The 144,179-nt window shown below is 40.6% G+C and overlaps 6 protein-coding genes across 12 annotated transcripts; 4 read left to right on the top strand and 2 right to left on the bottom strand.

Moving 5' to 3' along the window:
* The first annotated feature begins 61,685 nt into the window (after window positions 1–61,685).
* On the top strand, window positions 61,686–68,490 carry agtr1b (angiotensin II receptor, type 1b). 2 transcript variants are annotated; one of them, XM_080306027.1, is made up of 2 exons: window positions 61,686–61,810; window positions 66,432–68,490. In XM_080306027.1, exon 2 carries the CDS (start codon window positions 66,523–66,525, stop codon window positions 67,612–67,614), a length of 1,092 nt encoding a protein of 363 aa, XP_080162153.1. In that variant the 5' UTR covers window positions 61,686–61,810; window positions 66,432–66,522; the 3' UTR covers window positions 67,615–68,490. The 2 variants fall into 2 exon arrangements, with proteins under 2 accessions (XP_080162153.1, XP_026035670.1); XM_026179885.2 differs by lacking the exon at window positions 61,686–61,810 and adding an exon at window positions 62,111–62,414.
* A 238-nt stretch (window positions 68,491–68,728) lies between these two features.
* Window positions 68,729–73,162, top strand: cpb1 (carboxypeptidase B1 (tissue)). The gene is made up of 11 exons (XM_026180833.2): window positions 68,729–68,899; window positions 69,144–69,219; window positions 69,298–69,422; window positions 69,535–69,634; window positions 69,730–69,831; window positions 70,479–70,583; window positions 70,674–70,784; window positions 70,901–70,991; window positions 71,361–71,563; window positions 72,403–72,487; window positions 72,793–73,162. Exons 1-11 carry the CDS (start codon window positions 68,835–68,837, stop codon window positions 72,978–72,980), a joined length of 1,251 nt encoding a protein of 416 aa, XP_026036618.2. The 5' UTR covers window positions 68,729–68,834; the 3' UTR covers window positions 72,981–73,162.
* A 1,542-nt stretch (window positions 73,163–74,704) lies between these two features.
* gyg1b (glycogenin 1b) lies at window positions 74,705–88,288 on the top strand. Of its 4 annotated transcripts, XM_080306024.1 has the most exons (9): window positions 74,705–74,727; window positions 74,886–74,954; window positions 77,214–77,349; window positions 77,469–77,643; window positions 77,740–77,902; window positions 84,939–85,065; window positions 86,150–86,366; window positions 87,012–87,050; window positions 87,310–88,288. In XM_080306024.1, exons 2-9 carry the CDS (start codon window positions 74,942–74,944, stop codon window positions 87,466–87,468), a joined length of 1,029 nt encoding a protein of 342 aa, XP_080162150.1. In that variant the 5' UTR covers window positions 74,705–74,727; window positions 74,886–74,941; the 3' UTR covers window positions 87,469–88,288. The 4 variants fall into 4 exon arrangements, with proteins under 4 accessions (XP_080162150.1, XP_080162151.1, XP_026035444.1 ...); XM_026179659.2 differs by lacking the exons at window positions 74,705–74,727; window positions 74,886–74,954 and adding an exon at window positions 74,969–75,111; XM_080306025.1 differs by lacking the exons at window positions 74,705–74,727; window positions 87,012–87,050 and having other exon boundaries at window positions 74,927–74,954.
* Window positions 88,289–89,153: 865 nt separating this feature from the next.
* On the top strand, window positions 89,154–93,521 carry bdh1 (3-hydroxybutyrate dehydrogenase, type 1). Its single transcript, XM_026179658.2, has 5 exons — window positions 89,154–89,800; window positions 90,114–90,224; window positions 91,224–91,365; window positions 91,454–91,606; window positions 92,228–93,521. Exons 1-5 carry the CDS (start codon window positions 89,588–89,590, stop codon window positions 92,692–92,694), a joined length of 1,086 nt encoding a protein of 361 aa, XP_026035443.1. The 5' UTR covers window positions 89,154–89,587; the 3' UTR covers window positions 92,695–93,521.
* Window positions 93,522–97,045: 3,524 nt separating this feature from the next.
* On the bottom strand, window positions 97,046–119,713 carry nck1b (NCK adaptor protein 1b). Of its 3 annotated transcripts, XM_026179655.2 has the most exons (5): window positions 119,497–119,713; window positions 108,443–108,493; window positions 107,877–108,117; window positions 97,980–98,731; window positions 97,046–97,887 (listed from the first exon to the last, which is right to left on the bottom strand). In XM_026179655.2, exons 3-5 carry the CDS (start codon window positions 108,100–108,102, stop codon window positions 97,687–97,689), a joined length of 1,179 nt encoding a protein of 392 aa, XP_026035440.1. In that variant the 5' UTR covers window positions 108,103–108,117; window positions 108,443–108,493; window positions 119,497–119,713; the 3' UTR covers window positions 97,046–97,686. The 3 variants fall into 3 exon arrangements, with proteins under 3 accessions (XP_026035440.1, XP_026035441.1, XP_026035442.1); XM_026179656.2 differs by lacking the exon at window positions 108,443–108,493 and having other exon boundaries at window positions 119,497–119,679; XM_026179657.2 differs by lacking the exons at window positions 107,877–108,117; window positions 108,443–108,493; window positions 119,497–119,713 and adding an exon at window positions 105,512–105,662.
* A 2,188-nt stretch (window positions 119,714–121,901) lies between these two features.
* Window positions 121,902–124,828, bottom strand: slc35g2b (solute carrier family 35 member G2b). The gene is made up of 2 exons (XM_026179654.2): window positions 124,497–124,828; window positions 121,902–123,369 (listed from the first exon to the last, which is right to left on the bottom strand). Exon 2 carries the CDS (start codon window positions 123,341–123,343, stop codon window positions 122,093–122,095), a length of 1,251 nt encoding a protein of 416 aa, XP_026035439.1. The 5' UTR covers window positions 123,344–123,369; window positions 124,497–124,828; the 3' UTR covers window positions 121,902–122,092.
* Between the last annotated feature and the right edge of the window lie 19,351 nt (window positions 124,829–144,179).

The following is a 144,179-nucleotide window of genomic DNA, read 5'->3' as shown; positions in this document are numbered from 1 at the left end:
CATGAGGATGGATGGCGTTTCTATTAGAGGACGTGGTCACAGAAAGGTCTCATCTTCTAAGCTCCTTTTCTTTCTCCAGCTCTCACCTACTTTGAAGTTGTAGTTAGTAGTTACACCATAGTCCTCTGTCCATTATGATGTCATTAACAAGGCTTTACACAGGAACTTGACCCCTGTGGTGTCTTTGTTGCCATGGCCACTCGTGGCTTACCTGTCTTAGGTACTTGTTTGAGGATGATCCTATTTCAATAGGAAATATCAACAGAGTGGCATAATGGGACAACATGATGAAAATGGGTAAAAGGAGAATATTACACCGTCATGAGAGCTTTTTATTCTGACTTCACTCAATGCCTTTTTCTAATTTCCTGGTCCACCACCTACATCCACAATGGCTAGAGGCTGTTTGTATACACCACCTACTGTGTGGTTCAAATATAGTGCAGACTTCAATATAGTAAAGGATAGCCACACCAAGTTCTGATTAACGAATTAACACCCTCTAATAACCCTTCACCATCCTCCCTTAAACGGATTAAGTCTCCTCTCTAACACTTTCTTTTGCTCAAAATTTAATTAAGATTTAGATTTGGTTAGAACATGCCAGGACAGATTCACACTGCATTCATGATGTACTTAAATTAAGGAGCAAAGCATCTTAAGCTGCTTCACCAATAATTAGACTATCTCCTTTTGTAAATGGTATCTAATTATGCATTATCCCTTTGTAATTCAATTTCTTTGTAATTTACAGCATGGATACTGAGACCATCTATTTGTGTTTTAAAGGTCATCTTCCCTCAGTTTATTTGGACTCATATTGAGTGCGAACCTTTTAAATGCACACTTTATTTTATAGATCTCTAATAGAGCTGCAGTTCATCTACAGCACAGGTCCAATTAGGTGCCATTTTAACCCTCAGCCATCGTTGAGAAAACACTCTCAGTTAGAAAAGAGTCAACGGCTACTTCAGAACAGATAGAGCAAATAAAGCTTCATGGCAAGTGTTTACCTACATGACGGGTTACCAAACAGTATATTTCTTTCTTTTATGTCTATGTTGACATTTGGCCTCCTGAGGTTGTTGCCCATGTATTTGTATAGTGATGTAAAACAACAGAATGTCCTGCCCAGTGTTAATTTACTCAAAGCAGGAGGGGATTCTGGCCTGGCCACTGACCATTACACAGTAGGACAGGGGTGTCCAGCTGACTGTCCTTTTAATCGACAACAGCAGGCCTAAGGAATTTAACAGCATGGGATTCTCCTTTTTTTTTCCTCCAGCAAATAACGTTTATGGAAGATTTACGAGTTACCGGAATTGTCTGGGCATTCCTTCCTTTCAGAAGATTCAATTAGCAGCTGTGAACATCTCGCTTAAAGTGGGTGATAAGACAATTGAAACAGTCACCTAATTATTTTATCCCTGTGCAGTGGAAAGCCTCCCCCGTGCTGGAATCCCTGGCCTTGGCTTGATGACATGAAGTAAATGGGTTAAAGCAGCAGGGGTGGCAAAATAGGTGGCTCTCCCGTAGATGTGTTCCCAACATCTAGCACCTTTAAAGTGAATCAAGGATCTGCAGGATTGCCAATCTATTTGATAAGAAAATATAGGCAGCAAGGTGAATCAAATTACCTGCTTTATATGCACATTTATGAGTAGGTTGCACCTTGTAAGGTCAGACACTATACAGGATTTACTTGCGTATTCCCCATAGTAATGGCTGTTGAGAGCAGGCCAAAGGATGCAAACTGTGATAAAGAATTGATTGATTCCTATTTCAACTATCAGCCCATATGGAAGTTTCAAAAGCTTTACTTTACCCCAAGCTGGCTAAGAAATACTTGGACTGAGAAGTCATGTGAACAGTGCAGAATAGTAGCAGGAGGCCACAAGCATGAAGTCTGTCCTGCAGCCAGGTTTTCCCCCCTTGTTTGTAAATTAGCTGTGAGTAATGGATTCTGGGAAACTGCCCTGCTGCACGGTTGCTCCCTCACTGCCCGTCCCACCCTTGCTTCCCTGTCGGGATTGCCTTCCCAAATCTGTCCTGATGTTCCTAGTCTGTCAGGAGCCGCCCCAGGGGGCTGTGCGATAGCCCGCATGGCCTACCCCCTTCCCGTCTCTGGGTCCAAGCCAACTGAACCGTGTAAGTCCCTGCCATTGCAAACACGGTGACCCCAAATGGGATTGACATATCGCAGACCGTGGACGCTAGGCCACCAGTCCGGTGACATCAGTTTCTACTGGTGGTAAGAAAACGAGCAGCATGATGTGATCACGTATCCAGTTTGAGGGTGTTTACTTTGATAATTACATAGAGAATGTCACTTCTGCAAGTATACAAGAAAAATCTAGGCTAGGGTCTTTGGATGATGTGTAAACAACAGTTTAGCTAAAAGAAATGCCTTTAAATTCACTGTGAGTGAAATCTGCACTGTATGGAAATCAAAGAACATGCTCAATTTCCTCATTTCCTCTGTACTGCTACACTTATCCTTAAAGCCTTGGCTATGACTATCACATGGGTCCCCAAGCGCACATTAGAGAGCCTAGGGGGTCCCTAAGTGTCACCCATGAAATCAGGATGTTAGGGTATGAAAAACAGGGGAGGGACCGCTAGTAATTCTCATTATTGTTAAATGTTCATCGTCCCTGGTGTTGACTTTGCCTTAGTCTGGCTCCACTGCCAAGAAACAACATGAGTACTACACCCGCAGTCTGTTGTAACTGATACAGATATGGGGAAAATCTTCTTAAGTCTAAGTGTGACCCTAAATTAATTACAGCTATATCTGGCAATTAGTTGTGCAAATTTTCCTCACCACATCCTGCTGTAAAATTGTCAAAAAAAGAGAGAGAAATAAAATCAACTCTTGTGAAAGATTAATAATGTTATGGTGATAAATCCTATGTTTTCTAATTCTAATTCCAAAGGTCAGTATCAACTTGTCAGCAATTAATGTAAAGAAGGAACTGCAGCGCAGCCACATCATTAACACTGTGACCCTGTAAAATCCATTCTGCAGCTTTGATTGGCAGAGAGAAAAGAACTTCTCAATGGCAGATTTTTGACTTCCATAATGGCTTAATGTCTGCGTTTGACAGAGATATTGGGGAAAGAAGAGTGACTCTTTGCGCTTTGGCGTGGCCCAGAGGCTTTTTCTGTCACAGCTGATGACAGTAACTTTCTCCATGCAGATTAAATTGGTGTTTACAGATTTGCCCTGGGTGTACATTTTTCCCCCTGCTGGGCTCCACTGGCTGATGATGAGTCGCAGATGAGACCAACCGTTTTCGACACTGATGCTTATGCTTCCATCACACAGAGCTTGTAGTGGCTTACCAAGCGTACAGCACTGTACTGCCACACAGTGCTTTCCGCTCTGGCACAAATGGTACAGTATTACCAGCTATTTACATTTGCAGAAAATGTGAGTGCTGCTGCTGTTGCGTCTGTCATGCTGTACTTGCTGCATGCCAGAACTGCCTGGCCAAGGAAGATGAAACGCTGCTGAGAAAATTAAACATCATCAGTCATGATGTTGACTGTAGACTCGAACCAAAGGTCCCATAGAGTTACAATAGATATCAGTGACTTCCCAGTGCTGTTTTACTTCTGGAGTTTTCACAGCTGGTCAGTAAGAATGTGCTCAAAGTTTAAAGACACAGTGGGTTGTTTTCACAGATGCCTTTTTTTTTCTTGGGACCCCACTTCAAAAAGGAAAGCAACTCGCTTTATGGGGGGTAAAGTTCGGGCTTCATACTCATGGAAAACTAAACAGATATACATACAGATTTCCACTATAATGTTGATTACTGGTGCATGGATGTATACATATGTTGTTTGCAGGAGCAGCGTGAAATGCATAGAGCGGCATGGCACGTGATCATATGGAATAATAAGTATTTGATTACTGAGGCATATTCAAAAGCATGGAATAAACAGCTGTGTAGTCACATGGCCTTCCACTGTATGAAACACTAAAAGTGATAAGCTATTGTTCCAATAGCAACATGCAAAATATTAAGTAGTTTGCTACATGCAATTTGCATTGATTAAACTTTAAAGGTACAATTGTGGGGGAGGGTATGGTGATTGCTTCAAGTGTTTGATACAGAGTATTTACTCTGAGGGGCACTTTGTTAGTACTAAATAACTGCAGTAAAGGAAAAAAGAATCAATGAAGAGAATAGTTTTGACTACCCTGGTCATAACAGAAAGGCTTAATCACCATAAAGTACCCACTCCTGTTACAAATCGCCATATTTCATTTTATATTTTGGTTGTCATGCGCCACTCGTGTGTTTTCTTTGAAAAACAAAACAAAAGCATATGAGTGACACTGGTGAATATTGGCATTTGTGTGCACTTATTAAACCGGTTATTTTTTTATAGATATGATTAACACTTCTTAAAACTTTTAAACCATCACCAAAAAGTGTCAACGGCCGAGCAGAGAATATACAGAGCAGCACCTATGTGTGTATTCATTTCAGGTTGTAAACAGTAGCCTCTGAGCACTGGGTTGTTATCGAGTTGTGGCCCCCGGCGTAGGATTGATCCACTTCAGTCCAGCAGCAGGGGGGCGGGAGCTCTGGAGGGGCTCAGCAGGGCTCCAAATCAATAAGGTTAATAGATGTGGGGGCCACGCAGTCAGAGGTGTGCAGCCTGGCATTTTCGGTGCCAATGAGGAAAATTCCTGATGACGAGGTGTCTCTTTTGGAGCCTGCATTAATGTCAGTCTGATTACCTGGAGCAAGGATGTCAGATACGGTGGAGGCTTGTTCCTCGGCCATTAACCGGAATTAGCTTTACAAGGAGACCCTTCAGATTGGAGACTTTAACTTGCCACCTCTTCATCCGCTGTCCATTGAGAACAAATTGCCAACCCCTCCCTCTTTTCCTGCTGACTCTATTCTTTCACGCTGATTTCTATAATGCCAACAGTTTCATAATCACTTGATGAGTAATTTCCTCTCATTTGGGATTGGGAGAGAGAGAGAGAGGTTTCATTTAGAAGTTTCTTCCCCCCCTCCTGGTCTCATTTTTATGGTATTTCTCACATCACGTTTTTCTTAAGAGCATAATTGAACAAGAGGAGAGGGTTGAAGGGGGAAGAAGAAAAAAATGATTGCGCAGTGCAAAAATTAAACGTTAAAAAGAGTCACGACAAAAATTGAAGGTGGTTGAAATCTTGTTTAACTGACAAAATGGAAATTAAAGCTTTCTGTTAAAAGATTCACTCTTCCACATTTGCTGCCGGACCTGGCTATCGCTCTCAGAGTCTAAATTGAATTTCCTCATATTATTTATTTTCGAGGACAATAATCTAACAGTTCACAGTGAGTCTTTTGTACATTTTCCTCACACAGAAAGTTTGTGCTTAGCTTTCCCACACTGTGATATCCACTAGACTATTAAGATTTCTGAATAGGGCCCTTCAGTTTCTCTCAGACGTACAGCAGAGTTTGAATGGCGAAATGCAAATGAAGTACTTGCTGATCCATTCTCTCAGTACCTGGTTGATGTCTATATAGAAAGCCAAGCATCTGAGTGCATGTCTCTCTGTGTGTGGATGAGGATATACAGACAGAGGTGAGGCTGGCCAGCAGCACACCTGCAATTAGCCATGCACCTGCATCATCTGAATTAAAGTGCATGAGCAGAAGTCATGCTGGCTTCACTACCCTCAGCCCCCCTAAACAAAACACTGAAGTCATTTGCAATAAAAGAATCAGTTGTCTCTCTCTCGCCCCCTCCCTCTTTCAAAAGGACCCTTTGCATAGGAAATCAGTTGTCTGTCCCTTCATGGACATCATGCCGTGTGGGCTCCCATGGAAATGAGTTTTGGCATTGTTGTGCCGAGGCACCCCCCCTCTAATAAATTGAGGAGGATTAAGGGAGAAGAATGTAATAAAGGATAGTCATTTCATCATGACAGCCATTTTTAGAGGGGGTTGGGGCAGCCAGAGATTTAAAGGATAATCAGCCTCGGGTTTATTTCCATAACATGCATTACAATCTGCTTCTTTGAACTTTGCTGCCACTTAGGTTACTAGATTTGTAAGAGGAAAAAGAGAAAAAAAAAAGCACTATTATCAAATGTTTAGTGTTGGAGGGTTGAGTGACATATTAGAGACATCTGAGTGAGTTATTAAACCGTTATGGCTCTTGGAGATTATTATGCATTAATCTAAGTACTTTGAAGTGTGTGCGTGTGTGTGTGCGCGCGTGCTTCAAGAGTGGAATTATAAGCATACATCTCCTAAACTAAGGCTGTAAATGATATTTAAGAGTCTTGCATCTTCTCACTTTCAAATTTATTTCCCTGACTTCTTATTTATATGCAAAGAAATGTCTTGTTCAAATAAAATAAACCTCAAGTGGTTAAAATATTTACTTTAGTCTGATCACACTGCCAAGTTCTACTTCTACACGAGTATTAGTTTTCATTGATCATGAAGTCAGTGTCCACCCAGCCCCTGCTAACTGTTTGTTTAGTCTCTGTATTTGATTGGAAACACTTCAGAAATGGTGACCAGCAGCAGGTGAAGGGTGCCTGAGCTTTGATGTCTGTGCTCCTTATTGATCCCATGCATATTCTAAAAATCAAAGAAGGCATCAAAGGCATAGCTAAACTCTTTAAGACTCTGCACACACCAAAAGGGGCACCAATGACAGCGTGAACAAGCAAAGCAGGTGGTGGCTGCTGGTTGGAGCACTCACACCTCCAACTCCCGTCACAGCCCAGACAGACCGCTCAGGGCTTCTATTTTAATGCTGGACAGCAGTGTGGCTCCCACTTTGACTGGCACGTATGTCTCATTAGAGGACAGAGAGGCAGCTTGAATAAATCTAAAGCTCAAAAGAATAACCAAAACCACTGCAGAGGACAAATTACTCGAATATAACATTTGCTGCTATAAGTGAATAGAGATACTTGACAGTTAAGTATTACAAAAACGTAAAACAAATCTGAATTTATAAAATATGGTGTGTTTTTATCAGCAGCAAATTCTCTAGATTTTTCTCTAAACAGTAGCAGTGAAACTCTGGAAATCTTAGTAGTCCATCATTCTTAAGCAAAAACGATGCAACATGTGCTGCCAAATTTCATAAACGTAATAAGGCTAGTGGGCTGTAATTACCAGGAATGTCACTAAAACAAGCAATAGCTACGACAGGTAGCATGTGTACAGTGAAGAAAAAAGATACTTAGATAGTAATTTGTATTAAAGATTATTATCAGATTAGAGACTCATTTGCAACAGTATTGATGGCAACAGTGCCGTCTTCACCTTATCTAGTTTACCCAAAACTTCCTACAGCCATCCCCTCGATAGCAGCTAAACACATGAACAGCAGCACAACAAACTTGACAAAGCATCTTAAAAAGTGACACTCTGTTCTGTACAAAGATTTTCCTGTATACCTTCTGTTTCAGCAATATCTAAGTATTAAACAGTTGTTGTAAATATTAAGCTGGCCGGTACACATGTTAACGTTAGCCCCATGTATCTATTTTGCAATTACCCACATTAGCTGTCTTTTAAGTTATCATTAAGATAGTGGCTAGCAGCTATGGCTAATAAGTAAACAATAACATTAATGTTTGAGCTAGAAAAGATTAGTCTTGCCTGTCAGTAACGTTAATAGATAGTTCTATTTCAACAGGATATCAAAACTGTTTTTGTTGAAAAAGTATTAGGTTCATTATAAAGTGGTAGATTGAAGGTGAGAAAAGTCTACCAGCAACTAGACAGCATCAATGGCAACCTTACCAGGACCTTTTAATCAGGAAAGCATCACAGTGCTAAGTCAAGGGGAGGAGCTAATCTGCATGTTTCAGTATTATTGTAATCTTTATTAAGGATTTGTTGCTGTTTTTATGTTTTATACAATGAATTTCTATAAGGAATGCATTGGGGTTGGTATCTTCCTTCTGACAACCGGACTGGAGAATTTGAACCACCAACCTTCTGATAAGCAGAGGACAAAGCAGCTCCAACTTTGTTTCTTACCCCAATTATTTTTTATCTGTCATTAACTTTCCTTAAAAAAGTAACAAAATGATTAAAATAATTTAAGTATTACTTAAATATATAGACCTAATTATAACAACAAAATAACTTTTTTAGTACTTTTAGTGTTAGTGATATATACACTGAACAAAAATATAAACGCAACACTTTTGTTTTTGCTCCCATTCCCCATGGGATGGACGTAGAGACCTAAAATTCATTCCAGATACACAATATAACCATCCCTCCCAAACAGTGGTCACAAATCAGTCCAAATGTGTGGTAGTGGGCACATCTGCTATATTGAGATAATCCATCCCACCTCACAGGTGTGCCACATCAGGATGCTGATCTGACATCATGAGTAGTGCACAGGTGTACCTCAGACTGCCCACAACAAAAGGCCACCCTGGAATGTGCAGTTTTTTGCGCTATTGGGGGTCTGGGAACCCAGAACCGGTCAGTATCTGGTGTGACCACCATTTGCCTCATGCAGTGCAACACATCGTCGCATGGAGTCTATCAGATTGTCAATTGTGGCCTGTGGAATGTTGGTCCACTCCACTTCAATGGCTGTGCGAGGTTGTTGGATATTCGTGGGAACTGGTACACGCTGTCGTATACGCCGGTCAAGCACATCCCGAACATGCTCAATGGGTGACATGTCCGGTGAGTATGCTGGCCATGCAAGAACTGGGACATTCTCAGCTGCCATCTGCCCTGAACAATGTGAACCATGATTCATCCGTGAAGCGCACACCTCTCCAACGTGCCAGACGCCATCGAATGTGAGCATTTGCCCACACAAGTCTGTTACGGCGACGAGCTGGAGTCAGGTCAAGACCCCGATGAGGACGACGGGCATGCAGTTGAGCGTCCCTGAGACGGTTTCTGACAGTTTGTGCAGAAATTGTTTGGTTGTGCAAACCAATTGTTCCAGCAGCTGTCTGGGTGGCTGGTCTCAGACGATCTTGGAGGTGAACCTGCTGGATGTGGAGGTCCTTTTGTTGTGTGCAGTCTGAGGTACACCTGTGCACTACTCATGATGTCAGATCAGCATCCTGATGTGGCACACCTGTGAGGTGGGATGGATTATCTCAATATGGCAGATGTGCCCACTACCACACATTTGTACTGATTTGTGACCACTGTTTGGGAGGGATGGTTATATTGTGTATCTGGAATGAATTTTAGGTCTCTACGTCCATCCCATGGGGAATGGGAGCAAAAACAAAAGTGTTGCGTTTATATTTTTGTTCAGTGTATATAAGAAGAGTTGGCCAGATCTAATTTTGTGGCTACCAATCTCTCTGACAGCAGACGATACACAGAGCAATCACCTCAACAGTCAATGGCTCCACTATTGGCAGAATTGATGACAGTAACGCAACAAGGTGGAGGCTGCAATCGGAGCATCTCTGTGACACTCCAAGATAAATCCACAGTCCTTCAACCTCCAGCTCCCCCTCTGATGTATGCCTGTCCTCTGCTCTCCTTGGGTGCACATGGGAGTTATTTGAGCCTTTCTGGGACCAGCGGGAAACAACGCTGCCACACCAGCTCACTGTTGGATTACCCTCATTGCGTGAGTCTTTGGCCTCTTTCCTCTTGTGACGACACAGGGTCGAGTTTACGAGAGACTGATTTAACTCATTCACCGCAGTCCACTGCCACTAGCCACATGCCTGCCAGCCCAGTGATTCTAGTACAACACTAAGTGGTCCTGAAATGAGGAGACAAAATGCCTCTTTGACTCAGTTCACAAAGATTTTTTTTTATGGGTGATGATGGTTTGATTTTATGCCCACCACTCTCTGGGGAGTTAATCCTAAAGAAATATAGCTCAGAGCACTATATGTAGCTCCTGTAGTTCCATGTTTTAGAATTTGTGATAATTTGCTTACCTCCATAGTAGACCTGACTGTGCTCTGGTGCCTCGTGGTGCCTTTTAAAGCTAAATCTCAAGTGACAAATATTAAAGGTCAAAAAATGGGTTAATGGTTATTTTCAAAGCAACCCCCCCCCCCCCCCCCCCCCCAAATATTTCCATGTCTAGCCTTGTTGCAGGTAATGATTTATTTAATGATTTTCTACAATTTATAAAAATGTTGGTTATACTTGGTCAAATAAGTAAGACATGACCAGTGTTGAACAGCTTTTTTCCCCATTTACATGAGATTACTTAAACATGAAACCCAACAACAGGATCGGTACTGCAATGGGCAAGCAATCAAGCAACAAAGAGCACCTTGAGCACCCCAAGAAAACCACTAAAATATTGTTTTTTTTAATAGTTAAATCAAGACACAAACATGTTTTCTTTCTCCCACAGCTATCAAAAGGGGGTGTTTTATATCCGTCTCTCAGTTTGGGTTGTTTATTTGCTACCCGAGCCTTGATGGAGAGCACTCTACATGATTATCAGTTCAAACTTTACTTGTGAAAACGTTGTGTAGTGCCATTTTTTTTCCAACTGAGAAAAATATGCAAGTGCATGACACACCATCGACTTTGTCATCCTAATGAATGAATATTAAGGCTGCTTCATTTGACCTTAAGAGTTTCAAGTTTCTACTGGAAGTCAGTCGAGTTAGAAAATATATTCTGATTATAATTTGATTGTCTAGAAATAAGTTCCAAATACAGAAACGTGCATCTGAAAATCATAACACTAAACTTTTTTTTAAACAAAACCTCTTCTTGCTGATTGTACATAGGTTGAGATGACTGATCTTTCTCGTTTTAAGGGGTGGAAGCTCAAGAAAGGAAAAAAAAAGGAAAAAGCTTATCCTGCCTTTTCTCAAGAGACTTAACACTAATACATACAATGAACCTACTGACCCTTGAAAGCCCTCTTTTTAGTCATTGTAAGGATGTCATGTTTTTATTGGCTTTGTTTTTTAAGTGCTGTAAGTAGTCCGTACAGCAAAACGTCTAACAGAGGCATCCCACTGACGTCCCAAGGGACACAACATGAGTAATGCTCTCACATTTACAGGGCAAACAAGGGATACACTTTGCAATGGGGGTTCTAATTGTGCCATTTTGAACAGAAAGTTGCAGACGTCTTCATTCCAATACTTTTTCTTTCCCTTTTGTCAGTATGAATTTCTGGTGGAGATTTGGTGGAGATTTACAGCAAAAATTATCACTGACTCATTGGGAACAAGTGAACATCATCTGTAGCTGCAGTCGGATGTTTCCTCTGCTTTGGTGTTTCTGATCCGTGTCATGTAATTAAAACCCAAATAATGCCAAGTTAACTCCTTTACAAGGAGGATGAGCATTAACTTGAAGTTTTCGGGCAAAAAACCTAAATAAATCATAGAAAAAAACTTTCTAATGAGCTATGAATTGCAATTGTGTTTGACATAAAACGTGCAGTTTTCAACATATTTGTATTTCTTGACATATTTCCTCCACAGTGTTCCAGCTCAGGGCAATGAGAATGTTTAGAAATGGTGTGAAAAAGTCCACTGCTTGTGGCCAAAAGAATGAACTATGGCAGACTGGAGATTGTGAATAGCCCTTTTACAGGTCACAGAATCCTTTCAGCCCACTGACATTGTTATTATCTGACCGTCATAGATGGGCCTAATTAATATTCTAATCATATGCCTCCGGAACATTGTAAGCAAAATTATCCGCTGAGTACCATTTGCTTATTCAGTTAGTTGTTGACTCTGTTGGTGAGAAACCACCACTTTGGGAAAAGTGAACATTGTGTAAAGGCTGACTTAAACTCAAAATCTATATTATTTCACTGGTGTGTTTATGGAATGACACAAAGTCAATCAAAAGTAAGAATATCTAAATTTAGGAGGAAACTTTGGGCTTGTTAGTTTAGCAAGCATAAAGATTCTTTGAGTCTTGATTTGGGGATCTTGTTAACAACCACTGGCTTTTTATTGGGGCGGCATGCAGCAGCAATATGTCTTACTTCTTCAAATTTAATTGACAGAAATCCTTCGAACTCTTATTATCATAATTCACTCATGATAACTGTCTTGCAAGTCTTCAAACTCTTGCAAGTACCCAGATAATACAACAGCCCCTTTGGAGCATTCCACCTTTGTATTGATGCCCAATATTGGAACTGTATTTTAATAGTTTCTGAAGTGCCTACAAAACGCCATGCTGCAAATCTCCATCATTATTGCTCCCCGTCTTCTCTGTGGGGAGTTAGCAGAGTTATGGAGTGTTGTGACGAAAGAGACCTGAAGTCGACAGACATCTTTCCAGGACGCACAGTCTCGCTATGGAGTGCCATCAGATGGGAAAGTGAACAGACTGAAATGCTAATTTCCACACAATGATAAATCTGCGGTATGAAATTGTCGGTACAGAGCTCTCGCCCCGAGGCTGTGCGTTATTGCTTTATTCTATTAGTCAGTTATTACCAGCAATCACAGTCAACCCCCACTGCCCCCACACACAAAGGCCCTTTTACATTACATTTATCAGGCGTTGTACAAACGTTGAAAACATATGACGGCAGCCCTGAGAGCTGTGTTTCCTCTGGGGCTGGGGGCCTCTGTAGAGGGAATGGAGCTCCAGCTGGCCCATAGTGCATCTGTTCACTGGGCTGGCCGGCAGTGACACCATGAGGGCCACTTGCAATCTTCTCCATCAAGCTCTCGCACATCCTTCTAAAAACGGCACTTGTTAGTTTTTATTTGTGTACATTTAAGGATCTCTTGAAAGCGACGACGTTTAAGGCTCAGAGTCAAGTTTTCAAAGTGAAGTGTGAATGCTTCTGACAAATATAAGTTTCTGCTAATGCATCTGTGACAGCCACCTGACTCTGCACTTCTAATTCTGGTACTTCTTCACCCAGATGTTCAGCCACATGCCCTCTCTTGAAGTCCTCATATGGGAGCAGCAGCCTGAGGCTGTTTGCATCACTATCTGTAGAGTAATTACCATACTGTTTTATATAATGCCAAGGCAATAATAGGGTGATAACATGCAATTAAGTAGTGTTCTCTGATTTGGACATAGACAATCTTTCCTCTCTGCAGCCCTGAAGATAAAGTGCCCATCTCAAAATGTCAGATTGCAGCGGCTTAATCTGATTATTTTCAATTAATATTCATGTCTCTATCCTGGGATTGTTGCCGCTATCGACAGTGATAAATTGAGATAAATTCGAAGCCAAGAAACTCAATTTGGCTGAATTTAACCGGCTATACTTTTTTGCCACTCACTCCCTTCCTGGTTTTGCTCCATCTGTCATGCAAGATGAAGGAAATATTCCAGACCTGATTTTTTTTTAGCATTAGGAAAGTCTTGAAAGGAGCAAGATACCCATTAAAGGGTGATATGATTGTGTCATGTCATTTCCCCACTTTGCAAATTTCCTCTGAGTGCTGTTGGAAGGTAGCAGGCATCTGCGGATGGCAGCTACCAGGGGGATTGGTGTTTATAGCATTGCCCAGGAGAGTATTGCCTGGGACCTGAGAGATGGTGGCTTACAATTTTAGCCACTCTATACAGATGATTTTGTAAGTGCCACTGAGTAAAACCAATACAACAGCACTGTCAAAAATGTTAGGTTTCTATGTTTTCAGTAAAAATTTACATTTGTTACAAAGACAGCTAATTTTTATAGAAAGAGAGACCTGAGCTGCTGTGGTGAGCAGGCTGCTCAAATGGGCAGGCAGATCCGTCACATTTGAGCAGATTCTTCCATCTAGCCTGAGGGAGCGTGGTGCTCACCGTTTGAAGATTAAAACATCCACTGTCATTTCCTGCTCCAGTGGTTGCTTTACCAAGAAGACTAGAGATATGAATTGTATTTTCCACCCCCTTCAGAGCTGATTATCGAGAGCCAGGCCTTTCAGTGGCCTCCATGTTTCATGGTGGTCTCAGGAACAAGCCACCAAAGAGGCGGAATTGGAGGGGTGCAGATCAGCTGTGTGTTGTATTTGTGTAAGCCATTGTTCCAACCAAATACAAAAAGGTGAAGCATGGCTAAATCCTTTCTACTTGCTTGTGCGGTTCTTGTGTGTTTGTGCGCACAGCCGCGTCCATGTGCCTCCCTTCACATGCATATGTCTGTGTCTGTTTTTATGTGTGTTGGTCTATTGGTGAGTCTCTGAATGTGGTTGTTGGTGTGTTTAGACCCTCCATTTAGTCTTCCCCTTAGCCCATCAGTGCGTTGTCAGCAGCACATCCAGTAGAGAGAAAGGCCGGGGATAGGACTAGGTACCATAGTGGGGGGCTCTAATAGAGCCATCAGTCAAGTGCCTGTCCAGCCGACCATACTACGGGGCGTTAGCGTTAATGCTGAGGCGCACGGCGTAAGCGCTGAGGAGCAGGGCTGTTTGTCAAAGGGCATCCAATGTGAAGGAAGTTGTTAGTTAAGTGTGTTTGCCCTGTCACATAGCTGTACGACTATCCCACTGGAACACCTTTCTGTGGCAGCTTTGGTTTGCTGTCAGAAAGGCCAGAAGGTGGAGGGTATGCTAGCTACACTTTAATGTGTACATTTTCTGGTTTATTATTTATTTTTGGCCAGAGTTCACATCTAGTGTGTTTATGGAAGTATGTATGAGTGGATGGATGACTGTTCAACCATGTGTTTGTATATAACATACGCACACTTCTCTAATGTACATTTTATCCAGACTGTGAGTGCGTTTTAAAAAGTTATTATTGCTATTGTTGTTTAAAAAGAAGTTAATTACTCCCTTACTTAAGTAGCCATTTAACTAATAGGAAGCATTTTAATAATAATAGCTTTTTGTCAAAGAAAAAAAAAGATTTGAGGATGTGTCTTTAGCTCTGTGAACTATGATTTAAAAATTGTTTTATGGTAATTTATAGACCAACCATTTAATCTTATTCAATAAGGACTGACCAGCAGTCTATAAGTTAGCACAATTTCATGCTCTTCCATTTATTTTTTCCAGGTTTTTCAAAGACTCCAAACACTGCAGTCTCATTTATGCTGATGTTTGATACTTTGGGGAAATGTGCATTGAGAATATTAACATTTGAAGGAACTATGAAAACATTGCTCAGCACTTTTTTGATGAGCTTTAATATCATGTTACAAGACTTAATTAATAATCTCAAATGGTCATTACCAGAAGCTCTAATCATAATCAAGGCTGTAGCAGATATTCTTCTGCTGTTGTCTGTCTATAGTAGCATGAGAGCTATTTTAAGGTTGGCTGGAAATGCGTGTGTGTTTTTGTGTACGTGTGCAAGCCACTCCCTGTGTGACCTTCTGGAGTGTGAGAGGAGCCACAGTAAGTCACACCCTGACTCTGCATGGAGCAACAGCCAGCACTGCCCACTCTCCATCACAAGATCAGCATATCGCTCCACTTCTGCTGCATCACAGATCATCTTTCAACACATTTTTTTTTTTTATTCCTGTGTGCCATTTTAACCCTGAACTGTCCTACAAATACTTCTTTTCCTGTTTATATGATTAGCACACAGTCTTGTCAAATAAGGTGATGAGAGAACAGAAGTGAGATTGTTTTGGAGCTACTGCTTTTCTGCAATATAGGTTTTCGTTATGTGAAACCATACTGAAGCATTATGTTTCACATTGAAATGTGTTTAATGTATTTCTATAACATACAGATACATATATGCCAGCTAATTAGCATTGTTTCTGAAAAAAAAGTCTCACCTGAGCAAGCCATATGTTTTTTCCGACAGACTTTGCAGAAAATACTTGTAAAATATGGTTCATCTTGACGCTTCTTTGAGAGGAGAATGTTGCCTCGGGTCGAGATTGAAATAGCTCAGCTGTTTCCAATACAACAGCTCTGTTTTAGCAAAAACAGAAGTCGAGATTTAAAGATAGCACATGTTGGAGCATATAGATCTTATGTTCACATGGGACTTGCTGCTTGTTTAGAGACTCTCTGATCAAAGCCACCCCTCCTGAGAATGGCTTTATTAGATTTCACACCTTCCCCCTAGGAGTCGGGGGAAAACACAAAGCATACTTTTCTACATCAATAAATATTCATTTTCCTCTGAGATTGATCCCTTTTCGAGTTTTTTTTCCTCTTTTTTTATTAAATTGCAGCACATTAGGGTTTATCAAGGCAGCGTAATGGCTATTTTGACACAAATAATCAAATCCTACAATCTTTTCAAGCCTTGTAAAAATCATCCCGCATGTTCTGACCCATCAAAACGAAAAGAAAGAAAAACAAACCGCTACCTTCGTCTTGATGAACTGCATTCTCATCAGCATAATGACAGAGGAGGAAAAGCAATGCCATCTTTTAATTGGCTGGGATTAAGTTTGGATTGAGAAGACTTTTTGGTTGAATGAGATCTGGGCATGCTGCCAAATGAATAGAAAATGGTGTTCTCTTCCTCTCGACTGGTCATGGCACTCCCTCGTCATTAGGAGGAAGTGCATGTGAGCCTTTCCAGATTTGATTTTAATAATGCCAACGTCTTCATTTTGCCTCCCAGCCTCCTTAAATGGTAAGTTTGGGGGTAAATGCAATTCTGGCTCGCCTTTCTCCGTTTAGGATCTGCGATAAAAACACGTCGCGGTTCGTTTGATTGCCTGCTCGAGAAGTATCAAGCATATAGCAGGACTGTTTGAAAGCAATACTCTAGAATTGAGGAATTGTATTGGCTTTCGTGAAAGAGTTTAGCTTCACTGAAGGGTGTTAGAATGGGGTGAACCTATTGCTTTTGGGTTTTATGCTTAGTTTTTAACAAGTGATAATGTCCAGATCTGAAAAATTAAGCTCACGCTGAAGTGGCAAAAACTGCAGTTCCTCAAATTGCCACTTGAGGTTTGTTCCAAAACCAAATAAATGCCTGCACATGCCTACTGTGTAACGTGCAAATGTATAGTCATAAATAAAGATGTTTAAAGACTGGTTTGGCTAACTTAATTCTTGTGTAAAAACTGTACTAGTTGGTGACTTTGTTTTAGGTCATCTGTTTAATAAATTTAAAACATTTAAATTGCATTATTAAAGGCATGTTTGCTCTGAGTAAAAAAGCAGCTGCCTGCTACGTGTCAATGCAGCTAATAAGAGACACAAAACAAGACCTCCCATTGTGTTTGTGTTGTTGGTGCTGTTTGGAGAATTTTTTTAATGCAATTACCTCACAAAATGGCTTAGACTGAATTCACTCGGCCTTTAATGTGTTCATTTCTCAGTCATTTTGAATGTACTAATGTCACACATTGTAGAACTGAATTATGAATCTGCTGCTTTGCGTAGAAAAAAAAAGAAACTTCTTAAGTGCCACTGCAGGTTTCGGTCAAACAGATCACATCTATTCAGCACGGCTCTTAGCCAATGAAATCACATTATGCAAATATCCTGAGAAAGCAACATGGTCTGCTGTGCTTTCCAGCAACAAATTAAAAAGTTGATCATTGCTGTGAATAATCAGCTTTTGTATATGAACAGCTACTAACAATTGGCTTGCTTGGCTCATGCTAATGGCTAATCGAAGCTCAACAAACTTACCTCGTAACGATTGGTTACTGTTGCTATAACGATTCCACGAGCAAAAGCCAAGAACAAGCACTTAACCAATGCATTCATGTGAATACGAAGCTGCTCATCTAGAATTCTTTGATCCAGTTTTAGTGAGTAAAATTCCATTTTATTCTTTTATTAGCGCATGTGTTTCTGATGCACATATAAAGTCCTTCCATGAAACTTATTTACCCAGTTGGATAGAACCCCAGTGTCATACGTGGTTGTGGTACAATACTGATGTCCTTTCCACATAGAATATCGGTCGTTCAAACAATCTCTCACAAAATGAGAAGTATATCAAATTATTGCAAAGAAGAAAATAAATGCATTTGTCTGCAACTAACATGGTTGGTGCATGATTGTGAACAGACATCGAAACAATGTCTTCTCCGTGTACACCAATTAGTTTCAGAAAAAGAAGATCAACAATTTCAAGCTAATTATAGTTTTTGACATCTGCATATGGTTTTACTTGTGGGATGATACACCTAAATCTTTGGACACTTCAGACTGCAATAATCCATTCTGTCTGCGAGATTCATGTCATAAACTGCAGAATACTACCGTGCACAAAGGAAGACGATTAACTCAGTAGGCTATGTGATACTTTCTAAAGGTGTGAGGTTCCGACTTTTTCGTTTTATTTTAATCTACTGTATAAAGAGACAGTAGAAAACACTCACTGAACACAAGCTTTCTCTTGCTAGAAAGTCTGACGAGGACATCTAGTCTGTGTTTCAACCTTGACTAGACATTGGGAAAAGGCCGCCAGCTGATGGTTACTCAATGTCTAAACATTCACTTTAGAATGTAAAAAATGTTCAGGGGTCAGGTTGAAATCAAGGCTGTTTACATAGTCTACTGTTTACCTATACACATATTCTGTTACATTACATCAGCTGTAATTATGCAATGGTCCCTGTGGCCAATTACGCTACAGTATTATATATATCTTATTTATGGCCACATGATTACCAGAGTGTTTGACAGATAGTGCCACCATGTCCCCGTTTCACCATTTCAAGTGCTGGCATTGTCAGCATACAAACAAACAGGCAGAGTGCTGTTTCCTGCTCTTCCCAAATGAACCATCTGGCCTGGGAGCCAGCTAAAGCCAGAGGTTAGAGCTCCATTTCCCTCCCTTCTCGCCACATCACCATGACAACGGATATAGAAATCACACTGTCTCCTGGGAAGAAAGCCTGGGTGACACCACACAGTGGCACTTTTGTGGTACATGAAGAGAGCAGGGTTCATTTAGGTGAGCCGGTCAAGGATGAGTATTCAGTCCTCTGAAGAGGAAAGATCAGGGTGGACAGAGAGGGAGGGGGGAAAAAAGAGGCCTTGGTCAAAAAGCTGTGATGCAGCTCCAACCACTGAATACTCCAGCCAGAAAGAGAAAGGTGACCAATCCATTTATTCTGAAAATAGCCAGCAAGTTTATCAAGAGCCAGGGCCTGTCCGCAGGTCTTTAAAAAACACAAAATCTTCTCTTTTTTAAAAAATATTTACCGGCAATTTGAAAAGTAACTCACATTAGACCGTGCCAAAATATCTATTTGGCTTTTGGTCACAGAATTCTCTAACTTGTATAAAAGGGTTATACAAGACATGAGAGGCCTCTGCTGGCTGCTGAGGTCCTAACATCTGTCGCATTAGTGGGAAACAAACCACATCCTACACAAGGGACTGTGACATAAGAGGCATTTGGAGGAAGCAGCTACTGTAAAATAAGCAGAACAGCAGCATCTGAAATCCGAGCAGCTGTGTATAGTGTGACTTCAGAAGGCTTATTAAAATTCAATGCACACTCCGTTTGATGGATTAAATCTAAGAACTGAAAAGTCTTCTTCCTTTCTGTGTTTAAGAGCATGTGTCTAAATCCGTTCAATAAAACAGTCAAAGGCTTCACATTGTTCGCTGAACAATAAAAATCGATACCATTAAACACTTCTTTAAGAAACCCTTAAGTGTTTCCCGAGAGGCCTTGTCAGTTTCAATGTATCGTATCTTTTTACAGTCTTGTCAATAAAACATTTGGAGGATCTTAAATTCTTCATTACATCTCAGAGGCAGAGGTCTCCACACGTCTTTTTTCCCTATAGTTTTGAAGATTCGGGTAACTGATAGATCAATAGACAATACTCTTAAGAGGAGTGAGCATACCTTTCATGCAGCAGTAACTTGTTTCTTCCTGCGCCCCAGCTGTCTGGGGCATCTGTCCAATCAGAAGATCCCATAAGAAAAGCCTGACGGAATACAAGCCTCATCATTCGCTTCCTGAATGCATTCCAATTCCTTCACAGGCATATAAGCAATTTTTACAGTAGTTAAGCAGAGGTGGAACTGCTTCACATAATCTTGCTTAGACGGTCTCCACTGTCAGCCCAGTGACAAATCATGTTAAATCCCAGGCTGAGCTCAAGCACACAGTGGAATAAGCTTTTCTGTAGCAATAAACACCCGGGTACGGACAGCGCAAACACTTCTGTGATCAGTGTTATCCATCCTCTGAGTACAGCAAAGCATCCTCTACCCTGCAAGTCACAGCTTGTGGTAATGGATGTTTAATTTGTGTCTGTTTTCCATGGGCTCCTGTTTTTTTCTTCCTTTTAATGTGAATAAACTATAATTCAGAGGTAAAACAGCATGCTGTGACAGAGCTGTGTTGACCGTGAATTGGTGACGTATTCGTTTATGATTATCAAGGTTTTGTTTGGTGCCCGAGGGTGTCAAAAAGTCAGTTAACTGGGTCAGTTAACTATTAACCAAGTTGGGTTATTTAACCTTTTTTTCTCCCCCTCTTTCTTTTACCATCTGAACCATTGGTGTCCATGCCTAACTTAACACTAACTTGACTCTGTGGAGCAGCTTTAATTGCTTAACCTTAAGCTGACCATGACAAAGTAGCCTTTTCAAAGTAGCCAACAGGCTTACTTCCACTACAAATAGCAATGCTGTGGTGAAAATAGCATTTAAATCCAGAAAACACACACAAATACGCGAAACACAAAAACAGTATTAGGGCGACCAGACACACAAAAGAGCACATGAATTTTACAACCAATGGAGAGTCAAATTTTTTAAACTAAATGCCTGACTAGTCATCTTTTTTTTTTTAATTTGCATTGTTTAGCTCAAAGTTATGGCACTTTAAACTGTATTTAAATGCAGTCCCCTTTTCTTTAAGCAATTGCCCATCTACTGATAAAGAATATCTATAAAATGTCAGGAAACAAAATCTCCAAATTCCAAAGAAAATCAATTTATAATGATATAACAAAGTAAAAGGCATGAAATTTTGCCCTTTGAGACACTAGAAGGAGAAAATGAACTTTTTACCCTCACTGTTTGTGGTATTAATGCTGTGTGTACCCACAAACCTGTTTTCCCCCACTTCTGATACTGACTCTTGACTCTCTTGGACTTGAGGCCTTCTGAAGACTGTGGCATGTGGCATGCCTCCCAGCCCCTGCCTCATCACCCTTACTCCTCTCCCACCCGCCCCCTTTACCCCATCCTGTTTTGAGCTTCATCAAAGCAGAAGTAGCTCAAGGATTGCTAATGCTTTAGATGGTAGCACTAGTCCTAACAACCCTGAGGTTGAGGAATTCTTTGCAGCAGACTAAGGTCATTTTTTTCTCCATTCTCTCCCCCCTTCTCTCCCTCACTTTCTCTCTCCATCTAACCCCCTCTCTCCCCCAAAATGCTTTTCTCTATTAATCAGAGCTCACAGCTCAAACTGGTCTTCAACTTCCTCCCCAATCCTTGCTAAGCCTGTCATTTCTGGCTATTATTTACTTTAATGGGCTTTGGCTGATCCCTGGCGAAGCCTTGGATCTGAGAATAATGCGGCTGAGGGTAGCAGACCCAGACGCAAGTGCGGGGCTGCCTGTAGATTAGCTATGGCAGATGGGCTTTACAGGGGCTTCCTGTGAGCAGGAGTGTTGATTGAGAGGGCATAATGAGAGAGGTGGTGTCCTCACAATGGACCCAGCCACCTCGCTGCACCTCTTGGGTCCAAACAACCCCACCGCCCACCCTCCCATTCTCCAAGCCCCTCAGCACTCTCCCTCTCCTCACCCTCCCATCTCTCTCTCTCTCTCTCTCTCTCTTCTGTGCGGAAGTCGGAGTGCAGAAACAAGCACAAAAGCAACTGTAAATAACCATGAATGTTAATCCAGCATTAATTGGTTCCCTCTTAAACTGGGTGTGCACTTTCACAGGCTGGGGCTCCTCCGCAGGTCATTAAAGGCATAGACCCCTTCTCATTGTTTACTTAACAAGCTTTTTTAAAATATATTTCAACAGACAGACTAATAAAATTGACCATGGCGACAGTATCAAGATGAACTCACTTGATCGTGTTTTGTCTGAAAGAGAAACAGTAAAATCCAAACTATGAAGCGGGTAAAAATGATCCTGTACCCCTCACACCCACACACAAGCAAACAATTGTCTACTTTTAACACTTTCTCCTCACTCTAAAGTAAATTTCCTTTTTAAAAAAAAAACAAAACTGCAATGTTGTTACTGTTGTCCCTTACTTGGTCTGTCACATGTTTCTCTACACACTCTGCAGTGTTGACACTGGGCCCTGGGCCACACTAGGGCAAACACTCTGCAAATGAAGTGTGGAAAACCCCACAGTAGTCTCGGGGTCAAGTTTGTGTACAAGAGTTAAAATTTTGTTCCGCGCAACTCTCTCTGTCTACAAGCTCTGGAAGTTTCCACACAAGGGCCACTACACAATCCACAGACTCCAATTATCCCCTTCCTCTGAGCGCTTTAAGCAAGTTTTTCTAAACTCCTTTCACTTTGCTCTTGTCAAGCAATGAAAGAAAAACTAACCACCATGTCAAGAGAACTCAGCTGCCTAGCAACAGGGCCACAGTTTAATTCTGATTTGCTTCAGGTTTTGAGTAATGGGAATTGACAATGTTAAGCCAGTCACAAGTGTTGTTTGTCACCTCTGAAATGCAAACAAAAATGCATTGTTTTTCCAAAGTATTGAGCATGATTGATGTTTAGAGACCACAATGGTGTCGTTCATTTCTCCCTTGTGTTTTTGCCAGGATTGATGTCATATCTTTTCATGGCAAGTTAAAGGTTTTGAAGGGCCATGAAAACGCACAGCTTTTCATCTCGCAGCAGACGGCAGCGCGGCGCATGCATTCCTATAACTGGTGAACTTTAATGATTCTATTCAGCCTCTGTTCATCTCACCCAGAAATAATTTAATAAGAAACTTTGGCCTTTAGAAGTCTCTGTGTCCTGTCACAATAGTCAGTGGACAGACAAAAGACAGCCTGAATACAACAAAGAAAAAGTCCTGAATATGAAAGCCTTTGATACTCTTCATCTGTTTGTTCTTTGACTTTTTATGGGTTTTTAAAAAAATAATTGTTATTATGCTAGACCTTGATACTGAAATATTTTGATGCGTGGCTTTACACTTTTTAGAGATCACTTTCAGACTTCAAGACTGAGCATATGCTAATATAGAAATTCATGAATAGGGTAACTAAAATCTACATTCAAGTAAAAAAAAAAACTGCCATTTAAATGATAAAATATACTCACCTATAGCCACTCTAAAGTTTGATTTTTAACGCCTTTATTTTTATTGGTCAGTTTATAAAAATAAAGGCGTTTTAAACTCTGCATTTCTCGTGTAATTTACTCTATTTATGATAATCTTCTTTGTCCTACACACAAGCTTTTTTTTTTCCTCTCTTCAGATCACTGTGCGTGTTTGTATGATTTGGAAGATGGTAATTTCTTCTGCTCCAAGGAGCATTTTTCAAAGGCACAAATGACACAATAAGAAAGCCATCCATCACAAAGGAAAATTAGTGTAGAAATAAATGGCAGCCCTTGCCTCTCCCTCTTCTGTGTCCCGTGTGAAGCTCAGATGAATATTGAGGCAGACAGCAGAGAATAGTCAACAATAACCTCAGTGATATCAAAGGCCCAGACAGTGGTACTGAGGAAGCCCACAGAGGGCCAAAGACAAAATAAACAGTGGCTATGTCAAAGCCCACATTTCTCCAGCTAGAACTCCCCCTTCAGACGCGTTACTGTTGCAGGTCTTCAGAGTGAATCCAGCATCCATGCTGTTGTGTTTATAGTGCCATCTGCAATAGATTCTAAAGCTTTATCTTCGCTGCAAATAAATTTCTCCCACCCAGGGTTAACACTGGCCTCAGTGATAACAACGCATCTTATTCTCACCAGCCAAAAGAGACTTCATTTTCTTAATTGTGGAAAACCCCACTGTTCACTTTGTGCGTCTTGCATTCATTGCCATTTCAAAGCACCATTCAATATATGGAAAGCAATCTCTCACCAGCATTTAGAGTCTCCATTATATGGAGTTTAATTCATATCGTATGAAGTGACAGTGAAATCTATGTCAGCGCAGAAGTCATGCATATGGCGCATGTAATATCAGAAGCCCGCAACATGACTGCTTTTTTACATTCCTATTCCTCCTGGCATCATCACGAGGCAAGGTTGCATACTTAACATATAGCTGATTTGATCAACATTGGCAATTTGGTTAAAGATTTTGGAGGGTATAATTTAACAAGGCAATTAAAAATAATCTGTCAAAATGATGAAATATTACAAGGTTTTTATCACTTAAACAAAAAAGGGAATGTATATGCCAGCGCCAGTCATAACACATGGAGAGGAGTCTCGGGCTCATCTCGTTTTGAAAGTCGCTCATTTATAATCATCAACATGCTGAAATAATCAAGAACTACACCACCACAACAAATAGTGCTTGGTGTGAAAAACATATCTGATGTCTCTCAGGTTCTGACATTGTCTGAAATGTCTTCCTGCATCCATAACGAATGGCTTTTAGCACTCATGCCATCTGTCCTTAATGAGTCCATTTTCTCTCCGAGCCATTTCCATACTGTATTGTGCATTGCCTTACATGCATTTGCATAATTGTTCAAAGATTTTGCGCCAAAATAGATATCCATGCTGGGAGTGAATGTGAGAGGATGAAGCCGGAGAAGAAAAGACGGGGAGAGAAAGAAGGCAGAGTGAAGATGTTTGTGAAATAATGTGCAAGGAAAATCCATTTTTCCTTCTAAGCCCCACAGTAACCTAATCAGGAGTTGCTTTATCTGCTAATCCACATTTAAACTTTAACCTGTAGGGGGGCTCTTTGTGTTAGTTAATGTAAGCATAAAAGCAGAGGCCGGCCTGAATGACTAATCAGATCTATCATACATTGTAAGACTAAATAGCTTTTCCAAAAGGAAATCAGAATTAGTGTGACTTCCATCTAAAGAGAATCAGGGTAAACTTTAAATGAAACAATGGCCATATAACAAAATGGTGGAGTGGAATAAATTACTGTTCAAAAGGCAACTTCTTAATCAGCTCAGCTGTCTAAGCCAGACAGAAACGGCAAAGTTGGGTCATTTGGTAAATAAAGGCGTGGAAGGGCAAAACCTCAAGACGCAGATAGGCAGCTACTAATGAAGCCGAAGTTCGAATGGAGTGGAAGGACAGGCATATAAACAGGAACAAATGCTGGCAATTTAATAAAAAGTAATTTGAGGGAAATCTTTAAAGGCCCACAGGACACGCTGCAGCTAAGATGATAAATGACAGTCGTGACAGATGACATATTAGCCTTTTAATATTTCAGTATATAAAGAGAATTAAGAGTTTGAGCTCAAAGCAGGACGCAAATGAGATCATCCAACAACAATGGTTAATTCATTGCAGTATTTTACAAGCATCAGCTGCTGACGTGAGCTTGCCATTACCCAGACACGCCAGCTAAGCAGAAGAGGTGTTTTGGTGCTTTAAACACATTTTCTACATAAAATCATTGCTGAAAAAGAAATAAAAGTACATAAAGTTGTTGAAATTCTCCCAATCTACATAAACTATGAATATTGATAAAGGCGCTGAAACAATGCATTATTTACCATGACATAAAGACTCCTCACTGGATTCTGAAGTCAATTACCTGTCACAACTGCTACACGTTAAATGGTGCAACTCACATGAGAGATCGAGAGAAATGGTGATATTTTTCCCCTTCTTTTCACAGCATTAAACATCTGTTGACAGAGTTCATGTTTACTCCTGTGGGACTAGCACTTAAATTTGTTTTCACTCACTCTTACGTTACCCTGTGTCAAGGCACCGAATCCATGTATGTGGCATCGCAGTCACATACGGAGTCCCACGAATAATGTGCGTAACATTCAAATGAATATAATGATGCAGAGTATCTGACTCAGTACAGATTATAAAAGGCTATTTTTCTACTTTATTATTCTTTTGGAACAGGCTGTGCTGTGCTGTTTGTATATGTGTAAGAGTCGGACTAGCAATGCTCCCCAATTACAATAATTTTTCTGCTTTTATCGACCATTAACATTAAAATACTGTTCTTGGACTCAAAGCAGAGAGGGAGGATTGAAAGAAAAAATAGCGTGTCATTCCCACTTATCAATGTATCTAACTATATAATTTTCCCTCCATTAGAGACCAGGAAGCGCATCTGTATCAGCATTATCATATCCAACTGTAAAGCAGTTCCTGATGTATTTGAATCCTCTCTTGAAAAAATAAAAAAAAATCACAGTAATTATGAGCAGTGAGATTCATCTTACAGAAAACCCTTTAAACTTGTGTGGATTTTATTTATTTATTTTATAAATCATAAGCCTTTAAGTCTTTTAGTAAAGAATGAGGTTCTTTTTGAGGGATTTACACATAAAAGCACTGTTTTCGTTTTATAAAGCACATAAGCACAAAATGCTCTTATGCAAAGCTTGTTAACATATAGGTGCATGGACAATCCAAACAGTAGCATAGGTAATTAGCTCACTGTATGAGAGACGCTGAAAGCTGGGGGATGCACTCAAGGTGATTATCATTTTCATTTTAATAAAGGTAGCTGCTCCCATGGTAGGTGTGTGTACAGTCTATTTATGAACCCTAAATGCTCCTAGGATACTACATACGAGCGGGCCACTGGAAGATTGTGCTGTGGTCTCTGTGCAGGAAACTATGCATTTTAGCTTCCAAGGGTCTAAGCACACAGAGGGGCTACGTGTCCTCTTTTCCACTTGTGCTGTTATTGTCTTGTTTCAGCCAACATCCCAAAGCTCTTTTGTAGGATCTAACTCCATCTAGTGGTCCTGTGTGCCATCTTCAGCACATGCACAACTTTAAACCGGATTCAACTCACAGCTACAGCATAGGCACATTACTCCAACTCCTAATTTAGATCCTTAATCAGAAGGAATTTCAAATATAGTCATTCGACCTCGGGGGACATTCAGGGACTTTTCCAGTTTCCTGTTCTTAGTATCTTCATTTCGTTTGTGTTATAATACAAACCCAATCCCAAAAAAGTTAGGATACTGTAATAATACTGTTGGATGTGCATATGTTTCAAACCATATATTTAAGTGAAAAAAACTTGCCAAGGCAAGATATCAACCAAGTGTATGGCTGATTTAAATGTGATGGCAGCAACAAGTTTTAAAATAAAAAGCTCCATGTTTATCTCCGTCTTGAATCATGTCTTCATTCCAACACTTAGGCGACTAATTGTCATACTTTGGAGTAAATCTTTTTCCATCCTTATTTAGTGTAGCAGGCGCTTTTATGGCATTGTTATTTCATTATGTACTAAATGATTCCAGTGGGTGACGGGTCTGGACTGCAGGCAGGCCAGTTTAATACACCAGCTGTCCTCCTTCAGGAGTATGTTGCTTGGAATACGATTTGGTATCGTGTTAAAATAAGCAAAGCATTCTCTGGAAATAATATTATCTGGTTGCCAGGATGTTGCTCTAAAAACTGCATGTAGATAGTTTAGCATTAGTGGTGCCCTCACATTAATGGTAAAACATACCATGTGCACCATATGATCACAAATGCTGGCTTTTGAACTGTGCACTGATGACAAGGTAGATTGCACTTTCCCCTAGGTGTCTGTAGGCAGGATACCAATATCAAGAATAAACAATATAAGACTATCAAACTTAATTCAAAAGACCCAAAAAAATCTTTGAACTTTGCTTCAGTTCATCTTGAATAAGCCAGGGCCCCTAAAAACACTGGATCTTATTTATGCATGTTTTCTTTCTATGGTAAAGCTTTCATTTGAATTCATATGTGAATGCACTGACAAAGCATGTTTCCTGACCCGGTGCACCGATGTCCAACATTTTGCAGTCTGTTTTTCACATATTATGCCCATTCAGTATTGGTCTTGTCTCCTGAGCACAGAGACTGATAATATCCACAGTGGATGATGAACGCTCCAAATTCTTTGCACTTTTATACTAAAAAAAACATGTCATTCATAAATTGTCTGGCTGTGTGCTGTAGACTTTCAAGCTTTACTTTTGAAGGTCTCAGCTCAACTGAGATGCTCTTTTTGTTCCAAATTACATAACTAATTATATAACCTAATTAGATGTGTTGTGTCCTCCAGATGTGTTTGTTAGTGTTACATAACTTTTCTAGTGTTTTGATGCCCCTGCTGCAACTTTTGGAAACATGTTGCTTGCAAATTTAAACGATACAGTATAATTATATGTCCTTGTAAAATAAAGAATAAAACATCTTTGTACTTAAATATGGGGTTTAAATCACTTGTACGTCATCACATTCAATTTTTTTCCCCCTTCTTTAAATTTTGCACAGCATCCAAACTTTTCTTGGAAACCAGGTTGTAAGATGGGGTACTGTGGCAATGTCTCTAAAGGACCGGTCTGCCAGAGGCTGGGGGTAATAAAACACTCAGAGCCTAATAATAAAAGAAGCCATCTCAAGGGACATGTAATCTTTGCACATCCTCTAAAGCTCATTATAACCATAATACCACAATAAAGTTGTCTCTGTCATATTAATGTTACCACTTTTTTTTTTTTTTTTAGAATTCTAATGAAGTTGTCCGGTCCATTTTCATTTAGCAGATTACGATATATAAAGAAACAATAAGGGAGGCCGAGGCTTTGCGACTGTAATCACGCAATTTACAACCACTCTCAGGACTTATATGACAAGCCAATTTCCACACTTATTAAGCCTCTGACACACTCGAAATAATCGTATTAGCGGTTTTTTTTTTCTGAAATTAGCCCAATTTCTGGCAGACATTCTTGAATTGACGTAATAGACTCTTATACATAACTTGTGATGTCTCTATTGCTGCTCAGCACCAGGCAGGGGGTGGAAAGGATGGTCCTTACTCAGAGCTATCAGTCAAATCCTGCTCTCTGCCTGGCCCTCTATAAACCAAACTTTAGATTCCTTTATAAAATTTTCTAATCAAGGATGGGGGGCTAAATGATTTCATTTGCTTTGCAAAGAAAGATATGGCATGCTTTACCGTCCCTAGCAGTTTCCTGTAGTTAGGGTCAGAAGCGAGTTACGATCTCTACTGCAGCCAACTTCCCCATTTGTTTTTCGCCTACTATGTTTAACATGGCTGACATTTTGCCTCTGTGCCACTGGTAAACACTGCCAAAGTAGCAAGCACGAAACTTGCGGTGTCATAATTCACGACCACAAAATGAGGCCTCTCACCGCGAGTGGTGGAAAGAAGAAACACAAGGCACAGTGCTCATCGCCCCCCTCCAGTGAGGAATGCACACACTGCAAACCGGTTTCTTGTTGGGGTATGCCACATCCTGGTACTTTTATCTTTAACCCCTGACCCACAGCACATCTGGAAACATAGTTGGAGTCGAACATAAGGAAGTTTTCTTTTCTCTTTGCTTGGAGTACTCAGAGCTTTTTTTTAAAGTATTTCTGCAAAACAGTAGACACAGCTTTCTCCGAGCAGAGATGTTTAATGGCTGCACTAGCTATGAACTCTGGGATATCGACTATTTGGGCAGTCAAGTAAGTGAGTATGGGACACTGAAATGGTTTGAAAACGCTATTCTTCTTCTTGGCTGGGTGGTTTCAAGACTTGGAAGTAGATAAACATCTCAGCTGGAGGTAGACTGCTTTGATCTTCGAGGATGATGATCTGGACATCGAAGTCGAGCCAATGCAAACATTTTCGTGCGGGATATTTTGAAGTAACACACAGAGGCACATTTTTTTCTCTTTGGATCAACTGTTTCCAATCAGCTCGTTATTGGTTCTTCTAATCCTTTTTAGGCAATATAGGGTGGAGCATTTTCATCTTTCTTGCCGAGTGTTTAGTGGTTTGTTGGAGGTGGACTTTGTGCATGTGCTAAAATGAGTAACAGGGATATTGTCAGTCTTGTGATAAATCGTCACATCGTGGTACTGATTGGGCCACTTTTGACAGCATGAGTCAGTCAGAGGGCGTCTCGGCGACACAAGTGACCTTCTTTGAATGAAGATGGCAATCAATGGAAAACAATTAGTCGTGCAAGTGCAGGTATTTAGGTGCTGTTTGTTACCTGAACCGAGAAGTTATGTTAGTCAGTGCAAGGGGGTGAAATTATTTGTTCATCACTTTCACTATTGAGACCCGTCATGAGGTTATGGATATGAAAATCACAGTGATTTAGTGGTCATTAAAATGTGTTCAGAATTTGCAAATTAATCATGATTCATCTCATAAACAATGACACACTGCTCTCTTCTGGAAAAGCTGCTTTTATAAGGTAATAGTATCAATATTGGCTCAGTCAGATCAATACCAAAATTTGCAGTATCACACAGAATTGGTCCTGACCATTTAGTATCGCTGACATTTACTGGAGTACCTCCACCACCTTCCTCTCTTGTTCCAGCTGTTTTTCACCCACAGCTGTTTCATGATTCTTTATAGGGGCTATTTTAGAGATAACACTAGATGTCTCAGTAACACTAGGAAAGAAATTAAAAGTGTTGACCGAAGCGATAAATAGGGATTCTTAGCTAGTCTATGTCTAACTCAGAGGACGTGATCCAAAGCTGAAATCTCAAAAAGACTGACTTTACACTGATCTTTCTTTTAGTCGTTGTTAGAGGATTATCTCTGAGGTAATCTTCATCTTCATCCCTCACAAGCTTAAACAATTATTTCATTTCTTCTCTATTTTTCTACCAGTTAATGTTGCACAACTTTGAATGGCACTGGCCTGAAAAAAAGGAAAGAAAGAAAGAAAAAAGAAGAAAAAAACAAGCTTTTGTTGTAAAATAAATAAATGTATTTAATGAGATATGAAATGCTTATAAATGTCTTCTGACTCCACGCTTAATTGCAGCTTGTCACCCTAAAGCACTCACTGATATATTGCGCACGCACACAGAGAGCAAAGCATTTTGTTTTCAGTCTATGACTTTTATATTACATCTGTGTTTTGTGCCAGAGTTTTCAAATGCCACTAAAGCCTGCTCAGTAATTTTAATGTATAATGATGTCTATCACTGGAAGTTTATAGGTAGGCTTTGTGACACCAAATCACGCCCAAATCATGCCCAGGGATGTATTTTTGCACAAAAAAGAAAGAAGAAAAAAATCAAGTAAAGCACCAACATAACAGCTTCTCTTCTTTGACAAAAGTTATATGAGCAAGGCAATCGCTGCCAACATTTACATCAAAATTCACCAATAAAGTCAGTGTGCTGTAAAAACGGGCTATATTTTTACATCTGTGGCCCTTGCTGAGCGAGGCTGCACAGGGAAGACCATTTCACAGATCTTACTACCCTGTGGTTTTCCTGGCTTACAGTCTCAAGAGTCCATGTTCTCCACATTTTCCTGTATGCTCTGCCTCGTTAACTCTTACTCAGACCTGCTAGTGTGAAAAGACATTTTTGCTCCGTTGTTCTTGATTGTTATCGGCCCAACTTTGTTTCCCAATTTTCTTTTTTCAGAAAAAAGAAGTTAAAGAAGCCTGCACCGTCTTCGCCAGCTTATACACATGAACTTGTATGATTTATGAGAAGGAAGAAAAGACTGGTATCTCGGGGTTAAGCTGGAAAGCTTCTGGAAGGCGTTTGAATGCAACACTGCATGTTTTAGCTGTCGAGTATTTAGAATAAAAACAAAAAAGACAGCTGCTGTAGTCTGACCTCAATCTTTGTGCAGATAAGACAAAGTGCAAAAAACAAACAGAAGCGAGTAATTGAGAGAAAATGAGATTGAATGTGGCAGAAATAAAACGACGACAGAAGTTCTGACTTCATAGAAACACTTTCTTTCACACTTCTATCAGCGCCAACACATCAGCAGCAATCAGAGGCTGGTTCAGCAGGCCAGATGAGAAATCCAGTAAAGAGTCTGGGAGGCAACAGATTAGAGGAGGTCACATCATGCTAATGAGAGTCATTACTATCACATGATAGCCAAATAAACTAATTGCCAGCTTATTTACGAAAGAGAATGTCCTAAATCAAAAGGTTAATTACATCTGAGACAGAGTCCTTCACTGGAAATTGACCTTTAGATGTTGTTTTTTTGTTTTTTTACCCTTTTTCTCATTGCATTCCTATTTTCTCTTTTCTGTGCAAGAGACAAAAGGCCACATCCAGATTGAGTTGCCTGCTTGTTTTTTGATAAGCTTCAGGCACAGACCCTTGCCTGCTACTTTTTGTGTTTTCCCAGGAAGTGCCTGGCTGCATAATTAGCAAACATCATCAGACAAGACGTGGTGCCACCAAGGACTTTATTTTTCCTGAAGTTTCTGCGCCCCGAAGCTTTCCCCCAGCCACCAAAGAATGTTTGTTCTTCTTGAAATTAGATGGGTTTAATTGCTGTGGAACAACAGCAAAAACACCCAGCCCCCTCCAAACACAAACACACGCACACACGCACACACTCACATAAAAAGTCTAAGATCAGGCGGGCTAATTATGCTAATAGCCAATTGTTCAGCCATGGTGATATGTTTACTGAGGGAGTTGATGTGTTTCCTTTTGCTTCGTCATAAGCAGCCTGTCTACGAGTCCTCTGTGAGATCGCTGCACCTGAAGGCAAGAGGATTGTGCCCTCATCCATCCTGCCTAACCCATTACCCTTGGACAGGGAAGAAGATAAATATTGTTGCAGATGCGTAACTTTCTGCAAATGAGATTTTTCAAGCCAGATTTATCAAGCCTTGGCGGGGTGTTTAAGGCTCCAAAACTTGGCCCTCGGCATGATAAAATGGCAGCACATGTTTCTGAATCACCCACCACAGTGTTATTGCCAAAGGGTTATGATGATATAGTCAACTGTTTTTTTTCCCTGTTGTGCATCATAGCCTTTGAGGTTCTCATATTGTGTTTTCTCAAAGCCTAAGACCTTAAAAATTCTGGATGAAGAATATTATTTATCTTTATTTTTTTTGCAAAAGTGTTGCTTCTTCCTGCTTTTATGATGCCATATTTCTAGTTTATAGCGTGCAATGATTGAAGGTCTTAACGTAATGAATTTTCTACCTTCTTATCTCCTGTAAGATATTCATTCCTGGTTACATAGTTCATTAAAAGAAAACATGAGCAGGATTTGAAATTTCATTTAGCTTCTGCAGGTTGTCAAAAGAAAGCATGCTGCTCCTCCATTTTTTAAAGAAAGAAGGGGTACATATTCTTGCATGAGCAGGTATTTTCCTCTGCTCTAAATCATCTCCCTTCATTAACAGATATCCACATTTTAAAAAGGATTCATAGTATGTGGGCTCACATACATACATACATCCCAAAAAAATACAAAAAAATAAAATAGAAATCATAGATTCTGCAGTAAAAGTTGTGTATCTGAACCTGTTGCTGCTGAGTCTTGTTTTTAATGACCCTCGGCGGAGCATCCCACAGCGAGGTGCCATATTTATGTTGGCAATATAGGCGAAAGAATTAGGAACATAAAACTCAGCGGCCACACAAAAACTCTCAAGGACTGCCGTTTTGTGTGGCTGGCTTTATTTATGCAACTTTTTCTTACGTTCAAAACAATATTTCCTTTCTCGCAACGCTTTGTGGCTGTGACGTCTCAGTGAAATTTACGACCTGAAAGTATTTATTTACGATCGCCTTCGCTGAATAATGCTCGCGTTTTGTTTTACCCATTTTTCTCCCGACAGTCTCTCGTTTGTTTTTTCGGTCCACTGGTAGGAACTCAGTCCCACAAAACTACACGGACAGTGTGCTCAACATGGCATGGCTCCTGCAGGCCAGCATTGCCCAGAAGACACAATAAGTTGAAAAACATACAGTACTTACAGAGTTCTACTATGAGACTCATGCAAGACTCTCTTTTTATATATTTGAGTAGAAATGAGGGCAGGTTTTTTTTTTTTTTATAAAAGGCTTCTTGGTCTTTGTAGAAGTAAAGGTCAACAAGCTACAGACTTACAATGTTATGGGTGAGTGGTGGTTGTTACAGCAGGTGTTGAAACCTCCCAACAAAAACCATATGTCATATTTATTTTTTAATGGGTAGAGGTGCTTGTAAATTCCACCAACCTGCAGCACATGTCTATATTGCCTGTGCAGAATTAGAGAAAGAAGAAACACAATATAAGGAAGGTTAAAATGTATTGAACTTCATAGGTGGGCTCGGGGGGTGGGGGGGGGTCTAAAAGCTTACCTCATGTCCTCTCCCTCATCTACACCCCCTCCTCCAGGGGGAGCTCTAACCAGCAGCACCAGCAGCAGGAGGTTGCTTGTAAAATAAACACAAGCTGAAACCTCAGGCTGAAGACTTTACCTGCCCTTTGAGCCAGGAAACGAACCGACAGTGAGGCTGGTTTTGTTTCTTTTCCCATCTTCACTGTTGGTGGGTCTGGACCAATAACATAAAACATCATCAATATCTGAAATTAAATAACTTTTTTTATGCTTACTGCAGACAGCAAGGACAGATGCTCAATTAAAGGGCGATGCGGTGTCTCCATAAAGGTGACCTTTGACACTGCATTTCCACTCCAAATCAACACTCTCCTCACACATTCCTCTCAAGCCAACAGGGAGCCTGGAGTTTCTGCAAATGAACGATCTGTCAGGAGGCTGTTTATATCCCATCTCCCACTCCTTTATTTAACACTCTCGCATTAAAAGGGAAGAGCTTTTTAATTAGCTATGGACTCTCCTATTTTAATCAACTCACAAGCGGAGTCCAGCTGCGACAGCCTTGACAGGCGAAGACTGGTGACGTTCCAACTGCTGACTGCCCCCCACACCCACGACAAAAAAAAAAAAAAAGCGAGAGAGACGAGACCAGTAAATTTGTAATCTCGAGTGGAAAACTGTTTAGAGAGATAGATGAGTAGTAACAGCCTGTCCCTTCAAGGCTAGATGAGTTACTGCAGTAACTTCTGAGCTTTGTAAAGTATTTGAATATATACATGTTGTCCTTCTGCTGTCTGCATAGGAATGCGAAGGTCACCTGAACTAGAAACAAGGAAAGACTGTGATAACTTCTATATAATGAATTCAACTCTCGCTTACTCTCAGTCTCATCACATATTGCACATTACAGTGCATTAAAGCCATTACAAAGATTTGATTATACCGGACTTCATGCCAGAATGTGCATAATGAAGTGCACTTGGCACATTAATCGTCTTGCTTCATCAACATCATTTGCGTTATCATCCTTCAGTTCAGCCACTGACTTCTACCGAGCTGTCTTTTATCCCTGGAGTGGCTTTAAGCTCTTAACTGAAATCACAACAACACTGAAAGTGTAACTGAGGGTCTTGTTTCCACCATTTGATGTGGCTGCCAGGCAGCCAGTGGGATACTTTGAATTTAATTTCCTCCATTCAAGATGCAGCTTTTATTTACATGACAAGACTGAACAGATTGCACCGACCTTGGAAGAGATAAATGAAAGAAGGCAAAAAAATAAATAAAAAATAATAATTAGAGCTGATATCTGCCAAACAATGTAATGCAATTAAAACGGAGAGAGCTGTTGCGTACATAATGTTAGTCCACTCACTTTAACCATCAGTGACTTTCTGATCTTTTATTACACATAGGAGAGTAGCCCACTGTTAGACTATGATGTGCAATCTGCTCGCCTCTCATATTGTCATGGAAATGCATTAGCTTAGGAGATGGGTCCCTCCGCAGTGCTCTCAGTGGACGGCACTCATTAAACTAATTACACATTGAACCTAAACTGGGTGGAGTGTAATGAGGTATGTGATATTCACAAGGAACTTATGCCACTGGGAACATGTCAATAGAAATTTATGATGCCACCATTCCACACCTGCCTGATACTCACAATCAGTGAAAACATAATAGCTTCTGGAATCTATTGGAGTAATTGGAAATTTGGAGTATCTGGAGTGCTAGAGGGGAGAATGGACTGAGTCATTTAGAATCCATAAGCTTATAGATTCTCTCTGTAAAAGCTGCAAACACAATGAGGATCATACTTTCAAAATATTACAACCAGCTGCCTAATTTTGTCCATGTTCCCCTGGTGCTGCACAAACAGCTCTAATCTATCAAAGTGCACAAAGTGTATGAACATAGGACCTCAAGGGGTGTTCTGTGATGTCTGGATGTTGGTAGTGGATACTTTGGATCTTGTAGGTTGCTAGGTGGGACTTCTGTTTCTGCATGTTTGGTTGCACTGTGCTGTTGATCAGATTGTGATCTGGGGAGGTTGGAGGGCAGTTCAGTGGGTTCCCTATGTGTGGGGAAACTTTTTTACACTGTGCAAAAATGAGTTTGCACGCAAAGTCGTTGTCAAATTCATGTCACATTTGTGTGCACCTGCCAATATTTGTATATTAGTGAATCAGATTCATTCCAAATCCATGGCTTGTGTTTGCTGCCTGCATATCATCTGCCATGTATTATTGGCCAGCATCACTAACATGTGAATTATACTTCTGCATCAGATCTGTCTTTGAACTTACGCCATAACCAGAATCTCAATTTAACCCCACGCTAACCTGACATGCACCTTCCAATAAATGTAACTACACTACCACAACAGCTTTAATGGTGTGCAAGGTTGTGGTGTAAGGATAAAAGGAGTTTCTATGTAAGTTAAGACAGAGATTTCCCACAGAAGTTTAAATCGAGTTTTAGACAAAAAAGCAGGAGAAAGTTTGACGGAAGAAAATTCATTAATAATGTCTAAATACGAAGTCATTTCACTTATGGTGTTTGAGAAAACTGTAAATAATTATAAAAAGGCAATAACATAATAATATATATCATTATTATTAGTAGTATTAGTAGCAGTAGCGGTATTAGAAGTATTAGTAGTAATTACAGTACAGCACGTATTCTAACACAGCCAGATATTCATAATTTGCTCGTACGAATGGTCTGACGCACGTCTAAGTTTGTTCTGAAAGAATGAAATACAAAAATATTGGTGAAACAATCATTAGTTTCTGAAACATTTGTACGCATGGTTTATGTGCTGATTTGTAGATATGTGTTGTTTGTAAATAAATCCAATGGCTTGGCCTTGTTGCTGGCTTCTTCACATCATTGCTGAGCTCTGATCAGGGACTATGCTGATGACGTGTGCTTGGCGTGTAACATTGCTTGGATGGTTGGTACATGTCAAAGTAAGGTACACTTGGCAGATGTAATGCTAGGACCTAGGTTTTCCAGAAGAACTTTGCATTGTAAGCAGATAAATGTTCTTCACCTCAACAGTCAGTATATGAATATTGTCATATGACACTATTTGTATTGCAAGTTTTTACACTTAACTAAGATTTTTAATTAACAGACCAGAGGATTGATTAGTTGTGTTCAACAGAACAAACCGTACCATCTACACCCAAGTATCGTTAGTAACCTAATCAAAAGTCAAGTGAAAACATCAGTAGGATATAAAATTTGACCCTACTTTCTATCATGTGGATGTTTTTTCTTTACTCTTAAGAAAAATGTATTTCCTTCAGTGGGATGTGATGCTTCAAAAGGATTTCAAACAGTTCTGCAGCAGGACAACTTATATGTATTCTCTTTGGTTGATCTGAACTAAAAACACTGGGCCTGGAAACTAACCACCCGCACATTTCCCTGTAGGATGTTAGTATAAAGTCATTTCCCTGATGTTCTCACAGAGACTAAGGGCAGGAGCTCCTTGTTTCTGGTATCCAGAAAAATTGTGCAGTAGCTTCTATCACTATGCCAGTATCAAGTTACTTCAAAAACTATTAAATGTATGTATTATATTATGTATTATATAACCCTTGTAACCATTAAACACTATCATCACTGCTCTAGGCATTTTTCCATGTGTTGGACTTGCACATGTGTTTCCCACACTCACCGAAATGGCAGCTAAGCTTCCTTTATAATCTTATGACCCCTCAACCCCTCCTATGAGCTCTATTTTAATCTCACTTTGTTTAATATCGGTTTGCTCAATTTCTATTAATATAAAGTTCTATAAAGTTGGAAATAAATTCTAACTTGTTTATTTTTTCACACCGTAAGGCCGCAGCTGGGATTTAAACAAGCTAAATGCAGTCAAATTGATTGGGCGGCGTTTCATAACACAGATGCACAATGGCCAAGTCAGTCACCTGATATTAACCCAATTGAGCATGCATTTCACTTGACTAAACTTCGGACAGAAAGGCCCACAAAGAAACAGCAATTTTCAGTTTTTAAATCTGTCCAATTACTTTTGAGCACGTGAGATGAAGGGATCGTGTTAAAAAGGCTCTCGTTTCTCACATTTCTATACAATTTTTTTGTTCAACCCACTGAATTAATGCTGAAAGTCTGCACTTTAACTGCATTTGAGACGTTTTATCCAAAACTCATTGTGGTAATGTACACAACCAAAATTAGAAAAAAAAGTTTTCTCCTTCCAAATATTTATGGACCTAACTGTAAATCTTTAATCTAATGACATGTAATACTCTGTCATGTAATACTTTGTCCTGTCAACAAAATATAACGTTAACATTATAAATAAAAGATATGTCAGTGATATGACATTTTATAAGATTTTATAAGGTAGTTTAAGTACATGGGATAATCATTTTATTTTTATTTTTTACAGTGGTCTCAAATTGGGCATTAAGAATAATGTAATTTTACCATTAGTGGAACTGACCACTATATTTCCAGTACCATAGCATCCCTATTATCTGTCAACTCACAAAGTGAACGACTACTCTGTTATGTAGTTGGACACACTGATGCCAAAAGACCAAACTGTCCAGCTGCACTAAATTCTTTATCCAAGGACCACAGTGTGTCTCAATGTCTTTCGTGGTTCAGTAAATTTAAACTGCTTCATGAAAGGTTTAAAAACTAAACATTATTCTCTTTGCTAGAGTCTTTACCATTCCTCTCTGTGTGTTAGTTCATGTGTGTGAGGATGGCTGAAAAACTGAGGAAAGCATTTAATTCTCTGCTCACTCCATGCAACCTTCTAAGAAGCACAAAGAATTAATTCATTGATACGTTTATACGCTGCTAATATATCTGCACTGTTATTTTTATTACATCTCACACTGAGGAAACTGTATCGCATTTCGTTTGGCAGGACTGTTTGTTAAAATGTTTTATTTCATTACAAACTATCTAATTCTCTGGCTTAAGTTCTAAGCCACCCCGCTTGCTTTTGTTCCTCTTATTTTCCCCCCCTTCTTTTCTTTCCTCCTCACTTCACTAAACGTACCCAGACTGGCTGTGATGGTGTGTGCTGGAAGTTTTCCATGCATCATAATTGTTTCGCTAATTTGCTATGCTAATTGAGTAATTAATTCAGGAACAGGAGATTAGAAGGGGGCAAAAATACAGAAAATAAATAAACAAGTAAAGCGTTGAGTGTTACCGCCGGGGCTACCGTTTTGTTCTGACATTAGGGATGCAAACTGACTCAAATACTCCAGCATGTTTGCTTCCTTTGCCCAAGGCTAGCTGGTTGATGTGCTTGGTGTGCAGGCACAGAGTTAGCATCTCCAACTTCTCACCATGGAACTCACACATATTCATCCGCTAACTGCATGCTTCGACACGTCAATTGAACTCCAATGGTGTGGTCAAACTTAATAGTCGTCATTGTGTACACATCTAAGATTTAATTGCCGTTTCATTGCTGACACCTTAAACTGAACACATAAAGGAGGTCATTTGAGTGTCACAGTAATTTCAAGATTTCACATTTGCGTAGAAATTTCATGAAGCGGAAAGATGGAAGGTAGCTTACTGGGTGTGACGAACAGACGGGAGGAAACTCTTTTTCTCATTCTATGGGAAAAAAACACGCAGACCCTGCATGCTGGTATCTAACAACAGTGGAAGAGAGATAGGGCTAAAAACAACAACAGCAATAAAGTCAAAGAGTGTTAAAATATCAGTGAGAAGAGTCTCGTTGCAGCGTATCTCTTGTGGAAACACGTGAAGGTGTCCTTGGTTCAGACAAGCAGCATACCTGCTACTCTAGGTAAACATTCTGGCCCACAGGCTCTTGTGTGTTCTGTCTTTGCTAATTTATTGTGCTACTGATCCAATAAGAAAAAAAGTTCATATTATTTAAGGTAAACTGCAAAATAAACTGCATCTGGAACCCTTTTAAACCAGCGCAAAGGCTCAAAAATATCTTTAATGTTGAATTCTGGTTCTCCATCAATAAAATGACCTTTCACTTCAAGGCTTTTGTGCAATTGATACAGCAAACCACAAGATGGCACCCATACAGTTCCCAATTTAACCCATCGGGCTCATACTGAATAAAATATTTGTGATTTCCACACTTTGGATAAAGGTTATCATTCCCTCCAAAACATAAAATGCCCCTTACCTTTCATTTTATGCTTTCAGAGTAGTAAATAAAAATTGTAAAAAAAAAAAAAAAAAGATTTACTTGAGTTAAATGTTTATGTCTCAACGTTTCTTTCACTAAATTTAAATATTCTTTAATAACCATAACACACAGCCATACTGTATTGAGTAAAAATGACTGGGTATACCGAAGTAACCCCAGAAAGCCTGTTTCTAGACAGGAGACCTAATTACAGTATATTAATGAGAAGGAGGAAAGAAAAAACATCTCAGACCAGTATAGGCATTAAAATAAGAAGCTTTCATTCAGCAGTTCATTTATGTCTCCACTATGTGGCAGAGTGGAGACGTGAAAAAGACTTTTATATGGTAAATAAATAAAAAGGCATAGAAGTGCTTCATTTCCCGTTCATCAAATCCAAAAGGGCTGAGCAATTAAAACCAAAGATGTCCAGACAGAAATCACACAAGTTATATTTCTGTTACAGTAGCAAAAATGCTATAAGATTGTGGAAAATTACAAATCCTATCAGTGGAAAAGAGTACAACAAAGTGCCAGATGTGCCTGGAAGTGATCTGGTGCCCTACTAACCACACGTCAAACAGTAGAGCTGCTCGTACTATTTGCGTCGGTCAGCTGCAGTGTACAAGCTCTGTGCGGTTATCGTGCCTTGGTTACAGACAGCCTGCTTGGTGATGGCTCTGTCTGTTGTCTTAATGGATGCACAGCTTCAGAGGCAGAGTATTGTATGTGCCTGATTTTGAAAGCCTTCAGATGACGTTAGCAAAGTTTTATTCATTACTCAGTCAGAACAGCTGGCTTCCCTGGTGCTATATTTATGGTACAGAAGTCATTGCAAACATGCTGAACTGCAAAAGTGCCTGATAGGGTGTTTTTTTGTTTCATTAAATTTACCAGACATATGATAAAATAACTGCGAAAATAGCTGAATGATGTAAGCTGAGACATTAACTCTCATTGATTTAGTCAGCATATTAAAACAGAACTTATTCACTAGATAGGACGGCCTTGTGGAAAACATGTGTTTATAAAAAAAGAGGTTTGTAAACCGAGTCATGGCGTTGCAGAGGAATCCAAGAAATTTAAATTCCTTCCATTCCAATACCTTATTTCTTCAGTTTCACTCTCCCTCGCTTCCTTCTTGTTTGACCTCTTTATTGTTTTTGGACTCACTGCTTCAGTGCCTTATTTGTTTTATTCTCTCCTTCCTATAGGCTCCATTTCTTAATCCCTTCCTTCCTCAATTTCTATCTTAAGCCCTAAATTCCTTTTTTCATGAATACTTTTATTCCTAACTTCCTTTAGCCCTCAGTCCTTAATTTTCCAAGAGTTCGTTTAAGTCTGGAACATATGAAACTCTACCCTGTCTATATAAAGGCCTCATGATCATTTTATTAATCTCACCAATAGACTTCTTTTATTTACAGAGTCAGATTCTTGTTATTTAACTCCTGTTTGCCATTATCGTGACTGGTCCAAGGCACACTACAAGATAATGTGTGTGGCTGTCTGTGGTGACCCTCCTCATTTTTTCCACAGGCCAGTGCCTGTGATCCCTAAAATGAATCACTAACATGTCTGGCGTATTAGTGTTTCTATTTTGTAATATCTTGTATCTTTAGGCAATTATGGGAGAGTATTTTCACAAGATTACTGTGTGTGACTCAAAAGATATGGATAAAAATAATGAATTCGGCTGTAGCTTAATACTAAAAAAAATGATAACAACAACTCTAAAACAGCGCCATTAAAAACAAAACTTACAAAGTGCTTTGACAGACAAACTGGTACTTGCTGTTGACAGTACTCAGAAAGCAAATAACACACAAAATTTAAACAACTAGTAGAGTAGATGGAAAAATGGTAAATGCAAAATCCATCCATTTCCTTTGGCATATGCGGTTCAGGGTGGTGTTGGCCTGGGGGCTATCCTAGCCATCATAAGTTGTGAAGCTGGTGCATTCTGGACAAGTCGCCAGTCTATCGCAGTGCTAATACCAAGAAAAACAATCATTAAGACTCACATTCTTACTTACAGCCAATTACAGTCATCAGTTTATTTAATGTGAAGGCCTTTGAGCTGAGGGAGGAATCCCACATACAAAGAGAGAATTCATGCAGACACAGGCAACAGTGCTAACAGTGGTTAACATTGTTACCTTACAGCAAGAAGGTCCTGAGTTCTGCGCCACCATCTGGTTGCAGCATTTCTGTGTGGTGTTCACTTGTGTTTACGTGGGTTCTCTTTGGGTACTCCAGCTCCTCAACAGTCCAAAGACATGCAGTTAGTTATGCTAGGTTAACTGGTGTCTGTCTATTTTGTGCTAGCCCTGCGTCAGACTGGTTACCTGTCCTCTCACCTTGTGATAGCTTGGATAGGTTCCAGTAGCCCCGTAATCATGATAAGGGTAAGCGGAAGATGATAGATGGATGGATAAAAAAATACACCATAAAAATGTCTACAAAGTGTGAAATAGCAGGAAGGGTTATCTGATGATCTAATGGTGCACATCGGTTTGCGTGGAGTCAACAATACTGCTATGTAGCATGGACAAAGACCTCTAACTGATCAATAAAATATGTAAATGCAGTAAAAATTATACGATATTTCTATTAAAACCAGTACGATGCTAAACTGCAGCTTCTGAACTAGCCAGAGGTGAGAACGTGACCTAAAGTTAAAATAGTAAATCCTAGAGAAAGTGAGCGTGTGACTGACTTTTTGCAGGTCAGAGTTTAAGAGCTCTGGTTGAATTCTGGACATTTCCTTTGTTTGAGCTGTATTGCACAATCACCATGAGAAACAAGCCTGGGAAACTTCTTCCAACTAAGCCAACTTTACCATGGGGGAAACGGTTCCTCCTGAATGGATAACATATGTTCTTTACTTAATGCAGACATCATTACAAGAAAATGTATATGATGGTTGTTAGCGGGAATATGTGAAGATGTCCCTCAAAAGTCACTTGAAGTGAGCGTTTCCTTAAAGTAAATTGCCCTAGGGAGCGTAGCTGGTGCTATATGCAACATGAAACAGACACACACTAAAGGAAATGACAAATTAGAAGAAGAATAACACGTTATTTTAAGTGTCTACATCTGGAGATTGTTTTTCCTGCTCTGGAATAAGTGAATATGGTCATAAGGGCCGATACAATCCTGTTTGCAAATCCTTTTCACCCAAATTGACTTGACGACCCATGTTTCAATCCAACAGATATCCTCACAGCAAAAACAGGTCATGAATAAAAACTTGGCATTAGACGGGTGTGACACGTAAAAATAACAGAGGGATGAATCATTTCAACAAAACTCGACTCCTTGTGTGAACATGTTGCTCTAAATCTATCCCTCTGAGAAATTAAAAACTAAGAAATCACAATGCATGTCAAACAAAAAAGAAAATGGCTTTCTACCTTAAGGAAACCACCTGCATGAGTGAATCATCTCATAGTTCATTTAAATTCTGTTCCAGGCTTGTCACACACGTACAATAAGTAGAATCAGTCAGTGGTTAATTCACATACCTAATTCGGTCACACTCCAGACAGAAAACAATGCCAGAAAAAAAAATCATTTACAGAGTAATCACCAGCCTTACTTTCCATGTTCTGCCTTGTTATGGCTTTAAACGGGTCTGAGTCATTGCAAGCAATCATGGTTTGCGCTGTTGTCCTTTTTCTAATGTAATTAAACGGGCGATAAGACAAAAGGCTAATGAGCAGCGGCTGTTGTGAGGGAGGTCAGGTGCAAATTAAACCCTGATATTTGGAAAAAGTTCTTTTTTTTAAAGTATGCATGTCTGAAAGAGAGATGTCGGGTAGAGGTGTGTGCATGATCTGAGCAGCAGGGCAGACACACTTAGGATTGATGTACCAGGGTGTCTCATGTTCATGTCTATATGGCCCTTTTAATCTAATGAAAAATGAGAAGTGTGCTGTAACTTTGTTAAGAAGTGGGTAACACAGCCAGGGGAAATGGAAATAGGGCCAGGTTTGCAGGCCTCCTGCACATTCAGTGTAAGAGCTAACCTGATTTTCAGTGCCGTCGCTCAGAGACCAATATCTGCCTGTATCAACCAAAGCCCATCAGGAGGGATTGAATAAACATGATGGACAGTTTTCTGAGGACCTATTAACTGTCCTGTCTGTTTAACAATAGGATGCACGTCCATCCTATTGACTTTTCCATCAAATTGAGGGATTCAGTCTCCAAAGGTGTGACCCTCACTCACTCCTTTCCACTTACCCTTACGATATGAAATAGATGCTGTTCAATTTATTACAGAAAATATTAGGAAGATGGGAAGTTTGAAAATGAGATGAATGTTTTCCTCCACGTGTGACAAAGATCCACATGATATCCATCTGCGGTTGGGCCCAAACCAAGTAAAAGACAAGAGGCTCGTGTGGAAACTCAACTTTAATCAATCAGTATTACTGCCATTGGTAAGTAATGCTTTTCAAATAACCAGCACGACTGAAGGAGTTTAGCCTCTGGAATAAAGACAGATTCAACTGTTTTCTCAGCATGAGTGGTACATTTCACCTGTCAGTGAAGGATTAGATGTGCGAGGGTGTATATTTATTTGCTGTGCAGAAGATGAGTCCAAGTATATATCCTGAGCAAACTCAGCACATCATTTCAAAAAATGAATGCAATAATTAATCTTTTTTTTGCAGAAAAAAAATGAATTGAAGTATTGCATTTCACTTCCAATACTTCAGTCCTGCCATATCCCCTTATTAATCTTTATTAAAGAAAACAGACTCTCTTAGAACACAGAGTACAGTTTCCTGTGTGTGATGCAGTGATGCAGTTAAATGCTAAATGACTGAGAAAGGAAATGTTTACATTAAACATTATTATGCATACAATTAAATCATCTGATTGCATGTGAAACAAATCAGGTTTACCGTAAGCCTTCATACACCATGAAAGAAGCTCATATATATGGTAATAATTCCACTTAAGGATCAGGACTGCAGAAGTCTGGTAGCAGATATTGACATTCCAGGTATTAAATTCATTAACTAAACTGAAAACAATTGAACCATCTATTTTAATATATCAAAATCCACTTATGCAACTAAGATAGCTGATATATATGTGTGGGCATCTGTGTTAATATTAACAGTTTCTAAGTTGACTTTCCCAGACATTTATAGACATTTAACACGTGTTGCTGAGATCATAAAGTTTAGTATCTCAAAAACCAACAGGGTCTATCCTCATCCCAAGTAATACACAGGTGTAAAAGGAGTACATTTAAGATCAAGCGATATTGTCTTTATGTGTTTGCAATAAATCCTCTGAAAATATCATATATAAACTGATCCACACATTATGTTCAGTTTTTTCCTGATGCTCTGAAAAAACATTGAGTTACAACTGAAAAATATTTTCTCTAATCCAGTAATTTACCAGCTATTGATTAATAATCATCAACAACTGCATGAAATTATGGGAAAGGGATGTTGAAGCTAGGTTCAACAAAAGAGTTGATGATCAGTGAGTAGCGGGGTGACTTCTTGTCGAGAAAGAGCACTGATGTTTACTTTGAGAGTATAGAGAAGGTCAGAAGGAATATTGCACTGTGGCTTTCTCAAGGTAGAGAAAGCATGTGATAGGGTGCCAAGAGAGAAACTGGAGTACAGAATGGAAAAATCAAGAGTGGCAGAGAAGTATGTGAGGTTGGTGCAGGGCATGAATGAGGACAGCGAAACAGTGGTGAGGTGTGCGGTACGAATACTTCTTGTTTGCAATTCCAACTGACAGGCAGCAGTCTCCGTGGACTGTTTCGAAGGCAAAGTTAGAGGGTGAAATGGTTGGAAAAAGGAAAACCACAGGGAAAATTCATGAGTCTAGTGAAGGAAGACGTGCAGAGGGTTGGTGTGACCAAAGAGGCTGAGACAGGGTGAGATGGAGGAAGATGGTCCATTGTTGACTCATAAAAAAAACCTAATCGAGGATTTAAATACTCACTTGTCTCACCAAAAGATCAAAACGCTGCAATTTACTACGAGCTGATACAGAGAAAATGTTAAATCTTTGCTTCTAAGTATCTTAACTAATTTCATATGAGTCTATTTTCACTTGCCTGTGCACATTCACTCACATGTGTATCTGAGGAGAGGACAGGATAGGCTGCATACATGGTGTTGATGTGGACAGCTTCCAACAACAGCCGTGTGTCCACTTATCCAATTCCTCCCATTCACTCCTCAGTGATTAATTAGGAAAGTGAGGGGAATTAGTCTATCAGCAGGCTGAGGGAGAGGATGAAAATATTTACAGAGCTCCCAGGAAGGGGATTTCATTAGGACGTGCCTCGTGGTGAGTCGCCTCCTCTCTGTTCATGCCGACACAGAGAGGGAGTACATTGAAACTTGACCCTGTGTGTCCAAGTGCTCGGTAACTGTGTTAAATGCCACAATGACAAATACAATTACTCAGTTACTTACAAGTTTATGTCGACAGACATAACAATATCAAACAGAGTGCACACAGTAAAAATGCTAACTGAACTCCTTCAGAACATAAATGACTAAACCACTCTACAAAAAGCTTAAAATATTAAAAACACTAAAGCATGAAACCACTGAGACAGAACGACTAAAGCTTCAGGAGGCACATTAACCAGTCCCTCCTCTCAAGGGAAAAAAAACCCATCCACCCACACAGTCTGGGGAAATTGGTAAGCCTCATCCATTTGGCTGATGTTTCTTACTTTACTGTATGTTGATTGGAGTCAGATATCCCACTGATGTCTTATTTCCTCAAGCTCTTCTGCTTATATCCACTCCACTGACCTCAGAAACACACAGCACAATCACCACTGTGGCAGCTAAATGCCTCCGATTATCATGGAGGAGGAAAACGTGCATTTAGAAGTCTTAGACTTTGGTCCAAGAAAACAATGGCCTAAAATACTACTGCAAACATATTTTTTAAAATGCTTTAGCATCTATGGTTATTAGTTACCCTTGGTTTAAAATATTTATTTAGATAACATTCTAGTTTGATTGTCTGGTATTCAATAAAGCCAGTCAGTGAGGCATTGGGGCTTAATGAGATATTCAATGTGAAACACTAAAACTGCAGGAAAGTTACAATTTATCTATTAAACACTTGCACTGTACCGTAAAATAAAAAGTTATTACAACAGTTGTCTTCATTTTCCTGCATTTATATTCGTTTGGTAAAGTCGGTTGCCTTGAATTACTTCTTATTTTAGGTGGGGTGCTTTTTGCCTATTATTAAAAAATAATAATAATAAAATAAAATAAATAAAATACTGGATCATTTTTGGCTCCAGTTGGGGGATTCCCTGGCTTACCCTTTAAGGCCTACCATAGAACCAATCCTGCCAGAGCTTATGTTATATTTTTACATGCTGTGGAGCCATTTTTGGGAGCATGACCCTGTGTTCTACTCTGGCTGAGGATCTAAATCTCTTTTATGCCCGTTTTGACAGGGAGAACACCGACCCTGTCCTGTCCCCTCTCCCCTCAACCGACCCTGCTCCGGTCCTGAGCACTCATGAGCTGAGGCGTGTGTTCCGGAGCATTAACACCAGGAAGGCGGCCGGGCCGGATGGAGTGCTGGGCCGGGTGCTAAAAGACTGTGCTGCGGACCTGGCGGACGTCTTCACCTCTATATATAACACCTCGTTGTCCTGTTCACTGGTACCATCCTGTTTCAAAGCAGCAACCATCGTTCCCATCCCAAAACAGTCAAATGTCACATGTCTGAACGATTTCAGACCTGTGGCACTCACCCCCATTCCCGCCAAATGCCTGGAGAGACTGGTCATTAAACACATCAGAGCTGCTTTTCCACCATCCCTGGACTCGCACCAGTTTGCATACAGGGAGAACCGGTCAACCGAGGATGCGATCGCCACAGTGCTGCACACATTACTGAAGCACTTGGAACACAGGAACACCTATGCACGGCTCCTCTTTGTAGACTACAGCTCGGCTTTTAATACCATCCGGCCATACAAACTCCGTCCCAAACTCCACCAACTGGGACTTAACTCCTCTCTGAGCAACTGGATTGTGGACTTCCTCACTAACCGTAGACAGAGTGTCAGAGTGGGTAAGAACACCTCTTCCACCCTTGTGGTCAACACCGGTGCCCCTCAGGGGTGTGTTCTGAGCCCTCTGCTATACACTCTCTTCACCCATGACTGTATTTCCTCCTGCGCGTCCAATCTCATTGTTAAGTTTGCAGATGACACTACAGTGCTCGGACTTATATCCAACAATGATGAGACAAACTATAGGACAGAGGTGCAACAACTAGAGTCATGGTGCCACGACAATAACTTGGTCTTAAACACCAAAAAGACCAAGGAGATCATTGTAGATTTCCGGAAGAGGGGTCATAACAACCATCTGCCTCTCTTCATTGGCAGTGAGGCGGTGGAGAGGGTGAGCAGTTTTAAATTCTTGGGGGTAACTGTGACCGAGGACCTGTCCTGGGGCAACCATATCACCTCAGTTGTACGGAAGGCCCAACAGCGCCTCTACTACCTGAGGAGACTGCGGAGCGCACACATTCCCAGATCTCTGATGTTGAACTTCTACAACTGTGCCATCAGCAGCGTTCTGACGTATGGATTTCTAGTGTGGTTCCCCAGCTGCACCAAGGCCGATCAGCAAGCACTCCAGCGGGTGGTGAAAGAAGCTGGCAGAATTATTGGAACAAGTCTGCCAGAGATCAGTAATATCTTCCCCACTCGCTGTCTGAGGAGGGTGCACAGTATCCTGCGGGACCAACATCACCCTGCGCGCCACCTTTTCCATCTGCTGCCCTCAGGGAGAAGGTACAGGTCTATACAGGCCAGAACATCCAGACTGGCCAACAGCCTGTATCCACAGGCTGTGAGGCTCCTGAACTCTCTGCCCCCCTCTCACGGACAATAACCATATCCAACTTCTTAATAGCAATGAACTGCTCTGCATTGGTGCATCATATCTTTATTCTCTTCCCCCTCCTGCCCCCCCCCCCCCCCCCCTCTTTCTTAAATAGATAACTATCATATCTGATATCATATCTCACAGTACAATAATATTGAATGGGTTGCATTGTTGTATTTTGTCATGTTTCTCAGGTCTTTGTCTGAATTTCTACGAACATTATTGCTAAGGATTGTCTTATTGCATTGGAGTCACACTGGGTTAAATATGTACACTTGGGTTTTAAGGGGTATTTATTATTTTCTTCTTTTTTTTGGGTTGTATGGAAGCCCCAAACGCAATTTCATTGTTCTTGACAATGACAATAAATAAATAAATACTAAATAAATACTAAATACATTTCAAGTTGATATACATCAATACAACCATTATAGCCCAAACTTTAATAATATGTCTGCATTAAGTGCATAGTAATTACATAAATTGCAAAAAGTGCAATAAACTACAAAAAAATTGAAAATAGTTTTTGTTTTTTTAACATATATTTCTAGTTAGAGAAATTTAAGAGGCTTATCCCTCAAAACTGTAAATACAAAAAAGTTGCACAAACTAGTTTCCCACCACAGGAAATTTATTTTAAGTGTCTTCATAGTTTTATTTTTGAAATACACCAATTTCTATATACTGCAGGAAAAACGAAAATAAATATTGTAATGCAAATTTGCAAAAACAAATCAGCATATGCATCAAAATAAACTATTTCCAGCAGTGCAATCTTAGTTCTAAGCATCCCAGAAATGACACAGAAAGTCATAAAGTCAAACATAATTTTTAAAAACACCAGTATAGGCTCATAAGGCCCTGATGGTAAAAAACTGCATTTCCGCAAAATGACGTCACTTCCGGTTTCGGGCAGGTCATGGCGGACATGCGATGGCTCACGCTGACGTCTATTCCAACGTAGGAAGTGTTACAAACAGCTGATCGGATCGGCAAAGCGTGTTTCTGGAATATTATGTTTTTGTTGCTGCAAGCGCTTTTTATGCAGTTTTTGTAAAGCTATATGTGGAAGGAAACTGTGACCTAGGACAAGCTGATGGCATAAGATGTAAGTACAACTCCTCCGGTTTCATATGCAAAAAAAATTATTGCGCTAGCTTACGTGGTTGCAGTGCTACCAGGATTTAAAAATAGTTACGCAAAACGGAGCGTGCCCGCGCCCACCGGCTTTAAAGGGTTAAATCCCAAAATTCTGAGCTAGTTATTCACAGAGGGAAGGTAATTTACTCTGTTATGCTCAGCAGTATGTTCTTTAAACTTAAACAACAGATGATTTCACACATGCACTGCAGCCCTGAATCTTTGGAGACTTTACTCCAGCTCCCCCAGGGCTCATGCATGAATTGTGCAGGTAAGTCACAAGCAAGTGAATGGGCATGGCGTAGTCTGCCTCAGTATGCTCCACAAAGGGAGCGACTCCCACGACTAAACCAAACAGAATAATTCCAGTGCGACATGTGAGAAAAATGCAAATTCACAAAACATCCTTGTCTCACTAGTAAGTAATCTGGAACAGTGTTTGGGGGTGAGACATATAAAAACACAGCAAGATTGTTATCTGGCATGCCACTAGATTAATTATTCAATAGCAATTAGAAAATGCCTCTTTTTTTCATGAAGATATTTCATTAAACACTAAAGTTTATGCAGTTAAGTGCTTCTAATCAATGTATATCTTGTGGATTGCAGTAGCAATTTGGTTTGTTAGTCATGCATCATAGTAGAGTTTTTGTTGGCCAAAAAGTAGAGCTGTCAACAGAAATGCCAAAAATATGATGGAGGTCACTTAGAAACAGAGTCTCCAGGGAATAGTGCATGCACACAAAGAGAGCAAGCACTCACAAGTTTATGTCGGGCACAAATGTTGATCACATTTAATTAACCAAATGTTAGTATTGCTCTTTAGAAAATAGCTGTGCACCATCATCAGCTTTATAAAGCATTAGCAACACTGGCCTTTAAAAACTTGTGTCCTCTGTGTCCAACTTCTGGTAAACTCAACATAATTCTCCAGGACATTATACTCACATTCCACGTTCTTCTATACTAGGAAATGAGTCACAATATGGCAGCTAACAATGTTCCCATTTCCAGATATTTATGTCTCTACATCCGGACGCCATAGAACCAACAGGAAAGAAGACTAAATTAAAAAACCTGTATGAGCTCCTCCTTTCCTTGGACTATGTGTTGATTGCAAGACCTCGGTGCCATCCGATGACTGGCACTCCTTTACAACACAACTCCCTAAGTGATTCCACCTCAGCAGAAAAAAGCAGCCAGACAAGCCGTTTAAAACTTGCAAAACAAAAAGGTCAGCAGACACACCAGGGACTAGCTAGACTTTAGACATTTTCTCACAAAATATATATATATGATATTTTCTAGTGTGCCTGTTATCTGCGCACTGGAGGGATGGAGAGATGAATGGAACAAAATTCTTGACCTGTTGTTTACTTTAGGTCAAATGAACCCAGCGTCCCAGAGTGCGCAGCAGACTTGCAGGAATAGGATGACGAACAGAGATGACGAAAAATGCGAGTGAAGGCTATTTAGAGTCGGGTTTTCAGATTTTAAGCTGTTGTCGGTATAAAGTGTTACTGGTACAGCTGAGCTAAGAGCAATATTACAGCTAAACAGTATGTTCTCATAAAAGGTTATTGCTTCCATTTACTGAGTCATGGCTCTTAAGGCACACGAGGGATAACGATGTGAAGAGAAAATATACCAGTAACAATTGTATAGAGTTTGTCAAAGTACGAAAAGCAAAGAATAAAGTGGGCTCGTAATGTCATGTTATTGCTTTCTGGATGTATGTTTGTGATTTTTTAATACTTCCCATCACCTCTCTTCCCACCTTCTAGCTACTGTTTGCCCAAAGGACAGTCCATCATTGGATGATCTTAACAGACTTCCACGCTCATGAGCACTTTATCTAGAACACCATATAGATACTGGGGAGACTGTTGCCTTGATTTCAAAACAACTTTAGACCTCAGCATCGACTCACACAATGCTGGAAACCTTCTCTTTATTTCTGACATGTCTGCATCTTCTTTGTCGACTGTACATTCATGCCACAAATTCATTGTACCCAAAGGTCTTTTAATGAATTCAGATCTTCTGGTTTACTCGTGGTTCACACAGGCATCATTCAAACCATGAGACCCAAAGCATGTCAAGACAATATTACGCAAACCGTACCTTGGACTGGTGGTCCTTCATCTCATGCTATGAATGCCAAATTCTGACCCTACCATCTGATACCTCAGCCCAAACTGAGATTCAGACGACGATTTTCCAGTTTTCAACTGTCCAACTCTGATTGGCCTGTGCACCCTCAGGTTTTGGTTCTTGGCTGACCTCGAGAGGAATACAGTCAATTTAATTAAATCAACATTTTGACCTTATCTCATAGCAATATGTTTGTTTGTTTTTTTAAGCAGCTGAGGTCTGTGCAATCTCCTTAGTAATCTTATCATCTTATAGTCCTGCAGTGGCATCAACAATAATAGATATCAGCACTGCTGGGTTGACGAGTGGCGTTAACATCTACTCCTTAAAATAGTGATTTTCGCCCTTTGTAATGCATACTGTGTTGCTCAAACACACAAAGAAAAAAAGCAATAAATATATATTATATATGTAAAGATTATGTGATGACTCTGTATTTCATGTTTGTAAATCCAGCTATCACAACCACCTAAATGATTTCAGACTGGTTGCCTGTGTTGAAACTGCTTGAAAACTGGTGAAGTCAGAAATGTTGAGAAAAACCAAGCATGGTTTCGACCTCCTGCAGTTTACTAACAGGCCACATAGGAGCAGAAAATGCCAAAGAAACCTTGTTTAACCTAATTGTTAAACAGTTGGAAGGAAACGCTTCTTATGCTTGATTCCTGTATTCCAGCACTTACACAATGCTGGAATTCAACACAATTCAGCCTTGTATTTTTGTCAGCAGACGTTTAGAACAATTGGACCTGAATACAAATCTTGTGTCCTGTAAGAGGACTCAAAGAGTCGAGATAAACTGAGTTCTGTCGGCTCAAGTCGCTTCTCAACTGGCTCCCCCACAAGGATGTATGCTCTCGCCCTTGTTATTTATCCTGTACACCAATACATGTCAGAGCAGGTATGAAAACAGAGCCATTTTAAAGTAAGCAGATGACTCTATTATTGTTAGGTGGCTTCAGGACAATGAGACCATCCTCGCACTGTGAAGCTGTGTGGCATTAAAGGGCACCAGCATCATTCATGCTAGAGGCAACCTTCTGAGTTCATTGATTTTTTTTATTTTAATCACACTTTAATGAAGTCCCTTTTTTCACTGTTTTCACTTTCGTTTATGTCATTACTTGGTTATGGTTTGGTCACAAACTCACATCTACCTGCAGGTGCACATAAAGCAACCTGAACCTGAACCACAGTGAGTTACCGCTTATGGTCACTCACTCACTAAAAATACTGGTTTCTTGCTGTGCGATGATGGAACGAACATACACACGAACACACACACCTGTGGCACAAATGTCAGTTATATGCAGAAATAATGAGATTAAACGGTCCTAAGTGTCACATTTGCACTGTCCTACTGATGGGGCTTTTTTATATCATGTGGTAAGCATTGTGAAAGCGTAAATGTTTTACCCAAACCATTTCATTTTCATAAATATGTCCAAGTAGTTTTAATGCACAACTCTGACAGTGAGTGAAAATGAAACTGAAGTTTACAAAATAAAATATAAAACAATCTAAAATATGGTTCCACGTAGAAATCAAACATCACGTCTCACGTTTGGGTGCATTTCTGTTTGTTTGTTTTTCCTTTTTTTGTTGTTGTTGTTAGTGGTCACTTGACATTTCAAAGCAGTAGCGTCTCGAACGTATTTAATAAATTACCAATGGGGGAGAAAAAAAGCAGCTCTCAGCAGCGGGATACTCTTTAGCCTCGCAACTGAGGACTCTTGCAAGTGTGACACGGTGATTGCAACACAAAATACTTTGTTTGAAATATAACCATTTGGAAGGAGAATATTCAAATGTCATTATATAATCGAATACTTTAGAAAATTGGATGTTTGATTATGGAAAAACAGAATCAGCACTATCAGCGGTTGCTTGTCTCCCATGTGGTTGGGAATGGAAAGCTGAGCTCCACCAGAACAGTTGTTTGACAGCACTGCTGGGGAGATATAAGAGTATCCACCTAAAATCCCACACTGTGTGCTGAAAACTAAGAACAGCTGTTTGGCGTAGCGCTCTGTTGCAGTTTGAACTCCTTCATATTTCAGATACACTTTACAGAATCTGCTTTATGTACACGTGTAGTTTGTTCCCTTGCCATGTGATGTTTGGGTCGACTCATCCACAAAAATCCAAAATTCACAGTTCTTTGCTTTTAAATACCTTAAACACTGCTCAAAATGTCTGCTCACATATTTATTCGACACAGTCGTTGAAGCCTGAGCTCTTTCGTCAAAACATCACATACGAGTCTGTTTGTTACTACAGCGATGAGGACTTGACAAAAACATTACAAGCATGGTTTGAGTCACCCTCTTCCTGGAGGACGGGGGTGTTTATACGGTCGGAAGAGCCCCAAGGCTGTTGACTCAGTTGAGCCCAAAACTCCCAACAGCTACAGAGAGTACAGTATGGCCCAGCGGGTGGGGGGGTCAGGGGAAAAGTGGACACAAGATAAGATACTTCACCTTCCTATTCACACACGATAGGCTCTTACAAAAGCTGGATGACTAATATATATTTTTTAATTATCATATTTTTATACATTTTATACATATTCTGTTTTTATATTATTATATTGTTTTGCGTGTAATTTGGATTTTACTCTCTTTTGGTTAATGACTCTTTTACAAGAATGAGAAAGACAATTCAAAGCTGTTAACATGCTGTTTACATAAGGAAAGCCTGCTAGGGATAAGAACAGGTTCCAGACCCCTAGTGCGCCAATGCGCTTGTGAAACTTCTCTGACCCGTGCACACACAATCACATGCATAAACACAAAAGACGCACAGAAACCCTGTGTTTTCAACACACACACACACGCTCAATGAACTTAACACGAGCAGCCTAAAAGTAAGCAACATAGCCTCAGAGGGACACACGCCGCAGAGCTTTATTCAGTTTAGATTTAGGTGACATAAGAATAAAGGAACATGGAGACAAATGTATATGTTTACGCTCTTACAATTTGTGTCTGAGATGCCTAAATGGAATAAAAAATCACTTTAATAAACACAAACAAACCTTTAGAGTAAGATACTCACTTCCTCGCTCGAAGGCAACGGTGCATTATCCTCGATTGAGCTATAAAGCTCCTTTGGCTGAACAGATACTACTTTAAGAAAGTAGAACATGTCTGCATTACAGCTCACTGTTTTATTGAATTCAAATGTCATCCAACTGATAAATCTCAACAGACCAGAGGGAAGTATTAATGCATTTTTAACCTCCATAGATCTAATAAAGAGCCCAAAATATTCATGGGAGAGGTTACACTCAAGGAGTACCAGCAAGCCTCCCTCGGTGCGCACCCCTTCAGTATTTTCCCATCCATCCCTGCATAGATGCAAAACGGCAACCTTGGGGAGACCCGACCTAAACAATGTGACTCTCAGAGGCCTTTTTAAAAGCCTTCCCACCACTTTCCCTCCAATCTCTCAGATGCTTCCTGTTTGTGTAAAAGATTTGTTGCTTTTTACATATCTGTTCTTTTGCTCCAATTTAGAGGAGTGTGCGGGCCATACAATTTTACAGATCCAAGGTCAACCACTGAGTCACTGATTTCCATGATGTTTTAAAGGAATTAAAACTTAGGGTTAGTGGTAAAACCGTGGCAGATACAGGTTGTATATGTATTCCTGACTCTTCATACCACCTTAAAAGTATATTGTAATGTGACAAAACACACTTTGTGCACTGTTACTCGTAATCCCTGTACACGCCCCTCCCTTCATCCTCCTACACAGCTTCTAAGTCAGACTCATGCGGGCAACAGCACTAACAAGGCAGGTCCATCGAGTGTGAGAGATGCAGTAAATATTTTCTGAGCCTTGACTGCCCCAGAGGGATGGTGCTGGCGCTGTCCTTGACACTTACGCAGCACACTGACAAAATAAAAAGCTTGTTAAAGTCACACTGGACAGGCCCCTCTTGGCCCATCAGGGGTGATGTATGTAGTGCTGGATGTTTAGGACTGTCAGGAGCTCAGACGTTAGTTATGAACAGATGGATGTTTCTTATATCTATACAAAGCATAAGAGTGCCAAGCCTCCATTAGATAAAATATATGCCATGCATGTGTTTTGATGGAGTCCACCACCATTCCTGTGATATCGTACTAAGTTAAGCTCACTAAGCTCCCACTCATGAACATTATTCTTTTTAATACTATAACCAAGGCAATATTCTAAATGTAACCACCTACATTAACTAGATGCGTAATTAAACTGCCCTCTATATCTTCTTTAATAAATACCACCAAAAGTTAAATGGAAAGGTACTCCAAAAAAATATTGCTGTCCAAGAATGTATCCACTCAGAGAGATAAATATCCCAACGATTACATAATGTTCTGCATACCACAGTTTGGGGACATTAAGATGGTACAACTGGGAGGGTTCTGTAGCCAACTGATACAAAAGAGATTTATGATGTGAATTCAGAGTTCATATTTGGCATCTAAGCTCTGACCTCGGCTCTGCCAGCATCCACCAAGTTCAGCAAAACATGGATCGGAAAGAACAAAAAATAAACTTTCTTCACCTCTGAAGGGAAAATTGGTCTGCATGTTAATGAGAGTGTGGGGAGTGAGTTGGAGGGTGGGGCGGGGTGGGCTGCTTTTAACCATGTAAAGCACTTTGTGCTACATTTCTGTATGAAAAGTGCTTTATAAATAAAGATTGATTGAGTGATTGATGTCGAACAGTAAAAGCAGTTTAAAAGTAGATTTTGCAAAGTAAAAGCAGATACAACTATCAGAGCAGACAGTACATAGATACAAGATGAAGTCAGCGGCTGAATAATAAAACCAGAAATTAATGCAGACATCCTGACCGAAGTGTAGCTGAAATGTGTGTAACTGGTGGGCTTGTTTTGTGGCCAATTCATCCAACCAAACATTAGACTTTTAACTGTTCAGTGCACACTTACTTAGGCTTACAGAGAAGCATGCACTGCAGCATGAAATCATCCAGGAATAACATCAAAAAAAGGAAAATATGGTGCAATACCACTTCAGCCGCACTCACATTCCAATATAAGCATCCACAATGCAACATGTATCCTCATGCCAAACAATATTAACCAGGCAAAAAAGAAGAATTGAAGCCAAGGACACTCGATATATAGTGAATGAAAGACAGCAGTAACAAAAGCCAAGATATAAGCCACAAGCATACCTGTCAAAGACCAACTCAACACCAAGCAGATATCAAGCAGCAAGCTCTTACTTTGACAGAGGAAGCAGTGATCTTAGCAGGCTTTTTGAAGAGTCACAGCAGCTTCCACGCCAAGATTTGAAGATCATGTGGAATATGGCTTAGCTTAGAAATGCCTTAATAGCTAAAAAGAAAAGTAGCAGCATGCATTTTGGTGGATTTGGGGGCAGAATGAGCATCACTGCTTGACACTATTGGTGGTTGAAATGGTCTTATTATTTGAAGACAATGCTTTCAATGTAAGTCATAGAAGTGGTTTTTAGTGCAGCGGTTCTCTACATTATTTTGTAACCTGATATCAACTTATAATTATTGCCCAGCTAGAATTTGTTGCTGTTTTACATGTCTTTACATTTGAGTCAGAGAACAGCTGTTTTTCTATTACATGATAATAATAATTCCCAGTGGACAAACCAAAGTTGCCTTAAAAAGTAAAGTACAACTTCTCACGTGTCAGAGGGGTGTCTAACATTATTTGCTGTTAAGCATTGAAGCGTTTGCTGGGGGAGGGGGGAAAGCTGCCATTAGTGATATTAGTTCCACCTGTGATTCTCATACTGTGAGGGGTCTAAATGTCCAGAGAAACGCTGAGAAACATGTCTCTGGGCATTTTTTGATTACGAGTCTTAAGGGAATGGTGGGGAAGTGAGTTTCACAACAATATCTAAAGCAATGGTACAGTATGGAACTGTTTAAAACAAAGGGGAAAAATGTGGTTGGGCTTATTAAGACAACATGTCCATCAAATCCCAAACATAAAGAGAACTGCTTCACTCTGCACATATTGTTTTAATAGAGAATATTTTTTTTGTGTTATTTAAAAAAAGATATTTTGGGGTAAAGTTTGGATACAAACTTATGAGGAACATGTGTGAAAAGAAACATGTAGTTCTTGTTCTGCATATATTTCTTTTGATCACATTAACCTGGCTCCGTGTCGGCAGAGAGTCTGCAGATGGAAACTAGCCCAAGGCTATAATCTGGCATATTTACATTTGTTAAAATGTTCATTAATATGTATTGCCCCTCTTTCTAAAAATAAATAAATAAATAAATAAGTTAAACATGCAATAGGTTCTCTCAGAGATTGGCTTTGATAGAAACACGTAGCACGAACCTGTCAAAAGCTGATACTTTGTTTTGGAAATTTTAAATATTTATACACATCTAGAAGCTACAAATAGGCAAATTAAAAGGAAATCTTGAACTCTTGAGTCAGGTTATAGCGGTGGCGGTTTAGTTCCATTAGTGAGGGACCAGTGCAAATTAATCCAAACTTAAGATGCTTCCTGGACTTCCATAATGGCAACCCATCTACACTACAAGCCTTTGGAATTGACCACATTCATATTTTAACACAAACAGGTGACAGAGGAACCTTTTACAAAGGAAAGTTTTCTGGATAATCTACAGGCCACTAAATACTCTGTTCTAACTGGCAACTTTTCTTTTTTATAGACCTTCATGTTGTCTGTAATTGATGCTGCTGTGTGTGTCTTGCCTGATTTGGACTAAATTTGGTGAATCCTTTTGGGCTTGGTGTTTATATCCTTTTTTTTTAGGTTTTATTGGTGGAATATTCGAACCCTCACCCTTGTGGGAAGCTTTCTATTGGTGAAACACAGCAAGAACAGATCTGGTTTGCTCATGGCACCTCAAGTAGAAGTGATTTTGAATCCAGGAACTGCTGCAACTCAGCAGTTGAAGTCAATAAAAACTTTGTTCTGAGTAATATTTTTTATCCTGTGCTCACACATTTTCTACCCTTGTGGGAGAAGCCTTTTCCAGGTTCCCCAGAGTAACTTGGAATTACTGAATGGTTTAATAATCATGTGGCTTTCAGGTTTTCAGCCCATGTTAACACTTACTTGGCCCAGTGTGTTGGACGTGGATCTCCATTAACATCTTTAAAACACCAAATGAGGGAACAGATTTTAAAATAATGTTTTTCCATCCCTCCAGTACATTTCCAGAGAACATTTAGAATCAATCCCAAGATGCATTTAAGCTGTTCTGCCGGTATGTGGTGGTTCATTTTCTTGCTAAGACACTTTATGCTGTTAATTTTTTTTCTCTCCAGTTTGTCACCCGTGTTCATTTTACAGCTCGAGCTCAACTTCAGAACTCACACAGTATTGTCTTTCTTCAGCAGGTGGCTGTGTGCTGGTTTGGCATTTTACCGCCTGTGTTGCTGTGGTGTAAAAAGTCTATTTCCCCGCAGTGGTCTGCTACCAGTAATTACCTCAGACATCAATTTATTCTACTACAGCTTAAGTGCTAACACGGCTAATCTTGTTAGAGTGATGTGATTAGCAGGAACATCGCCCAAGATCACACCTCCAGGGTATGAGCAGTTGAGATGAAGCCTTGGCCTCTTTCTGGCCTCATCCAGCCACAACTGATGAGTTATTCTGTAAAAAAAAAAAAGAAAAAATGGATTTACTTGGATTTTATGATAGTTGCATGGGTTCATAAAAGTTGCACAACTATAACTTGGATTAAACATTGATGCATTTATTGAGTGCATTAAAGAGGACACTGTCAGAATATGTAATTTTACCTTTTTAATGCACCAACTTCAATTAAATAAACTCTATTCTTTCTATAAAAAGAAAACAAAAAAAGCTTTAGGAACATTAACTATGTCATTTCCCTTCTAATCTTTTGCATATCTCTGTTTTAAGATCACCAACATCTGGTTCTGCTTGTACCCAAGGAGTGTAAATCATTGTTGTAGTATGGGGTGTTGCAACAACATCCTGTCCCCACTGAGAATTATTTGCTTTGTGGAAAATACATGTAGTGATTCTGCACTCTCTGCTCACTTCCTGAGAGGGCTCAAGGGTCAGATATAGACAAGATAATTCTTGTGGCAGCGAGGACCGTAAGGACGAAGGGATACCATACAGATGCTCAGTGCTGTGACAGGATACGCAATAAGATAACATTCGCCTAATGGATGGTTCTTATCATTTGCAGTAATTGAAGACATAATGGAGCTTGATCATAATCCCCTGGAGGTGTAAATGGCTCTGTTGCTGAGCAAAGTGAGTTACTCTCCTCCACAACCTGCCCTTCCTGAAAAATGACAGGTATAAAAAGCGAAGAGCTATTTGCTGCACGTCACGTATTTTCAAAACGTTTTCCAGACCTTTGTACCTGCTGCCTTTTGACCCCCGGTGACCTTTGAAGAACCGCCTGCCATAAAAACCTCAGCAAATGTGATCATTCTCAAATGACCAGGTCACACCTGAGTGAGCAAAAGTCACCAAACAGGACTTCCACTTAGCCCAAAGTGTTTGCTTTTCCTTTCTTTCCTTGTTTGTCTTTAGCCCAGGCGACGGCTTTCTTCAACAGCCGCCACTGAAACTGAGGGGATTTGCAGGATGGCTGCCACGCCACCTCATCTATGACTTATCCATGTCAGCGACATTTGCAATAGGTTGCAGCAGAGAGGCGAGGATGTGACCTGCTTCTCAACACCTGTCAGACCTTGAGAAAGAATAGGGGGAGACGAATAACAACCAAGCTGTGTCTGACGGTTCTGTGCAATCCCTAAAAATAGAAATTCCTTCTTAATGCAGCTGGATTACACAAGCGCGCAGACGAGTTCTTTCCTTTTCGTGCCTGAGTTGGGTTTTTCCTTCTTTTCTTTTTGATCACACATGAACTGTTTTAGTGGTTTAATAAGTCACTTTCATCAAACTTACAGCTTCAATAGAGACAGTTTGGCCAAGGGGGAGTTGTAAGCTCTGAGGTATGCATGCACATAGATTTACACAATGCCGAGAAAAGGTCCATATGTTTTAAAAAAAAGCGTGGCAAATGAGTGACAGATGAATCGCATACTGAAATGCAGGAAACGCTTTGAGGAACCCTAGCAAGAAGTGGGGAAAAAATAACAGTGTCCCAACTCTCAGGCTCCACCCAACTGATCTCCCCCGACATACACACACTTTTTTGAGCCCGTGTTGCATAGTGATTCAAGGGGATTCTTGTGGCAGCTATTAATAAAGTGTGTTGACAGGCTCAGTCATAATCAGACCCTGGCCGTTCCTTTCATGCTGCAGAGGACGAGGGACGGTGGGACTGTCATTGGATGAGAGCTGACATAAGTGGAAGGAGAGAGGTGGCCAAAATATTGAAGTAAGACTTAAACAAAGTGCTGTCTGTGATTATGAGCATGATTTTGCATAGTCAATTAAAATGCAGAGCCAAATTGAACACCCTTAAAGGATTATGCAACAGGGCTAGATTTGGAATGTTAATCATCTCAAGCTGTCAGAAGTAGTCAATTTCATAAGACAGAAAAAAGTTGATGATTAAAAGCAGACGTTAAGGGAGAGGAGGGGAGATAGTGCTTGAGGTGCAAGGGGGAAAGTAGAGAGGAGGAGGAGAGAGAGGAGGAGAGGAGAGGTGCTATTGTGTAAGAGCTCATGTGTGGTTGTTTGTGTATCTGCAGAGTCTGTTGGCCAGAGTGAAAGATGGGTCAAGACAATATGTAGCTGACTGGCTCCAGTGTAACTCATTCATCACTGTAGAGTGTGTGTTTGTGTGTGTGTCAGAGAGAGAGAGAGAGAGAGTAGTGGTGGGGTGAGGAGGGGGTTGTGTGTCAGACGGTGTTCCTCCTCGTCCTGCTCCAGCGGTTAAGTTAAATCAGAAGCAGTCAGTGACACGCTGCGGTGGTCTCTCTATCTCTCAGCCCGTCCTGCTCTGAAAGCATCAACAGCCTCCTGGTTCAGCACTGCAGGTAAGCACTGACACTGCCTCGCTTTCAGGAAGGATTCTCACCAACTTTCATCTTTGCTTTCATTGATGAACGTTAGCATTTTAGGGATAAGTTAGAGAAACTGTTTTCTGCTGATTCTTGGTGCAGTTTGAAAAACTTTTTTTCATTTACTAAAATGACTAATATTACTTTCAGAACCTGCAAATGAAAATAAAACAACACAACAACATACTTGCTTTATTCACGAAGTAAATCAGCGCAGTTTTATTCCTTCTGTTTGTTTACTCTGTCTATGAAATTCTTCTGTGTTTAAAACCCTTAAACCAACTACAGTAAATCTGCGGTAGGAATGAGAAGAATTCAGAACCTAGTCATGCCATCTATACAAACCCAGGTCTTATATCTCCATAGAAAATTGGATCCACTTCCTGATAAACAGTATCTCCGTGCTCTTTGAAAATCCTCGCTTATGAAGAATTTAATCACAAAAAAAACACGTGAAAAGGTGAAGGAAAAGCAAACCAGGGGTAAAAAGAACTGATGGAATTTAATTTATAGTTGTGTGAGTGAAGGCGACAAAATTCATACTATTGAAGTAATAATGAGGAAAGAAGAAGTTAAGGGACAAAATAAAGTGCTGCAGACTTCTCAGAGTAAAAGTTGCTGTCAAAGTTTTTAGGAGTTTCATTCCCCCCTCTCGTGTTTCCATATTCAAGAGACTTGTTGTTCTCAGGTTATACGAGGTTTTCTTTTTTTAACAGAATTACCAAAACAATTGGAAAAAAATAAAAGATAGCAGGATTTACAGTCTCCTAGGTTATTGTCGTAGTACAAGAAATGATTGGAAGCCTCTCAGGCACAGGTTTGTGTTGTTTGATTGTGTACGTCACATGAAAGCGCAGTTCTATAAACAGAAAGATGCAGACATAACTTCTGGAGCCAATATTTCCATTAGCTGCCCAGCTGCAAGCCATAAGTCAAGTCTTTGATTAGTTCATGGACACTGTCACAATGTCATACACACATGTATTATTAATTTAAACCCTTTGATGTTTTTCTATTTCTGGATTCATGTTAAAATGAGAGCTTTACTGTATCACTTTTTTAATGCAGTGGCAGATTCTTCAGCAGTTTAGGGAGGTTGCCTCACTTCAAGAAGCTCATGATTTAAAGCAACACCATGCAAGCTGAGACGGAGGAGGAAGTGAGTTGTAGGAGGCTACGGCTGAGATGCACTATGCAATTAGACACCATTGTTGTTCACCTTCAGGGAAAGGAGGAAATTTAAGGTTCAGGTCTTGTTGTTGGTTAATTAACTCATGCTGAATTTGTATTTCTTTAACACCTTTAGAGATGCAGGATGCACAAAAGTCAGAGGCACCCATTGTTGCAGAGCATCCTGTTGACCAAACAGGGCTGAAACAGGAAGGTGGGGTGAAGTGGCCTGTTTCCAGTAAGATGAACCTCACTTTGTAATAGGCTGATATAAATCATTAACTCGATCAGCCACTGATTTTAGTGGTTTTCTCTTTGAACAGCCAGATGGTGGTGCTCATGTCCGAGCAGCTGGGTTCTCAAGCTAAGGGTAGCCTCAGATAGCTCAGTTGATGGGAACTTTCTCGCTGTCCCAACTTAGACAATCCTATTATTCTAAACTAAAAGTGATTTAATTTGTCCTTGTTTTAGTTTTTGTAAATAAATCCCCTGTTCCCAGAACGATTCCACTTTTAAATGCCCCAAAATAGGACTCAAATGTTGCTACTATAATGTCACTCAGGATTCAGCCACAGAGATCTGGAGGGCAGAAATGTCCCCAAACTTCCTCCTAACCCTGATTTTATCATTCAGTGTAAGCAGCTTTGTTTGCAAACAACTCTGGGCCTTTGCAGCCTTTTTGTCTTGTCTCAGAGGATGCAGCTTGCGCACGGACTTTGTGAAGGGGCTGTTTGCCTTCCTGTCTGTGGTCACCCAGGGTTTATAGCTGCCATTCAGTAATGTGCCATCTCACTCAAGCTATAGCTCACTGGACAAAGCCACCCTAAATAGCCTTCTTCTAAGTCACTTTCTTTCTGTGCCACCTTATCTTTATTATAGATATTCAGCACATGGAGCCTTGTTTGTATTAACTCAACACACGTTCCCTTACTATCTTCATCTCCCTCATGGAAAAACACTGGCGTTGCACTGCACTAATAATAGTAAAAGAGTGTCCATTTTCTCTCCTATTTCCATTTCTGGCAATCAAAAATCTTCTGAGCATCAAGAGATTTCCTTTAATCGTTTAAAAATCCCCAAACTGTGAAACCGATATTCATTTTAATGCTCTTGTTTGCATGGTTTGATATTACAGTCACCCACCGTTATAAACATTAAGAAGCAAAACACCCGCACTTTGAATCCGAGCTTCGACATCTGTGTCGGTGCTTTATCCTACCTGTTACACTGGGGCCTGTGCAGGAAACTCGCAGAGATATTCCATTATTCTGCTGCCCTTGGCATCCACACATCTTCCACACTCGATAAATCCCACATCTGCAGCAGATAGGGTCGTTGCTTTAGTGCACGCAGGGTTTTTTTTTCTTATTTCGTTTTTTTCAAAGAATTCACCTACTGAAATCTGCTGAAAAATTAGGATCTTTTTATTATTCTCAGATAAAACAGTTGTGCTGCTGAAGGTAAAGTGTCTGCAATAGGTTGATTCGAGTAGCTTAAACTCCAATGAGATTGTGACAGGAGCACATGGCTACTTTTTAAAAAAAAAAAATCTAAATGTATAGAAACACCCTGGCTGAAATATCAGTAGTGTTTCTGTCAAAATGCGCTGTGTCCCTGCTGAGTCAGCAGTGAGACGTAAAGAGTAAAATCCTAATGCTAGCATGCCATCTTGTGGCAAAATCCTGCTCCGTTTACTCAGACTGGTAATCCAGGGAATTCCATTTCTGTCGTGACAGCTGTATAATAATAAAAGGTTAACTTCTCATTCCCAAAAGAAATCATAAATCAGTTAAACAGTTGTTCATTATCTTCAAATTGTATTTGCCTACTTATGATCTCTAAAGACAGAGTTATGTTTTCTTTGGCATCAGATTGGATTTACTGTAACCACAAATATTTCTTGTTTTTTGTGCAAGTTTGGGTAATCTCTTCAGCTATATTGTCATATAAATGAGGCTTATGCTAATATTATTACATCAGCTCCACTAATGACACCCACAAAGCTATTCTATTAAACATAAAGATGCTCAGCAAAGGAGAGAATTTGTTTTTTATATTCCCATTTCACTCTAAGCTTGTGCAAATCAAGCATGAAAAAAAAGAGAAAAAGAAAAAAGAAAAAAATAGCCCCGAGGCCAATTTTCCGCAGCACGCAGGTTTGATTTTCTCACAGAGCAAAGTTTCCACAGAGCTGAATCCCTGCTGTCCTGTTTGTTTAGGTGTGTGCTGATTAGAAGTTCTCATGCTGTGTACAATGTATCTCGGCGCGCCGAGGGTTTAAAACGTGACATGTCTTTTACGGTGACTGGAGCCTCGAACCTCTCCTCTCCTCCCCTGCTCCCTCAGCGCTTTAGTGTTTAATGGCGTTGTTATCCAAGCTCGCGCTTTGCCATGCGGCCTTCATTAACTCAGGTCATAACACGAGGCATAAATGTTCTCCTTCCGGGTGCTGACAGTCCAACCCAGATGGACCGAGCATTTGATAAACACTGTACAGTTTTACTGTTGCCCTTCATTAGCCGAGGGACGATTATAAGGCGAAGGCAGAATGCAGGCTGTCTGAATAATGACGTTTTTAAAGGGCATTTTTGGAATATTGAATAACATGCAACATCTGTTTTTCATGGCTTCTTACTTTACAGAAATAACATAAAGCGTCAGGATGGCTTTAATGTGCAGGTCTTTAATGAGCTGGTGTAGAGTGAGCATTTTCATGGGTGCTCGTGTGGATTAGCGTTTATGGGCCGTGCCAGCAGTAATGATGGCTCCTCTCCTGGGCTGCCTGTGACATTTTCTTTTTTTGTGTGTGTGTTTCTTTTATAGGACTCGCTGAGGCCCTCTCCCAAGGCCTGTATCAGTCACCACAGACCAACCCTGCCTACAGGGACCCTCCATTTGGGATTTGGTGCTCAAAATGCAAAATCTAACGACAGAAACAACAGACGGTTTAGAACTGGCATGTGGTATGTCTGGACACCATGAAATAATTTTCACCCTGGTACCCATCGTCTATGGCTGTATTTTTGTCATCGGCATTGTCGGAAACAGCATGGTGGTGGCTGTCATCTACTGCTATATGAAGCTTAAGACGGTGGCTAACATTTTCGTCCTGAATCTTGCCGTGTCTGACCTCACGTTTCTCATCACTCTACCAATGTGGGCCACCTACACCGCCACAGGCTATAGTTGGCCCTTTGGAGGATTCCTGTGCAAGGCCAGTGCAGGGCTGGTGATTTTTAACATCTACACCAGCATCTTCTTCCTCACAGCGCTCAGCCTAGACCGTTACCTGGCTATTGTGCATCCAATGCGATCGAGGCGCTTCCGCACCGTGGTGTATGCGCGTCTCACCTGTGTGGTGATCTGGCTTTTTGCCTTCGTGCTCAGTGTGCCCACAGCGGTGATCAGGGATCTCCACGACATCTCACACTCTAACACTACAGTGTGCGGCATTCTGCACCCGACTGAAGAAAATGAAATGTGGTTGAAAGAGCTCCGCCTCGCCATCAGCCTCATGAAGATCCTGCTGGGCTTCCTGGTGCCCTTTGTCATCATCCTCACTTGTTATTGCCTTATTGGGCAGGCGCTGCTGGGGGCCACGCACATACAGAAGAGCTCTCGTTCGCGGGACGACGAGGTACTGCGCATGCTCGCAGCAGCTGTCTTGGCCTTTTTCTTGTGCTGGGCGCCACACCAGGTATTCCACTTCATGGAGGTGCTCACCCAACTGAAACTTGTGAACAACTGCTCCATCGTGGAACTCATTGACACCGCCATACCCTTCACCATATGCATTGCCTACTTCAATAGCTGCGTGAACCCTATCGTGTACAGCTTCGTGGGGCACAACTTTCGCAAAAACTTACTCCATCTGCTGCGTTGCTCCCGAGGTGCAGTTCCCGGGCCTCACCCGAGCATTAGCTCCAAGATGAGTGCACTCTCTTTTCGCGCCACAGAGGCACTGAGCCTTGCAGTCAAAAGTAATGCCTCCTCTGACGTGAAGTAAAGGGGGGGGGGAAAGGGGGGGTGGGAGAGAGAAACAGGGTACAGTTGACCTCTCCTCACTCTTTCAGTTTGAGGTCAAAGACCTGGGGATGGAGACATTCCATTCTTTTTTTTTCTCCATGCCCAACTGTATTACCCAGCACTGAAACATCCACAATGATTGTAATGTTGTGCACATGTTCCTCTGTAGTTGCAGAATATTTATTCATATACCATTCCATGTCACGTAGCATGCTGGCAAATTTTCCCATCTAACCCTGTGAAATGAATGAGAGTGTCACAAAAAAGCCATATTAATATAGTATGGCTCTGCAAGAAAATATTATACAGAATTACTGAACACTTATCCCATTATTTATAAAAAGATATGCATGTTCTGCAAAATTATGTCAGCATTGTGCCTCGATGATACAGTGCAGTACTATAGTGTCTAGTGAAAACTATCCTTTGCTCTCAGCAGGTCGTTCACTAGTTGGAACAATGCTAAAAAAAAGTGCTAAGCCACTCATGAATGCTCTGCCAGTGGCAACATACATGAAATAATTGGAAATGTATTGCAAAATGTCATGTAAATGTATATTTGCAGCATATCTGACTTCAGTAACTATTTTCCGTATGTTATATAGTATAGTCAGACTATGTCCTCTTTGTGAAAATGTATATTTGTTTGCATATCAACACTGAAATGCTACCAAGTCTGGGAGTGACATGCTATCAAAAATGGAGTGCCATGTAAATAATCCAGGCTGGAAGATCATTGTCAGTGTCTTTGGTGGTTGTCTTTGTGGTATTTAAACTTGACAGGTGTGTTTTTTTTATACCGTGTAGGTGTACATTTTGTGAATACGAAAATATAATTAAAAAGAAATAAAATACAGTCCAAGGTGGATCTTATTTTTTAATAGCTGAGTGTAAAAAGAGACAAATCATCCTGATTAGTCGTGAAAGCAAGTCACACATTACAAAAAACACTTCTGATAACTGCGACTTATCCAAATCAAATGACCTTGGTTTAAAAATGCCTCAAACACGTCTTGAATCTATTAATCATTGACAGTACATCATGTAGGCTCTCGTTTTTCCACGTAACACCTAAAAAAAACCAGCGACACAGCAAAGGACGTATGACACATCTTTGCGTAAAAGACTCAGATTGGTGGATGTACGGCAAGCTGCGAGGTATAAGTGTCGTACACAAGGAAAGCCAGCTTCATTGCCAACATGAAGGTCCTCCTGTTTTTTGGATTGGTGGCTTTTGCCCTCGCTGACGTCACTCGCTTTGAGGGGTAAATTTACACTTTTGTTTTAAAAAAAGGACTGCATTCCTGTAAACTACAGCATGTGATGACACTAAAAATATAATGACGCAGTTCTAATAATAGAAGTACTATATAAGCCTGCGTTCCCTAAGTTTGTGGCTTATGCAAAGGGTATTACTGTGTTCCAAAGAAACTGCTGAGGAGTGAAGGCAAAGTGTTTGTGGATGCTATTTTATAATGTTGATTTCTCTCACCCCCCTTTTTTAAACAGTGATAAAGTTCTGCGTCTGAAGCCTGTCCTTAATGAACATGTGAAAGTCATTAGGGAACTGGCTAACAGTGTTCAGGTACCCATCTGCTTTCACACATACAGGCACACACATATGTTTCATTGCTCAAGTGTTTGACTTTGCTGCCATCTGCAGCTCGACTTTTGGACCCCAGAAAATGCTGAGCAGGTGACTGTGGGCATGAGCGTGGACATCCGTGTGCCTGCCCAGTACCTGGACATGGTGTTCACCGTCCTGCAGCAGAGCGGCATGCAGCTAGAGTAGGTCGCTAGACAAACAATTAAACTAAAGGATATTTATCTGGATATTTTGTGCCCCAGATTTACATTCTTCACGCAATGCTGTGACACTTTTTAATTAAATCCTATTCAGGGTCTTTATTGATGATGTTCAGGAGGCTGTTGATCGCCAGATTGAAAACAAGGGTTCTCCCAGAGCCCACAGCTACACCAAGTACAACACCTGGAGCGATGTAAGAGTCGAAACCCTTAAGAGCGCCGATCTCAATTCTGATTTTCTTTTCTGGTTTTCATTAATTTCTTACCATATTTGTCCTGTTTATTTTAGATTGAGTCATGGATGAACTCAATGGCTACTGCCAATTCTGATATGATCAGCAAGGAGGTGATTGGAAACACCTATGAGGGACGTCCCATGGTAGTTCTCAAGGTAGGCTTACCCAAATAAATATTAAAGAATTTAGTCAAAGGAGCTTGCAAAGAAAAGCATCTGGACTTCTTTAAGTTGCTTGAAGACGTTTCACCTCTCATCCGAGAAGCTTCTTCAGTTCTAAGGTCAAATGGTGGAGAGTCCCAGATTTAAACCTAGTGGGAGTATCCCCCCAAAGAGGGACAAAAGGACCCCCTGATGATCCTCTACCTAATCGCATGAGCCAAGGTGTGAAAACAGGTGTGGGTCACAATCAGCCAGGGTTTCGGGTGAGCTCATTGTGAAACCTGGACCCATCCTATCATGTGATTTCCTGAGGTCAGATGGCCCAGGATGTGAGTGGGCGTTAAGGCGTCTGGGAAGGGATCTCAAAACTGGATTAGAAATGGCAGACAGTTGGTGTCGTAAACCACCGCCTCTTTTCAAAGATGGTCGCTCACAGTGGACGTAAATGGCTTCTTTCACTTCTCTTTCAAACCATCTGTCCTCACTGCCAAAATGTGAACACTGGCATCCTCTTTCCAAGCTCCTTAGACTATTATGACCTGGATGACTGAGAACCTTCACAGACATTAAAGAATTTATTTTTTAATTTATATTATAACTACATGCAACAATTGTTTTGTGATTACATTTAACAACCACAGATTGGTAAGAAGTCTGGTTCCACCAAGCCTGCCATCTTCATGGACTGTGGATTCCACGCCAGAGAGTGGATCTCTCATGCTTTCTGTCAGTGGTTTGTCAATGAGGTAAGGAAGATGCCAGGATGACCGAGGCAAGCACCTACAAATAAGGAATATAACTGATTACAGCACAAATTTTTTTGCAATCTTCCTCAGGCTGTGACCGCCTATGGTAGTGATTCTCAGATGACTAGCCTGCTCGACCAGATGGATGTCTTTGTTCTGCCCGTCTTCAATGTCGATGGTTACGTGTTCACCCACACAAACGTACGTTACAATCCATTTAAACTTAAGTTGTTTGCCTTAGTTAAAAGAAGACATCCTTGTGCTATATCTCGAAGAATGCATTTAATGCACATCTGTATGCATTTTGGGAACTTTAGAACAGGATGTGGAGAAAAACTCGCTCCAGGAACGCTGGATCCAGCTGCCTTGGGACTGATCCAAACAGAAACTTCAATGCTGGCTGGTGCAGTAAGTATGACATATGAACAGTTAAATCTTAGACTGATAAAAGAAAAATTGGGGTAATTTGCAATTGCATTGGTTATTTTTAAATGTCAGTTAATAGGCATTCCATAAAAAGCTAAATTTATTTTAAAAAAAAATACAAAAAACTTCAGCAAAAATATCAGGTTTAAGGACAGGACATAGAACTGTACCGGTATTTTTTTTTTTATATATAGATTTTCCATGTATTTTAATCTGGCAAGTCAATAATATGTTTAGTTACAGTTTGGCTGCTTGGTAACATTTTTAGTTTGTAATTTATTATGTCATTTTATTTAACAATTTTAAAAAGAAAAAGAAAACTTTTATACATGGTTTTCTATGTGATTGCAGCCACTGGAGCTTCCACCAACCCCTGCAGCGAAACTTACTGTGGCACCGCTCCTGAATCTGAAATTGAATCCAAGAATCTTGCTGACTTCATCCGCAAAAATAAATCCATCATCAAGGCCTACATCACTATCCACTCCTATTCTCAGATGCTGCTCTTCCCCTACTCCTACACCTATGAGTTAGCTGCAGACCATGACGAGCTGGTAAGTCACTGTTATCTGCCTTAGCATTGCAGTGAGTGTACAAAACCTACCTCTGAGTCAGGCTATGTATAATTATGAATTCGGTTCATTCAAATAATGATCTGTATGTGTGATATACATGAATACGAGCAAATAAAAAGTTTTACAATAGATCATATAATATAAACATATATAACTCTACCCACCCCATTACCGTGTTACTCTTATCTAAGGGCCACACTTAGCTGCAGCAAATCATTTACTCCCTGCTTACATGGCTCATTCTCATGGCTCTTTTACCTCTCACTGGGGTGTCCGTGGTGCTGCACAGTTAACACTCACACCCCTGCTCCAGCTCTCACACTAACTGAGGCAGATCACACGTCTCTGCCTCTCTATTACTCACTTGTAATTTAGACTGTCTTCTGACACTTTACAGAACAAAAGAACTCCAGGGATCTGTCATAACTCATCAGTCTGGCCAGAAATATCATTTCCTGCTTGTGCGTTTCTCTGGGGGTTTCATTTCCTCTTGCAACTCGCTGATGCTTTTACTGCTTTCTATAATATCACTAAAAATGTTACTGGAAACCCGCAGGGTGAAAAGCATGTATTTATAACGTGTAACAGCTGTATTTTAAAGGTGGTGTCATTTGTGTGCGTGCTTTGTTTGGTTTAAAGTGACAAATTTTACATTAAAAAGTCCTCCAAATTCAAGCATTTCCAGGCAATGACACACCTTTGCTCAGTCTGATATACTCAGATACTGTGTTGATATATATATATATGTATATAGTTTAAACCTTATAATTAATTCACTCTATAACACATTTGACTTTTGTTTGTATTTTGTATTGTAGATGGCAGTTGCTAAGGGAGCTTCTTCTGCTCTGCGTAGCCTGTATGGCACAGTCTACACCAGCGGCCCCGGTGCTCCAACTATCTGTAAGTACAGCAAATAGTCACACTTTATTGTGGGAAGATTGCATATTCAGTGATAGCTTGATAACCTATTTCCACCTCTGTCATTATGCATTATGGTGTGTTCTCAGCGCACCCATCTCCATTGAGAAATGTGGCCTCTTGAAACCACAAAAGGCAATCATGAGCCACAGCTATTTCAAGCAAGGGATTCTTTTTTTTGCCCCCCCTCAAGTAAAATGTGTATGAAAACACATGTAGACTGTCCCAGGTTGTCAGAATGTCACCATCTCAGTGATTTCCCTCACTCTCTCCTCATCTGCCCTTAGACCCCGCTGCTGGAGGCTCTGATGACTGGGCCTACGACCTGGGAGTGAAATATTCCTACACCTTCGAGTTGCGTGACGAGGGTCAATATGGCTTCCTGCTGCCCGAGTCTCAGATCAAGCCCACATGCGAGGAGACCATGCTGGCCGTCAAGTACATTGCGGCCCACGTGCAGAAGAACCTCTATTAAAATGCGGAACTGCCAGGACCCCTGCCAACTCGGCTCCTCTGTACCAGCCCCCAGCCCCTCCAACCTCTCAGCCATCTCCTGCCCGTATCCATGGATACAGGGCACCACCCGCCATGTTTCCTCACTGTGCTTGACAGAATGTCAAGATGAGTGCAAACAATAAAATCAATGATCCATCCCCACACGCTGAATCAATTTTTTTATGTGTATACGATAATATTGTGTCTGGTACACAGAGGCTTTACTGCGTACGAACAACAGCAATAATAACACTTTCACTTTAGGGCTCATCATCTGCTGCAATGAATGCAAATTAAGAGGGAAACATTTTAGAAACATATACCACAACCTTTAAGGAAAAATATTGTGTAATGTAACCATAATGAAACCATAATGTAACTGTGCCAAACACCAAATGTTCTTATAGTTTCTATAAAGTGTCTATAAAGGAGACATTTAAGAAAACAAAAGAAAGAGCCACAAATTTATTGCACCCCTTTGGATCACAGTGATCCCTCTTGTTCAGATGGCACTGCTCCAGTAGCAGCGCTTAGGTGGGCGTGGGTATCTGTTGTTAGGGATTTTCTAAACAAGGGCACAGTATGTGACAAGCAAAGAGCACTTCTTGGCAGCATCTCCATTCTGCCAAGCATCTGCCTCGGTGGAGAAAATAAGGGAGCCAAAGACCAGCGGGAAATTTTATTTCACATTCACATTTCTGGGGTAAAATTGGAAAAGTAAATTTCACTGACTGGTTTTCACGCATCACAATGCAGGGGAAAAAATATGACTAGTTTTATATTCCAATAAAAGCAGTGTATTGACCCTCATCCCACTGATATATATAATAAGTGGGATGTACTATATTTTTTTTCATTGTTCCAATTTTTTATGACTTTGTCAGTCAGCTTGTTCGTAATATTGTCATTTCAGTGATTTCTATTTCTCCTTTGATTAGTGCTTTTTAAAAATGCAAATGTCCATGCAGTTTGGTATGGGCCTAAATTAAAAAGGCACTCTTTCAGTGATTTAAAAGAAGAAATTTCAACATCGTATGAAGGCTCAAGGCCAGACCAAGGACACACTGGGGAGATTATGCCTCTGTGCTGGATAGTTACACGTTTATTTCAATGATAACACAAATGATTTTTACTTTAAATTACTGAAAATTAACAGACAAAAGATGATAAACAGGCTTTTACATAATAATGTTTAGATTTCTGTTTTACAAATATGCAAATTAACTGTAACATTTTCAAAAATAATAATAGTCATCTTTTTTCTTTAGATTAATTAATAAAATAACACTTTAAGAAGATTATATTTGCTTTTTGCACTAAACAGTCCATTGCATGCATGTTAAACAGGTTGGTAAGATTGTGGTCAATATTGCCATTTGTATGCTTTTAATTCTGCCACTTGATGTCATTATTTTGATTTAAATGTAAGACAGTAAAATGACATATCATCCTCTTGCTTAATTATGACACTCCTCTTAAAGTACACTACTTGAGCTAAAAATAATTCACTGTTGTGTAATACAATAAGAGCACTGAATGACCTCCTAAACTACGGTTTGATAAATGCCTTGCTATACGCTCTTCAATCCACAAGGTGGCGACAAAGTGCCAAATGTTTACTACAGGACATCTTGTTCCTGGACGCATTACATCTTCGCCGTCTTTCATTTGTCACTATAACTAAAGATGACAGGACTCAGGGGAGATACCCGGCAGCTGTTTGAAAGGTCAGAGCTGTAGAATTATGTCCTGAGAGTGCAACGTTATCTCTGACTCAAAGAATTTTTCCCCCTTTACTTTTTCAGAGTTGTGAAATTTCCGTAACGTTAGGAGGAGGAAGCAATGCACAATATTTTCAATAATTGCAATTTTTCTTCATCTGTAGGCTGTAAACCTGTTCAAAGCGGTGTTGCTTGAGGTGCTGCTGTGTAGCGGTGGAGCATGTTAACAGCAGGTGGGTGTGTTGGGGGCTGTCACGTGACGCCGGTCTGGCTGCTGTCATCTTGGTATTTAAACCACCTCTGTATATTTAGTCGGTCCTTTTCGCCACGCAAGGCTTCTGCAAAGTCCAGGCTACAGAGTAGCTGCGACTTATTCGTCAGTCATGGCTGGTAGGTAACATTTTAACACTCTCAGCGTCGATAGTAAAAAATTCTTGTTAATTTTTTGTTTTTTTTTCTCTAAAGTTTTAAAAGTAGCAAATGGCGCGAACTTTGGTGACATTAAATGACATTATGTAGCTAATATAGTCTTTTGTCACTGTTCTCTTTGTTTTTGGGTAGTTGTGTTCCCTTGTTGAATAAGAAGTTTAGTATTCTTAAAGTGGTTACAGTCTTACTTTACATAATTAACTTGTATTTGTCACAGTGACCAGCTACCGGTGTGACATAATTACAGTGTTACTACTTTTTATAACTGTGTTCCATTTTGTCATGTATATATTAGGAAACTGCCAAAAGTAGGTGCAGTGGACACAGTGCGATAAAATCATTTCACAGGGTACCTTTTTAGACTACTTTACTATCATTGGACCTTAGTTTGAGACCTACTACACTACTCTGTGTCCTAAGTCGCCATAATTAATTTTAATTTGTGGTATAAGCTTACTGGGAACCGTCCCCCTGACTCAAAATGAAATGACCCTGCTGCCTGGACGGTGACTTCACTGTACCTTGGGTTGTTGCAGAGCTAATTCTCATCTTTTATGTGTTTTTTAGTGTTACATTCATATTGCAGAAGGGTTTTTACCAATTGAAAAGGGGGCGTAAGAGAAAGGAGGTGTGGCACTGTGAAAAGGCAGTGAGACAGAACAAATTTTCCTGGCAAGCTGTGGTATTTGGAACCATTGTTCTCCAACTGGCCCAAACTCTGGGCTGCTAGCATGTCAGACATACTCTATCTATTGTGATCTCCTTGCCCATTATTGGTATCTTACTGCCAGAGGGTTAGCGCATAGGCCAAATGGGATTGGTGTTGGCCTAACTGCTAGTCACAGAACTATCCCAGCTGCCATGCTGATTTCGTCATCTCAGTTTATATGTCCTCTCACAGGCAAGCCGTTGTTCCCAAGACTTGACTTGGCAGATTTTCCTCCCAGGAGCCTGAGGTGGTGGTACAGAGTAGATGCCACAATGCAAATAAAAATCACCTTAATGAGACATTTAAACCTTTATGGGGTACTTTGTGAGAAAACTTTTAGTGAGGTTAGATTGTGTTGCTCATTCAAAAACACTTGAAATAATCAACATATGAATTATTTGGATCATTCATGCTTTAGAGAATCCACACAGAAACGCATCACCTAAAAGGCAAGAGGCTACAACTGCAGTGTAATGTTGTTGGTGTGTGTTTCATATTCCTGCAGTAAACTTTAAAAATACATGCAATGCAGTTACACTGGAGGAAAATATCTACCTATCCATCTTTCCACTTCTTCAATTCATAGTCACAGGAAGCTGGAGCCCATCCCACCTGTCTTAGGTGGCGAGGTCACCAATCTGTCGAAGGGCTTGGGGGGAAAATAGACTAGCATCTTTCCATCATTTGGTCATTCACAGAAGAGTTATGGAAATTTTTTAAATGGGATGAATTCATTGACTAACACATCCATCCATCAATTTTCTTCCCTTATCTATGGAAGATGTCCAAGCAGAGAAGCCCAGACCTCCCTCTACCTATCGAAGGGAACACCACGGTGTTCCCATGACACACCCCAATCTCTTGGGCGTGCCATGGGTCTACCTCCTAGTAGGACATTCCTGGAACACCTTACCCAGGAGGCATCCTTGTCAAATGTGCGAATTACCTCAGCTGGCACCTTTGGATGTGCAGGAGTAGTGGCTCTACTCTGAGCCGCTCACAAATGAGTGCACTCTTCAGCGTGTGGACTGTGTGGGGCAGCCCCACACTGCGAAAACGGAGGCTTTCGAAAAATATGACACATTTAAGTCATATGATGCAGTTATGTGACCAATTCAACTAAGACAACTAACCAATTCAACCACTTCATAACATTTAGAACAGAATCTGACTAACACATGAGTTTGAGAGCATTCTTAAATTGTATGTACTATATTAAGAAGCAACTTTAAGTTAAGCAACTCAGGGTGCGCCCACTCTCTTCTCATATTGGAAGCGAAGCAGGGTTGGGCGTGGTTAGTACTTGGGTGGGAGCAACCTTTAACCAATTTAATTCAGTTTTCTTTCTTTACAGATCAGGCATTTGTGACATTGGCTACCAATGACAACTATGCTCGGGGAGCAATGGTTTTGGGCAAATCCCTCCGTAAGCACAATACAACCAAGAAGCTGGTGGCACTCATTGGTCCACAAGTATCAGAGCCTAGCCAGTAAGAAACTTTACCTACATTCACTTTTTCTCACTCATACACATTACTGTTCCTGTGAACTCTTGTTTTCCACATGGGTGGTTGACAGTGATTCATTTCATAGTATTGTAAATCATTAGGTCTGTGCTGAAGAGGATCTACGATGAGGTGAGGGTGGTGGATGTGCTAGACAGTGGCGACACTGCACACCTGGCCATGATGAAGAGACCCGAACTGGGCGTCACCTTCACCAAACTCCACTGTTGGACCCTCACACATTACTCCAAATGTGTTTTCATGGATGCAGACACTATGGTGAGGCTAACAGGTCATTTTGCTTCAGCACAAAGAAAATGAAGATGCTGCACATCACTGGTGTGTATAAACATGTGCTTTGTTTGTGCATCTCAGGTTCTTTCAAATATAGATGAGTTGTTTGATAGAGAGGAACTGTCAGCTGCTCCTGACCCTGGCTGGCCCGATTGCTTCAACTCTGGCGTTTTTGTTTTTCGTCCTTCTGTGGAGACTCATGGCAAACTGCTTCAGTATTGTACAGAACATGGCAGCTTTGACGGTAAGCTGCTGTAAAATGCCGGGATGCATTTTATAAAATGTCTATTAAAGGGCTATTATAGCATTTTCAGGAATGCACTTGGTTCTATGCAATGACTAATGACATGTAACATGTTTATTATTGAGATTCAGGGTTGCAATGAGTGAAAATTTATGTTTTACTCTACTTTTCATGTTATTGGCAATGATATAGCAAGGGAGGAACTTCTGCCCTTTTAAATTCCTTTTTTTTTTGAGTCAAACATGGTTTTGGAAACGCTCTTGGTAACATGATGTTTAACTGGACTTGTTTATCTTTTGCTCTAAGTAAGGTCTTTATCAAGCTCGGTGCCTGGAAACAAGGCTCGCCTGTAAGAGACTTTCGAGCTCTGCTGAGTTATTCTCAGGGGCTCACCGGGGTGGGGTGAAGGTTAAATTTGAGAGGCCCTGTTTTGCACAGAGCACCAGTTGACATTAAGCAACACTTTTCCATGGAGCGTACTGTTGCTGAATTGTGGTCAAAGCTATGCCGGCCATATCAGGTTCAGTGAAGGGCTAGAATCATCATCGATCCGTAGTTTCATGGTGCTCCTCAAGAATTTTTTTTTAATATTACATAATCTAAATGGGAAAAAATGAACACTTGCATTTTAGAAAGTAGCTGAGTAACTGAGTCTGACATATTGTAGCTATCCAAAGAGAGTCTGGTGGACATCAGACCAAGTTGCCTATTTGCTTTTGAATTTATTTTTAATTAAATTTGTGCCATGTAACTTAAAAATAATTTCAAGTTGTTGTCCACTTATTAGATTTTCTTCCAGAAGACCACGTGATAGTCTAAAGTGGCAAAAAGAGTTTCTCAGTTCATCTAAGACCATGCAGCTAAGGCGACAGCTACGTCACATGACCAAAATAATGTCATGTGCATGCTGGAAACCCATCGTATATTTCTGATTGCCAAGTCTTTGTTTTGGGGAGACTAGTGTAGCTCATAGAAATCTAGGCCAAGACTTTCTTATACGTGGCGTTTACATTGTTCAAAAATAACGATGGATTTTTAAAAGCAAATAAATAACTTAATCATTGTCAGATGACGGGAGATACTTTTGAGTTGTACAGGAAATTTAATCCTTCATTTCCTCTTCACTGGGGCTGTTTACCTAAATGTAGCCAAAGCCTGCCAACTGGGCAGTACTGGTTAGACCAGGGGTGTCAAACATACGACTGGGCAAAGACTCCAATCCGGCCCACTGCATGTCTTTGGAAAATGTGAAAGTGGGCATAAACTTCAGATGTTAACTATATTGTCTCAAGTTTTATAGCTTTTCTTATCTTCACACTATATTATAAAAAAATGAAATTGCAAAAATGTTTCTATTTTTTTCACGATCTACCTTATTATCTGTTTTATTTAAGTAAGAATGAGTTAACAAAAACCTTTTTGTTGAATAATTACAACAGAGTCCAGGCAATGATCTACCAGAACTTGTATTTATTTCTCATAATTTAAACCCAAAGTGTTGTGCTGAGAAATTTCTTTAATGTCTTTATTATATAGAAAAACTGACATGTATCGTTAAAACTGCACTTCTTATGTTAAGGTATTTCAGGGATTAAATATGAAGTTACACTTCTTTACACTGACAGAGAGAGACGCTTCACTGGTCATGCGTTGAGGTGACAGTTGTTGTGATTTGGCACTTTATAGATAAAATTGAATGTAACTGAATTGGTTTGGCCAATTAAAGTGGGTCACAATTTAAAAGGAGTTTGAACTCCCTGGTTTGGACTATAAATATCTTCTGACACCAAAAAATCGAATGTATTGTGATGAAATCTCAATTAAGCGCTTAAGTGAAGAACAGTATTTATTATGTATCTGATATGCCGAGAAAAAGCTTTTGATTTCATTCAGCTGTCAGTCCTGCTGATAGAAGGGCCGGACTCTAGACAAAATCATTGTTTACTCGGGCTGCTCTGACCTCAAAAATTCCAACAAAGAAAACAGTTGTGGAGTAAACAAAAGACGAAAGGGGTTTATAGTTAGGCTCAGAAGTGCCAAACTATGTACTTGTTAGTGTCACTGAATCTGTTTCCCTTGTGATGCTGTGAGACAGATTCCATCAGGGATGGGGGGTGCCACTGGAAAAACCAATTAGTTTGCTTAATATGGGCCACTGCTTTCAAGTGCCGACTCATTCTGTCACAACAATCTTTCACATCATGATTTCAACCACAAACAAAAGACATTTTCTTATTTCTTTATGAGAAAGAGTCCCTTTGGAAGCTGAAACTCATTTATCCCTTAGTGTCTTTTTGTGGATAATTTTAGAGTCCCTGTTTCAGTGTGATGCCACTATCTAAATGCTTGATGGCATGCTAATAAGTAAAGCTGTCTTATTTATAGACATGGATGGTCTTTTCATGTGCACTGGGGCATGAGGTGAAGCCGCTTTGACCTTCAGCATTTCAGTTCTGCTCTCCTGCAAGGAATGCATGATATACACATGTACGCTTCTCTACCCCGCAGAACATGAAAGATGTATTGGAAAAGAAAAATTGCAGAGGAGGAAAGAAAGTAAGTGACTGAACCCAGAGGCTCTATCTCTGCATCTGTGGCTCCAGTGTTATCTGCTGCCAAAACAAACTGGCACCGGTTAGATGCACATTCTTCCTGTGTTCTGCTCATCCCCTCAAAATGAAGATACTCAGCTCCATATTAAGTTTTGAACTCTCCAGTGGAGGCTGTGGGTTCAGACAAACGCCAGCTATGTGTGTTATTTTAAACCGAAGCCACAGACTTTACAGTCCTATGCTTTTTTAGGAGAGACATGTGAAAGTTTTGTTAACAGCCAACATCTCGTCCTGTGTCAGTGTCATTTCAGTGACTCATTCACAGATTCACTGAACTTTTATCACATTTTGGGGGGGCTGTCATTTATTTAAGGCTCGGGTCTGGTCTAGTTGTCTACCTGTCACCCACCTCACATAACATCAAATAGATCCCTGCCTCCCAAACTTTTATAAGTTGTGTATTTATGTAAGTTGCTGCTGTGAGAAGGGGCTGCCCCAGTTCTAAAGCAGCCAAACTTGAGGGAGGGCAAATGGCTGTAACAGCCCTCCAATTGAACTCCAGGACCTGAGGCAACTCAGACGCAAACTTGCAGTCCATTTACTTAAAACCCAGAGGCCAGTGTTAATTCACGTACCAGCACAGTGAGAGACAAAAGTCTTTAAACCTCTTTGTCTGTTTGTATTATTTAAAGTTGGCTGGTCATGAATGGAGTAGGGTAAAGTTTGGAAATATTCAATGTAATTGCAGAGGCAGCACCTCAATTTTTTCTACTGACACCAACATTATCCTTTGATTAGGATTTTTTTGTTTTGCCTTTTAATCTGAAAAAAATAAAAAGGATTATTTACAAATAAAATGTTTTATGCAATAAAAATAAACGTAATGACAATAATATCCCTCCCCCTCATGCCACAAAAAAAGAAAAGAAAAAACAGCTTTGACCCATCTGGGAATGAACATGAGAGTTCAGGGGGGTGTCCTGTGGTATCTGGCACCAGACTTTGGCAGCAGATCCTTTGGGTCCTGTGGATTTCAGGGTGTAGCCTCCTTTGAATGGGCTTGTTCAGGCGCATCCCATAGATGGTGATTGGATTGGGATCTGCAAAGTTTGGAGGCCTGGTTAATGCTGTGGGCTCTTTGTTTTTTGAACTGTTTCCCGAAGCATTTTTGCAATGTCGTGCCTCTAATGAGACAATCAACACTGTTCACATTAACTTTGGTGGGTTTAATGTTGTGGCTGCTAAACACATGCCCCAACCTGTGTGCACCCACTGAGGTAAAGCACTACCTGCAGTTTCTAGAAAATCAGATCTACTTTTTTCAGGTAGCAGTGGGAACATGAGATCCAGTTGTGTGTCCTAAACATGTGAGAACATTTCTTTAAATGCTTGTCTGGGCTTATATCTCAGCAGATGAGCTGAGGTGAAAACTAATGTGGTTTGTCACAGGTGTGCCTTTCATTCGTCTCACTCTTTCAGTGAAGACATTCAGCCAACAAACAAAACCTGACCAGAAACATTTTTAAAGCCAAGTTTGCTGTTATGTGACCATATCAGAGATTTTCACAGCATGCAAATGCCACCAAGGCAAATTACTTCAAGACAAACATTTTTACAAGAAATTACAAAACTGTTAATAAATTTTAAAACCTGAGGCTTGTTTTGTTTTCATGACTGATGTTATTAAAAAGTCAGCGCTGGAAAAGACACTGTACACTATTTGCAAATCCACTTGTCTTGAAAAGATGTTACAATGTTTGAACTACACAGCAGCTGGTCCTCAGAGCCTAACTAAATCAGATTCAGTTATTTCATTATTGTAATTTTGTTATTCTAGCAAATTGTTAATCACTGAAAAATATGCTTAAACTATAGTTTATTTAGGTTTTTTATTTATGTGACTATTAGTTTTATCTATACAAGACACATCTCCTGGATGCACTGGTACTCATCTTCAGTGATGTATCCTGGGGTCATCAGGTGTTTCTGGTCTCACAACATCATACACCCTCGCCCAGGCGACCCAGCCGGGGGTGATCAGGCCCCGACTTGCGTACCAGTAGCTACCCACGGATCAGCACTCTTAATCCACAGCCACCTTGTGGCTTTCTTTGCCGCTTTGCTCACAGCCTGGGTGGCCGTCTTCTTGGCTGTCCCAGCCACACCCAGCTGGCCTAGGACTTCGCAGAGTGATCGTCCTCCAAAGCCTCTAGAACCCACTTCTATGGGCTCATAGAAAGTCTTCTAGCCCCTTCCCCTGCACTCCTGCACTAGTTCCTGGTACTTTGCACGTTTCCTTTCATTGGCCTCCTCGATCCGCTCTTCCCAGGGCACTGTGAGTTCCGGCATGATCAGCTGTTTTGAGACCTCAGAAATAATGATCATGTCTGGCCGGAGGGATGTTTTTGCAATGTGCTGTGGGAACCTTAGCTGTTTACCCAGGTCCCAGCTCCTCATTTGCCTTCTGAATGGCAGCAGAGTATTTCAGGCTGGAGTCAAAGAGTTTCCCCAAGCTCTTAACTGGTTGTTCCGTTAATGGTCCCTGAGATTGAGAACCGGAAACTTGTCCATCACCTTCCCCTTCTTCAGTACCATAGATCTTGACTTGGAAGGTTTAAAACTCATCCTTGCCCGTGAGATGAGTATCTCAAGTCCTTGCAAGATCCACCTGGAACTGATGATGTTGTGATGGTGAGGTCATCCATATAGGCTCTAATAGGGGGCTGACGAACACCTGACCTTGTTAGCGGCCCTCTGCACTCCACCTCAGCAGCCTTTACCACCATGTTCATTGGAAGGGCAAAGAGCGTAACTGAGATGGTATAGCCTGTTATTATACCTTTCCTGAAGCAGTGCCAGCCTGAAGTAACTGACCCAGAAGTGACCCTAAGCCTGAAGTTGGCGTATAGTCCAGGATCAGGTCCTTAATCTTGCTGGGGACATGGTAGAGGTGTAAAGCATGCTCAACCATTTTGTGTGGGATAGACCCATAGGCATTAGTCAGGTCCAGCCACAATACGGCTAGGTCACCTCTGTTCTCGTGGGCTTCTCTTATAAGGTGCGTAACTACGCCAGTGTGCTCTAGGCAACCAGGAACTCCTGGGATCCCCCCCTTCTGAACTGATGGATCAATATAATTGTTTCTAAGGAGAAACTCGGTCAATCTCCGGGAGACAATGCTAAAAAACACCTTCCCCTCCACGCTCAATAGTGAGATGCTCCGAAACTGGTTTATGTTTTTAGAGTCCTCCTCTTTGGGAACCCAGACTCCCTCTGCGCACCTCCATTGATCAGCAACTCTCCCTTTCCGCCATATCACCTTTAAGATCTTCCACAGGTGACGAAGCAGCTCTGGGCAGCGCTTATAGACAAGGTAGGGTACGCCACTGGGACCTGGAGAAGATGCTGAGTGGGCTGCTTTGATGACCTCACACACCTCCTTCAAACTTGGCTCCGTCAACTTAAACTCTACTGATGGTGGGGCAAGGTTGATGAGAGCTTCGTTGGGTCCCAAGTCTTGTTCCCTCAGTGGGTCACTCATGGTCTCATGAAGGAAGTTATTCACCTCCTCTGCTGAGCACTCCAACCGCCCGCTTCGCTTAACCCCAAGCAATTGTTTTGAAAAGCGAAAGGGATCAGCAATAAAAGCTGCATGTTTCCTGGCTCTCGCTCTTCCCCGCCTCCTGTGCCATTCTGCTCTACGGAGGGTAATCAGCTTCTTCCGCAAGATGTTTTGCAGTTCCTCTAAAGCTTGCTTATCCTCCGCATTGGTGTTCTTGAACTGCTTCTTAAGGCTCCTAAGCTCCTGGCGCAGTCAATGAATCTTCATGGCCCTGCGGTTCATGGTATAAGGGGTCTTGTTACACTTCTCGGTCAGGGCGAACCTTTCTGAGGCATAGCTGACTATGATGGTGGTCATTGTTTTAAGCCTGCTGTCAGCATCTCTTTTGGCTACAGCTTGTATGATGTTGGAGAGATCCTCATCAAACTTCTGCCACTTGCTCCAACTGCTGGCTTAATCCGCTGTTGTGGAACTACACTGCTTGGATTGGAAGACTCTGGTGTGTGGAGGGACTGGGCTCTGTGAGGTGCCTCCTGGCCAGACTCCTCCTGCATCTCACCAGGTTCAGGACCTGTGCGTTGCACCTCACTTTCCCACTCCAAACATTACATTCTGGCTTGATGGACCTTTAGGCCACGCTGGTTCTTACACGCCTTGCCGCAGATGCATGTCTTACTCATAGTCCTTTCCGTTGCGTTGGTCATTAACCTTGAGTTCGTCCAATTGGAGATCTCATTCTCCCCCCCTGTCGGGATCTCCCGGGGGTATCTCTCTTTAGGGCTTTATATGTATGTTTCTAGAGATTTGCCTTGTTATTCTACCTCATTTGGAAAGCATCAACTGCTGTTGTTTTTAAATGTGCCATATAAAGCGACTCGACTTATCATACTGTCACACTTACCTTCGTATTTCTCTGTTGCAGGAGGAGACCAAGGGATTTTGAATGGCTTCTTTAGCAACTGGGCAACAGCTGACATATCAAAACATCTCCCTTTCATTTACAATCTCAGCAGCATAGCCATCTACACTTACCTCCCAGCATTTAAACAGTAAGTGTCTGCTAAGCACACTTAAACTCATGGAGTAATTATGAAATGCTTAAAGTCACAGGTGGGATTTAAAAAAATTATGTGACCAAACTCTATAAGATACTATATTTACCTGCTACCCTGGGAAATTCATATTACGCAACAGCAGTCTGTCCATGTGACTAAAATCTTGTGTCTTGGATACAAAGCCAAGATGTAAGTAGATACCTGGTCACATGAATGCGTATTCACATCGTGACATGACATCAGGTTACGGGTGAGATGAGCAGCGAGATTCCAGCAGCACAGTTAGAGTGTCGCCCCAGCAGGCCCTCAGCTCTGGGTTGGATGCCCACTCTGAGCTCAGAGCAGCTGATACCCACTCCTGAAATAGAGCACTTTATTTAAAGACCTTTTAATGTTTGCCTCCAGGACTGGTCATTGTGTGCTGTGTCTAAAGCTACCCTCTCATCCTCATTGCATCTCTGTGTCTTCACCTCTGGTCTCATCAGCAGGCTTTTTTTGGTTTGGCATTTCCTGGCATCCATCAGGAGGACAGGGAAGATAAACATGTCTTTAGTTGTTTGTAGTTGTCAGCAATAACGCTTAGAGGTCTGACAAACACAGCAAAACATACCCGACAGTGTCGGGTTCAGGTTTATTTGTGTACTTGAGCAGATTGCCAGTGCTACAAAGACATCTAAGCTTGTCAGAACTGGGGTGGATCAATATATTTCTCATTCTTATTTCTCCAAAAGGATTTTGTTTCATTCATGCTAACCCAGCTTTTAAACACAGACACCCAAAAATGTTTCCTGGAGCATTAAAATTTATATTAGTGTCCAGTTCATAATTATGACCAATTAAAAACACAACAATTTAATAATATGTTTTTTGACACTAACATACAGGGTTTCTCCTAAAACATTTCTAAAACTTTTTTTATTTAAGCATATTCTATACTATTTATGTCTATGAATACAAATGTCTTTATTGCTACAATTTGATATTAAAAACTATTCAGAAAAGCTTCATTTAGTAAATCGAACCATAACCACACTACATCTACAGTACATCCTCTCATTTACTGTAATACTGGTTTCAGATATGGTGGAAATGCCAAGGTGGTCCATTTCCTGGGGAAGACCAAACCATGGGATTACACATTTGATCCCAAAACCAAACAGATTTCAGGGAGTGAGCAGGATGCTGCCACACACCCTACTTTCCTTCTCAACTGGTGGACCCTATACTCGGGTGATGTGGTCCCCATGCTGCATGAGGAGTATGGAGAACAGCCCTTCCACTCAGGATGTGTGGAGGTAAGTCGACATTTTAATTGAACCTGCACTATTTGCGACTTCTCATCAGGTATTATCTTTAAAACAGAGCTGTTTCCTTATTTTCTGTATAGTTACAAAGGCGGATAGTTCATAAGAAAAAGACATACTTTTGTTGCTATATATTTCTAAAGGGGTCACCATAGATTTTACACCACATAGTCTGACAACCATTTGATGAACCCCTGAGGCTGGGTGTGTATGTCCTCCCTGTCTTGAACCTAAGATCGTTTGCAACGAATGCACAAAACTACAACCATGGAGTCACTGGATAATTCATAACAAATGGCTAAAATAGCAAGGTCAGCATATGTGTAAGTAATCCCTGAGAGCCAAAAGTTGAGGCTTCAGACTGCTCGAAATGCTCTCAGATGTGAGCAAGAGGATCTATCCCTAATATAGTCATCTCAGACATACAGTCCCTCCCACCTGCTGATCTTTTTCAGATCCTTTGCCTGCATGGGGAAGCCAATCTCAACAGATTTAACTTAAGGGAGCTAAAAGATCCTCTTTCAGACAGTTTATGAGCTGAAACGCTCCAGTATAAATTTATAGCCATTATTTTGAACTTTGAATGATGCAAAGCTATTTAAACCTCTTTTCTGTCTTCTTATTCATCTCACAAAGTTCCAGCACAGTGAAACTGTCACTTTTGAGAGTGAACAGGTATGGAGACAAAGATTTGTTTTGTTTTTTATAGCTCAGCAGTGATTAAGCATCCGTTGGCGCTTGGTTTATTGCTGTTGCTGCCTTCCTCTAAAATCAGAGCTTTCGCGTGTTTGCCTGCTGCCATTAATTTGGAAAGGCTAAGTGTGGCAGTTTGCCGCTTCCAAAAAGCAAAAAAAGGAAAAACAGCATGTTGTGTGCAGTCTGCGTGTCTTGTCATTTATTCATTTCCCTGCTGTTATGTTCCATATTCCTTCAGGGCGAGAGCAGGTCTTCGCACGCGCACGCACAGGCATCCCAATCCCAGCAGATGTCCTCAGAAGAACGGAAGCAGAAATGGGAGCAAGGTCAGGCAGACTACTTGGGAATGGACTCATTTGACAATATCCAGAGAAAGCTTGATACTTTTCTCAAATAAAGAAGGATTGGCACGGGATATTTTTAAAAGAGCACTTGCGTTCTACTTGTTGCCAAGAAAATACTGCCGAAAAAATCAGATTGCAGTTTTTCTTCCTACCTTTATTTCAACTATAAATGAGCCAAGTCCCTCTTTCCACCAGCACTACCAACTCCATACTCCAAAGACAGCCCAATTTAAGTGGGGGGAAGTAATGTGAAATTTTATGAGCGGTTTTAATTCTCTCTGCAAGATTATTATCATTCAGTTTACCCTGACACTCATATATGTTCTTCTACAGTGTGAAAAAAGGTTTATAACCGAAGTGTGCTTGTTTAAAGGTGAATATTAAAATCTTTTTTTTTCTCATGTTTATGCTTCTTTTGTAAAAAAAAACAAACAAAAAAAAGGAGATGGCAACAAGAGATCAACTGGGCCATTTGTATCGGTGTGGTTAAGATGTGTAGTCACTGACATTGTCATTTTTCAGTTTATTCTTTCCTTTTTTACTCTGCAGTAACCTGACAGTCTTCTTAATATTTTCTTTTCTCAAAAGAATTAATTCTATTGTTTTTGAATTAGAAGTCTCTGTTTTACACGGATATGAAGATATGTTTACAGCACTTCTCAAGGCCGTAGTATGGTCAGTGAGCCATGCACACTAGATCTTTAGTGCCTTAATGCCTTGCTCTCTCTACTGCTGTCATCCTATGTTATCTCACTCTTGACCAGCAGCTTTTTTAGTAGATGAAACAGGTTTGTAATTTTACCACATTATACTTGACCTGGATGTTGGCTGAAAATCTTTTATCTGGAAACAATAAAACATCCTTACAAGCTGTGGAGTTGCTCAGGTGCTTTTTTTTCTTGTTGGAATTTATATTATCTTTATATTATCCTAGGAAATGGGAGCTATTTATTAAAATGTGCAAACGTAAATGCAGATACAGTAAATTTTTTCTTCTTCTGTTATCCTCCACCAGTTTCCTCAGATTTTTTTAAGGACACACTGCACAGCATGCTCAGATTTGCCTTTTTTGCCAAAGGCTACTTGGGAATGATCTTGTTTATGCAAAAATGCTATTTCATATCTGTTAAACTCTTATCTTTGACATTCTTCATAGATCCAACTACAGAAATGTGAATAAAGGATTTGTTTTTATGGGGTGGCTGTAGCGCAGGTCACCTACTAATCTGAAGGTTGGTGGTTTAATCTCCGTCTGCTCCAGGCTGCATGCTAAATATCCTTGGGCAACATACTAACCCCAAGTTGCTGAAAGTGTGTGGATGAGAGATAAAAAGCACTTAAACCGAAACTTAGAAAAAAGTGCTTGTGCAAGTGGGTGAATGGGGCAAGTTGTGTAAAGTGCTTTGAGTACTTATACATGCATACTTCTATGATAAGTTGTCTCTTAGTTGTAGAGACATCACTGCCTCATCCTTTGAGTTAGGTGCCGTTTCCATTCTTGAATGAAAAAAATTCCCCCGAAAATAGTCCAGTGCAAGGCTGCCCCCCCTTTTTGTGCATATTGTGCCATGCTAAATGAGAATATACCTAGGCTTCAAAGTGTGCTTGCTCATTAATGTGTAATGATAAACGAGTCTTTTTATATACCTTTTATATAAGCGAGGGAGAAATCTCTTCAAAGCAAATATGCTTTATGTCAAGAAACTTCCCTCCGTGTTACTTCCGGTTCCGTCTCAATCCCGATGATAGCCAGTGTCCTGTTTTTAGAAACGGAACATTGACATGTAAAATATTAACGTAAAGCATAAAAAAACACACCTCATGGTGACTTTGCAGTGAGAGCTTACTCCTGATACATAATGGCTGGACAGTGCTTAAGTCGGGGGCTTGTTCGTGGATCTCGGCCCGAAGTTGGTTCGAGCGACACTTAACAGCTTGCCACACGACACCACACGGTATAATGGTTACTTAGCGACGTCGGTTAGCCGAAAACACGATTTTAACCTGCAACCGGATGCTTTGCGGCTACTTTTGCGGTTACACATTACAACAGGGGACTTCCCTATCCCGTGGCTTGTCGCTGCAGTGATACAGGGGGCGTGCCGCCCGCCCGTGGTGACGGCTGTAAAGCGGACCGCTACGCCAGGAAAGCAAACACACCATTCCGACAAGATGGCCTCGCTGCCCGCGCTCCGAGCGGTACTCCTGGTGGCTCTTTCGGTTTTCCTCACGGTGGTGCTGGGTTTTGGACTCCCTGCTCTGCTGAACGCGTTCATGAGGATGCTGGGGTTGCCAGAGACGAGCGTCACCGAGTGCATAGTTGCATTGTACGCAGTTTTTGTGCTGTACGTGGCGACGCCTCGAATTCCAAGAGGACTGGTGGAGGTAATGTCACAACAAACACGGGGATTAATCGCTGGTTTGCATTTTATCAGGCAAAACATTGAAATGGAACACAGATGTCAGTGAAACGTTGTAAAATGCAAAATTAAGGCTTGTAACTCGCAGAAAATCCTTTACAAGATACGCTACAGTAATGTGGGGTGGGCAATATAAGTTTGTTTATACTGTAACAAACTGTACAGAGAGTTTGCGTTCACTTGGAAATATGCGTGTTTTTGTAAGCATTTTTTCTCTAATTTGCATATAATGTTAATTGTGTGTTTTGGGGAAAACTGTACTGTACCCATCTCTGTAGGTGAAAGGGAAAGCCGTGCTTATTACAGGCTGTGACACTGGATTTGGTTACGCTCTCGCCAAACATCTGCACAAACTTGGCTTTATAGTCTTTGCCGGATGTCTTCTCAAGGTAAGGATGTTGCTCATCGAGTCTGCATTTTTCCCTGATTTGCAAACAGGAAGTGAGCAAAACGTTTTCCAAAAAATCTCCCATTCCAAGGAAGATGTGCTATCGATTGCACAGCTTAGCTGGAAATCAAGAACAACATGGCCACAAATCCCACCCACATGAAAATCAGAATGATCATTCCCTACCTATGTCCTTCGGGAGACCTGTTTTCACACTGTAAATACACCTTGAAACATGTGCTTTTAAGATAAGATATCCTAAGCTTATCTCAAAAGCTGTAAAAGCGGCTGTTTCACAGCAACAGATGTCGGCAAATTCAGCCTTTGAAAAAAATGGGCGCTTCTTTAGTTGTGACCTCTGAACTTTTGTGGGAGGAGTAAAATAATAATAATAATAATAAACCATCCACAGAGCATTGTTTTACATGTGTGGCACAAAGTGATTTACTTAAGGAACAAACGAGCAGATGATAACATCAAGCACAAGAATGATAAGCATAACAGTACAGTGTAAAATGTCAGCAACAGCATGTTAGCGTTCTAGTAGAAAATTAAAAACAGATCAGTAATGGGCTCTTCAATAAATGTCTGAACAGGGGATTTAAGACTCTGCTGACCTTTATTTTTGCTTAAGGATCTCATTTCATACCTTCAGGGCTCGTTGCCACGTTTAGTTTTCACTTGTGCCTAACAAACAGATAATAATTCTTTGAGCTGGCAGTAACCCAGGCAACAGTAACCCAGATATTCACTTGTCACAACCAAGGTATGCAGAAGAGCATCTCTGCTTGTACAGTTTGTCATACCTTGAAACAGATGGGCTGCAGCAGCAGAAAGCCAAACCAGGTACCACTCCTGCCCGCCAAGAACTGGAAAAAACATTTATACTGAAGGCACAAAAAGGTTTTGATGCTCTTGCTCTTGTTAAAAGCACTGAAGCTGATTGAACTGAGACCTCTTATGCCGAGGCCGTGAGTTTAACTAATGTCCCCACTTACAGGATAAAGGTGGAGACGGTGCAAAGGAGCTTGAGGAACTTCATTCAGATCGAATGAAGGTCGTGCAGCTGGACGTGTGCAATGAAGAGCAGGTCAACAAGGCAGTGGACCACTTCAGGGAGATCCTGGGTGAATCTGAAGCGGGTAGGTCGCTCGGTAATCAAATAGATCCCACATAAAAGAAGTCGACTTTACTCATACATTTCATTCTCTCTGACTTTCTCCTGCCCAGTTCTCTGGGCTGTAGTGAATAATGCTGGTGTGTCAACGTTTGGAGAGGTCGAATTTACCTCCATGGACACCTACAAGCACGTGTCAGAGGTCAACTTGTGGGGCACCATCAGGGTTACTAAAGCTGTTTTGCCGTTAATCCGCAGGGCGAAGGGTAAGCTGCATTTTGTTCCCTCCACTCTGTGACATATAAACAGGAATCAGTTACACAGTGTCCAAAATAACGGCGCCGAAGTGCAAAAATTTGAAAGATACATCCGCCTTTGAGTGAGCTGTGAAGAGTTATAACAATTCAAACAAGGCTGGAAGTGAAAGAACATATTAACACATTATATAACCTTTGTTATATAAACCCTTCAATGCTGATAAGCATATTTGCACTGAACATTCCTGAAAGTGGTTTCAAGTATTAAGATCCACAATTATAAATGAATATATAAAAACATTACTATAAAATAGGAATAAATTATGTTTTGAAGTAAAGCAAAAAAAACAGTGTTATCAAAGTTGTGCTGAAGAAAAAAGAAAAGTTTGCAGACGCTAACAGAACAGCAGCTCTGTTAACAAGTGTGTTATGAGTGACTGTTCAACAGTGAGAGGCCGTTATTTGCTGAGCTAAGCAAATAGCCAAGAAATGTTCCTAAAGACATCTGAACTCTGGACCTGCAAGCCTAGCAGCTTTAAAAGTGCACTAAAGGCTCTTAATTCACTTTTGAATTATGATGCATTTATTTGGAGAATCTAAAATCTGTCCCCTTGTATCTCTTGACCACAGGCCGTGTCGTGAACGTGGCCAGCATGTATGGAAGGATGGGCAACATCATGAGGTCACCGTACTGCATTTCCAAATACGCCGTGGAAGCCTTTTCTGACTGCCTCCGCTACGAGATGAAAGCGTGGGGCGTAAAAGTGTCCGTAATCGAACCGGGTAACTTTATTGTGGCCACTGGCATCTTGACCCGCGACATCGTGGCTACCACGGCCAATAAGCTGTGGAGCGAGGCGCCCTCGGAGGTGAAGGAGGATTATGGGAAGACCCACTTCGAGCAGAACATGGCTCTGATGCGCTCTTACTGCAGCAGCGGGCAGAAGGATACGGTCTCCGTGCTGGATGACATTACCGATGCCATCATGTCCAAGCGTCCTCACACGCGCTACAGCCCCATGGAGCCGCACTGGTGGATCAGAATGCAGGTGATGACCCACCTGCCGGGTGCCATATCTGACCTCCTTTACTTCTAGAAGAGAAGCTGTTCCTGTGTTTAGCTCACCCTGAGAATCAGATAGCTGAAGAATATCACACTAAGTAGCAGTTACACAGATCTACAGACTAAGTGGGGTTCCTGCCATTTGGCCCTCAGCACTTGAAATCATCTAATGATCAATCAAGCCTTAACATATATATATATATATATATATATATATATATATATATATAAATAAAAGGTTTTGTAAATTGTAAGTAAATTATTGCACTTTGCTTTTCATGTGTCTGGCAAGAAGCATAACTTTATCTATACAGATATTCTCTGTTGAGTAGTAACTACTTTGTGTTTGGTATCAGCAGAGCCAAAATCTACTCATAGCTATAAGCGCTGCATCCTTATCCCGTGCTGTGGTAAAAATCTTTTTTAAAAAAATAGTTTCTCCTTCTAGCTCTAAATATTTTTTCCCAAATACTTGTAACGTTTTTCCTTATGGGAATCTTGTGGGGCCACCCCATTGGCACGAGGACCAACGCTGGCTCAGGAGAAAGCTCCTGCTGCTCTTCTATAGCAGACAGTGGAAAAAACCAGGGTCAGCTACTGTAGGACCATGGTGAGATTTTGGCCCGGCTTGGTCCGACGTTGCGTAACAACAGCACAATCACACTTTGTCTCTCGTGCTCCAAACCATCCTGCGTGAAGGGGTTTTGGAGCACGTCAGCACCGAGGTCTTTTGATGTGATAAATGGGTACGCTGGACTGAAAAAGCCCCCCCCCCCCTTGTAACCTCCCCTCCCTTCTCTGATGACAAAGTATTTTGTATATGGAATGATCCAAATAAAAAGAGTATTATATTTTAAAATATTACAAGCATGGTGTCCTTTTATTCCCACCCAAATAAGTACGAAAGACTTTCTTTTAATATTGGTTTGGGTTGTTAGGACTAGTAAATGTAATATTACTAAAGGCCACCAGGTGGCAGGAATGAATCATTTAAAAATCCCACAGCTTTCCTCATGCAATAGTGTACTGCCGTTTAAGCTGTAACCACACTGCGCTGGGTTAGGGTCATACAGTTTGTGGCTTCATACATCACCTGTTTTGTCCCAGACTGAGCAAACGACAAGATTAAAAACAGACGGGACCATTTTTATGCTGTTTATTACGTCTTTTGAACACTCTAATAGACTCTTCTAAATTATTACACCTGAAGACAATCTCCCCTCCATAAAAACAGTATTAAGAGCATGACATTAAATTTTCACAGCACTGCCTTTATCATCCGTTTTCTTCACTCTCGTACAGGAAGGGGGAGGGAAAGAAAAAGAGGGGGGAAAAAAAAAAAAGCATTGTGAGTTAAAGACCACCATAGAAACGTAAGCAGCACAAAGCACCAAAGATTTAATACCAGAGCCACTTGTTCTGAATATTATCAAGAAATCCATGAAAATAATAATAATTAAAAAAAAAAAAAAAAAAGATCTCAGGCTAGTTGAGCAGTCAGGAAGAAGCTTCTGCTGCGCTGTAGTTTTCCATCTTTAATAGTTTGATAGACAATCTCTTGATAATATCAGTCACAACTGACTTCAGCGGGGTTTTTTTTTTTTTCCTGCAGATTTCAAACCATTTTCTGTACAGCTACGAGGCTCTGCTCATGCGGCCTCCATTCTTGTAAAGTGAGAAAGATCCCATTAACGATATCTAAGCATGGAGATACTGTAGTTCTGCGTTGGAATATCAAGTAAAACGTTTAGGTACTCGGGATTTTTTTTGCTTTTTTTTCCATATTTAAGTGGCTAAACTGGAAAAGTGGATGTCTTAACACTAGTTTTACATACAGACATTAAAAAAAACAAACTATATCCTTAGAAACCGTGACAGTTTCTCACAACCAACAATAATGTGATACCGTTACTTGAGGTGCTTCATACATGGAGATTCAGGTCATGATTACATCACACCTGGTGTTACGTTTCTGAATGAACATCAGCACATAGTTTCATACTGTACAATGTAGGCATTCACTTATGTTATACTTGATTAAAATCAGCTACGGTAAGGTCACTTGAAACTACACACAATATCAACTAATGGGCATTTTATGCAGGAGATTTAAAAAGAAAAAAAAAAAAAAAAAGTCAGACAATGACATTTTCAGCCTGCATCACCAGGAAATGCTATTCCCTATAAGGAAGGACATCCCAAAACATCGCTCACTAATCACTTAACTGACGCGCATGCAAAGCTTTAACCAAATACGTCGCAGCGGAGAAGTGGGAAGCACAGGATAAAGACATAAGAATAAAAGAAGGTTTGGGGGGAGCGGTTACTAAACCTTTGGTAGACAAAAAAAAAAAAAAAAAAAAATTGTGAAGGCACATTTTTAAATCCCTTCCTCAATTCTTCAAACTGGGGCACGTTGCGTTGGCGTTGCGTAATATTGCAGGATGCTTACAGAACTGAAAGTTAGGGAGGGCATTTTTGCCAAGAGTGATTCAAAGTGTAGGGAAATGCTGTTTCACGTAGAGCAAAACGGCAGCTGTACGACAAACAGCCACTGATCTGGGTATAATAAAGGAAATGTGACAGAATCCATATGACCCACATACTGATCTAGTGACTGAAAATGAAGCACAAACAGGCACTAATTGTCCCTTTAACATCGTGACATAAAAATAGTTTGGGACCCAAAAAAACAAAATCACTCAAGCCATGCTGACACTTTAAACCACACATTCAGAGATCCCTCCAGAAGCCGTGCACTCCTGGAATGTTTTCCTTTCCTGCCTTAAACGTTTAAATAAGACATAATCCGACTTCAATTCAGATTTCAAGTGGTGCAGTGCAGGTTTAAAATTGGCGCTTGCACTTTTCACCCATCATAAACCGAACTGAAAGCCGATTGTTTCACTGTTTAGAATTCATCTTATACAAGTCCAGGACAGAGGAAAGTCTGCTCACAGCTCTCTGTATGAATAGCTCAGTCAATCACCTGGGGAATGGAGGGAGGGGAAAAAAGGTTCACACCCATGTTTTGTGTTCTTTGTGGCATGACTGAATTTTTTTTTTCATGCTTGGATTAACTAGACCTCCAGAACCCTCCCATCTCAACTCCTTTAGTCTCTGCTATGATATAGCAACAATTTCCCTGCCTGGGTATGCGATTCCAGATACTCTTATCCAATGGAAAAAAAGTCTCAGTCTCCTCCTTTGCTCCTGATTCACCTCTTTTTTTCTTTTAAATGTCCGTTTTCTCCCTTTCCTCCTCCTTCCTCTCTCTCCCTGTACTCGGGTCCAACTGGCCACAGCTGGAGAACTCATCATCGCAGGCATCGTGATCATCATCATCGTGATCGGCGTCTCCCGGAGCACACTGCTGAAGCGGCCCCCCGCCAACACTGCTGCAGCTTTGATTGCAGGCAGCACGCAGCGGCACTAGCTGCCGCACAACATTCAACAACTACTTGGTCCACTTTCACTCAAAAACAGCCATTCACTAGAAGTCCTTCACTGTAAATATAAACCATGTGTGCTGCTGAAAGCATTCAGACATACGGACATTGAACATACATTTGGTAAAACCAGCTTAATGTCCCAAAGTTTGACTGCACGTACATTTAAAGCAGCTCTTAGGATACATTAATCAAAAGAAAACAAGCACTTTCTTTATCATTTCTTCAGCATAAGGAATTGTTCTCCGACAACCCCAGTGCTGGCTTAAGCTCGACGTGTACGCTTTGCAACCACACAAACGCGACCCCTGGGTAACCCTCAACTCCTCCATTCCCTCCAGTGATCACCAATTCAGGGAGCAGTGACATCATCCCTCCCAGCCCTCCATTTTTCCTCAGAGCTCCGGCAAACCAGCACTGTATATATTTTTGGAAGCCGCGCAGTTCACCCTGGCTCACCTCACTGCCGTCCATCTCCATCCCCTTTGGCAACACTGAAGACACATCTGCTGTCACCCACACACTGGGCTGGGGGTGGAGGAGAGACCCAGGAGGGAAAAATACTTTGAGTCTTCACATGACCTTTATATGCAAAGATAAACTCCCCGTCACCCCTGTGGACTGTCTCTCCCTCTCCTGTCGGAGCTAGGCGGAAGGTGTTAGGACACTATTCGGTTTGTGTGCGTCCATGCAAAGTTAGAGGATTTAAAACCCCTATCTACGCTGCCTCGGTTTTGTAACATTCACGTGATACAGATACAGCAATATGTGAGACAAGCAATACTGTTGTACAAAGGAAGACCACTATATAGAGAGTTTGACCTTTTACAATAAGAGGAAACCTTGAAATCCTTAAAAAAAAAAAAAAGAAAATGCACAGTGTGATATTCCAATCTCTACAACATTGATCATTACAGAATTGTATCAATAAATATATTTTGGTCACTTCATTTTTATTCGGGATTAGCAGAAGTTGTGTATTAGTTTGTCCACAGCCACAAACAGCGCCTTAAGACAGACAAAAAGAAATAAGCTATAGGCTCGGCTCTCGAGTTTGCTAACATCTGAAAGAAAATGCCTCAGTCAGGTGTTGGTTGTATAATGTGTAAAGTTAAAAAAAAAAAAAATCACATTTTTAAAAGAAACCGTTAAAAAGATTATATATTATCAACAACATCAACAACAACAAAAAAGGAAAAGAAAACTAAATGCAATAGATATCAAGGTGGAAATAACCATGGCATTGCCTATGACCTAGCACATCTGGATAATTTAAAATAGGCAACCAAGAGGTCTGTAGTTACTCTCAGGAGTCCACCTTCTTGCCGTCTCCCTCCTCAATGTCTCTCCCATGCTTTTTTACCCCACACCTCCTCTTGGAATGCTCACAAATCTGTGACAAATCACATATCATTTAAGTCCTGATGATGTGTTAAGTCTTCAGGCTTGGAGCTGAAATGTTAGTGTGTGTTCTCGTGTAAGTATCTGTATTATATGTTGATGAAAATAATGTGTAGAGGTGTGTGTGTGTGTGTGTGTGTGTGTGTGTGCGTGCATCACTGTGTGAGACAGATGGATCAGGAAGCAGCCAGGGCTTTAATCAGGTACAGTTTGTCTCCCTGCTCACTGGTGAAGATGGGAGCCTTTTTGTAGTGTTCAACAAGCTCTTCCATAGAGTTGAACTTGCGCTGTCCGATGCAGTAAAGGTTGTCCTTCAGCTGCACTTTGAAATGCTTGTTCTTGCTCTGCGCCTTCAGGGAGATGGAAAAGTCGTTTGGCTAAAAATGAAAAGAGAACCGGGGTTACTAACAGTGTTTCAAAGCACCGACACATAACAAGATAAACCAAGGAGAAGGTGGAGGCTACTGACCGATGACTCGCTGTCTCGGATGAGGAAGTCTCCCTCTGTGCCTCTTTGATTGAGCGCCACCTCTGCCTGATGGCGCGTCACCTTTCCGTAGTACCACTCCTTCCCCGCAAAGCGCCCACTGCCTGATGGCAAGATGTAGTCGCACTCGGGTGTGGGCGGCCCAGCGAGCCCCGCTTGCGGTTTATGGGAGGTGGAGTCCAGCACAGTGACGTAGTTCTTGGGCACCAAGCCCAGCTGTCCATCCGCTTTGCGGCACTTCCACCACTCCGGGTCATTCTCGGGCTTCTCCACCACCTCCATTACCTCGCCCTTCTCAAAGTTCAGTTCCTCGTCGTTGCCTGAGCTGAACGGGTAGAGCGCCTGAACTGTGTGCAGCACTCGGTTTCCGTTCGCTGTGATGTTCACCACCGCAGCCAGTTTCTCTGTCAGCGATCCGGCAGGGTCGAGTCCGCCCATACCCCCTCCCCCCGCAGTCCCATCCACGTCCTCCGTCACATAGTTGGACGGAAACCAACCTGACCGTCCGCTGTAGCTACCGCGCCACCAGCCGTCGCTGCACTTCTCCATCACCACCACACGTGTTCCCTTCACCAGAGACAGCTCATCCTCACGCTCTGCTGTGTAGCTGAACTTGACCAGGGCGGGAAGGTTGAGGTCATACAGCCTCTCTCCGTTATCTGCATTCATATCTGGGTCAGCATTAGGGGCTGGATCTCTCATACCCCCCTTTCTGCTCTTCACTTTCCCAATTCCTAAAAAAAAAAAAAAATATGACGAATATAGTAAAGATGTTGGCGTTTGCAGGGGAATCATTATCATCATTCATATTAAAATTGAACCCAGTGAATTCGATCAGAATCTGAAAAGCAGCAGAGACATGCTTATTTGTCTACATTCAAATTTAAAAGTCATCATTTCAATTAAAACAAAAAAAGGCCAGTTCTTTGGAATTTTATTTTCCCCATAATGGTGAGGAACAAGTCTGGAATTTAAAAAAAACAAACACAAAAAACCAAAACTGCACACACTTCCCATTATAAACATGAAAATTTAAGGCAGGAAGAAAAAATCCCAGACAAATACCAGGGAGCAATAATAAGCATTATGGGCTGGGTGGGTGGGTAAGCAGGGCTAAACATCATTCCTTTTCAACATTACATTCCCCTAACCCCCCGCTCCACAGTCCAAATCCAAATACATTCTTGGGGATTAGGCCTAGGTGCTGAGGAAACAAGGGAAAAAAATGCAATGCTGGTGTGCTGGGGGAAGAAAGTGAGTGGGATGGAAACTTGTTTTGGCATGGACCTATAATCTGTGGAAACTAAAAAGAAAGTAAACTGCTGCTACCCAACAGTGGTTAAAAAACAAAACAACAACTAATACCATTTCATTGCTGCTAATCACATTGAACTAATCACCTGCAGCTTACAAAAAAAAAAAAAAAAAAAAAACTCAGCAGGAGCATCAGAAATATGACGCACAGGGCAGGTAACAATTCTGCAAACTGTGAGCACTGCAAAGAATTCATGAGGAAGGTAAAAATAAAAAAAAATTGAATGCAATGCTGTATGTCATGTGAGGACAGATAAACAATAGAACAGAAAGTTAAAGATCTTTCTACACTGCAACTGCACTGGATCCACTTTGAATACATTTGCACTAAAAACATGTTAGAAATTGTACTTATTTTTCCAAAGTAATCTCTGTAGGCCACTTGTGATCTTGTGTAACTGAAAGTCACCGTCTTCAGAATGTACTGGTACTTGTTTACATGTATATAAAAGCAACCTGTCATATATATTTTAATGGGTCATTTTGCAATGTATATTACTAGTCTGCCCAGCTGAGATTAAACTGGGCTGTATTTCACCTATACAATCAAAGGCTTTTGACTTCCTTGTTCTAGAGTGCTCTTCCCAGTCTCTACCCAGCACCATCACTCTCCAAACACCCCCTCAACCTGACCGGTGTGCGATGATAAGGAGCACATTCATCAACGTGTTATCAACTGTGGGCTATCAGCAAACTAGCTATTCCTTTCTGTATTTGATGCCAACCTAGCCCACACACATTTCCATAGTTGACCACTGGCAAAAGGGCAACAAACGGAGGCTAACGGTAGAACAGTCACCATGCCCGTGAACCTTTTTCCCAGCAATTGTTTCAATCAGCAAGAATTTCCACCTGACAGCCATTTTGCTACTTAAACAAAGCCCACGTGACGTTACTGTAATCATGACACATCTATGCTCTTACCGATGATGTGACGGTAAACCAGACTGAAGCTAAAACTAACCAGACACTGATATCAGATAGAGCAAGCAGACGAGAGACCCTATTCCTGATTACGTCTGCAAAGCTATTGCTTGCACAATCAAAAGACAGCTGGGTGAAATTATATACTAAGGCAGGGTGTAGTCTCCAGGACGGAGTGGGGAACGTGACTAATGTGTCACAACGCCATACTGAATATCCTTTACCACACATAAATTGCTACTGAAAGGTGTCTCTGACTCAAGGAGAGCAGACAAATTTCACGGTAGTGCTCAGAGTCCAACGTCAAATTGCTTCCAGGTAGACCCTGTTATTAGTCACACCACTGTACATAACTACAGACTCCAGACAGGGTGTTAAGAGCTGATGTCTGTAGGTGGAGGTTAAGTGCTGCGCAGATGCTAGTTATGCATCTGTGCAGTCTTTAGGACTTGAAGGCAAAATGTCAAACAACAACAAAAAAATTGTTTTTTCTTACAAAAAACAAATGTTTCCACAGCATAAATCCACTAGTCTAAGTTTTTAAATATGCATAAACATCACAGACCAAAATCTAGATTTCCAACAGCCAAAGCATCTGCAATTCTTGGAAACAAACAAACAAACAAAGAGTGATTATGCAGGTGCAGGCTCCGGGGTGTGCCTTTGTACAGTTGGAAATGGCCTAGTTAGCTCCATACAAAGGTTAAAGGTGAACTCTGTATAAATAATGCGTCTTTTACCTCCGACTGACACCGGAGACAACTTATTTTTGAGTTTTTATCTCTTTGGCCAGCCAACAGTCCTTATCAGTGTCCCTGTCACAGTTTTTATTTGGCACTTCCTGCTCCGCTCACATGAACACTTTGCATTAAAAAAAAAAAACAAAAAAAAAACGGAGCCACTAAATTTGACTAGATGCTCAATCTGTAGTAGTAGGATGTTCAGATTTGCCTGTATGGCTACAGGTAGACAATACCAGAAGACAAAAGAAAAGGGCCCATCTGTAATGCTGCTGTAGGTCGATTACAAAAATGTACGTGGCTGTGCAGAATAGGGCTCTGAGCACAATCTCTGGACCTTTTATTATGTCGAACTCAACAAGGTATGTGCAGAGTAGTAAAGGCACAGTAACAAGCACGTACAGGTGGTAACAGCAAACAAACAAACAAAGTGTGTAGAGGCATTTTGAAACCTGCAGAAATTCCAGATTATCATGGCACAGATAAGAGGTAGCTGGGCTTAGTGTCTTTTTTATGAAGTAATGGTAACACATTACATAAGTGACGTACGTTAGGGCAGTAACAGGACAGTCTGAGGTTAAGCACTGCTGGATTATATGAGGGCTGAAGCTGGAAATCTTTCATCTGACCAACAGCCCACTGCAACAACTAGTAATGAAACCTTTGCCACAAAATGCCCCACACGACGAGAAACAGAATCCTTCAACTGCAGACATGAGACAGAGTAAAGCAGCGATGAATCTTAAAACCCCAAAACAAGTCAGTGCTTTCACCTCTGGTTCCCTGTGAAAAATCAATGACTGCTGAAATACGGCTTGTGTTTACCGCAAGCTTCAGACAAACGTTTTACTATAGGAAATATTTTAGAACTCACGAGTCGCTAATTGAGGTTACAGAAAGTCTCAAAGCCATTTAACACAATCACAATCGAACACAAGACCTCACCGATTGTGCCGTCATTCAGCTGCAGTGGAGTTTATGACCTCAAATTTGGATTTTCTTTCTAGTGACAGCATTTACACAAATGCCATTTTGCCAAAGAAAACAAACTAATTCTCCATATTTTATGCAATAATCCAACAAACCTATTGAAACACCTACTGGTTTTATTTCTTGTGGGACAACGTCCAAGCTGGCCTACAAAAAGAAAACGGTGTTTTTGGCTACAGATACATGTACTCTGAAAAAAGCAGATTTAAATGTAGAAAGCTAAAAATAAACACCATCTCACCACCTACAGAGTAGTTTCCGCTCATTGCTGACACCTGAACTTAACCTAAAATTCTGCCCTCACGGTGCATGTGTACATGCAGTGTGGGATTTTCAGCTTCCCCAAAAACCCACAAACCCCCCCGTTACTCTATTGCTACCAGAAAAAGGATAACAAGAGAAATGAAAAAGAACTTTGCTTTGGAAATTTTTCTCTCATTTGACGTCACATGCTTTTTCCTGTGTATTTCCTTAGAGGAGGACACAGAGGAAGGAACTCATATTGCAACAGATGGCAGTAAATAACAATGATTAAGACCATGACTTAGTTGGTAACCACCTCTGAAACAGTTGCTTTTTTGGGGGTTTATAGATGAGGTACACTCAGCAGGAGGAGAAGAAAGTGCTGGGGAGTTTGCTCAGCTACCAGTGGTAGACAGGAACTAGTTTTGTTTTTCAACTGTGGCCTCCCTACACTGGCTGGCTGTCCCATTGTCTGCTAGGACCCTTTCGACCTCCTGGCTTCCCTCCATTTCACGACTCTTCCTCTGCGGACGACAACACCCCGCGTCAGGCTGTCTGACAGTGCCTGAACACACTCCTGCTTTGGCATTTTGAGTCCTCCTGCTCTAATCACAGTCATATTCTCAACTGCACTTCTTCTCATGTTCCCTAAATTATCACGCAAACTACACTTATGTCATGTGGTGACAACACAGAGCCTCAGAAAGTGCTCTATAGATTCACAGCAATGCAAACTCAGACAATATATGTACCGCAAAAAAGCCACACTCAGTCGTATGGTTTATGTGCCAAATATAATGACAGCCATGTGTAGTTCAAAAATCAAACAAGCTAAAGGAAAGACACACAAGAGTGAGTTGGCTGTTCTTCAGTGGAGACGACCGGGGCTACCTTTTAAGACTACAGCTTCAATAAAGCTGCCAACGCGGTTGAAACGCAGGAAACGTGCAAACTTCTTTCAACTTCAGCTGTTCGAGACATCAAAAGCAAGCAGGCAGCCATCGATCTCTGTGACGGAGCAGCGCTCGGAGAGAAATACTCCTCTGTTCTTTACGCATCTGGACAGCACACCGCTACAGTCAGGCGCTACAGGAAAATTATTTGGTTAACATATGTAATCACAAAAAACCCCAAAACAAAACAGAAAACTGCACAGTAACTTTAAAACTCGTTTTCACTTTCTCTTCACCTTTACTCAGGTGACCTAAATTTAAATTGCATTTTGCTGATGCTGTAAATCATGTGTGCTCCCCCCCAAATACAAACACGTCAGTTCAATTAAAAAGAAAAAAGAAAAAGATTTCCATAACCACTGTCTTTTACATGATTGCTATTTGGACACGCCAATAAAGCAACGAGTGTCATGATACTGGCATGCTGCACAAACAAACAATAGATATTCAATTGTGGGCAGCAAGCAGGGGGGCAAAGAGACGCTCTACTGAGAGCTAATATTTATATTCCTTCAGCCACCAGTTTGTCAAAATGATGCTGAATAACAACAAAGTCTAAAACAAAACTTTTTCTATGTGCCAGCCCCCCCCTCCCCCTTGCATTTTAACTAAACCAAATAAGTAACTCACAATAGATATACAGTCTGGTTTACTTGTTCCTTTTGGATTTCTGAGTTTTGGATTATCATAAACAAACACTTTAAGTGATCTTTTGACTGTACTCTACAGACCAAATTGTGGTTATTCACTGGGAAAATAATCGGTATATTATTCTATAATAAAAGCAATCATCTATAGTAGACAATATAATTCAATTGACAAGGCGGGGGAGGGCGTTGTTAATGTCGGCAATGGTTCAACAGGTCCAGACCCTTGCTCACTTCCTCTTAAGCAATTCTTAATGGAAGAATATACAGGAAAACAAAGACGAGTAAATGTCTTTTCACAGGAGAACAACATCTGAAGGCCTGAGGAAACTTGACAACTCCCCTGCCAAACTTCTAATTATGATTACGTCTTTTGCCTTTTTGGTCAGGGAAGAGCGATCAGTGGTTTTGGAGAAAAGCCGGACTTTGAAATGAGGGAGCGTGCGACAGATAGATCCCCCCCCCCATATGATTCAACTTCCTTCTAACTTCTTGCTTCCTCTCTGGCTTCACTTCTCCAAATGCTCAGAGAGAAATGTGCCTCAAATTAGAGTTTCCGCTCGCTGGGGAGGCTGAGAAACAGGAAAACGGAGGGAGGGGAGAGAGACAGAGAGAAAGACTAACAGCTCTCAGTTTACACAAGCAAAACATTTGTTAGCTCATCTCTGTGTTGGTTTCATCACCATACTCTGGATCCTTCAGACAGCAAGCAGACTAGTCAGTGGACACGGACACACACACACACACACACAAAGATAGACAGAGACAGGCGATATCACTCAGCAGTTACAAGGTGAGATTACAGCAAGCGTGTGTGCCGAAGCCTTTTGAAAACGAGTGTCAGCGTGGCTGTAAAATATCCTCATCCCACAGAGCTGTCCATGTAGCGACATTCCTCTGATAACCGAGTGAGGTGCGGGAGATGGGAACCCGGGTCCCATCAATCAGCAAAGACCCCTTCCTCCTCTTGACTACAATGACTACAGTGTTCTACATAAGCACCCTGCGTCCCTTCAACTGTAGCCCATGACAGGAGGTGGGGTGGACGGTGGGGGAAGAGACCCTCCTAGAATGAGTGGGGGCACCCTTAGGTTAGCATAAGAGAAAACACACACTGGCTATATATTAAGATATTCCTAAACAGGGTAGGGGTCTTCAAGCATGATAAAGTAATACACCTAGCTCACTGGGACTAATAGTAGAAAGAACTGGAGTGGGATTACTGTGTGTATGCATGTGTGTTCAACAGAAAGAGGCAGAGAACGATTGCTGAGGCAATTACAGGCTTCGGCTCAGCAGAAGGCTTTTCAAAAGCATATCCACCCAGTCTTTGCAGCTGCTCACACTCACACACACACACACACACAAAAGCTGTTAAGACACCCTTTCACCCTCTCTTTACCAGCACAACATGTTAGCACAGAAATCAGTTTCCGCCAGCTCCAATTATGACACATTTACTTGGTTAACTAAGATAAAACTAACCAGTGTGAGAAATCACGAAGGGAAGATGAAAAAGAAAGAAGATTTGACAATTGCCGCTGCACAGCTAGAGAGAGAAAGAGAGCGCGAGAGTGAGAGGAGGAAAAAAAAAAAGCCACTCAAACTTCAGACAAAACATTTCCGGACAACTTGTAAAACAACAAATGAGTCATACTTGCTTTAAAAGCAGCTTAAGAAGACTAGAAATGTAGAAAACTCACGAAAGAAATGTTTGAATAGGTTAGCCATGTCCATTTTGGGATTGCCGTCTCTCCCTCTCTCTGTCTCCTTCCCGGCCCCCGCTCTCTTCCCACTGCAGCTGTAGAGTTATTCCATGTGAACACCCAGAGAGCTGGGAGGATTTCAGAGCAGGGCAGCCTACTTGTGACCATGTGGTCAGGCTTAGCCAATGAGAGTGTGGGATATAGAGGCCTTCAGTCCAGCTATGGAAGGCAGAGCACAGAGGCCTCATGGAGAGGAGAAGAAGAAGGGGGGGGGGGGGGGGGGTTGACACTTATACGCGCAGAGAAAGAAAAGGGAAAGACAAGGTATAAAGAAAGTGAAGGAGTAATTTCCTCAACATATAGAAGCAGGAGGGTAGTGTCCTTAAAAAAAATTATATAAGGATCTGTGAGGACATGGCAGCAGCTGAGTGAGTCAGTGAACACTCAGTGTCACATGACTGCAGTTGTTGGGAGAAACACTCATAACTTTACAACAAACACAGGAAACATGAGTACTAAAACACACACACACACACACGGATCATACCATCACACATTCTTTCGAACGATGACACTGCTCCACACCCAGCAACGGACCTGGCTAAGAAAAGAAGAAGGGAAAAGGAAAAAAAACCCAAGGTTTTCCCTCCCACATATTATTGAAGAGTCAGCCCTAAAGTTCACAGCTAAAATGCTTTAAATCTACTTAATAAATAATTAAAAACAAGAAAAAGTGAAAGTTATACATTTACAACCTTTCTATTGCTATATTTGTGTTTTATAAAGTTTGGTTTATGGTTAGACCACATTTGCTCATGTTTTACTGAGTTGTATGTGTAAGTGAGAAATAGCTGGAGTTGCCATTGCTGCAGCTGTTCATGTGAACCATTTGATCAACGGATGCACCGACAGGTGGGATGTTACGGGGAAGCTCGTCGCTGTGGTGCACGACAACCAAACACATACGCACACACTACAGACAACAGAGAACAGACAGGCAAATAAACCTATAAAAGCCTAGGACATGAAGACTGAGGAGACCTAAACTGCAGCAGTACAAATAAATAAATAAATAAAAATTTACATGCCATAAACAGAAAAACAACAAGAGAAAAAAGGGAAATCCCTGCTTATTTAAGTGAGCAAAAACAGAAAAGAAATGAGCCGCACATTAAAAACTAGAGAGGCTGCTTCCTGCCCTTACATGATTTTTCATTACGAGAGCATTTGAGCTGACAGGCTCATCTAACCACAGCACTCACGCACACACTAACAGGAAGACACATTTCACGTGTCCAACAGATAAGGGTTTTGCAAACATTTGTAATGTATACACTTATGACACACTTCTGGTTAGAAGGACGGAGAATAGCCCCATTTTTTTCTAAACTTTCGGGAGGAAAAACACCTTTCGGACAAAGGGTTTCCTCGCAGAGATCCTCCTACTCAACAGCACGCAGACACTGCCACATCACCAATAAACAAAACTGCTTAAAAAGTACCCTTTTTCCCCCTGCAATTTGATGTTATGCAGATAAATAGCAGACGATGACTAGTGTACACCTAATGGATTAGCGTAAACTGACAACAGCTATGCCATTACGCTTTAATTAGGATAATGATGGCATGTGGTTCAAACAGTTTGGAGTTCAATGTTTAAAAAAAAGCTTCTGACACTAAAGACAAGGCATAACAAACTAGGTAATTTATGAAAAGAGAAATCACAAACAAACTGTGTTACTATGGTGCAGATAGAGGAGAAAACACCTGTGCTGTATCAATTCAAGACAAGATAAAAGAATTAGGTGCTGCTCATACAGAAACAGAAACTAGAAATTGTCCAATTTACCTCCACCTAACACACATCAACAGGAGAAAACATCAATTGTATTGGCATTTAAAAATAGAGATCACCGCCTTACCAGAATAAATGCTTCAAAATACACAATCGTGCATCAGACAACGCTCCAAGAAACTAAAGTTTCAAACTAAAGTGCACAGTGAGATGAAAATCGCTCTCTGCATTTCAACCAATCACATATCAGCCTGCGACCATTCTCCTGTGGTGACTTTCACAAGATTCATCACACGCCACAACAATGTATTGTAGCTGGCCTAGATAAACGTGCTCTGTAATGCCACTCTTCTTTTTCTTTTTTAAAGCATGCAAAGCACAAAGCACATCAACCAACAGTCAAAGATGCTGCAAGGCATCAAACATGCGCAAATATTTCATAAAACATCCTCAAAGCTTTACCGGGAAATGGTGAGATCCTCCATAACACTAAACAAATTTGTGGAGAAGAGTGTTAACTTTGATAAAGCTTCAAGTCAAAGTCAGGAAATCATAACTACTTTTTACCTAGTGTGTCTTTGAGATTCTTGACTATAGATGCTTTCCTGGCACTGTTTTTCCTTTCCACATAGTTGGACGGCACAAAGCCTGTTTTGTTGGTGGCATTTCGAACCCTCCACCAGGACTTTGAGTCATCGAGAAGCCAGAGACGCTCGTTTTTCTTGATGTCCAGCTCCTGGTCCTGCTGGGCCATGTAGTCAAATTTGGCGATGACAATCACCTCTTCCGTCATCTTGCACTAGGAACACTGAGAGAGAGCAAGGAGAGACATGAGAGTGACCAAAGGGTATATTCTACCTCACAAACTCTTTGAATCCTTTTAAACATTAAAACATTTTCAAAATAGTGTCATCGAGAATAGTGTTATCTCATGAGCAGCAGTAGCAGTTACTTATTTACACTTATACCGAGCCTTCATATCTTTCCCAAGTATGGATTATGAGCATCTGTTTCCTGTGTCTGCTAACACTTGAGACGCATGTCCAGACTGTGGTGTTTGCTCATGTAGAATGATTATTTAGAAGACACAGCAGACGTAAATTTAGAAGCCGTTTAGAAACAGGCAGCCGTACCTGTACTGCATCAAAGCTGAGAACTTCAAGGGCTCTGACAATTCTGCTGACCTAGAAAAAGAACAAGAACGATGCGAGATAATTACTACTTGCTTCTTCTTAAAACTCTTCTCTGCAGATTTGTCGATATTACCAGGAAACTTCCTCTTTTATACAGTGTTGGCTCTTGATTTTTAAATAAAACGAACCCAGTGTGTTTACAACATTGTCTTTGTAGTGCACCAATGCCAAGATACAGATGATGTCATTAAACTATATTAGCAGAAGGCCAGCCAACATTTCCACAGTTTAGTCTCTTCAGATATAATTTCCCTCCACTAATTGTATTCTTTTAATAACAGTCATAACTGACTATCCACAATGACAGTGTACAAACGAAGCCTTCATACATTTACACAGGTGGTTAGGAGCAATGCTAAACTACCAAACTCTCTTTTCTTTTAGGCATCAAATGTGAAGCGAGAAATCAGAACGATGGTAAAGATTACTGCAACGGGGAAGCAAAAAAAGAGAGAGGCACTGTGCGTCAGAAATGTGGGTACGTCAGTGAGCGAGGCTCTCAGCGACCAGTGATGAAGGATATTATTTTAAATTTAGCACTGGCCTATAAATATTCAAAACTGTGCGCAGCACCAATGCAAATGTTCAGCTTATATGAACAGCGATGTTTGCAATCATTCATAGGTTCCCTGAGCTATCTAAAATTATGATTTTGGAAGACTGTGATCCACTGTGAAGACTTCATGTTCAACAATGAGCACATTCACAACAGCTGGTCTCATGACCCCTGCAGCCATCAGCACAATCAGAATATGCTAGATTAATACAGCAGATACTTGGGTCAACAGTGAGGGAGTGGGGCACCACTGAAGCATCTGCTTAGCTGCTCTGATGTCACGAGAGTGGATGGAGTTTCACCTTCACCCCCCCCCCCGCCCCAAAAACTCCCGACTGACTCCAGGGACCAGACACTGACCTCGTTGATAGAGAGCTCTTGGTTTTTATTTGAAGCAGCAGCAGTGTCTAAGTTTCCTTCTATAGCTGGCCTTGAGATACGCCTAAACCTGATCTTAGGCAAACACAAGCAGAAGCTGCAGAGCTAAGTTTCAGCATGGTTAAGCAAGAGGAGGCGGGGAAAAAAAACGAAACAAAACACAAAAAGAACAAATTTATAAAAAAATTAATTAATTAATAAATAAAAAAAAAAAAGGGAGGTCTGGGGAGATCTTAGCGGACTAAAAAAAAAGAAAGAACAGAAGACAGTTAAAGCAACATGAGATGATGCTGCCACATTAAGACTACAACAAGTTTAGAGTCAGAAACTAAGAGGTGTGATTAAAAAAAATTATTTGTGTAACATAGCTTCCATAAAATGCTGGGTGGGTGGGGGGCACCTGTGGTTTAAGCTTTCCACATATGGGGTGTTGTCTTAATTTGCAAAAAAACTAATAAATAAATGAAAAAAATCATTTGGGTGTATAATGTGGTTTTATCTCATGGCTTGTTATTGCATGCTCCTTTTCCATCCTTAATTAAATTAATGAACACTGCGAGACATGTTAGGGAGTGGCACAAAAAAAACAAAGAGCTGATTTACTCTTCTCGAGAGCCTCCTTCACCCAAGACAAAAGCAACAATCTCTCCACTCCCTGGGCTGGGCTGGATAACTGTCTGCCAAAACAGGAATACAAGTGTGTATATGCGCTCCTTCTGCATTTACAACATCCCACCCTTACTATAGTTTTTCCATTTTACACTCTCCCTAGTATTTCATGACCAAATCGCAAGTGCACAGCTATTCCTCCCATTTTCAGAAAACACGCTGCAACCCATCACCCCCCACATCTAAGATGGCTAAGCACTAAGTGCACATTAACACCACAGTGACTTGCGATGCGAATGTGAGGGAGGATCAAAAAGTTAAGCGACAGATGCCCTGAGCTAATCATGCAGCTGCATACTGAGCCGAGACCAGTCGCCTTGCCCCAAAGCGCTACGCGAGAGGTCAGACGGGTCAAACTGCTCAAATGGTCTCGCATTAACATCAACTGTGGATCTCCACTTACCCTGCTGCCAGGCAGAATTAACAGGTAAGCCCAATCCGCCAGCAGCACATAGCACACATCGATCTTATTGACTTTGTGACTAAATGTTTTCACATTTATCTTTCTAACTCACAGCTTTAAAAACAAAACAACAAAAAAGGACTCCTCTTAAATTATAAAATACAGTATCATCATACATGTACAACAAAATTGTAGTTCGGGAGCACTGTGCTGCTGTATACGTTCATATTTGCCGCCATCTTGCATTTGTGAGACAAAAATTAGGTTAACTAACCAAAAACGTGAAAAAAAAAACTGTCTTTCCATTTAGAGTTGAGATGAATTAACATATGCAGAATCACCTGTAGTTGGAGAATTTTGCAAGACAAGTAAAAATAAAAAACAAAACAAAAAAACATATTCACTGATGATTCGCAGTGATGTGGAGAAGAAAAGAGGCCAACCAATAACAACAGCAACAACAAAAACCACTACGAGGGCAAGGGCTGCTGATGTGGAAATGTTCAGTGGACAAGATTATCAAATGCGATGATGTCATGACTCAATGCTCCCAGACAAATAGCCTGTGACCTTTATAATGAGTAAGTAGTAGAAGTATAGATGTTTTGAAGAAACCAAGCACTGGGAAAAATAACGTGGGTGCCAAACATAAAGCAAAAACACGATCTTTACAGACAAGCTTTGTGGTCATCAATGAGGGCACCGAGACTGCATGAAATGGTTGGAGAAGTAGCCAGATCTGGTGGTCTGTGGTAAGTGCAGGGTTTTCCCTGCTCGTGGCAGCTCTACTATTCCTCCCTCGTAACATTCAAAACCAGTCTGCTGTCAATAAAGCAAAAAAAAACAACAAAAAAACAAAACATCTCTAATATTCTGCCTTGAAACAGAATAAAAACCTGTGTTCTAGTAGCTTCTTTACTGAGAGCTTTTCCAACACGTTATTATCAGTATCATCTGCTTTAAAGGCTGAATTATAATTTAGATTAATCAAGTAATATCTGACAAAGTATTGGAAAATATTAGAAACATACCGGGGCAGTTTTTACACAAAACAGCCAGCTGAGTGTACGCTGAAACGCTGTCACTTCACAGCTAACAGCTCAAGATTGAACTCGGTGTGGGGGTATTACCACAAGTGGAATGTGTGTTTATAAAAAAAGTGGGCCTATTTGTGTCATGCTAATGTGCAGAATTATAAACCAAGCGGTTAGTCTGGCTCAACGTTATCTAATGTCACGCCAGGCTAGTGACAGGTCAAGCAGTGTTAATACAAGTCAACCACTCATGTTCTCAAGAGTACCAACTCTAGTCACAACTGTTTCCCATCAGCAATGTAAAACTAACCCAAATGGCATCACTGGGGTATTGAACACAGGTCAGCGATCCTTTATTTAGAGTCATCAGAAAATACCTTTCTGTTACACAAAATTTGACGAGGCTCAAGTGACGGCGTAAACCACAAACCGCAATAACTGCAAATTAGCAGTGTAATGAAGATGCACAGTGCAACTTTGTCAGTTCTTGTATTACAATAAAACAACACTGACATGAATTCACCACATCCTGCAATCTACAGCTACTGCCATAACCTCTCGAGTCTATGCATGAGAAAAAGGGGGAGGAAAAAAGCACACAAGTGAAGAGCCAGTCAAAGAGCACTCCTAGTGGACTCTTAGTGGAATGCATTTTATAGAGATGCTGTCCTGGAGACAAGCATGAGTAGAAAATAGCCAGAGCTGCACTGACGTCAATTTTTGTCCTTTTACAAGTCATATGAGAAGTTATTTGTTAAACAAAATGAACAAACAAACAAGAAAACCTCACAACAGTTGGATATTGTATCAGCTAAACAAACCAAAAAGAACAACTATGGATCCTTGTCTATCTTCACTGTGTGGGCATACAGTGTATCACTGCTCGGCAAGACTGCTGAGGCACTGAGACAGCAGCAGCATGAGCTCACAGAGGCAGACAGAGTAACCTAATCCCTGTGACAGCCTGCTAAAATCACAGGGCTCTGCTGCCTTCTGGAATGTGCTCTTTCTGCTCGCTGCTCACTCAGCCCCTCTGGCACTGCTACACTTCCTCCTTCCACCAAAATGTGCATTTTAGATACAGGGAAGGTCTGATTCACAAACTGACAGCACAGGATGGTGATGGGCCGATTAAGACATGTTTGCGCTTCTCTTCACACTGAACCACAGCAGTTGAAATCCCATGAGACTGCAGCTCATCCCAGATGTCCCAGTTTCTCTCTAAACAAAACAGAAGCACAGCAGCAAAGGGTCATGGGAGACTTGGCAGGCCAGCTGTGAGACAGGAAGTGTGGACACAAGGGTGACCGGATGATGGGAAAGTGATGCAAGCTGACAGAGAGCAGGCTTGACCCTCTTCGAGTTTAGATGAGTTCAGATAACTTATCTTTGCACTGATGCTTGTAATGTACCTTGTTAAAGAGATCAAAGATGAACTGCTGGACTACTTTAAACTTTAGCACCAAGACAGATCACATGATTTCCCACTTTAGAAAACTGTATTGTTCCAGCATCACATTAAAATTGAATTAGTGGGCCTCTAGTGTTTTGGGTTAAGCATATAGGCTAAGCTACATTCATGACTGTGTGAAAGCAGTTGGTTATCCACCCCTCGGGATCACCCTCAGCAGTTGGGAATGGCCTAAAATAGACCGTGGCTCATGTCCTTTGAGAACTGTCAGAGATTTACTCTCATAGCAACGACCAACAGCAAAAGTTTCAAGCTTTCTTTTAGACTAACTTCACATCAAAAGCCCCACTCTACACTCTAAACAAATATGTGAAAGGCCCACATAAACGCCACTGTTTGAAATATGTTGCTTAGCAATTTAGCCTGAAAATCCCATGCAAAAAAAAAAAAAAAAAGGAGTAGTGCCATTTTCATAAAAGGCAGTATTTATGTAATTTTGGCAAACTTAATGTCTCAAACACCACAATAAAGAAATTAAATCATAGCCCATGACCTTTTCAAATCTATAGCAGACAAACAAACAAACATATTCTCATATAGGCATCCATCCATATTAGAGGATATCCATTGTTGTGTCTGAGTATCTGTTCATAAAATTCAAATTAACAAACATTACGCTAAAAATGTTTTCACTTCCTTATTTCACTTCACAGTTTATTATTACAACTGCATATTCACCCTCAGTCTGGTTGTGAACTGTCTAGCCCACAGAAAGACGGTACTGGTGAAGTGACTCCTTTTCTGTGGCTGGAAGAGGGGGACGAGATGTTAAACAGAATGCCAATGTCTGTGTCTAAGCTGCACAGAGATTCACCTGTAATAAAGTCAGTTTTGATTGCTGAATTTTGATTTTTCACAAAGTCTAAATCACTGCCCCAGAAGAGAGCAATCTACCAAGCATTGCTTCAGAGGCTCACACTAACGTTGCTCAAATGAAAAGAGAAGACAAGAAATGTGAAACCAAGACGGTTTTCATGGGTCCTTACAAGTAGGCGTTTGCTAATAAAACTTAAGAAAAAAAATGCTGAAACCGAGATTGTCAAAATGAAATAAGTTGATCTGTATCAGCCCTGAAAACCTGATCAAAGCTTCCTTATCAGAAATCACAGCAAGTTACATAACCAAAGAGTTTGTAGAAAGCCTATGATGTTGCAAAAAAGGCAAAACATAGAAAAAAATGTTACTGTAAAGCCACTTGCAAGACTGCACACAAGTCATGCTTTATCTAATTATAATTAATTATTTATAGTGAATGCACACTCTGCAGCTGGCAGCACGAGGTGATTCACCAGAAGCATGCTTTTATTATTTATTATGCTTTTATTCCATCCGTAAGCAGATATCTGTCAGACCTCTGTGGAAGAAAGGATCCATTTCCTTAGACTCAACCTAATTTAGCAGCCTACACCTCTTCATGTACACCCTGAAATTGGCAGCTCTTGTTCTAGCTGGCCTACCCACCAGGTAAAATGATGGCCACATCCAAGAAATATTGGGTTTAAAGCAACAGTGCATCTGTGATTCTGGAGCTCCAGGGGATTTCCCAATGACTAATCTAAGTTTACAAAGCAGAAGGAACTCCAACACACAGCAGTGCAGTTTAATAAAGCTGCTCTTGGTTTGGTTTTGTGTACTGTCATGGTTCCTAAACCTGCTAGGAGTCAGTATGAACAAAATCTAAATATGGGGAAGTACTGCCATGAAGCAGAAGACCTTGTTATTGTTTCAGTAAAAACCACAGATTATTTGTAAACTGGACAGTAGTAGATATAAAATAGATAAAGGCTTCATTTGAACTCTTCCTACATCCTCAAAAATGCCATCACAATAGAACTAAACAAGCTACTTGTGGCAGACATTTGAGAAGGACACAAGTTGGAAAAATCAAAAATCTAGGATCTGCAAAAATTCCCATCCTTACATTCTCTGATAGGAGAGAGGGGGGGAAAGAACATTTTCCACAGAAACGCTCATCTCTGTACTCCCCAAATCAGTCAGCCTACACACATTTCAGTTCATTTTATTTCTTTAGGGTATTATCTGAGAGTAAAATCAATGTTCTCATGCATTTTTAATGAAAGCTGGAGATTGTTTGGCAACTTTTCCATACCCAGGGAAATGGTGTGAAACAGCACTTGTTATACATGTTGCTAACTAGGGCTGCCACGAACGATTATTTTGACAGTCGACTAGTCACCGATTATTTCTGCGATTAGTCAACTAATCAGATCATGCATCCACTGGACGTAAAACATACAGCTTATTGCACCAGCATGCATCTGCTCTTATATAACTATCATTAGCTTACAGCTTGAAGTGTTTAAGGTATGTGCTAACTAAAAAAAAAGACAAGATGATAGTTTATTAAATTTGAATGACATCTGCAGATTGTTTCGGTGGAGTTTAATAAACTCAGCCGTCTGCTCCTTGCTATCTAAAATATAACAGGACACCGGAGTATATTCTCGAGCATCTCACACTTCTGATAATCAGTTGTCTGCTTGACATTTATTCAGCTGTGTAAAAACTATAACTTTAATCTCAGCCAAACAGATTTACTCAGGAACAAATAAAATACTAAAAAAAAATTTTTTTTTAAAAAGCCAAACAATAACATTTTTAAGTTATCTAAGTGACTTATATTAAATGTTTAACCTGAGTAGCGAAAGACGGCGGTGGGTTTGAAAACGATTTGCTGGGAGTCCGGTGTTCTCACAGGCTCGAGTGAGCCTTGAACCCGGCTAGCTATCGAGCTAGTGGGTAACAGACGTCTCAGAAAACGTTGGAGCGCTTTTGAAAATATGTGGTGTCTTGATAAACTGAGCAGATATTTGAGGTTTACACAGCTACATTCTCGCCTGAAAATATGTTAAACTTTATTTTGTGACCCAAAAAGAATAATAAGAGTAATATTAAAACTAACTAGCTGCCGCCATTGTTGACAAATGCGCTGGGCCGCGCTATGAATTCTGGGACACAGCTTCTTCTTCTTCTTCTTCGGGGTTTAACGGCAGCTGGCATCCTTGTACATGCAGTGCTGCCATCTTCTGTTTTAGTCCGTTATTACACTCTTAAATACTACTACCGGTACTTATTCCTGCGTCTTTTGCGATCTTACAAAGCTTCAAACGACGCGTCGACTACTAAATTAGTCGTTGACGATTTTAATAGTCAACGTAATCGTGACTAGTCGACTAATCGTGGCAGCCCTATTGCTAACCCCTTCAAAAGATCCAGCACATTCATTTCAGAGGCAACAACAGATTTTTATAGGGATGGTCAGCTTTTTTTCTACACACAAAAACTAAAGAAATCAAAATAATCTGATTAAGATGCTTAAGTCTGCAACAAAGCCAATATCTCAGCAGTTGCTTGAAGGTCAGTTTCAAGGCGATCAGAAATGCGATAAGAAAAACAAACTGATTCTCAAATGACTGATGAGATTCCTAGGTTGCCGGACTGTTTAATTATTTCATTCTTGCTGTTTGATTTCCCGTGTGATTGCATTCAAGATCTAGCTTGCTTTAATTCAAATATTTTCCATGTTGTCGTTACAGCCAAGAGCGTTATGCCATAAAATTGAACTTTGCTCCTAGGTTTGGGTGTTATAAAATAGTCACAGGAAAATTTCCATCTAGTCACTGATCTCTATTTGCTACCAGTGGACCACAGACAACACTGAGAGGTGAGATTATAGATCCAAAAATCTGGTACACAAGAGGTTTTAATTAGAACAGTCTCATATACTGGAGCTATATGAAGGTCTAACTGTTTTTTTGTTTGTTTTTTTTGCATAACATGTTCATAAAGAACATGACAAGAAAAACGGGTGGTGTGGAAGCCACCCATGAACCATCATTTTCTTGCTCCTACTGAAAGTACTGTAGCAGACTGAGGAAGGTTTGTGGACAGGACTTACTATTGGTTTAACAAATTCACAGAAATGACCTAAGCTTGTGCCTAAAAAGCCTGCTTTCATCATTAAAGACACGCACAGTTCTTTCATTATGACAGTATTGCTTTTTTTGTAATTCAGTGCTACACAACTGCTGTCACAACAATGACAGTCGTAGTTGCACGAGTACGCACATCCTCATTATCACTTTGCCAAACCCACTGAAAGAAAACCCCGAACCATAATGGACTAAGAGAAGAAACACTGAAACTGCACACTTCTCCTACTCGACACGAGGAAGTCAAATCACTTCAAAAGAAAACAAAAAGATGGCAAATACAGCCGGGACAGTACACTTTTACAAAAGTTGGAAAACTTAGTCCAAACAAGAAACAATAACTGTGCACTTCCTTACAACTTTGCTTTAGTAGTTAAGCTGAAACTTATCTTTTTCTCCCCTTTTTTTGGTTTCAGTGTTTTGCTCATTAGTCGCCTTTTTGCCCTTTGCCAGGGCACAGAAAGCAGGAGCTGTTGCTCCGTCATATTCTGTCACAGTTAATGTATACAGAGAACGTCTGTTATTTACTCTTCAAACATCTACATGCATGAGCAGTCGGGCACAAAAAAAGAAAAAAAATGAAAGAGGAAATGGAAGAGAATGTATGCAATAACAGAGATTAAGGCGATAACATGCAAAGAGACAATTGCGGAAAAAAGAAAAAAAAAATCCCCATTTCTCAACTTCATAAAAAGTCCAAAAAAAAAAAAAAAAAGAAAGAAAGGTGACTTTATGAACTAGCTTCTGAGCCCTGACGAGGGAAATTTTAGCCATCGTTTTGACTATCGAGAAAAACAAAGTTGGTATTTTACCCTGGGCTGCGAGGACAGATTTGGCTGCTGGAAGCCACTGGTAGCCAGACACTCGGAAAAGAGGAAAGGGCACAGCCAAACAAAAAAAGGATAACGCCTTCATACGCATACGATTATTCTGTCATAAAATCCAAACAAGAGCACCATTATAGTGTGGGATGTATGACTATTACAGGAGTACACAAGGAGTATATCAGAGTGAAGGAACAGTCCTCACTTCTGCACAGAAGCTCATGACATGGCAGCTGACAGGTGCAATTTTTTTTTAAAATAGGTTGCCTAATTGCAGTTTCCATGCATACATTTGATTTTCAAATGTAAGCCTTCGAGTACGAAATGCTGATAAGAATGGCATCACCATTTCCTCCTGCAAGCTGTGGATACCCTCTCTGTGACTCCAACTGAGAAGAGAGCAACAGCAGAGCAAATGCCTCTCTCTTCCTCCTCCTCCTCCTCCTCTCACCTCCTTGAAAACTAACTTGTGACAATAATTACAGAGTAATTCTTAACCAGTCGCTAGTATTTGGTTGCAGAGATGTGCAGGCTACTCGCATAAATCGCTCTGATATAATTAACCACAAATCATCAAATAAATACCTGCAATACAAAAACCTCAAGCTGGAATAATCTGTTGAGTGTTGCACCAAATTTTGTAGAAGGCCACACAAACAAAAGCCGCAAGGGCTCGCCAGGAGTTATACAGACGAACTGCCCCATTGTGCTTCTAAGAATGACATTTAGTCTGGCTTGGGTTGTGTAAGGTAGAAACAATGTTACGGGATAAACTAAGTGTGCAATTACCCAAAATCTTGCCGAAAACAAGATCTAAGCGATCCAACTAGGAATATGTAGGCTCAAATGCATTTTGCACGTAGTATACAGGTAGGTATTTATCCACAAATTGAGTTTAGATAAATAAATAAAAAACTATTTAACAAACAAAAAAAACAATTCATTGTTGTATGTTCTCTAAGTTGAAGATTTTTCTTGCATTTGAAATCTCTGGGACAGAATGTCTTTAGGTTGAGCACTACTGATCCAAATAAACAGATACCAAGCCAACTGGGTATCACTGGGTGAAGATAGAGGTGATGGACCAGCTATGACTAATTATGGCTACTTGAAGCAAACCCCAATACCAGTGATGCACATCGAGACCACGACCAAGCGAGTTCAACTCAGTACGCAATTAAAAAACGTAATCCTGAGATATAATAAGAAAAAAATAAAGCTGCATTTAAGTATAAACTGTAAATTGGATCAAACGGTTTAACATCACTGTGGCTTCATTTAAATTGTCAGTCTTACGAATAGAAGTGTTTACGTGGTGCCCGCTTGAACGAAAAGAAGAATAAAGATGATAAAGCTGTGTAGCAGTTTTGGTGGAGTTTTTACCTTATAACCTGAGCTTGACAGCGTGTCACGCTAAAACGGCTAACATTAACCTGGCTAAGAAAATTTCCCCCATCTGCTTTTAGTGGTTACAGCCAGACTAACCGTCTGCCAGCTGGATAACAGTGTGCTGGCCATGCTGGCATGGACACTAGGTGTTTTTCTCTCTCTCTCTCCTTTTCTTTTTCAGTCTAGGTTAACGTTTAGCTGTTAGCTTGCGTGAGCTTTAACGCTGGAGAACCGTTAGTGCTGCAGTCTGTATCACAGAGCTTCACCATCAGCGGCAGCTCAGATTCATACCCTGCTCTAGTCATACCAGGTCTTACCTGATTCCTGACGGCCACCTCTTCTTATGTCCTTTTGGAAATATGTTAAAGGGTTACACACAGCAGCCAAAGATGCACAGAAGCGGCATCCAGAATCCTAGCTAAGCAGCCAGGTTTTTTTTTTCTTTTTTCCCCACTCCAAGACGCTAGCCTAGCTGACGAGACGCCGTGCCCCGTTGGAATAGCATTTCTGCATCAATGCATGTCATCGCTCAGCAGCATGGCTAAGCTAACTAGCAGCTACACAAGCAGTTCAGACGCTCTCTGGGTCCCGCCTGCTGCCACACGATTGGCTGAGAGAGAATCAGGAGTTTGTGATTGGACAAAGACACTGTCCGTTAATCTCACTGCAGCTGCTGGTGCTTTGCTTTCCCCTAAGCATTCGTCATGTTTTCGTCTCTGTGAGGGTAAAGAATCGATCGAATCTCTACCATTGATAGACGTGTGTATGAAAAGAGAGATGAAAGTGAGTCTGGTTATCGCATCACGTACTGTTTAATGTTTTGGTATCTAAAAGAAAGATACGTAGGGAGTGGGACTTTAGCACAAGACCCAAACTATAATTTAGGCTAGTAAGAAATTGATGTTCTGTACTATACTTGCTAAAATAAAATACATAAAAAGTGCAAGCTTGCCCTTCAGCAAGCATCGCGTTAAATGCTGCCTACGTGTTTTTAGTATATGACAACTGTAGTTTTCTCAGCATTAATAAGCATTTCAAAGAAATGCCCAGTCATCACCAACCGTGCGATACACAAAACGAATCTACATAAAATAACTCGTCATCCAATCCCATTCGGGCTCCACATGTGAAATGATGATACATCTATTAAACGTCTCTGTGGTGAAGATACTTGCAGAGTAATTTGGAAGGCTGTGCAACTCGCTGCAGGATGCAATCTGTTTCCTGCTCAAACAGATGGGCCTGCCCTACATGTATTCTGTGATCTGCACCCAAAACTAGACTATAATACTGCATGTATAGTGGATTATAAACTCCATCTAATACTTCTATTCACTTTTTAATATAAATTGGACTGTTTAAAATAAAATATGGCATGGTGGAATGTGTTTTGAGTCACTTTCTTATTAGCTTGAGAAAGATTTTGTCCACATTTTCTCTGCAAATGGATCTAGCTTGTTGTTTTAGTCATTTTGTATTATTCAATAGTAGTAGACTGTCATTACACAGGCGGATTTGATTTACTGCTTATATTGTTGCTGTAATAAGGGTATATTACTGGTCCCATGACATTTATTACCTATTTGTGTGCAAATAAGGTTATTATTCAATAGATTGTCATCAGCTGTGCACAGTCTCAGATCAATTTGCTCCATCAATATGCTTCCATTTCTACTGCATACACAAAACATTCGCTTCCTGGCTTTCTGAAGTAAAATAATTTCCTAGCTCTAGCAGTCTAAATGAAGTGGATCCTGAATGCCACCTGCTGGGCTATCAGTGAATCATGCGTTTGTGTCAGCTGTGAGCAAGCATCATCCCCTCTTTTCATCCACTCTGCATCCTCATTTTGTTCTTATTTCATTCCATTGCTTTTGCTTTGCCTTGGGGAAACGTAGAGCTCAAGTGGTCTTGGTTTTTCCCAACAGAGAAAAGGAGACGTCACTGGTGAGACACTGAATCACCCACTACAGAAAAAGCAAATGGTCTCACGCTGTCAAAAGGCAACTCTAATTCAATACAGCGCACCTGCCTCTGGGCATTAGTTTGATATGCATCTGACAGTAAACAGAAGCAGAATCCAGGGTTATAATCGCCAGTGTTAAGTATCAACTAGGCGACGGGGCCAGAGCATACGTGATAGGGAGCAGCAACAACAAAACAACAGTTTGTGCACAAAATATAAGGAATTATAGACAAGACCTTTTATTTTTCAAAGTCACATTTGGCCTCCAGTAAATTTGGAGTCTGTTTGTGGTGTTCAATTTAGATTTAATGAGAACAATATCACATAATGCCACAGCCTGCAGCCTATCACATAAAGGACATTATATTCTACTTTGTAGCTTCGCTGGCTCATCTGTAATTGTTTCTTTGAAGAAATTATACTGTCTTGGAAAGCAACAGCTTAGGAGCCACACAAATAAATACCAGTTGTTTTTTTGTTTTTGTTTTGTTTTTTATAAAAGGTTGGGCTGTTTCTAAAGTTCTTATTTTATTCCTTTTATGTAGCGTGACCCATCTCTGGGCTGACATTTACAGAGATACATCTTTGCTGATTTTACATTGACATTCACAAGACCAGATCCCACGGGGTCAATTTGATTTCAAATCTTGGAGCGTGGTAAAGCACACAAACTAAACAGATCATTTTCATGCCCAACATTTTGGCCAGTCACACAACTGATTAGACATTAAAGCAATACTACTGGGGGCAAAGTCGTCACCATGTTATATCTGCCTTTTTTTTATTATTATTTCCCACACAAATATTAAGACACCATTTTTTTTATTAGTTACACAACTGGCACTCATTTGACAACACAACAATACAAAATCATCAGATGACGACCCAGACATTCTTTGAATTGTACAACCAAGCAACATTGTAAACAATTAGACTGACATCTAAATTCATTTGATGGGTGAGTCCAGGATCTCTTGGTAATCCTGCCGAATGGCTCTGCTCACCCTGTACAGCTTGACTCCAGTCAGAGTAAACACACTAATCATGATGACTAGGCCCCCGATGACGTCATAGACAGAGGGGATCATCCTCAGAACGATGAGCTGGAGAAACATGGCAACCACAATCTCCAGGTGCTGCACGGTGCTCACTAAGGCTGGATGAAACTTATTTAGAGCATAGTAGACTCCGAGAAATGCCACAGTGGAGCAGATACAAATCCCAATTAAATAGCCCCAGGTCTCCGCATCCAGAGGAATGATGGGCTCCTGCATGATAAACATGGTGGAGGCGCCCCAAACTGTGCCCGTCCAGCCGAAGGTAAAGAGTGCGGTCCACATGCTGACCCGCTCCTTAATGGCCCTGTAGACGATCATGGAGAGGGCAGCAGTCATGCCGGCCATCACTGTCATTGTGTAGCCAAAGGCCTCCTTCCAAAACCCCAGCCTGGACTTCTCCTCATCTGCTACATTTGGCACCATAACCAGGCACAAGCCAAACACGCTTCCTACCACTGTGACTACATCAGTATAGCCCAGCCTCTCATCCAGCAGCAGGAAGGCTAGAACTGCACTGAAGACTGTGGTGGAGGCACGCCACATGATAGTGCCATTGCTAGGTGGTACTATGGCAAAGGATGTGTAAGCGCAGGTGATTGAGATTACGTTGCAGACACCGTAAAAGAAGAGACGCAGTCGATAGCCCTTGGGGCCAAAGGGGGCTTCGTGGTAGTAGAAGACCACCAGGATGGACAGCACTTGGATCACCGAGCGGATGAATAGTAGCTCAAGAGAAGGAACTTTAGAACGGTCAGCTGCTAAACGAGTAATCAATGCCACACAGCCATGAGCTACTGCTGCCCCAAACAAGGCCATCCAGGTCACCCTGGAGGCCAACACATTCGCCTCGCCAAAGCTGGCCAGCTGCCCCTCAACGCCCTTGTCTCTTTGCACACTTGGCTGCTTAGGTTGGGTTTCCATGGTTCCAAAGAAAGTCCTGCCACCTTTGCTATCTGACACCAGTCTCTTCCCCACATTGGCTTCAGCAAAGGCGCCAAAGTCCTCAAAAGAGGGTGCATCGTCATAGCCCTCATCTCCAGGCTGAGGGAAGTGAGTGGCATATTTCACCGTCACTGTGTTGGGGTGAATCTTGACCCGCTTTTTTGATCCGTACTGAAGCGAAGATGAAGATATATCCATGTTGTATGGGCGTCAAATGGGGCAATCTGAAAAATGAAGTGAAATCCATTACAGTGTAACAGCAACCAAAGTGCTGTCAAATATTTGGACTTAGTTTAGAGGTTTGCATAATTTATCTCTCAGTATCCAAACCGCCACACTCACATGTATCCAAAATACACATGTGCTGACACACAACAAAAATCTCTCACGTTACCTCGTCGCTGTTACCTTTTACCCTTCCTAGATTTACACTTGTGTTACATTGCCTCTGTGTATATAGGCTGTGTATATCCCGTGTGAGCTCATAAAAGCCAAGCAGCAAACATTGTGAGGCTGATGCAGTCTGATGGGGATGAAATTACATAACAGGGATCCACCAGGGGATGATATATGAATGTGGGCCACTTATGAGCTGAATGGAACTGCACACCATAAATAAGCAAATCCTGTAGCTATGTCGGTGTGTGTGAAAGGGTTAAATGGAGGGGAAGAGTTTGAACCTTTTCTACTTTGTTTTATACAGCGCAAGGATTTAGCTTCAGTAGCCTTACTGATTATTAATATTCATTATAAAATATAATTTTCAAAGTGTAAAGCCTAAATATATTTATATATACTGTGAGTATGAAGTAGTGCCTCTGATGTTTGTTTGTTTTTTCTTAACTCTAAAATTTATGGCTACTGCAGCATTCATTTGGGCAATACACAGCACATCAAAACCACAAGGGGGCAGATAGGTACTCTTGTTTGTCGTCTCTCTTCCTCTTGCTCCTCCTTTTTGAAATATAGATGAATATAACTTCATTACTGATAATTAACACAAGTCACACATATATAAGGTATTAAAAAGCCTAAAGCCTAAAACAATGCTTTCTAACACCTACAGGACATTCATTACTTAACATCGTATTTTTAGCTGGCCAAACCAATTAAAGCGATTTATTTTCCACCGATGTACGAAAAAATTTAATAAGAACGTGTTTTCAAACCGATAATTATTTAAGATAGTAGACTATCTTAAATGCCACATTTTTTTTCATGTCATTCAATCTCGTTGAAATCTGGTTAAATGTATATTTAGATACCTGTATTTTGACAAGCTCCTATGTGAGCCATTATAGCGCCAACTTAGCGTAGAGAGAGGAAAACATGTTATCGGTGAACGTCTTACCTTTTTGTTCCTTAAATAGTTCCTACTGTTGCACGGATCCGGGTTTTTGTCATAAAAGAAGATTTTGTCGAATTTCTTGGTCCTTACATTCGCTCATCTGCAACTGCCATTTCTCCATCTTCCGTCTCAAGTGGAGCACCTTTTCTTTTTTCTTTTTTTTTCTTTTTAAAAAAAGATGCGTGCTGCTTAGGTTTTTCGTTCTCCACTCTCTCGACGGACACTCCTTCTGCCTCTGATGAAGCTGAAGCTGCTGTTGCCGAGGCGGGTGATGATGATGCTGGTGCTGATGATGAAGTTGAAGGAGGGGATGGAGGAGAGGAGCAACTGTCACTGTCACAGCCAGCGGTTACTCTTCCTCATTCTCCTCCTCGAGAGTCCTTCCCACCTAGGCTCGCTCATAGTCATCATCCCTCAGGGAAAAGAGAAGCGCGTCTGTCATTCATCATCATCATTTTCATTAGATTAAAACCCCCATCCACTTTAAGAGCAGCATTTGAATTTCCTATGCGACTTAGTTATGGAGAGATGCAAGAAATATTAAAGTGCAACCAGGTTATTCTTATTCTCTTCTTTACAGACATTTTGAACATGTATCACTTTTACTGCACAATATATAAAGCAATTTATGTAATTACAGTATATTTCACACACTGTGCTTTATCTCTTTATCTCTTTTCAGCTCCTGGTATATTCTAAATTGCCCACAGGTGTGAATGTGAGTGCAAATGGTTGTCTGTCTCTCTGTGTTAGCACTGCCACAGAATGACAACCTGTCCGGGGTGTACCCCACCTCTCGCCCTATGGTAGGTGAGATAGGCCCAGCCCCCTAGCAGCCCTGACAAAGGATAAGGAGAAGAGGATGGATGGATGGATATTTTGCTAGACTAACCCCCTAACCCTAACCCTCTGATGTTGTGCCAGGAATCTGCTGGAACCACTCAATTCTTATTGGAGTCCTATTGGACTTCACATCTCTCAGCTCCTGGTACTTGCCTCTTTTCTCATGCTGTTTTTTCCTGATGTTGCTGTCCTCTGTGATTGCCACCTCTATCAAAACGTTGGTCTTCTACTCTTCATCAACCATCAGTATGTGTCCCTGTCCAGCAGGTGGTTGCCTGTCTTGAAGAAGACCCTAGCCCTATTGTTCTCACCCACCTTTGGTGGTGTCTCCAATCAGGACTTGGCAACCTCTAGTCCATGCATCACAGATATTTCTAAACATGGGACTATGTTTAGAAATATCTGTGATGCATGGACTAGAGGTTGCCACTTGGTTGTACCTCTCAATGTACATGCTCCTCTTACAAACTGCTACTATGCAGCATATACATTATAAGCGGACTTGAGATTCCCTATAATCCCATATCCACGGGATACCATAATAAGATTTGATAATCCTATGTGGGAATAAAGACCAAAGCCCCCAAAAACATGCCATATAAAAAGGTAAAACATCCTGAAAGGACAATTAAGGCGTGACATATGGTGGCTGGAACTTGATGAAAAGTAAGAGTAAATTTGTAGTTTATAGTCACCTCAAGATGAAGGAAGTTGAAAGCTGTTAAATTAGACTGTCGACTTTACTCCCACAGGCAATGCTACAGGAGCCTCAGCTGGTAATATAGATCATAATGCCATTAGCTGCCACTGCCTGTGTAACATGTCGGATTTTAATTGGTACCGTGCACAGAGGAAGGTGATTTGTGAAGCTGTGGCAATTAACTTTGTGTCAACATTTACATTAAGCTATTTACAGTCACCGTAAATCAGACAGCAGGGAACTGTCATTTTAGGGGTTATAACTAACCTATTAAGGGAGCCAATAAAGGTCGCTGTATAGAAGCAGCAATTATTATGAATGAACAGGTCACCTAATAGTGCTCATATGTTTGTCCATCATATGAATAAAAGGTCAAATTGCTGCATACATAAACACTACATAAACACTAATGTCACAAAGTTTGTTTCTTGATGAGGTAGAACTAGTCCAAATTTGTTGCACTGATAAATAATTTAATATATAAAGAGTACACATTATAGCCTACCTACCACCTCATATGGTTAAACATTCATCTTCAGGAAGGGCTGCAACTGCAAACTCATTATCTCACAAAGGCAACTTATTTTCTCCCAGATTACGTGTCATGTGGTGTATCAAAAATTCTTTGCTAATCAACATATCTTTTCTTTGCTTTTCCATTATTGCTCCTTATCAGGCAACCAGTCCTGTATTAAATAGGGTTGGATTCCTCACCGTGGTAACCCAGAAAATGGAAGAGAAGCTTCTAATGTGGCAGCTGCTGTAAAGGGTCCCAAATCGTTATCTTTTTCTAAGCTTAAATAAGATGCTTGTCTGCCTAAAGCTAAACCAAATCTTAAACAGTCACGAAAATAGTAACAAACTAAGTAAAATCACGCAGTGCCACTCAGGAGATTATTCATTACTGCATAATGTTTACTGGAAGCAAAATATGTTTACTTTAAAATCTTTTTTAAGGCAATTTTTAGGCATGAAACAAGGCGACACAGGCGTGTTTCTACCCCTTTAAAAAGGCTAATTATGTGTTTGCACCCAGCTAATTTTGCCACGTCCTCTCATTTTATTATTAGCGATGCATTATTTTATAACAAAAACATTGATGAGATGGAACATTTGGACTACTGGGAGGCGTTGAAAGAAGTGAAATCCTGGAGGATTTTTTATTGTCTCATTTAACCGGGGAATGGCTTTGTTCTATCAAATATCTCCAGGGAGATAGCAACATGTTAAGCTCCACTAATCCTGACTGCACCAATTTTATGTCTGGCATTTTGAAGAGGCAGCTCACAAGCAGAGGTATCTTTAAAATAAAAGCCTATTGATTGCATTATACCACCTACAGAAAGCACCGGCCCTCTGTAAGGTCTTTTCATGTAATTCCTATTCCTCTGATGCCCTGAGCGGAGAACATTCTGTAAATGAATCAGACTCTTAGGCAACAATGGGCACGTAATGACAAGACCTCGGTGGCGATAGCAAATCATGTTTGTTATTATTTGCTGTGAAGCAGCAGTTTTCAGTCCAATGTCTTTGCATGCACACAAACATTTCAAGACAACATAAAAAATGATATATTCGGCCGGCACCACATGCAGTTAATCAATGCAAAAATCTCAAGAGATACACATAAGAAGTTGTTTACATTTTTTTAAAGTTAATTTTAAGCAGTTGTTTAACTAGATTTGCCTTGTGCTTGCGTTGGTCCATAGAAACCCAGCCAGGTACGAGATATGCAAATGAACAGTGACTGGAAGTCTTACAGACATTGCAAAAATTGTGTTTTACTGAAATGTGGCAAGATTTGCTAAAAAAATATCAAAAATGATTTCACATATAGTATTTCAGTGCTGGCAACAGTTGCACAAGCTGTTATATGTTACCTGACTCCACAGCTGTCACCTCATATCCATCTTTCTTTTATTTCCTTCAGAGAAGTGTTCTCTACTGAAACTGGAGCCTTGTATTACCCCTGCTTGCTTGTTGTTGAACATAGTGGAGAACAAATGAGAGCCTCGAGGTGTTTTTGTGTTGATCACCAACTGGACCCCCCTCCCTCCACCTTCCTCGTTTGGTATTTCACAAAAAATCAACAAAGGACGTGTTTCTCATTCATCTTCTATTTTGGGCTTTAGCAATTTCTTATTGATTAAGCAATTATATCTCTGTTTCCCGAGACCAGGAGAAGATGGTGACAAGCAATCCCTTTAGTTGTTATGGGGAATGTAACAGCTGGCCTGTCACTGACATCCAATGAAATGAGCTGAAGTTGGTGTATGTGTAGTCCTTTTAGGATCTTTTAGGATTGTGCAAACCAAGCAGTAAAGACTATATGCTCGGCCCAAACGTTTTGCATTAACTGGCCAGACTAATGCTAATTATCTACATGCATAATGATGCACTAATTTATGAACACATTAACAGCAATTTTAGTTCATCGATTTGTTACTAGAAACACATTTTGAATGTTGCAAATTGTGGTTCGGTGTTGTTTGCTCCTAATTCACTTTGACTGTGAGAACGCACTGGTAATGTGTAGCCAGCTGTCAAGGACCAAGCCAAACTGTTACCAGCATAATGATACCTGCAGACATTGCTCTGAGAATAGCTCAGCGAGATTCCTGCAGGTTTTGTTTTCTGTCTATGTACTAAACCCAAAATCAAATAGTGCCCCATACTTTCATGAATCACAAATAGGGCAACTCAGCAGCTTGTTCTAAATCAAGCCTTTTAAATTATGCATGAGCAGGAGAGGTTTCCCTTCGTGAAACGAAAGAAAACAAGAGAGAAATTATGATTTTTTTCTGAGTCAAATGATGTAATAATTATCTAATCACACACCTCAACTATGAATGAGTTATCCCTGATCTGATATGTATTAAAATAATATCTTTATTCATGAACATTCATATATGCTTTTAGAAGAAAAGATTGCCATACACTCATCCAAAGGCCATCAGCTCTTGTAACAAAATGGGATGGAAAGCTTATTCATCTCAGAAAGGTATAATTTCACCTGGAAGCCAAACATACACCGGGGGAAGACGGCGCATGGAGGAGTTAACTTCATTCATTTGAATCTGTCACCACAATGAGCTCATACTGTACCTTTGAAGATTATTCTTTTCATATCTGCCAGAGATCAGATACAATGATGCACTACTTAATCAGCTGCACTCATCACTGCAGATATTCCAGCAATTATTCATGTGATAATAGCCTGCAATATTATTCAAACCATCAGCTTGATAATGAACCTTTTTGGACTTTTTCCACATGTCTTCTACACTTCTTGTATGTACTGTAGCAGATGATGAGACTTAACACATTTAATTTATTTATTTTTGGATGCTCTGTTATTATTAGATCCTCAGAGCAGTTGAGGCTGAGAATAATTGGGTCCTTAAGCTCCAGCAGCTGTTTTTTTTTTTTAAGAGTTCATCCCTCAGTGCGAGTACCTACTAAGTAAATAGCCAGTAAAGAAAGCTGTGATGACTTTCTTATGGGAATTTTTAATCTCTGCATAATTTGGGTGGAGGATGCTGTGGCCTGTCGTTACTTTCAGATGTTTTGCAGCCAGCTTACGTCATAGCTAGTACACTGTGTGGCTGTAGGTTGAGACTTTGATTAGAGTTGATGTGTGTGAGACGCAGATGGGTAAGTTTAAAGTTCACAAGTTTATTTTCTGTGAGCATTTGTCATGTGGAAAGCTGCGTCAAACACATTTATCAGGTACACCTGTTCATCTGCATGTAAACCAAATTATCTAATTAGACAGTCGCATGAGAGCAACTCAGTGTATTTAGGCATGTAGAAATAGTAAAGACAAATTGAGTATTAGAAAGGGGAATAACGTTGATTTAAGTAACTTTGAACGTGGCACAGTTGCTGGTGTCAGGCTGAGAGAAAGTATGTGAGAAACTACTTTTCTACTGGCATCAGCAGTTTTCTGAAATACTTTTGCTTTTTTGAACCATTCTCTGTAAAACATCCAGTGAGCATCAGGTTGAAAATAAAGGAGAATGGGCAGACTGTTTCTAGCTGATAAGAAGTCAACAGTAACTCACATAACCACTTTTAAGATGAGTTAGAGCAGCAGGAAACTAAACTATGACAGCATGGCTCCATCTTGTATCACCAGTTCAGGCTGCCAGTGGTGGTGTAATGATGTGGGGCAGATTTTCTTGGCACACTTTGGGCCTCTTATTACCAACTGAGCATCGTTTAAACACCACAGCCTAAAACTAGCTTTTAGACAATGGTAATTCATTGTACTCAAATGGCCTCCACAGTCACTAGAGCTCAATCCAACAGAGGACTTCGTAATCAGGTGGAACTCATGGATATCCAACAAATCTGCAGCAAATGTGTGATTCTATCGTGTCAGTTTGGACCAAGATCTCTAAGGAATGTTTGCAGCAACTTGTTGAATCGATGTCATGAAAAATGAAAGGAGCTCAGAAGGCAAAACAGGATCCAAACCTAGAACTAGCAACATGTACCTAATAAATTGGCAGGCGAACATCTTCACATTTTTAATTCTCAGAGTAGAACTCCTCATGCAAACAATGACGGATCAGAATCTTCGAGTTCATGTACACTTTATGTTTATTATTATTTTTATTATTATTATCATTTGTTTGCATGCTTTTCTCTGCTGAGTGCATAATATAAGTGCCTCATGTATTCTTGTGTGTGTTTCATGTACTCCTGATATGCCCCGACATCCAGCACTCACAACTTACCACCCTTGTGGTAAGTGGTTAAGCTGACCATGTTTTTCTGAATAAAATGTGGTGCTAATACAGGCTGTGCCAAGAATATCACATGATATTACCTCTACCCAAACCCAAGTGAACTTGAGCTTTAACAAATTGTTCTTTTATACATTTAATAAACAGTATTTTCTATGCAGGCAGTCTAATCCAAACAAGTCAAGGATTATTTAGCTTCTATTAATCTTTTGTCCAACAGTGGCTGTTGTGAAATTAATTTACAACTGGTATAAATAAAAAATAGCCATTTCAAAACTTTGAGACCATAAACTCTGGATGCAACCAAATGGTGTTGGGACATTGTTTCCATCAAAGTTAGACTACTATACAAACCTTTTGGGAGACATTTTGCTGTTTTTCCCCCATTACTCTTGTTCAGAGGAATTTGCTTTCCAGTTCCCAACACACGCATTACATATTTGAATGGTTCCCTGCTATGCATGTCTGCTATAATAATAAATTCATAAGTCAACAAGTTTTTTTTTATTCCCATAGTACACGAGACAAAAAAAATGAACACATCTTTCAACTTTACTACACAGTTTTCATTTTTTGAAACACCTTCATTTGCAGGCATGAGAGGAAATTGGTTTCCAAGCTGTAAATGGCTTCAAGTTATACAGTTTCTAAGTTGGAATTTATGAGATAATGTTTCTGCAAGGGAAACATAAAAGTTTAAAGGCAATACAGAAAACTTTCTCATTCAGAAACCAAATATGCAACACACTGATCAACTAGCTAAAATGACGCAATCTCTCGAGCACCTGTCATCTTGGATTCAAGCTGAAAGGAATCTTATGAGAGGTGCTTAGAGAGATTTTTAAGGTGAGACAGTGTCCAGCGGTGGCGGACCTGACTACACACGAAGAAGCATCATTTTGCACTATCTTGGTGCATGAGACATCTTCAGTTTTCATCACGGACAGAAATAGTTAAGTCAAGTCAAGCATATGAATGACTAAGCGTGTGGCCTCTGTGCTCGTGCAGCGCAGTGAATATTTATGTCTGGCTGCACAGAGGACCCTTATTTACGATCAACAGAATCAAATCAGTTTAATCATAGAATAAAATAAAGCATCACAGAAGAACAACCGCATCCGAAAGGAAAAGTTCATTGAAAAAAATATAATTGGAAAGCCTGACTAGAACAGAAACATTATTTTATTTTATTTTATTTTTTAACCCCAGATGGCTCGACCTTACGTCAGAGTCTGTGATTAAGACATGGTCATTTCTGGTTTTGATTAGCCTGTGCCTCAAACCCCCTGAATTGCTGCCACACACTGTCCCACAAGGCCTGATGCAGCAGCCTTTGTGTGTACCAGTGTGTGTGTGCACTGATCCATAATGCATGCGGTGATTTTTGCTAGACATCCCCCTCCCTGGAGAAAGCCCTTTTCTTTGCATCTGTCTACCCAATAGAAAGCTACATCTCCTCTGATCCCATATCAAAAGCGAATGCTCAACTGAATTTATTAGATTAACAATTATGAAAATGTGTAAATGGATTGCACTGCCAGAGATGCTGTTTTATTTAAAACTCTGTCTGTTTCCCAGCGTATTTCAAAGCAAACAAGAGAGAGAGAGTAACACAATAGATGATTACAGGATGCTGTTTTGTGTTTATTTTCATCGTCGTGCAGGAACTACAGCAACTTTTAGAGTGCATCCACTGAGTTATGGTGAACACGCTTCAGTCAAATTATGAAGTGCAAAATGAAGCAAACTGTGACAGCACAAATCACACATGCTGTGTGAGAGAGCACTACAGGCGGTAGAACAATAACACCACTGATTAACGTGTTTTGCAACAGTGGTGCTGCTCTAGTGTGATGCTGTAAATTAGCAAGTTGCACCTTAAGTTCAAACTAGATTAAACTAAATCAACAGTGGTATTGATTACGAGCCTAAAAAACAGTATTTATATACAAAATATAAATCTGATGCCAGAAGGAACTCGTGAAGCTCCGTAGATCAAATACCACTTAGAGAGCTTAATATCTTTGGATCTGGGGCTCATTTCCAGACACAAAAACAAACCATGTCTAGGGGCATTTTCATTGCTCTAAGATATCTTTATATCTTAAGTCATTTTCACGCATGAACTCCACGCAGTGCTGGGATTCTCAGGTTGGGACACTGTCCATTTCACTCATACAGCACACAGCAGGAGATATTCTGTGTCAGACACATTGTCACTGCTGGAAATACTCTGTTCGGTTTAGATGAGTGAGCTTTCTGCGTAGAGCGTGCAGGAGGCAGGACACATAGTGGGACTTGGTCATTGTGAATTTCTAGATAATTACCTTCAGTATTCTCACAGGGAGAACAATGAGCATCAGATGGACTTTGTACTAAGGAGCTGCCAGGATAAAGACCATTTAGTGTCTAATCCAGCTTCATCTCTCATGAGTTAGTGCATGTGTGGCAATAGCTGTAGGCTGTATGTAAAGGATGGACACTCCTTTGGGTTGGAAAGGTAATGCCAATGCAGACGCACTATAAACTAGCATCCATTTTCATTTCCACTAAGGGATGCCTCCTCCGCTTGCAAAAAAAGATGACAAACTGTATAGACATCTGTGAGAAAACAATCTTGCTCACGTGATATGTGACCTTGGGAAACACTTTCCTATTAATTATATTTTCTTAATTACTACAAGCAAGTCCTATTTAAGTCTCTATACCCCAACGGAATTCTACGAAGTCTTCTAGAAAAAAATGGGAAATCTGATGAACTCGCTAAAAACCTAAATTTAGTTTAACCCTTTAAAGCCTACCGGAGCGGGCACGCTCCGTTTTGCATAACTATTTTTAAATCCCTGTAGAACTGCAACCACGTAAACTAGCACGATAGTTTTTTTGTATATGAAACTGGAGGAGTTGTACTTACATCTTATGCCATCAGCTTGTCCTAGGTCACGGTTTCCTTCCACATATAGCTTTGCAAAAATTGCATATAAAGCACTTGCAGCAACAAAAACACAATATTCCAGAAACAAGCTTTGCCGATCCGATCAGCTGTTGGTAACACTTCCTAGTGGGAATAGACATCAGTGCGAACTATCGCATGCCCGCCATTACCTGCCCAAAACCGGAAGTGACATCATTTTCGCGGAAATGTAGTTTTGTTTTGTTTTTTACCATCAGGGCCTTATAAGCCTATACTGGTGTTTTTAAAAGTTATGTTTGACTTTATGACTTTCTGTGTTGTTTCTGGGATGCTGAGGACTCATATTGCACTGCTGGAAATAGTTTATTTTGATGCATATGCTGCTTTTTTTTGCAGATTTGCATTATAATATTTATTTTCGTTTCTCCTGCAGTATATAAAAATTGGTGTATTTCAAAAACAAAACTATGAAGACACTCAAAATAAATTTCCTGTGGTGCAACTTTTTTGTATTTACAGTTTTGAGGGATAAGCCTCTTAAATTTCTCTAACTAGAATTATATGTTAAAAAAAACAAAAACGATTTTCAAGTTTTTTGTTGTTTATTGCATATTTTTGCAATTTATGTAATTACTATGCACTTAATGCATACATATTATTAAAATCTGGGCTACAATGGTTGTATTGATAGCAACTTGAAATGCTCCCAAAAATGGCTCCACAGCATGTAAAAATATAATATAAGCTCTGGCGGACTTGGTTCTATGGTAGGTCTTAAAGGGTTAAAAAACTGTTGAAAGGTGTCAATTATGAGTTAATTGAAAGATCACAAATGGCCATAACATATAATTAATATTTGTACATTATATTTTCATCATTGCTTTCTCCTGCTTATCTTTATCTTCATCTTCCAGCACTTCCCTTTCCACCCTTGTCTCCACCTCATCATCTTCCTCCTCACCAGACAGGAGATGAGGTGGCTGCATAAACATGTATAAACATGTATAAACATGCTTATGTGTTCCTGAGATTGTTGCAGCGGTCAGCCGATTATACACCCAGACAAAGGGAAAGCTACAACATCACAAGCTAGTTATAACCAAAGTTAGGCTCAACCCCCCACCACCCAGAACCCCCACCCACCCACTGATAAGCAGGCTGATAGGATTCTCACATTAGTAAAAATGTAATTAATCCATAACATTAATATTTTACCCTTACGACATTTGAATTCAAAACATTCCTCTGTTAGAAAGCTTCACTCACTTTCATTTTGGGTTTTTTGACTTGGAAAGAAACTGTGAAATTGACGTGAGTGGTATGCAAATGCCTTTGGCAAGAACACTTCACACACCAGACAGCATCCAGTTCCTTAGTCAGAGACATCAAGATCTCTGGTTTTATCTGAAACACTTCTGCCTTACTGCTTTATGTAAAGGTGAGAACACCAAAGACTGTTAACATTTTCCTTTTGAATCTCGTTAACAGGTCCAACAGTTTTCACCTGAGCCTGACATCAAAGGCAGCAGTGGAAAATATACCTATTATAAAACATTTAGTTTCAATGGTATGGGCAAAAGCCTGAGAGATTTCTACTGTTGTTACAATTCCCTACAACGAGGGATAAAATTCAGCACATTAATGGCTGCAGACTGACACTGGATGAATCTTTTTGGGTTGAAGAGGTGGATTTAAAAAGTGAAAAGGCTGCCACTTGGGAGACCAGCAGTCAGAGTCAGATTCGCAGAAATTGCTTATAATCTACTGGTGCTATGTGGTATCAAGCAGTATCACTATTCTAAAAAGGAACTCAATCAATAGGATATTTTGTTTTACACCTCAGTGGTTTCACAGAAAAGTCCACTGAGGCGTACAACACCACTGTCGAGGGCCTGCGTAAAATCGATGTCAAACAACAGCAAATGGAAATTAGATTGACTGCAGCACCTGAGAACAAATGTTTCCCTCAAAGTCCTTTGTGAAGCCAGAAGTCTGCTAGGAAAAACAAAAGTTTTACATCACAGATTACATTTAACAAGTTCAATATCTGCTGTGCTCACTTTTTCGGCAGACAGAACAGCAATGAAAGAAAGATGATTTACATGATAGCTCCCTTCATATAACTGCTGTGACAGTGCCGAGAGACACAATAGCAATTATGGCTTAATCTGGAGGCAAATATCACAGAACCACACTCCGTTATTTGATAGGGAATTAATCGTCTTCTGCATCACAGCAGTGTCGTTTAGAAAACAAGGTGGCTGGTAAGGAGAAGTGTGATACCCAAGGCCAGAGCCAAACAGTGGAACAGACACAAAAATCCTTCCATTCGTCAGTGCATGCTCGCTCACTGATATTGCCACTCTATAAATAGAGAATATACAATATGTTCACAATAGCTCAAAATGGGAAAGCCAAACTTGGATTGGCAGTGAAGCCTGCTTTCAGAAAGTGGTTTAGATTCCTGGTAACCAGTTTATTTTAAGATCAGCTCTTCTGCTATGTATCTTAATGAAAAGGCCAAAATAAAACAATAATTAGTCCTTTTAAAAAGCACTGCCTGAATAGCCAGGGGCTCTGAAAGAGTAATATAGATTTTTCATTCAAATGCTGATATCAATATGTTACCAACCCTCACAGGAAGTAGACCAAAAGATTGTTGATCATCTTAATTTAGGAGGTTACTATGCAAATAGTTGACATGTAAAACTATAAGAATATATATGTATGTATAGCCAGTCGTACTGATGCAGTGCCTGCTGTGATGTTGATGAAGGGATTGCTGTCTATCTGTGGTCCCACTCTCATCTATGGTCTCGAGTTATGAGCAGTGACTGAAAGAATTGGGATACAAGTGGAAGAACTTCTTCTAAAGTGCGTACTTGGAGATAAAGTGAAGAGCTTGGATAAATCCAGAGGGGTTCAGAGTAAAGCTGCCGCTGCTCATTGAAAGGAACCTCCTGGGCACCTCCTAGGTGAGGTGTTCTGGGCATGTTCTTGGAGGAGGCCCTAGGATAGACCCCCCCCAAAAATGGTGAGCTCTTGGATGGCTTGGGAATGCAGAGCACCCTTGGATAGCTCTCCACTGATAGAGCTGAAGGAGGTTGCTGTGAAGAAGGTTGGATGGATGGATGATGACATGAAATAAATGATAAACCACTTTTGTAGAAACTGGTTTTGACCCGATGATGACACTACATGCCACCTCAATTATTGCTATTTAATCTAAAAGGGACTGACATCACTCAAAACTACAAATGCGAATCTCACGAGGAGATTAAAAATGTCACTTAGCATCTTTTTCCGAGGAACATAAATGTCACGAAGATCAATTTTCAGTCTGAAAACTGCACTGTGTTGCCATCCACAGAGCAATACCACCTCACAGTAATACACAAATGAGCCACAGGCTTGAAAGGAGTAACACTTTTCTTTATTACTATGGATACTGGCATGGATGCTGCAGTTTATATTCTGCCTTACGGTTTAGTTTAAAACAAAGATTGTCCTCTGGCGCTGACCTTTAAAAAAATAACTATTTGTATTGTTTGTCTTTTGTGGCTGGTTTTGAAGCAGTGAATGAGGATTTGGGCTGAGATGGTCAGAGATGAGTTCGGGAGTCACAAAATACAGAGAAACAGACAAAAAGAGTGCAGCTTTTTTTGTTTTTTCACGAGATTTAAAGACAGCACAAAATAACTCAACACTTAGTAATTAAATGTGTAACAGAAGAACCCAATTATCTGCCATTTCACAGGCTATTTGGTTTTCAAGAAAAATAAAGATAAAGTTGTAATATGGGCTTTTTGTCATTACCCCTGACTACACTCATTTTCAATCAAGCTCTTAAATTGAGCAAAACTTCTTGTCCTTGGACCGCCTGCTTGAAACACCCATGAAGATGTTCTCTCCGTGTATTAGACCTTGGCCAGGGACACTCTATTTTGATTTTGGTGAATATTGATCTAAGCAGCTCAACCCATTACATTTATCTCTGCAAACACAGTTGCCATGGCGTAAAAGCCACTGCAGAGCTAATTTTTGTATCTGCGCTACAAGGGTTGACAAGAATCAGATAACGATGTGAATATAACCCAACCAGCATAAAACTTCGACATTTTAGTCAGGCATGGCAAGAATATGTAGCATCTGTTGTTTTCAGGGATGCTTCTGGCATAATATATGGGAATAAAATACTGCCAAAATATGCTATGAGTATGTCAAACTGAAACGGATCACAATAGCTTTGTGCACCGATGCATTTTAATCAGTGAATAATGGCATGGGGCAAGGATATAAATCATACTGAGTAAATGTTAGTGCTTTATAATAGCAGGGTTTCCATGCATACGCCACAAGATAATGGACTGGAAAAAATGTGAAAAACGCTCTGAGGTAGTCCGCCAGCATGAGACTGTTTCTATGTTTTAATGAGACTAAAAATAGGTGTTATTAAAGAGTCTCAGCAGCACTTTTCACATGCCTAATTGATTCCTTCTTAGCTTTGTTGGGAATTTGTCAAGTCAATTCGACACCGAAATAAAGATATCACCCAAGATTTGTTTCAATAGTATCTGTACATTATGTGAGTCTGAATAAACTGCCACTTATGCCCTCCAGCAATTCATTTTTCTGCAGTTTTGCCATCAATCACTTGAGAGCCACCCCACTAACTAAATATGTGTCACTGCTCATGCGCCATCTTCCCAAGCGAGAGAAAGAAAGAGCCAAAAACCTTCATCGACCCATAGAACGAGCTACAAGCCCTATTGACTGGCTACCTTTCTTGCTGGCCAATAGCTTCACTGCATGGTTACCAGATGGAGCCGGTGTTCACAAAAAAAAGAAAGAAAAACATAGACTGCCTTGGTGTGAACAGATGGGTGGCATCACATGCTGCAAGGATGCACAAATTACAGAGGAAGGCTTGTTGGCTGTAACTAGGCAGCACAATGAGAAAAGGAGAGAATAGATGTGCTGCAATCACCTGTTCAAATGAGGACTGATAGGATAAGGCTACATGCTGGGAAGGTGGAATTTGGTGCAGTCATTTGTATTCTCCAGGAGGACCTGAACTGGCCGACCTTTCACCACAGTTTATATATTTCCAATACAATTTTCCAATATATCCAAATTGATACTGACACTCCTATCAGTTTCCGCTCAGTGTTGAGCATTAATTACATAAACTTTATATAAAAGATGTGCAAAGCCTACCAGTCTTAAAGTAACATTCACATGGATGGCCGGACCATCATGGCCAGATGCATTCCTGGTGCCAGATGTTCCCCATGTAAACACGCCCGGCCATCCACGTGAGTTAAAAGATTGCATAGCTATTTAGACCACCTTCTTACAATGCTCTGTGATCCAGTTCTGATGCTCATGTCCATTCTTGGCACTTTCGGCAGTGGACAGGGGTCAGCATGCACACCCTGATTGGTCCTGCAGCCATCCAGCCCCACATGCAACAAACTGTAATGCACTTTGCATTGCACCAGCAGGAACTCCTGAAATTTTAACTACAGTAGTGCATCTATTGGATTGGATCACACAGGCCAGCCTTCATTCCACATGAGTATCAGTGAGGTTTAGACACCTATGACCCTGGAACTGGTTCACCACAGTTCTTTCCTTGGACCACTTTTGATAGATACTGACCACTGCACCTCACAAGATCTGCAGTTTTGGAGATGCTCTGACTCTTGTTCTGTCTAACCCGGTCAGATCCTTATCCCTGACCATTTTTCCTGCTTCTAAAATCAACTTTGAGTACAAAATGTTCACTTGCTCGCCAGTATAGTCCACCTACTGATATGTGCCATGATGAAGAGATAATCAGTATTATTCACTTCAGTGAATAATTAATGGTCATCTGTTATACCTGATCAGTATATATATATATGCCCGTGAAATAACCATACTTATCACCTGATTTAGGACCTTTGTGAAATCCTCCTCTAATGTGTTTAGATTTAATGCAGTATAATGTGATGAGCTGATGCTAGCTCACAGTGTAACTGTGCCTATAATTGCCATTACCAGGATGCTGTAGATTTTGGCTTTTAAAAAAAGAAAAAGAAAAGTCAGTAACTACTGCCAGGAGCTTTAGGTTTCCACTTATGCTGTAACAAAACATACTTACGGAATAAATATCTATTTGCTTCTATTCCTATTAGTATCTTTCTGCTGCTTTTTTCATCTTCTGGTTTTTAAGAAGTCTTGTTCACAGGCTTGAGTCTACTCACCAAAGGACAGTCTGTAGGTCTCAGTGTCTGTGTAATGGATTAGCTCCTTCCCACTCATTCACATAAAACCTGTCACTAATTGAAAATGTTAGTCACAGAAAACCATGTCTGGACTCCTGCCTGGTGCTGTTATCGCTGGAAAAAATACTTTAGAATATGCTCGAAAAAGAAGAAATTTAGGGTATTTCACAATGACACATGGAATATTACAAAAGACACACTGTTGCTGAAGTTCCTGTTGGATCCAACATAACAGTATTTGCTGGTTGTGAAGGGATTTTGATTCATCTGTTACTTTATCCCAAGATAGCTTCATTAGAGAGGATAGATCTTTGGCAGAGACATTTCTCCTGATGCAGACTCAAACACAGAGAGGTGTTGTGCTCTATTAAAAAATGTTTTTGAAGTACTGCCTGCTGTCATTTCCAGCCCGTGTCCTCTTTGCATCATGAAGTGACCCGAGTGCATGTGAAAATAAGACAGATGTATACCCAACCAAAAGTTACCATCCTCTTTCTCTGTCTGTTATTCGCTTGCTCTTGTGTGGGTCTGGCTTGAATGATCCTATTTATGCGACCAGGCAGCTGTCAACAGGACAGCCTGGCAGACTGCAAAGCACCCTGAAATGTAAAAAAGCTATTTCTAGGACTCTACAGAATAAAAAATTGAAGCTCAGGAGGGAGTAAATCATGCCACTGTACTGAACAGCATATGCTCAGTGGATGTGTAATCAGGTCATGCTGCTTTATTGTGTTTTCACTAATAAGGCAACAACCCACCCTCTAAAAATGTCATCAAATATTATTATAGTCTCATTTCAGTGCATCTATTTTTCCTCAAATTCACAGTTGTGTCTTCATCTTTCCTTATTAGACCTTATCAAAGACATACAATGAAAAACAAAGGTCGTGTCAACACGTGCAGCATTGTGCCTGCAAATAATGTGTTTGTGAGGCATGGGGACTGAGTGAGGAGAGAAGGGGAGGGAGAGAGCAATGAAGAGGAGGGGGTTGAAGGAGGCAGAATAGTCACACAAAATGAGACATGAGTCATGGTGACGGTGACGCAGATGGACGGGTCAGGTAAGCAGCACCCATGCCATGTAAACAAGAAGCCACAGGCAGCAGGCAGAAAGGAGATTCGTCACATTATCTGAACAATAAGGTGAAGCAAGACTCTCCAATCAGTGAGTGCTGTAACTCTCCTCCTTTTGTTGCATTATGGTATATTTGCTGCTGCTTGATGTGGCATTATCCCCAATCAGAAATTATTTGAAGCCTAAAAATTCATGTTAGACCTACTTGGAGTGTAGTATAGTATTAAGATAGAAACACACTGTAACTTGAAAATGTTTCGTTAGCAGCTTCAATTAGTAGCAACAGTGAATCAAATGACTGATGTACTGTGAAAAAGCAGCTTACGTTGATCCATAGAGAATTATCTCTAACACTGCAGCTGCCTTCAGTTTTATGGAATGTTTTGCATCTTTTATGTTACTGTTTTATTGTCTCAAAGCTCTTGTCAGCCATCTCAGCTGTGATTTATAACAAAAATAAAATAAAGTAAAAATCCTTCCTGAATCCATTGTGGGCTACTTGCTTAGCACCAAAAGATAGAGCAATGGAATTAATGACTACTTAATAATTGTAGCTTTTAGTGCCTCCAAAGACATTTAAGTGATTAATGTCAGGAGCAAAAATTGAGCTAAAAAAATAAAGCGTAAACAGCCATTTGTCCAAAAATGTTTACCAGATCGACTTTATAAGGTGACAGTGTACACTGTCTGGACACTTCATTAGGTACACCTTGTTAGTGCTGGGTTGGATCCGGCCTTGATTCTTTATGACCCATATTCAGGGAGGTGCTGGAAACATTGCTCAGAAGATTCAGTTGATACTGACATGATTGCGTTGCACAGGTACTGCACATCCATGATGAGAATCTCCTGCACCGCCACATCGAAAAGGGACTGTACTGGATTGAGATCTGCGGACTGTGGAGGTCATTTGAGTACAACGAACTCATTGTCTCTTTCTGACACGGTGTGTTATCCTGCTCGAAGCAGCCTTCAGAAGATGGGTACAGTGTAGTCATAATGACTCAAGAACAACACACAGGTAGAGTTTGGTGCTTAGTATTAATAGGCCCAAAGTGTGCCAAGAAACTAGACCCTACACCATTACACAACTATGTTTCCACCTTGCTGTAACTCAAACTAGAAGAACACCTGTGAGGACCCCTGTTTAATTAAAACAAAAGTAAAGCCAAAGAAGCCTAGAACATTATTAAAATTGGTTTTTTTTTGTTTGTTTGTTTGTTTGTTTGTCTTTTTTTAGTAAAATAAATGCTTACAACAGAGTATAGCCTCCACTCACTTTCAATTATCCTTGCCTGATCTTCAGGGATGAAGGAAACAAAAAGTGAATGTGTGAAAATGGGAAAAGAATTTAGGTTTTTAATGGAGCTGACAAACGCACTGAATCTAATGTACCGAATCAGAGGAAAAGAAGAGCTTAATTATATGTTCTTCTGCAGCGGTGTTATGATAGCTTTTTAATTCTTGGCACAGGACTTCTCACGCAGAGCAAAGCATCATGGCAGATGGAGTCTATAAATTCATGTATACTTCCTCTGTTATTTCTATTTGTTTGGGTGTTTCTGTCTTGACTGTGAGTCAGATATTAATATCTGAATTAGAAGAGGCATTATTGTACAGTGTTACCCATAATGCTACACTGCTACATGCTCATTTAAAAAATAATATCGATTTTAAATAAATTCTGCATTTGACAAAGACATAAAACTGACAATGAGGACTGGAAAAAATGGGAAAACGTGGCTTGAGGGATATCATTGGACACTAGATATACATCTGCTGAGACATTGCTTAAAACATGAGTTAAAATGCCAAGCTCTGCAGAAACATATTCAGCTATCCCAGCATTTTTAAAGGAAGAGTGTATTCAGATTGTTTGTCTTTTGCTGCTTCATAGTAAGACCATATCTTTGGCTTCTTGTCCCAAACAATACTTACAATATAATACACTACACACGTTTGAGCCAAAGATATGGATTAACTTTTCCATGTCAGTGTTCTCATGTGTGTGGTGATGAGTAGACATTACAGTCATGTTATTATTAAATCAGCAGGGAAGATAAAAGGATCCTTTAGTCCACACTGAATTGCAGATAGATTAAAGCTCCTGGCAGCAGTCTGAAAGCAACATTATCAAAGAAGACAAATCCAATCATAGGGGCAAATAAGCAGGGGGTAAATAACCCAGATGTTTTCATAGAGCATAACTTCCATATATGAATTTAATTAGTTTCGTTTTTTAGTTTAATTAGTTTGGTTGCTATGAGTATAAAGATGAAATGTCAAAAAGATCTTACATGTTTTAGACACATTACAAACAAATTCCCAAGGTAAATAAACAACATCATAATTTGCATAATTAACTACATGAAAGCCAGCTGAGGTCTTTTTGCATCATAAAAGGAAACTGACTCTTTGCTTTTTTTGTTTTGTTTTTTTACTGGAATACAACTTTGAAAGCATCTGTTTTGAACCTTTTTCTACACCTGGATCTATTTCTGCCTGAGTTTGCAAACCTCTTATTAATGCTTAATTACTTCTCATATACCTAAACATGACAGAACTGAAGTTAATGGCTTGTCATTTAATGTATGAGCACAAGTGACTTGATCTATTTATTAGGGGTGCAACGATATTCGTATCGATATTGAACCGTTCGATACAGTGCTTTCGGTTCGGTACGCGTATGTATCGAACAATACAACATTTGTAATTTATTTTATCAACTTTCCTTCTGACGATGCTGTCTGTGTTGAGCGCTCAGTGAATCTGCGTTCGACTACTCCGCCTAGGCTGCACTGTCGAGCGCAGATCCACTGAGCGCTCAACACAGACAGCATAGTCAGGAGGAAGAGCGCAGGGCAAGCTAGCGAGACAGAAGTTAAGCTCTCCTTGCAAGATGGACCTCCCCCACTCTCATTCAGATCTGGCGTTTGGAATTATTTTGGTTTTCATGTGACGTATGACCCTGAAGGTAAGCGAGTCATGGACTAAAGTAAAACAGTATGTTGGATGTGCCATGCAATGCTTAATTACATTGGTGTGAACTAGTGTGTTAGCGCAGTTAGCTCGTTAACGTGTTGGCCGTCTAGCCCCATGCACGGGGCGATCGGCGGTAGCTCGTTAACGGAGAT

Source organism: Astatotilapia calliptera, chromosome 9, assembly GCF_964374335.1.
Source record: "Astatotilapia calliptera chromosome 9, fAstCal68.1, whole genome shotgun sequence".
Taxonomy (NCBI): Eukaryota; Metazoa; Chordata; class Actinopteri; order Cichliformes; family Cichlidae; genus Astatotilapia; species Astatotilapia calliptera.
Note: the sequence above shows the minus strand (reverse complement) of the source record. Positions and strands in the feature narration are given on the sequence as shown.

Excerpts from the sequence above, each read along its gene's own strand:
- agtr1b (XM_080306027.1), top strand. The coding sequence starts at position 66,523 with ATGCAAAATCTAACGACAGAAACAACAGACGGTTTAGAACTGGCATGT.
- gyg1b (XM_080306024.1), top strand. Across the intron at positions 77,903-84,938 it reads AGAACATGGCAGCTTTGACG|GAGGAGACCAAGGGATTTTG; the intron begins GTAAGCTGCTGT and ends TCTCTGTTGCAG. Across the intron at positions 87,051-87,309 it reads TCACTTTTGAGAGTGAACAG|GGCGAGAGCAGGTCTTCGCA; the intron begins GTATGGAGACAA and ends ATATTCCTTCAG.
- slc35g2b (XM_026179654.2), bottom strand. The coding sequence starts at position 123,343 with ATGGATATATCTTCATCTTCGCTTCAGTACGGATCAAAAAAGCGGGTC.
- cpb1 (XM_026180833.2), top strand. The coding sequence starts at position 68,835 with ATGAAGGTCCTCCTGTTTTTTGGATTGGTGGCTTTTGCCCTCGCTGAC. Across the intron at positions 70,992-71,360 it reads CTTCAATGCTGGCTGGTGCA|CCACTGGAGCTTCCACCAAC; the intron begins GTAAGTATGACA and ends ATGTGATTGCAG. Across the intron at positions 72,488-72,792 it reads CCCCGGTGCTCCAACTATCT|ACCCCGCTGCTGGAGGCTCT; the intron begins GTAAGTACAGCA and ends ATCTGCCCTTAG.
- bdh1 (XM_026179658.2), top strand. The coding sequence starts at position 89,588 with ATGGCCTCGCTGCCCGCGCTCCGAGCGGTACTCCTGGTGGCTCTTTCG. Across the intron at positions 90,225-91,223 it reads TTGCCGGATGTCTTCTCAAG|GATAAAGGTGGAGACGGTGC; the intron begins GTAAGGATGTTG and ends CCCCACTTACAG. Across the intron at positions 91,366-91,453 it reads CCTGGGTGAATCTGAAGCGG|TTCTCTGGGCTGTAGTGAAT; the intron begins GTAGGTCGCTCG and ends TCTCCTGCCCAG.
- nck1b (XM_026179655.2), bottom strand. The coding sequence starts at position 108,102 with ATGACGGAAGAGGTGATTGTCATCGCCAAATTTGACTACATGGCCCAG. Across the intron at positions 98,732-107,876 it reads GAATCTCAAAGACACACTAG|GAATTGGGAAAGTGAAGAGC; the intron begins GTAAAAAGTAGT and ends TTTTTTTTTTAG. Across the intron at positions 97,888-97,979 it reads TCCGAGACAGCGAGTCATCG|CCAAACGACTTTTCCATCTC; the intron begins GTCAGTAGCCTC and ends TTTCATTTTTAG.